The following is a 117,447-nucleotide window of genomic DNA, read 5'->3' as shown; positions in this document are numbered from 1 at the left end:
TGCATAGGCTGAGTGAACCACAGGAAAGCGCTGCAATTTGAGACTGACCATGGGGAGGATAACGCTACCAAAGGTGACTTCTTCAAAGAGGTCAGATCTTTGAGCCCATGCAGCCACACTTCTGTGAGGAAGTGGGGTGGCTTTTAGGGCTCCTCTGATGAGAATTTAGGCTTGTTTACCGAGAAAAGTTACTTGAATTAAAGGAAGATGGAAATGTCCCCATTCAGCTCCTAACATGAATGCTCTTTCTGCAAAGTGCTTCCCTAGATGGGGAGTTACTCAGGGACACAACTGTAGAATAAGCACCATAAAATTTCTGGTCCCCAATGGCAATAAAATTCTGAAATTCACTCAGTAGCTTGAATACAAATGAAAATTTCTAGGTTTGAATTCTACTACAACATGAAAAGAAAACAGTACAAGAAACCTGGGTGTCAGACATCTCGCAGTGCAGAGGACTCCTGCCTGTGATTCATCCCTTCCTAGAGGAAAGCCCACGTCAGGTCTGTGTGACAGCCCAAAGCAGCAGGAAATTTCCAAATGGGCTCCTCTAATCTCAGAGCAGCAATTACAGGCTTTTTTGTTGTTGTTTTTGAAAAAGTTGGTGAAGGTTTATTCAGTGTCACAATGCTTGCAAACTACATGCACAGCTTTCTCTTAATTCACGGTTCCCGCAACAATGCGATGCAAGGCTATGAGGGCTTTAAAAATTAACACCTCTAAACAGAAACATTTCTCCTGTCAACCAAAAACATTGAAGACAACATGTGGATCTTGAGAAAATTTAGCAAAGGCTAAGGAGCAAGAAGAAAAAAACAGGTTCATGCAAACAAATGTCACAGAGCTGACAAGGGATACTGTACCCCTGGATGCTCAGAAGCTCACATCACACCTTGCTACTGTTGTGTCACAGTACTGAGGATTTAACACAACCAGTGACACTGCAGAAGAAGGAAGAGACAGCCCATGGGAAATTCAAGAAAACATGAAAAGTGGTGTTTAAGTCTTTTCCTCCCATGCCTCATTCTATCAGTGATGCTCATCAGCTAAGGAAGGAAGGAGATGTCATTTCATACCTGAGCACTGAAACACTTCCTCATGCCTGGGATGCAAACTAATACCCTCATATGCCACTAGAAGAACATCATATAAATAGTTTGGTACAAAATGCCTGGAAGACCCATTAGCTTTGCAGTAAATTCACTTTCCTGAGGGAAGAGGCAGGAGCTAAGAGGAGGGCAAAGCTGGATGAAACCCAACTCATCTTATCATGCATTTCTCCATTTCAGAAGGCATTTGGTGCAAGCTTCTCAGAATACTAATCTGAAAGCTACAAGAAAGGCTTGTGTTTGCAGAACAGACCTGGTGGCTGGATCTGAGAGCTGGCCCATATGTTTCACCCCAATAAAGATGCTCTTAGGAGGAATGATGAATTGCCCCTTCCCTTCTCATTCACCACTACACACCTGGTACATGCTACAAATAAAAACAAACAAAAAACAACCAACCTTCACAATTCAGCTAGTGCTTATGCCTAGGAGTATAAGATGCAATTGTCTTTATTTTAGTATATATATCGCAGTTATACTTAACATCCAAGCAGCATCTCTCCTTGGGTAGGGAGCTACAATGTGTTTTCCAGCCACTCGAGCTGCAAATTTCCAAAGGGCAGCACGGAGTGCACAGCCATCTCTTCTTGAGCAGTAAGGGGAGAACAATGAAGGAGCCTTATAGGCATGTCAAGCTGTAACGTGTTTCAGACTGAACAGTCAACAACAAAAACAAAGGCAGAAATGAGAGGAGGAGGAGCCTGGGAGCAGAGGCAGACCAGCTTGCCCTACAGACTGTAGATCAGGACTAGCAGAGCAGTGGTCATAGGGCAGCATTTCCCAAAGTATGTTGATCCACATCCTGCCCCTAAAGTGATTTTATCAGTCATGTTAGTCCCCCTCCCAGCTGCAACTCAGCTATTCCTCAGCTACAAGCAAAGTTTCCTATTCCTTTGGCACAGATCTTTTCCCACTGAGCTGTGTGTGCCACCCCCCCACACCCTGGGAAATGCTGCTAAAGGAAATACTTCAGGAAAATGGGAGTAAAGCAAAATATAGCCCTAGGCAGACAGAAGGCATTCACGGAACAGAACATTACAGCAAAGAGCAGAGACACTGCGGTGGGGAAAGCACACAACAGAAAAAAAGGCACAGAAATAACGCCATGTATGGTCAGTGCATTACTAATACCCTGAAGTTAAGAATTAAAACAGTTCTTGTTGAAAACCCTCCTACAGTAGTCTTGTTTTAACTCTCTGGTGAATAGGAAGAGATCATCAGTGGCTGACATGAGGACAGCATACTCGACCCATGACAGGAAGAGAAAATGGGTTGTAGGAATACTCAGAGAACTGCATTTAACAGTTTTGCAGTAATTTGAGTGAGATAGCAATGCAATAATGAAATAGCAAGAGGAATACACATTCCCAACATTCCCCCAAAGATGCTGACATCTATTTCACCATTCCAGCTTTGATTGCAAACTCTGTTACTTCGGTATCCTGTTTCTGCCAGTAGCAAATACTTCAGTCCCTCAGAGGAAAGGACATTTTCTCAGCCATTAATCCGTAAGACAAGTGCACGATGCACAGCCTGAGTGGAAAGATTTGCAGATTGAAACTCCAAAAAATAAAGTTTCAGTGTGCATGTCCATTTTGCTCATTTAGATAGAAGTGTTCCCCATAGCGTTGATCATAAAACTTCCCCCCTCCTTAACATATTTCCCAGTCTTTGTCTTTCTAGCACTAAACTCCCCAAATCAAGAAATTGAGTAGAACAGCCTTTACATGAACACTTCCTAATTCCTTGAGTAATATCTCAGAATCTCAGATCTTCTATGTCGCATAATAAAAAGAACGCATCTGTTTAAACTTTTTACAGATATTAAACTGGATATGATCTACCAGCTCATTTATTTTATTGCTATGTTAGGTCTCCCTGAATTTGTTAGCCTGATGCATGTTTCACATGCAGCTAGGCTACTGCTACTTTCCCCACAATTTGTGAGATCATTCTGTACTTCTTTTGAAGATTAAATAAGTTTTTCAAATGCTAATATCATTTTTTACAATACCAATAATTTAATCTTCCAAAAGCATACGTGCAACAGAATATTACTATTTTTTTTCCAATCTTTTCAAGTTACAAATGTATTTTTTCTCAACTTTGGATTACAACAAATTGACACAGTCTAGCAGTTTGAAAATCAAGACAGTAACACCAAAAATAACACACAAAAAAAAATACCCTTTAAAAAATAACCTGAAAAAGGAAGGAAAAAAATGGAAAATCTGTAGAGAATGATGTCCCAGAGCAATCAACTGTTGAATTGAACTGTTGTGATTCAGATACCATTATGCAATTATTCTATTTTCTTGTGATCTGCTGCATACCTGCTCCGAAGTAAATTACCGGATAATCAGTGAATACAAACATGTGATAACTTGTACAGTTGTAATTGAAAAAGGTTACAGAATGTGATACTCAGAAGAGCGTAAATACCCGAGAGCATTACACTGAGCAGCACGTCCCTAGATGCATCTGCAGATGTGGAACCTCCACGCTGTTCCCTAACCCTGTCACATAGCTAGCTATATGCATAAAAACCACAAAGACACTGATTTACATAAAATTATCTCACTCCATTTTATTTAAGATTTTCTTCTCCAGTTAGTAAAAGAAAGATGTGTCTCTCTTTATACATATGTACAAGTTCAGTTATAAAAATAGACAGCACATTCAAAGAGAAAAAAAGGCTTGGCATTTGTCTGATTCCCTCTAAATATCATATATACATGTGAATACGAGGGGAAGGGGGAAGTCTTCATGAGTTAATTAAACACCATCTCCCCCCTCAATTATCCCCTGCAAATCTGTTTAAAAATCAATCTAACTAAGCTCAGTTTTGCTATTTTCAGGTGTGCAAATTAGAGGCAGAGCCAACAGGAAGCACTTGCTCCACACTGTAGGACGCCAGGCAAAGGATTTGGGGTTGGAAAAAAATTATAATAATAAAAAAGTCATCTTTTGCTGTCACAGCCCAGACCTGCAACTCATAACTTGCTTCTCTCAAGGGATTGAAAGTGCCCCAGAACAGCCTTTTAATTCAGTGTGTCAGACAGAATGTCCCACACCTAAATCTCAGTGCAATGCAGACAACGCTTACAGCAAAGCAGGGGGCTACAGAGGGGGGTTGTGCATTGAGAAAGGGGAAGGAGCAATTGGAGATGAGAACACAGACGGGCACTGGCAGCACTGCCTTCTATCAGCCTTACAGGAGACGGCTACTGGTACCCACAGGGAGCTCCACCAAGCTAGTACATGGGATGATCACAGAGATGAAGGGAAAACACACTGGAAGAATGGTCAATGGATGGTTGGGATATGAGACTTTTTTTTTTTTTTTTCCCCAGGATTTGGCTGGAGATGGGAATGGCACAGTTCTCTCAGTGCTGTTTCTCACTGCTCCTCTCGCAGCACTGCTAGCTGCAGAGCCACGCTCTGCTATGGCACGCTGAGAGGAACAGCAGCAAACTCTTCCTTGGCCCTGCAGATTTCCCTGCTCTTGAGATTTGCACAAGTAGAGCCTGATTGTGTTTCTAAGCCTTTAAGAGTTCAGCACGTATCAAAAATTAGAAAAATCATTCTTAACACAGCAAGAGCTTATGCTGGCAAGAACTCTGAAACACAGATCAAGCCAGTGGCTTGGAGCCTCTTTCACTGCAGGAAGCAGAGGCAGCGCTGTTACCCTCACCAGGCCTGCCAGAGCTCCTGTCACTCCTTGGCTCTGAACCTACTCTAAACAAATGGTGCTGAGAAGAGTCCACTCCCTGGAAACCACCTGAGATACCTTCCTTTGCATTTCAAACTCCCAAAAAAACAAAACAAAAACAACCAAACAAAAACCCCAGAGGCCCACAGTAGAAGAATCCATTAATCTTTTGATTACACATCATCCTCAGCTTAGCCCCCAGCTACCCCTGCATATACGCTGACCAGCTCCCAGTACAGAAATGTCTTCTGACTCTACAGGATAGCCCTGGCATTCAGATACTGATTTCATAGGATAAAACTAAAGCTGGGTTCCACTTCAAGCTACAAGAGAGTACACTCGTGTGACTTGAAGCACAAACTGCTCTGGGATATTGCATGGAGTACCTGGATGCTTTCTTGGGAAATCTTTGTCAGATGTGTCAATAAAATACCATCCGACCACCTCAGTTACCCCAGACACCCCTTCCATCCTTCTTGCAGTGTCTGCAAAGATAATTTTTGGGATACACATAATCAAAGTGCTCACATAAACCACCCGTTCCCATTGTGCTTTGATTTTCTTTTCACACAGGTGCTTGATAGCAACAAGGCATTCATTTGCATGCCTTCACCTTGCAGGGTGGTCTACTCTGAAAGCCAACACAGTTCAGACAAGCTTTGGGGGTTCAAAATTACTACCGACCACCTGAGGTGTGGGCACCTTTGCTTTGCTTCCGAATTGGAGTTTCTGATATGAGACTGCTGGTCAGGTTTAAGCTTTTGGGGGTGCCACAAACACTGTTTCCTTTGCTCAAAGGGGAGCTCAAGGGAGAAGAGGCGCTTGAAGGTCCAAAATCTGCAAGTCCAGAAGGCCGAATAATTGCTGTTTGTAGAGGGCTGCTTGCAGACATGCCTAGCAATGGAAAAGAGAATCAAATTCCACGTGAGCATATCACTCCACTTGCAGCACTTAGGCAACAAAAAAAATAAATTAAATGGCTACAATATACTAACACTTAGTCCCAAGACAACACTGCGTTCATGATTTATGAGATTTTAATGAAGAGGGATGGCCTAAACATACAAATCATCTTGCACTTATATCCTGGGATGACTATACGTGGTGTAAAGCTGAAGCTCCATCACCATTGGTTTAGAACATTTTAAACCTGATGCTGTAACTTCAGCATATCAGCAATATGGGAAAGACACAGCCAAACCCATGGGATAGACAACACTATCTAATCTGTCTGGGCACCAAAATGAAAAACAGGAGAGAAGTATTTGGTATGAGATAATTTAAAGGGCAGGTGAAAATTCTGCAAGATTAGCCTCTCAAGGTCATCTGCGGTGAAACTGGCTATCCTCTCACACCGGTACCGTGTCACATTGCGCTTTGCCTGGATCTCAGAATATACTGTACAAGCAATACCAGCAATACTTGCATCTATTTTTGACAGGCTGTAAACAAGCAATCGTCCAAACTCATGTGGTTGGCTCTGCTCTGGGTAGCCTGCTGCCTCCCTTTCCCCACATACCTTTAGAGACATTGTACCCGTACGCTGCATATGCCGCTGCAGAGGCTGCTGCTGCCCCTGCTTTGGCACCTGCCATTGCGGCCGCGCTTCCCGCTATCGATTTCCGGCTTCTGCCTTTCCCGGTGCCTTTTGATCCACCACCTGATCCTTTAGGGCGACCGCGGCTTCGACCTGACTGGCCTCTCCCAGTGAGAGGTGTATCTTGCATTGAAACCCCTTAAAAAAAAAAAGTGTTAAAACAGTAACTGCTATAGCATGTCACATGGCTCATAAATAAATACAGCATTGTAACAACTTGCCATACTGTTCCTGTTAATTGATACTGTTCATTTACATTAATACAGACACTGTTAGCAAGTATTGTTCTCATGAAAAGAAATCACATATACAAAACCTGACCCTTCATTAATCACATCTTATTAACCTCCTTGTCATTATTGTTATGAATCCAATCCACAAATAGATGGAGGATTCGGGGTTGTACTTCAGGATGAAGCGTTTTCTTACTGAAGATATATGTTCCTTCCATTTGCTATCTGTAAAGAAACTCATCAAGAACTAGGTCTCTCCTTATTTCAGAGTAAAAAGTTACAGTAACTAAAAACTGTTACCATTATTTAAAATTATAGCTGCTTTAATCACTCAGTGGAAATAGAGAACTCATTATTAGCCCTATGGCAAATTCAAGGAAAAACTTAAAAAGTTCTGTGGATGTCTGTAGCTCAGTAATATGAGCACTCTATAATATAGGAACAAGGGAAAAAAAACTCATAAGAGTAACTAACACAGGAAAAAGGAAAGTGTGATGAATGACTATAAACAGATTTCTTATCAAATCAGAAGTTATTTCTCAATGAAATAAATTATTTTTTGCTAATCTTGCCAACCATACACAAAATCTGATTAAAATGCAGAACACATACCAACCAGACATACAAAGTCAAGGTTTAACATGTGTTAGTAAGTCAAGGCAAGAGTACTGACCATTCATGGTATCTGAAACAGAGCCAGTAATGGAAGCAGGAGAGTTTGTTGCCCTTGACTGAGGTGCTGAAGAAGCTGGATCGTCCACAATCACAAGCATATCACTGCTGCTCTCATCGGGAGGAATAGAGCCCATATGTAATTCACTGCTGATGGATATCTAAACATGACGAAGAACAAAGCCGTTAGCTTCTCACGTTAGGAAAGGGAAGGGTTCAAACATAGTAAGACACACAATCACAAGTAATTGGTATTGTTCTGATCTCTCTCATTTTCCCCAAGACTTACAGCATGATACATATCCTGCCTAGTCACACTATACCCTCTATTTACATGCTGAACAGCATTAAAGACCTCCAGGAACTACTTTATTTCAACTGATGAACATAAATGTTATCAGCAGGAGAGACTCAGCAGAGATTTAAGAAAACTGCAGTTTAACTGCGCATTTTTCTCAGACTGCAAGAGAGAAAACAATAGGACTCTTAACCTATTAACTAGTGCCAATAAAAATCTTTATCAGCAAGGGAACAATACAATATAGTAATCTTAGTCAATATGGCATACAACAAAATATATTTGCTGCCAAAAATTGTTCGCAATTCTTTATTAAAAATATGAAAGAAAATATAGCGTGTACCATTGGAAATTTACAATTTAAATTCCAGATTAAAAGCCACACTGATTCAGAATCAAAAGCAAGTGGTTCAGAACATGAACTTACTTTAAGAAAAGACAAAGACAGAAAGTGAAGAGGAGCATAATGGCATATCAACAGAGGGGTTCCAGTAGGCAGCTTACTGCAGCTGCTATGTTTTCAATAAATTATTTTCACTTCCATGGTTCACCTTTCAGACATCTCATTTCCATACATACTTGAATTCTGTATCAACCAAAATGTCAGAAAGCAAGAACCCTACTAGATATAAGATCACAACTGAAACAGCACATAGTTTAAAGAAGCAGGCAGTCTCACCTCACTGAAGGGGCTGGGCATGGCAGAATCTACACTAACGAAGGAGTCATCCCCATCAGCAGACAGGTTGGAGTTATCAGCTGACGGAACAAACGGGATCACGAGATTCATGCCCTCTTTCTTTCTCTTCCCATCCAACTCATCTTCCTTCTTCTTCTGAAATAAATAAAACGATACAGGGAATGAAAAATGCAAAAACCGAAGTGGAACATGCAAATTAGAATCTCAGTATCTAATGCAGTATTATAACTCAAATGAATGCCACGTACAGAATTATCCGAAACAAGTTTTTGAAGGACAAAGTAACAGATCCTTTAAAGGCTCTGTCTTTAGATATAAGCAGTTTTTTTCTCTTCTTTGTAAAATAGTTTGAGTGCTGTAGAATTACTCTTATAGAATTACTATGATTTCCATTGCCTTCTGAAGTAAGCTCAAAATTCTTTACCATTATAAAAAAGTAATTAATGCAAAGCCTCCAATACTCAAAAATTCTGATTTTCCATAAACAAGATTTAATGATTTTTAAAAACAAACAAACTAACTAACTAACTAATCTTCTGTCTTTCTGCAAAACCACATAGCTATTTGGGATTTATCTATGTTTGGTTCTTTATTTGTATTATTTTTTCATCCTTGCAAAACAAAATCTTAATTAAGTCTCCATTTTATATGCCATAGAATGATCACTCAATTGCTTGTTTTTTGTTGTTGTTGTTGTTTTTTCAAACTTGAGTCCCCAAATTATTGTCCATAAACTACTGATGATCTACTGTGTTGTACGGATATGCTTATTTTTGAAGTTGTAAATGATACTAAAATACAGGGAACTGTGCATTACTTATTTTATAACATCCCTCTTCTGTGTAGGAAGTGCCAGACTGACATTCAATGGTGAAGAGAACGCTTTACTCATTAGACTGCCTTTGCATAAAGTATTTCCACACTACATAATGGTGTGCCTAAAGCTTTTCAGGCTCTCTGTGTCACTGACGCAGGCAACCTCTCTGCATCAAGGTACCTTTTCAGCGTATTTTTCCCTTTTACGTTTACGTTCCTTCACACGATTTGTTTCTTCTTGCTGTCGCTTCTCTTCTTGACGCTGACGCACTGTCAGAAAAGAAGCACAAAGTTGTTGTCGCTGGAAAGATACTTCATACCCTTTTGTGAACCTTACAAGAAATTCTGGTTATAACAGAACTGTGAAGAAAAGCCTCCTATATTGAAACTAAAGCAAAATGAAAAACTCAAAGTAGAACTCCTATATTTAAACTCTTTCCATCCAAATTACTAAAAAGTCTTACAGTTGAAGTTTTTTTTCAAACATACCATCAAGCGTACCTCTAATACAGCTTCAAAACTGCGGCGCAACACAACATTTTTATTAATACTTTTCTTGTCGTGACCTACTTAATTCTTGTCAAACCTCTGTCATTCAGGAACAATGTAATGATCCTGAACAAGTGCCAACAAAAACTATCACATCATCATGTCTCTCTTGCACAACCTCACCCCTCAGCTCAGCAGTGATATGAAACCAGCTTGTACTAACAGGAATGGCAATACAAAATGAGCCAGGAAACGGAAGTGGTTATCAGAAATACATGTGTTTGTAGAGATAAAAACACAGATTTAAAAAACTAATGGTTTAAAAAACTAAGTGGAAGATGGAGAAAATGCTACAACATGAATTTCACATACATTTCTTTTCTAGTTCTTCATCATCCAGTAGAAGGCTGACCACCTCTTTTGGTTTCAAAGTGTCAGGTTTGAAATTGCCACCTGAAATCACCATTCGCTGGATCTAGGAAAAAAGAAACAGGAAAAAAAGAAGAAATTACTCAAAGGATCCATTTTCATTATCCTTCACTGAAAGCTAGCCAAAAAAGACGTAAATGCAAGTGTGTGTAGTCAGAATTGATTCAACTTCTCTGTCATACTATAATTAGTAGCAAAATTTAAGGAAAGATTTTATTGAGAATGCAATTATTAAAAAATGAGAAGCAACTGAGCTAGAAAGGAGAAAATTGCCATCTATTGTACCAAGCTGTATACTTCTAAAGCACCACGTAATAATAATATTTATTGCTTAATACATTGCTGAACACAGAGTAAAACTACAGCAGTACCCCTATAAAGGATAAATTAGCAGTCCTATTTTTCAAGTAATCTGTATACAGGATCATGCAGATCACATTCTTAAAAGGTACAACACACGTAATCTCCTTCACTGAAAACTAAATCTCCATATTGAGTCAGTGTCTCAGTTTAAGCAATTCACTCAGCACAAGCAACTTGATTAATTCAACTACACTAAAAAATTAAATAAATTCATAAATAATAACAATAATAAACCAACCAACCAAACAAACGAACAAAACGGTAAGAGGTGCAACTCAGCAAAAAAGAACAAGCTTTAGCATAAGCCAATTTTGATGATTTGGAGCACCAGCAAAAAAACTACACTTATTTTCAGGTTGGTATCAGGTTACTAAGTGCAGTATCCCACATCAAAATGGATGAAATTCAACAAGGGAAATATGAATGCATTCAGTTGGAGATGCTTCAGTTGCTTCAGTGCTATGACCAGCATCTAGTTAAGACAAAAGCTAAAAGAAATCCCAAGTGCACACAACATCTGAGCCTCATGTATAGTATATCTATTGCTACTAAAGAAACTGTGGTTAATTTTTTCTTGCCAGTAAAGTATCATGAGGTTTAAAGTTTCTAATACATTTATCACTTGATGCTGCAGGAAAATGAGCCCTTCTGGCAACCCTCACAGCTCAAAAACTGTCCTTTAATTACCTTTCAAGTTTCTTCAAACAAATCAGCTGTGGTGTAACAGTATAACATTAGAGGAATCAGTATTGCCCTGACACAGCAAAGACGCAAGCTCTAGCTTTAAAGAGTCCTAAGTAGTTTCATTGCATCATAAGAAATAGTTTCCATGAAGTCATTGTGTAAATACTTAGCTTCTTCCCAGTTTATATAATGCAGCTGTAATGATGCTGCGCTAGTAACAGATTTGTTTGTTTAAACAAAGACATTCCCTTTTGGTTTCTGTTATATGCATTCCATGCATATATATATTTATGTGTATATAAATTAAGTGTTTTAAAAGTGTGTGTGTGTATATATACACACACTATATATATATAAATATATATATATATGTAGTGTATATATATATATTGTAATTTATAATTTATATATAATAATTTATTTACTCATTTTGATACACATTTTTTTAATAAAGTTTCTGTAACTTCTTGTTTCAGATGATTTCTTTATTCCTACCTCACTCTTCTCCTTAGCTCTTTGTAAGATACGCTCCTCAATGGTGCCTTTGCATATCAACCGGTACACAGTGACTTGCTTTGTTTGACCCAGCCTATGCGCCCGGTCCATGGCTTGCTGGTCTACTGTTGGGTTCCAATCACTGTCATAGAAGATGACCTGTAAAAGAAAATCAGAACATAAATGATTAAATAAAACCATCTATTTAGAGTACCTGGAGATTAAACAAACAAAAAAACAAAAACTAACAAGATGATAAAAAAGTTCCACTACACACCCCACAGAATCACATGCCCACTGTAGGCTGCATTCACCTAGCTTTGCCCACTCCATTCAAATCTTTCCCAATGCATTTCAAAAATATTCAAACTAATTGACAGTGAATGTTTCAACTTCAACAGAACATCTTAAGTATTTCCTTCAACAAATCTGCTTTGGAGGCACCAAATTCTGGAGTTTATCACCATAGTATATCATTGTCGTTTCATAAGCCTATAACTAATTACATTGTGAAGCCATTTTTGGTGTTATTTACCTTAAGAAAAAGCCCATCAAATCAGCATTTCACACAAAAAGTAATACTCTGTTTTTTTCCAAGATCTGAATAAAGCCTTGTCTAGTCTAATAACGCTGGTGCTTTCACAAAAAAAAAAAAAAAAAAAAAAAACTGAAATACCACATCACATTCACATTGCCCTATCATTCTAACTCTATCTTATGCACAGTAAACATAAAAAAGGAGACATTAAAACCATTTTAGATGAGGTATTCAGAAAGCTACAAAACCACAGAACTAAGAATGCTAATGCAAGGAGCCTGCAGAAACATGCCTGTGTTTCCATCTTTTTTTATTCCCCTATGTTGAAGCAACTTCAATCAAGAGAAGTTTACAACTCTGAAGCTATTATAAGTAGCTTTCTTCTGATTTCTTTTAAGTAATATCAAGAGATTTTTATATTTAAAGATATTTAAAGAATTACATCATAGTTTTGAATCAGAGATTTTTGGTTTTGTGTGGCTAAGCACTACAGTCTGTCTTGGGTTCAAATCTGCCTGCACATAAGCTATTATGTTAGAAGCACAGGAACAGCAGTTACTGAAAACATAAATGGTTCATGTAGGTCAGTATTCCCTCCCACAGTGATTGGTGCAAGTGCTCAACAGTGCAAATCCTTGCAATCACTTAAATCAGTATGCCTTTACACCTCAGGCACATGAGAAGGAATAAATCTATCTTTCCTGACTAGCTGTTACTCATTTAGAAATACAAGCACAACTCAACTGCCATTACTTCATTCGACTGTGCACAGAAAAAATGTGGCTGATACCTGTGCTCACTGATTGCTTTGCTGCTGCACCTTAAGAGCAAGCAGCCATGCAAGAGACAGCACTTGTATGAAAGTGTCATTGCATTTGTAGACCCCTTTAGTCATCCAGCTCCTTTCTAGACTCTGCTGCTGATGTATGTGGGGAGAAGGAAGGTATCTAACAGCAACCAAAAACTGTACACCGGGTGCTCAATATCCTGCAACTTTATCACCAAGATAATATTGTATTACAAATATAAGCAGAGTAAACAAGGCTAGGCAATTTCATTATGAGAATGGAAGCACTAATATTGATCAGCATAGATATAAGAGTTCCAGCTTCCACACAGCAACACCCATTTTCCCACATATGTTGCGAGTCTGGGAGGCAGGAGACGAGCAGCTTGGTAAAAATGGTGTTTGGAAGCACAGGAGAACTGAAATCTGAGTATCAGAAAGCTGATTTTTTGTGTTTTGTATTACTTTATGAAACTTCACTTACCGTATCTGCAGCTGTAAGGTTAATGCCCAAGCCTCCAGCTCTTGTGCTTAACAGGAACACAAAAATATCATTCCTGGAGAGGAAAGAGATTTAAAAAAAAAATATTTTGTGCATGAGGAACAAGAAGTAACCACAGAAGTAAATTTTTTGACCCATGTGAAGTGATCAGGGCTATTTTTATTACTTGAACACTTCAGAATGTTTTGTGCTGTTCATGATCCAGAGAAAAACACACGAAAGAAGTTAATACACAAATGAGGACTGCTTGAACACACAAGCATTCAGTTCGCAATAGCAGCTTCTTATCTCTATCAAAACAAACCAGGTTTTGTTTATCTTGCCCACATTGGAAATTAAGATTTCATATAGACAAAGAACAATTTATTGTTTCACAGAACTGATCGATGTTAAGAAATAAAATAAAATAAAATAAAATCTTGAGTGTTGCGCCCTAACAACATTCAATTGATAAAGAAAGAACAATAAAGTTGGAACTGTGTAGAAGCAATTTTTGTTCTAAATTTGGTGCTTTGAAAAGAACAAACAACTCTTAGAGGAAAAAATGAACAACCTTCATATAAAAGCAAGCTGACAAACACAGAAGTACATTTTAAAAGGACAAGGGTCTGTCAGCAGAAACAGAAATCCCTCAGTCTAAGAACTCAACTACGGCCACAACTGTGCTGATTTGCATTAAAAAATTTATTCTTTTGTCCAGTTTTCTTATCAGCAAAATGAAAATAAATTGATTCATCTCAAGATAGCAATGAAATGATAGTAATGAAATTGTGATTTTCTGTAGAATGTTTCAAAGATGACTATGCAAGACATTACTAATAGTTGGATACTGCACAAGAGGAAAAGTCATTCATTTCACTCTAACTTAAGCTCTTTGAGACATACTGTCTGTAAGTAAATTCCATTATTACTGCACACAGGCTGTCCTTCCCACCTTGGGCATTTTAACTGTATTACATTTACATTCTTTGGAATTCCTCAGACAGCATGAAAGTCAATGACAGATCAGTAGCTTCAGTGAACACAGCTCCCAGTAGAACAGGCCGTTACACAACATGGATCACCACTCCATGGCATAGTTCAAGGAAGACATCTCTGAACACCTCACTGGAAGTTCCATAAAGCCTAATGCAGTCATATTAGCCTCAACGGTGAGACTTGCTGGCATCAGATTTAGGAATGCTGACTACTAACAGAGATATTGGCATCCCAATACCTGACTTGGAATAATCCTCTACAGATAATAATCCTTTACGTAACTGAGGCAGTTGAGGCACACTAGGCAAGCAACTGTAAAAACGCTTTAAGTCCTAGCTGCAGTCTGAAGAGTTCAAGAAAAGGGAACAGAGTTACTCAAACTCAATGGCAGCTCTAACACGGCACACACAGAAAACAAATGAGACAGGTCTATATGACGGATCACCAAGTACTGATCAAAATTCAATTGGTAACAGCAAAATCAGGACTTCCACTGAGGTTGTGAACTTCACTAGTGCCAGCAGTGTGGGGTCAGCAGAATGTAATTGTGTCTAACACCATATGGGTCCCTGTACAGGTTGGCACAAAGCAGTAGTAAAGGGACTCCAAAGAGGTTGATGTTCTTTGACAGTACACATCAAGAGAAATGCTTAAGAGAAGACAACGCAATACCACATCCTTTTGGTACCACACTGTCCATACAATAATGCATGCACAATTAGTAAGAGACCAAAAATTCCTGCTGAATAAGCAGCACGGGGCATCTTCTTGATTGATTATGTGTCAGCAGTCTGTCCCCAAAAGTCCACTCATCTAATCTAAGAGTCTTCATTAATTTATTCTTAAATAATAAACTTCTATTCATTAAAGGTAACCTGACCCTCGCTGTAGTAAGTACAGGTATATCGCATGCTATTATGCATATGCTAGTACAACTCAGACGTAAAAAAAAAAAAAAAAAAAAAAAAAAAAGAAAGGTTTTGGAATCCATATTCTTACAGGTCAGGTAGAAACAACTACGTTCTCAGGACTCATGCTTCAAGGTATTAATTACCAGTCTTTACCTGGCAAGGTTGTATTGTAAAAAAACAGACTCTCAAAAAACCTACTCTGGTCTAACAAGAGATTCTTTTTCTCCCTCAAGAAGTTGCCAATAGAGGACCAAAGTAATTATTTAAGTTATAAATATAAAAGCCAAGAACTCTGAAATTAGAAATGGAAGGTTTCTGGCAGTCTGAAGTCTAAGAGTACAAAACTCTATCTTGAGCTATGGGCATCCGAGAGGAATTGAAACCAAGCTGTCATTCTCTAGACTTTATCTTCCAGGTGCAAAGCTGAAGACGACAGCAGGTACCCATGCACAGTATAGGCAATCCTTGGCCAGGAAGTCTTTTGACTTTTACAACAATAGTGGAATGTGCACATAGTCACCTAAACACTTCTGGAAATGCCATATGGAAAGGAAAGAAAGAGGACAGTGGCACAGACTACAGGAGTGAATTATCACTCCATGGTTACATATTTTCAGCATCCTACTAGGACATCCTGCAGGATAGTTTAGTCTCAGTCAGGCTTTTTTTTCCTGAAAACATTTCTCATAAGTAAATCATGTATAAGAGGAACTCGAGTAACATTTTAATAGGAATTCTTGTTTATACTGGCTGACCTATATCTCAAAGGGATTTCCTTTTGAAATGATTATTTTTCTTTAGTTGTTCTATTCATTAATAAAAACAAATTTATTTTTATTAATAAAAACAAGTTTTTTGACTTCTTTGGTTGAAGGACCTTACAGGAAGAAGTGTCAGCATTCCAGGAGGACATCCTAACCAGCAAGGAACCTGTTTTTGACAACTGGGAACAGAGAAAAAGGCACTGCACAGTCCTCTCACTCCAGGTACTTGGCTCATACTCTTCTAAAGTTTTATTGCTCTAAGGAGTTCACTAAAAGCCTTTTCATTGCAGCACAGTTATTCAGGTCTTCAATCCTTATGAACGAATGGCCTGAAAGGTTTTGTACACATTCTTCCTCCTGTCTTCTGCTGTGATACCTTGGGATTGGTGACGCAAGGACTATCGTCTAGAACACTGTGCTTTCACCTCGCAGTGAACAACAATCTGTGAACCTAACTTGTCTGAAAAACAAAAGTGACCTCCTTAAAAGCTCACATCCCGCATTCAGGAAGGGTAACCTTACTGTGAACTACTACACCAAAGTGACATCCTACCAAGCTGTATTTCATGATTAAAGGGAAACTTAATAACCATAAATCTAATTATTTATTTGTAATGTGCCCCAATAGAGACAAGGTTATACTGAAATATTTGAACTTGTAACAAGATGACTACATAGTTTTCTTTCCTGGCAGGCTAGTAGGAATTGAAAGAATCCATTTTGTTCTACTAAATTGAACAGGTTAGCACGTCTTACTATTTAATAACCCCCCCCCCCCTTTTTAACTATTATACATATATTAGTTTAAGCTATCTTAATAAATCCAACTGTATTAAAGATAAACTTATTTATTTATATTCTGTGAAACATGTTTAAGTGATACGGCGTGTTTTTCAGCAAAGTAGGTCACTTCCAAAGCTCTAGCATACGCAATATTTTCAATTTCATCTTCAGAGTGTCAGTTTTCAGAACATATAATAACTAAAGAACTTTTGCTCTGTTTCTGTCAACCTTCTTTATAAGCAATAGCATACTTGGAATGGCAACAATCATGGGTACACTAAAATTTGCTATTGTACTGTCTCAGAAATGATGAATTTCTAAATACAAATGGATTTAGTATCAACGTGAATATCAACACTCAGCAAACCACCATGAAACTTTCAGATCATGGTTATTATACAAGATACTTTAGGGCAAATTTCATTTATTTACATTAAATCTTATACCAACTATATACACATGATTTAGTACAAAAACACCTTTTAAAAATATGTTACCTGTTCTGAAAATCTGCTACCATATCCCTTCGTTCAGAAATCTTTGAAGAACCATCCAATCTCATGTATGTATGTTTCCTATATACCATATATTCCTGCAAAGAACACGTATGAGAAAAATATAGTTGGTCTAAGAACTGCTCGATTTTAATTATTCACACACAAAATAAATAAATAAATAGATAGATAGATAGATAGACAGATAAATAGATAAATAAATAAATAAAAGCAGAATTCCTGCTTAGGAGAAAAAAAGTACCTGAATGTCACCAGTAAATGCTATAATCAATCTTCTGTAAGCAATACTTCATAATGATTTGAGAAATTAAAGCTACTGTTAATAATTTGTCAGTGTTTGCATTTCACAAAAGGTAAGAGATAAATTATGTTGTCATTTCAGAGTTAGAGATGTATTAGCTGGGCTGCACAGTGTTACTATGGTACATGCCATTTTCTACAAATAAATGAATAAGTAAGTAAATAAAATCACTAACGTAGGAAATTTGATTTCACAAAGTCTGAACTTTTAGCAAATCCTGAGCTGTCACTATATGAGCGAACCTTTCCTAACAAAGCAAACATACCTGCTGCCTGTCGATTTTGAACCATCTGACTGGTGGTTTTAAAAACCCGGTACTGTGCACTAATGTCTGCCCAGGCTTTATTTCACTAATAAAGAGCCTGTGAACCTCACTGCGTACAAGAACACTTTGAAACACTGGTGTTAGCCCACAGCTCGTGCCAAGCAGTGTAACTGAAACCAATGCCTGGGACACAAATCAAATGGCATCAACCAGGAATGCTGTAGGCAAAGGATTTTTCCAATTTTTCATGCTCTAAAATACTTAGTATTTTCTGGTAACCATGCAATTACCAGTAAAATCTGAATTACACAGAAAGCTCCTCAGGCTATACACATATCCTTAGAGTATCTTTGCAAAGATATCCTCTGATATTTTAACACTGTGAGCCTTGGCTGATGAGATGCAACTCCTACTGGTCACATTTGTTAGATTTAACCCTACTGGTTTATGCATCTCTTCGAGCTGTTGTGACTGCAAATGAAGACAGAAAGGAAACAGATGGTGCTTTAGCAACAAGAAGTATGGGATTCATCTTGCTCCAAGCCTCAACATTCAGCAGATGAAGAACTGATGTTCAGTGAGAAGACATGGCAGTGTCTGCACTCTAACAAACCTTCTGACAGTACCATGTTCAGTTCCTTTTTTTTTTTTTTAACCTATCCTTGGGGCTCCTGTTTCTTTTCTGTTCTGCTTCTCTACTGCAGAAGGGGTGAAAGAGCTGCCATACTATAAGAAACTTCAGTGTTTTACTGGAGAGAAGCTTCAATGCATAGATGATGAAAGCTAAAAATAAGTAAATAAAATTAACAATGCAGAAATGGCAAAAAGTCACTTTTTTTCTCCCCTCTACAAAGCAGAGCTCATGGCTAGTAGCATTTTAGTAACACGTCAACAGAATTTTAAAGCAGAGAACAGCTACTTAACTAGAGGGCACTCAAGCCCTAATTTACTATCGATTTATTTCATTTCTACAACAGCTTTCTGCTACCAGCTAAAAGCAGAGAGAGCAATACAGTTGTCAGCTAGGTACTATGTGACCTTTCCTCCAAATCTGATTAATCATTTTTCAATTATCATAAGGGCTTTTTCTTTCAATTTCTTTTTTACTGTCTTTATCTGTCTTTATGCTGATTCAGTATTTCAACATCTTTAGTTTTCCCTCCTCTCACTATTAACCACCTTTTCATGGACATCTTCAAACCAAGCTTTAGCATAAACAGAAAACAACAATTTCTATTCAGTCAAGTTCATTTATCCTTATCCCAAATCTTAGACTTTTCCACTAACACACAGTTTACAAAAGAATAAGCTATCCTCCTACATCTGTAATACTAGCACTCATGGTTGTATGTGCCATGAAACTAGCTTAGTATCTTAGCTAATTTATCTTCAACATTGCTCAACAGGTTCTGGTCTGCTTCTATCCACCTTCCTATGATCAAAAAGGATATTTCACAGTACTCTTACAGTGCTTCTAAGAAATATCCTTTTTTTGTGAGCTAGTTTTATTCAATAACTTCTTTTTTTTTTTTTTTTTTCCAAATATTAACAGTATACTCTCTCATTTTAGGGAAAAAAAATACAACTTATACTACACTTGCCAGTAGTTTAGTGTTTTGATCACTTGAAGAAAGCTAATGTTTTTAGCTTTAAGAAAAAGTGAGAGAACTCTAAAGGCAAATGACCTACTTAAGAACTAATATACATGGTCCCTAACTGCAATTCAGGAAGATGCTTGATGACTACCCATTTTTCTAGTTCCCACGAAGAACAGAGTATCAAGAAAACATAGAAAAAGATGCCATCATCTGATCCTTGGAAGGACTGACATCACACCACTACTGCACTGTATCTTGCAGTCTACCACAACTGAGACAAAATGAAGAACTAACAATAAGCACATGAAGAGATGCAAGCTGGCAAATACTCCTTCTTAAAAACCAAATATGGGCTACCACTGTATTTCATAGAAATAATAATAAAAAGTCAATGATTGGTCACATGGGGACACTTATACTAGACTTACTTGAACTTCTATCTGACAATCTTTTATAGTGTAAGGGGTCAGCAAGTCACCAGATTTATTAATCTAAGAAAAATAATATCAGTAACCCTGGCAACAAAGAACCTATACTAACAAGCAATGAATTGATTATGGTAAAAATATGGTACCATTAAAGTAAGTGCTCTTCAAGGCTTTGACACTGATATTTTCTCAAAAATTATAAAATGTTTTACCTTCATCTTATTTCATAGTCCAAAGTGAGTATTGTTGTTTTAACATAACTAATAAACTTACTTCATGCAGAGTATAATTTGAGCTCATACCATATCAATTCAATGTGATTCCCACTGAAATAATGGACAATTACTCTTCCATACAGAACAAAGCAATCACATTGACAAAAACAAACATGATGTTAATCTAGAAAAGTATGAAATACACATCTGCATGAAATAACAGTAAAGAAATTGTATTTTATCCCTTTTTGTTGAAAGAAATTTTTTTCCTCTTTGTATTTGTACCTGCCATTTCATAATGCCTGAATTAAGCAGTAATTCTTCTTCAGCTGAAGCTAAATCAAACAAGCATGTTAACTTTGTAAACAACGTGCCTTGTGCTCTCTGCCCTGCACAGATTAGGCTAGTATGATATGATAGCAGTTACACTGACACAGTCAAAATGCTGTCAAAAGAAATAGGGGAGCTTATGTTCTTACATATGCAAGCAGGCTGAGGGGATGTATTTTGTTAACATCATTGGTCATACATAAAAACAAAAACAAAACCAAAAACACCTACTGCTATACAACTTCTACAAGTCCTTGCTTGATTTTTAGCTTGCTTAGCTCCAGTTTCTGCTACATGGTGGTAGAGAGGGTAAAACAGACTTGATAAGTGGCTTATTTGGGTAATGAAATCAAACGAGTGAAGTTGAGCATTTAGGAGGTACAATAGTAGCAAAATTATATGTTCCCAAGCCTTTAAAATGGAATGTTAACAGAAGAGACAGAGGCACTAAATACTCAGTTTTACGAGCTTCATGTTGTAGTGCAGCTGTCAACAGACCTGCACCATGACCAACATTGGCCAAAAAAGAGGCATAAGAAGCAATGCTAGGGAATGAGCTGAGATGGAGGCTTGTAACCATGCAAGTTCTGCTTTTGCTCATAGCAGCAAAAACAAAACTCAGCTTGTGATGTGTTACTGCACTATTAATTGCTGACCTTAAAATACACTCCTACCCACATGGGACTCATGATTTAGGCAGCTCTTAGTTCAGGCTTTTCACTTGTTCTCTTCTCTTCTTGTGGAGAAGACAACATCCCATACAGAACACTGCTGAGGGAGCCTACATACACTTAGGACTAATGGCTGAAGGATAACAGGATCCTGAAGTTTTAGCACAGCTGAAATTACACCGCCAGAGGGAAATATTTTCCTACCTGCCATGTATTCACAGTCAGAAAATTTTATCACGATTGCTTCTTTGAAGCTAACATACATCAAGTCTCCTATTTGCTTACTCAAAAATAGATAGTCATAAAAGCTACTATGACTAATTCTTCACTGGTAAGGCACAAGGCATGACACAAGAGAATGCCAGAGAAAGAAATGCATTTCTTTCAAAGCACTCTAAGTACTAGCAAAAGGAAACCAAATCAATAATCTTCCCACTAATATCTTTTTAGACTAGCTCTTCTATGGCGTGGTTGCTAATCAAATAGTGATTTTTTTCTTCGGAGGCAGACTGACTGTATTTAAATAATGAGTAATGACTTAAATCCTAATTTCTTTCCTATCATGTATGTCAGTGAACTTATTATTAAAGTCTACTGAATTTCTGCACTGGAATAAGATGACAGAGGGAAACAGTCGGTAAAATGACAAGCAACATGAACAATGTAAAATTAATCACTGTTCTCTCCCTCTTCCTTCCAATACAAGGACACATGGGCATCAAAAGAAGCTAGAAGGAAGCAGTTCAAAACCAGCAAAAGAGTGTAATTAAGCCATTAAGCACTAAGCAATGCCTTGCTACAGGACAGTGCAAAGAACAAACATTTATTAAGACTCAACAAGCAACTGAAAATTTAATGGAAGAAAAATCCATTTAGGATTACTAACTATACAGAAGCTACATCTGGCTCAGAAAGTCCTTGAACAGGACACTTAGAGAGTAATTGTGAAGTGTCACTATTCATATACATCTTCCCCACACCATCTGCTGCTGTACACTGTTGGAAGTATGACACTAGGCTGGGCCTTCAATCTAACTCTGTATGGTAGCTCTTGTATTTTCATATTAATACATTTACTGGGTATCCCTCAGCAGAATCACTTTATGTCAGGTTTGCTGTGTCCAAGTTATAGTATTTCCTACAAAACAATGTTGCTAAATTTGCATCTTCAGAATTTGTCTCCTGTAGGCTATAGCTCTCCTACCTCAAGCAAGTCAATCATCCGTGTCATCTGAGAGTAGATGAGAACTCTGTGTCCTTGAGATTTCAGCCGTGTCAACAGGAGATCAAGAGCATGAAGTTTTCCACTGTCAGTGATCAGACTCTCTTTATCTAAGGAGAAATGGAAGAAAAGCGTGTAAGTAATAAAGCCAAAATAGCTACAAGCAACAAGTTAAGTTCTAAGTTTTGCTAGCACTTACTAAGCCAATGAGTTGCAATGAAAGAGACATCAACATCTCTCCTGGCTGATGCCCACAGTCATGCTGTCAACAGTAACTTTTGTTTGCAAGGATGGGACCATATGAATATACCTACTTTGCACAATCTCATCACAGATTCGTCTCCTCATGAATACGAACTTAGCCCTTTTTTGACAGTCATTTCTTTCTCCTAAGGATTCATTCTAACCAGACCAACAACCACAACATGTGTTGACAGTTGAAGACATTTCACACATTAAAATGCTGTCCTTTGGACGTTTGCTGCTACCTGTTGATAAACTTCAGGCTCATTCTTCAAATACCTAGTTTTCAAGACCAAACCCATCACTAACACAGTGAAAAACAGTTCTCTAGGTCACTGCAAATTAACTGCCCCTTCACAGCACTGCCTTCATTTTTTGTTTTCTTCCTTGCCATTCTTTTTTTTTTTTTTTTTTTTTCTGTTTAAGAAATGCTTCCAGATGGCAAACTTGTAAGTCTCTGCAGATATTACATTTTGTGTCTTCTCTATTTCAGCACTGCTCACGAAGTATTTTTCAGGAAGGAGATCTTCCTGTTTGTACATTCTGTACATAAACTTTGGTAAACAATACACTATGGTTGAAAGAGAATGAAGGGAAATTTTCTTCCAAAAAAATTATCTGTTGGAAAGGCCACTAATGATTCTTTATTCTTTGGGATGTCTGAATTTAGGTTTACAGCCAAAACGGAAAGTTGACAACTGCAGATCGGGCAGGCTAGTACAGAATCCAAATATTTTCAAATATCCAGCAGGTAACGCTTCTGCACAATTGTAGTTGCACAGAATAAATTAACTGGTGGGCTGCAGAAAATACAACTTGCTGTAAGGCACTTAACAGACTCGCACAATATTTTAAAATATATATATATGCAAAAATTAATTCATCCATCTGAGCACCATGCATTTTAGCATAATTAAAACCAAGTTCATGCTCATGGAAAAGATGAGTACAGATGACAAATGAAAACAGTGCTCCTAAAAATGCTCAGGAGCATTGCAGGCAACCAAGTCCCATTGTGTCCACTAGCAGTGATATGGCACAGAGGGCTGGCTAAGTTTGATCCTCAGACATACAACCACAGGTTTACTGAGGAAAAAGCAGAAAGGTACTTCTTCTATACTTAATTCAAATGACTGTTTTGAAATAACACACCTAGGTTTAAGACTCCTTTCAGAAAGGCTAACAAAAAATTAGAAGTGTTCAGAAAAAAAAAATCTTCAAGAGTTCCGTGTGTTAAAAACTTTTCCTGTAGTGGGGGAGATCCGAAACTTCATCTATTTCAATTTTTCAAGAAGCAACTGGCAATACCCAAGATTCTTCTTTTGCACAAAGGTTTTCAACAACAGAACTTCATACTAGCAGAGAAAGGCCCAGGATCCAGTAATTTACATTACAACTGTAAAAACAGGACTTGCTTCCCTCTTAACTTCCCAATAGAGGAAGAAACTAATGAGGAAAAGTTTTATGCAGAAACATGGCGGATTCTTCAACAGTTTAGCATTTCAATCAAGATTTCTTTCAAAATTAAATTCTTTAGCTTAAATATAAATAATAGGCCTGATGCTAGAATTACTGAAATCTATATTAGGACACCAGAAGATGCTTCAGAAGATCAGGACATGAGAACTACTGCTTTTTGAATTGAGAAAACATTTGTGCTTCACTGCCTGTCTAGATATGCACTGTTTTCTTCTGATTTGTTCTCCCTTCATAAAGAAAGATCTCATTTGATGGAGATCTTATTGCTTTGCCAGAAGCAAGTACCCCATTATTTGAATCATTAGCAACTACCTCAAGGGATACGTCAACTGGAGAGCCAAGCCAAGTAAATACTGTAAGGGAAACTCAAGACCACAAGTCAAGCTGGCATTTCTATTAAGTGAAACTGCATATGACACACTCACCTCTATAAGACAACTCATATTCAATTGCATACAAATAGTTAATAATTTCATGCATGTCTCTAAGTAAAACTAAGCTTTGAACTTAGGCAATTACACAAAAATGGAAATGACTTAGGGTTATTTAGGAATCCTTATTCATTTCATGAAATGTTATTCTTTCCGTTAAATCATAAAACCATGACATTTTGCTCTTATTCTAATTGGTCAACTTGTTATTTTGAAGTGAAGCAACATGGAAAGTCTAGATAAACAAATGAATATGATTATTAACCAAAAGCTGGAAGGAAACAGAGAACAAACAGGGACTGTTCAAAAATCAAACTAGACTGACTCAGATTAACATACTAAGTTTCCGAAAGCAAAATGCTACAGTTTTTCTCACACAGGCATGAATAGGTAGAATTAAGTTTTGGTAACTGGAAATGATGCGTGTCCTTTGCTGCTGGCTCCCTAGGTCTCCATTGTGTAAGTTACTATTTTTAAATTGCAATAAAATGCAAATTACAAGGGAAGAACTTGTTTGTAGATGGTTTTACAGTCTGAAAAGCTTGCAACTAGTTAATAGTTTATAATTTGTACAATATTTCAGCATCAGAGCTAGCTGCACTGATGAGAAAGTTTTTTTCTGAGGAAAGCAAAATTAACAAAGCTAAAAAAAAAGATTTGTCATCTCTGGAAGAGAAAAATGTTTGACTTTAGCCTGGCAACTTAAGTGTGCTATCTTGATACCATTGTGTTTTCCAAACTGACTTTTTTGCAAGCTTAAAGCCTGCCACCTAGTGCTTCAAAGGACAAATTCTGTAAAGCTGCAACAAAAACTACTACTTTACTCCTCTGTCTTCAGAGGATATCACAATTATTTAAAAAGTGTCTTCCATCCCTAGTTCTTACCATTGCTATTTCTCATCCCCTTTTACCTTGTGGAAAGAAAAAAATTTATTAAATAGGATTTCCAAAATTTGCAATTCTACATTTTAATCATCAGTGAAAGCTTCCAATAACAATATATTTTATTTCTTTATTTAAATAGCATCATCAAAGGAACTTTTAAAATTTTAAACCAGTCAGGAGATGAGGTCCTGGACTGCATCTCAAAGAAACTGTCCCCAGGATGCAATTTTGTTATCTTTTTCAGCACTGACAAATGACAAACAAATGACAACCAGACCAAAAAGACAGTAATTCTGAAATCATACTCTATGGTTTTTAATTTGAAAAATGTTCCTGCCTCTGGCCATGGACAATAATTATCTACAAGAACATACTATGGGATCCTACGGCATGGGAAGAACAGTTAGAAATGATTATGACTTGGAATAACCCCAGTCAGGAGCACTGGCCGATGACTGCAGCTGGGCTCGCAGCTCTCTGGAGAATGAGAAAGTGCCTCTGGCCATGCAAAATGCAGAGGAAAGAGAGATAAAGTCTGGGTTCCAGTTGACACCCCTGGTTCCCCTCCCGACAGTCTGCACAGCACAATGGGGTCAGTGAGGAGCTAGCTGGCTCTCACAGTAAACAGCCAGCGAGGCCGGTGCTTTTTATCGATGCTAAAAGGACTCAGACACTTCCTGCCATTTAATCCAGGACCATTTTTCTTTCAAAGAACAGGAAAAGCCTCCAGAGATTCCCACAGTGATCGCAGCTGAGCCTGCTGCCAGGGTACTGGGAACGCCGAGTCTGGGACAGGATAGATCAGGGTTAGGAGAGAGAGGTTTCCCCTTTGTTCCTGTCACCTATTTACCAGGGACCTTCACACCTACGGTTCCATTTTCCACTTGCTAGACTTCAGCCTTGCAAATGGCTTCTTCAGCATGTCAGTCACTTTCTGTAATGCACCATGCCTGCTCCTGCACGTATAAACACAGCTGTCTTGTTGTGGTACGTGCCCTCTCCTCTTAGTGTAAGTTTAGGTGTTAATGCAACTTTCCACCTAATTAAAATACAGTTGTATGAAACTACTTTTTTTTATCCACTTTTAGCTCCAACACTCCCCAAATGAAGCCAGCTTACATAAAACACTCATCCAAATGATGTTCTCAAACAATTTTTTTTGATTCTTCCTTGTGCTTTGAAAACAATTTGTCAAAACTTGCACATAGTCACTCATTCCTGTAAGTTTCTTGCACCCTATTCTTATTCCTCTATAAATTTTTGTTGATGACTAAGTTATCAGTCTCTTCATGAAAAAGCAGCCCTCTAATCCTATGTTGGCTACTTTTCTTCAATTCTCTATTAATATCTTCTGTCTTAATTTATCTCTTCATTATTTCCCTCCCTTCTGCTGCAGTGATTCATCTTCTAAATAACTGATAAACAATTCCATGAATTCCTGAAGAAAGGAAACTACAAATCAATGATTAAACATTAATCTAGAGCAAACTCAAGAAAAATGGTTTCTCTACTAGGTAGATACAAATGTGCAAGTTCTTCAAATAACTCCATGCACTTACGAGGTACCTTCATAAACCGGACTGTAGCAAGCAAAAGGCCATTTTTCTTTTACTGTACTAACTTCCCCTGCCAAACATCCTTGACCCAAAAGGGTCTGGGAATAACTTAGGATCTGGCAGTGTAAGCTGTTTTTCCTCTTGGCTATCTCTCAAATCTCTAGTGCTTTCTGCAGAATTCTGTTCACTGTTCAGGACCATCTTCCAACAACTAAATCGTGTCCAGTCCATGAAAGTCACTGCAGTACTGGCAATCAAATTCCAGCAAATCTTTAGCTACTTTAGCCTATTTCCAGGAAAAAGTGTCATGCATTTACACAATGGTATCATTTTCTCACTTTACTAGGAAGTATGAATAAATCATCTTTATTTCAACTGGAACTCAATAGTCTCCCATCTTGTTTTCTAAGAAAATTTCCTCTGAACTTGGTGCCCATGCCTGTCCTGCTCCTGGTAGACTGCTACAAGCAGTCTTTATCCTTTCACTAGGAAAACCAACAAAAGCTCTTTGATCAATACAAAGGTCTTCCATTACACCAGGAGGCAAGCTATGATCATTACTTTTCCTGCAATTTTCTTATTTCCAATCTCAAGGTAGTATTTGGTTGTGAGAGTAGACTGCACTTTGTTTATCAAATTTACCTCTTTCAAGAGGCTTTGAAGACTGACGTGCAAAGAGAGGTTTACAAAGGATGTGAAATCATGGTGTATTTTAAGATACAGGGGTTAATTTTCACTTAAGATGAGCAAGCAAAACACAAAACAGTAAGCAAGCAGCATGACCTCCAAAGAGCAGATGGCCTTACTTATCTCATCTCTCTGCCATGACAACCTCCAAACTTACCTGGTATCCTGATAAAAGACCAGCCGTTCTGAGGCCTGATTCCCAACAGTCCTCCTGGATATTCTGGGAAGAACTGGGAGCATTGCTTCAGCCAGTCAGCTGCTAGTTCAGGGGCTCCATTGACTACACACTGCTTTGCTTCAAGACTTCCTCCTTCCCTTAGTGCCCTGCGCTCATATTCTGCACTTCGATCGTTGCAATAGAACTCTAGTGGCACAGCTGTTACCTATGAGTAAAATCATAATTGACATTCTTATTCAGGTTGTCCTCATCCCCTTCCCCAAATTCCCAGTTCAGTTACCTTCCCAGTGGTTCAAATTTTAAAAGCCAAATCATTAGTGATGTATACAAATAGAAAACAATCTTAAACTGGTTTACAATAAGGGAAGATGCAACATCTTTCCACCCCACAAAAAAAGCCTCATGAATGATAAGACAAATCATTTGCATTTTGATAGTGTTTTGTGCTAATTCCTACACAACTAATAGCAAAGCTGAGAGTAAAAGAATAATATCCTTGCTGCATTTTGCCTATATTTATTTATTTATTTATTTTTTTTTTTCTGTCCTTCACGATCAAGTATTTACCTAGCAGAGATTGAAACTCTAAGTGCAGTGAAAGAAGCACCTTACTATTGCAGCTTTTATGTTTTGGAAGGGGGAGGAATTTCTTGTTCAAGCTTACTCTGGTATGATGCAACTGACTGCTACATACTGAGAATAATATACATAACATTATAGCATGTCAATAAAAACCTTCTAATGGCTTAACTAAATGCTAAGCAGTGAAACAGCAACAATTTTTCATACTGTACTTTAGAACTGTATGATGGAGCATCCCATACTCAGGACAGGTTGCCTGCTGTCTTAGATGCTAGCTACTCATCTCTGGACATACACCAGCTAATACAAGGTAAGAGACGTTACGCAAGATCTTGATGAAAGCCTGTGGTCTATTCCTGGTTTACGGTAGCTCTTCTTGTAAGAATAAATTCATCTCGCTAACAGTTACCTTTGTAAGGGCCACTCTCTTGTTTAAAAAGATTCATGAGCACAATTATAGGACATATTGAAACAAAACCCAAAAAGCACACAGAATCTTAGCAACAATTGTAAAGCCATTGTTCTGCAAGATGCCAAGAGCTATTTTTATACCAGGATGGCTTATAGCTCTGCATGCAGTCGCATGCAACACTGCAAAGTGAAAGGCACTGCGTTAAGTAAGGCTTTATACACATTTCCACCACTCCCTAGATAATGCTGGAGCTGATGTTATCTTGTACTGCCACCTGCAGTCAAAGTATAGGACTGTCTTTTGTGTGAGAGGGCGAAACCTCTCACAATTCACAGTTCAAATCTTGTTGCCTCAACACTGATGACCACTGCAAACTATGGTAGAGAACTGCATTGTTTCCTTTAAGGACACTATTCACCATCACATTTCTGTTTGGATTTCCTTACTAGAAAGACTGGAATAAACACTCTTCCAAGCACAGGCAATCTGTAATACCTCACCTAAAGGAACAACTATTAGGAGTCAATCTTGAGATGAACTCTGCCTCAGTGCAACTTCTGCATTAACACGAACAAAACTTCCCACACAGGAGGGAATAACACCTGTGTGACACTGACTAACATCTGAGGACATCAGACCATTTTCACCATCAGCTCCACTTTTTTTTTAATGCACAAAAACACTAATTCAGAGCTCTCCATCTTTTACATTGCCTTACATGAAAAAAACAAAAAAAAAACAAAAAACGAACCACAAAACATTCTGAAACAGGTCAAAAAAATCTTCCATTTAAGCTTGTTCATGCTCCTACTCTTACCATGGCCCTTTTGCCATGGTTCTTTTTTTTGTTTCAGTTTCATTTTTGTGGTTTTACTTGTAATAAAAGGTTGGATACGCTCCTTAGTACTAACCTATCCTTTATCAACATATTCTTGGCAAATTCACAGAATGCAAGTCATGGCTCAGAAATATATCCCAAATTAGGGTGATAGCGATATATGAATGTATTACCACTTTTAATTCAGTAGCTTAGTAATTTTAAAACTTATTTTGGGGGAATTGAGGCCTATCTGTACTCAGGAAAACAGCCCCTATAGAAAGAAAACTATGGTGCTAAATACTCCCTCTCCACTAGTCCCCCCCGCCCCGATAGCTGCTACACAAACATACGCTCCTATTTCTATTATTCGCTCCATTAACTTCCCAAAATTCATCACAGGTCAAACAACAACAGAAGGCTATAGTTTCTGAGAACATATGTGCTCTTTCTGCTGTTTCAAGTCTTGTGCACTCCTGCCAAAAGTTTCTAACAAGCGTAAAATTAAGCCTTTGTATTCCTAGAAACAAAAAGCCATGCCTGCACTTAATCATTTTTCTACACCAGCCAAGACAAAAACAAGTAACTTTTATTCAGTTGGATAAATGTCAGATAGATCTCTCCTCGCCTTTCCCTTCCCCTTCAAACCCAGCCTTCTGAGCCCCTCTCTTCCTTGCCTAATGTATAGGCAGTATTCAGTGCATTCTTCGAAAGTAATTTAATTCTGAGCACAAAGAGTGACAAATCAAAGGATTGAAATTTGAAGGAGAAGGGATTTCTACAATTTGCTTTCAGAGTAACTGCTTGTCCTTGAACCTTGAAGGTAGCATGTTGTGACCGGGAGGTGGTATGAGACTTTGGAAAAAGTTAGTTGGGTTCCTGGCCCCTAACATTGAAGGCTATCAATTCAGCTCAAGGAGCAGTATATAGGTGATAAGCAGTCCTAGATGCCATCCTCCCTTCTCCAGATGCCAAGATATTATACATACATGTAGCCACATCTGATCAAGCTGCAGCAACAACATCAGTACTGGTTAAAGAATGTAACATCTGGTTGGTCTCGCAATAAAAGTCTTCTGCTATTGACCTGGTTTTGTATATACAAATAGCATTAAAATTCCTCTTTAAATGATAGGGATTTTATTGCCCTGATACTGCTTCAAAGTAACTGGAAGCAGATGTCCTCGTTCTTAGTCCCACCGACAGCCACTTTTCAGTTAAGGTAGGGCTCTCCCTCAAGAGCAGAGGGTTGACCAGGAGAGTCCTGGGTATGTGACAGTATATGGGAAAACAATTGTAACATTAATTATTTCCTGCAGGAGAGAGAAAGTTTTTTGTGTTTTATTTGAACATGAAGCAATGCAAGATAAGCCTATTATATAAATTATCATTTGTTGATTTGGAGTTTATCATTTACATTACTTAATTTACCAGACTAAGCTGAGAACAGCACATAACGACATGGTAAAGAAAAAGAAAAATCTAGGGGGGGAATCTACCAAACTAACTACACACTGCCTACTTGGTGGTGCACAGCTTCAGCTTTCCTGTTCTTAACAGGACCAAGGATGTGCCCAGCAGCCAGAGACACTCCTGTAGAACTTTATATCTCACCCAGCATGCTATAAAATCTAACACTGTGTGGCATCCAGGGCATGTTTATCTTACTTTTAGCTGTTTCCTCAAAACTAATGTTCATCTACGCGATTAGGAGAAACAGTGTTCAGTGATTTATCTTTTAGCAAGAGCATGGGTCAGAACCTCCTTTTTTACAAAAGGTTATTCTGAAGGTGGAAACTCTCTATAGATATGCTTATCTATTATGATGACAAATGGTAGATTCAAGCCCAGATTTGAATCATAAGTACATTTTGTTCAGTTTTGCCAAGATCTAGCAACACAGAATTAAAACAATAGCCATAGACTTATGAGGGTCTCTTGTGTCAGCCAAGGAAACTTCAGCTAAAGTAATTTCAAAATTTGGTTAATAGTTGATAGATAATCCCAAGCAGTACCACCTAATACCCAGGAGATTTAGGAAATGTCAACTCAGTCCTGATATACCACAATTTAGTGTTTCATTTTTGGAGCATAAGCTCATGCAACTAGAGAAACTGAACGTCCTTTTCAAAAAAAGTCCTCAGCCCCCTTTGTTATCAGAGTTGACCAAACAATCATCCCAATCAATTTATATCATACCTACACCCCCTTCAGATTATATGGAGATAAAAAAAATCTACTTCACGATCTCTTCTACAAATTTACTGCTTTTGGTATTAGGAAAGAAAGTGAAATCTATGTATCTCAGAATAACTCCTGTTGGGTGCATCTCACAACTTTCCTTTTCCCTTCAGTACCCATTGCAGTCATTTCCCCTATGAAGTGACTTCCCCTATGAAAAAAGCACTATAGAATACGGTAGCAAAAGGATATCCTCACAACAATTTTACCCAACCAAAAGAAAGTAATAGATCATCCTGTTCCTAAGACACAATTCTAACAAGATTTAAAACACAATAGAAAATACATAATTTACAACTTGGACTTACCCGTGGGCTGGCTATGCACAGGAAGGACGGCAGCTCAGTCACCTGGCAGCACCGTACACATGAGGTAGCTGATCTCCTTCGATGTATGACATGATCTGAATAGCCAGTAACTGCTTTACAGTGGCTACTGAACACAAGGTTCTAAAAACAAAATTAAAATTAAGAAGTTATTAGGTCTTTAATGAAAAACTCCTCTCAAATCTTGTAACCACCTATGAAAAAGACAGGAAAAGAACATTCACCAAGTATTTCTCTTGGAAAGAGAAACTCTATGTATCTTCCGCAGTGACAACGTACAGATCTCTGAGCAATTATCAGAACTCTTGCAATGGCTGAAATCAGAATAGCTCACATTCATATTTGCCTTTATGCTCTATTGGAACTAGAAACAAGTTTTTCCATTTTTGAACCCTTTGACCTTAGCTTTTCTAATGAAGGAAGTACAGGAATATTCTAATAGATCTGACCCTAAAACCATTTTCTGGCTGTTCTTTTATCTATTCCAAAAAATGGTCAAAATGAAATTTGGCAGGAAAAAAAGTTAAGACACTAAGTAACACTGGGCTGGTGTCTCTGTACTTTCATTTTTTCCAGACTTTCCTTATCTTCCTGAGCAAAATGGCTTTGAATTTTATCTTAAAGACTTCCAAGGTGCTGGCATGATTACTGACACACATCAACATACCCACATGTAAAACTTGGAATTTCCAAGAGGATCAATGTCCTTGTCATACAGTAAAACACACTGATCGTCTCAAGTGACAAACGGGGGCATTTCATTGATGTTGCAGTTTAAATCAATAAGAGTTATTTGAGGATGCTCTACTCTACACAGAAAAGTAACAGAAAACAAGACTAGATTTTCTTTGCTTGCATCAGTTACTATATTTCCTTCTTTATTGTAAATATCCACATCAAGCAATGAAATAAACTGCTTATAGACTAAGCCATTCTTGCTACTTAGTTTTTATTCTAAATTTTCTATATTGATATTGACCAATTGTTATATCATACATAATTATGACAGCAAGAACACGAGACCATTATTCTCAATTCTAGAGGAAACAAGAAATAAATAGAAACATTAAGAGATAAATTACCTGCTGTCTTCATGACAATTTTAGCAGTTCACTTAAGTAAAATGTAAGCAACATCTAAAGCTTCCATATTGTTCTGCCCCAGCTCCTAATGCACCAAAATTAATTTCATAAGACTTTTAATTTCCAGAGTCTCCCAATTTTCCAAAATTGCAGTCTGAAGTTCTAAACATCAAGCCATATGTCTATCATCTCATACTCAAGAATGTGTATATCCACTGTATGTCAAAAACGCTACAAAATATCCAAACATCCACAGCAGCAGCCTATTAGAGACCACACATTCTTGGCCCTTTCTATTTCCAGATGCAAATGCACTGGACGAGAAGCAGATGGCTAGTATACAGGTGAGGCCACTGGTTCAAATTAATACACCACAGGCAGACCTGTACATTGATATGGTTAGTTAACAGTTAAAAAAAAAAAAGCGAATAGGGTAATGAGGATTACAGTGTATGCAGGAGACGAGCATAATCTTTTGTAATTTCCTGACAAGGGAGACAAATACTCTTACTGTATATATGTGCTAGCACCACCTATGCAATACAATCAGTCCATCCCAGCACGTAAGCACATCTTTCAGCTGCTGCCAGTGCCACTTGTGGTCTAGCAAAAAGAAAGTTCCGACTCTGACTGAACATCTGCTCCTCTACATAAGAGGTGGGAACAGAAAAAGCTGACAATAGACTTTCACTGACACTCAGCAGGGCTAAAAAGCACAGGTCAAAGCTTGGGCCACACTGGTTAATGTGAACTGATCCCAAGCACAGGCACTAACTTGGCTGGCAATTCTTTACCAGTAACACTGCCTTAAGCAGCAACTGGTTCCCATGTTAACTCCCTTCCCTGCCGAGCTCCCTCTTCTTGTTGGCATAGCTGTCTATGTATTAAAAACCTGGTCAAGATGAAAACAAACCCTTGCTTGTCTACTCTATATTACTTTTGTGAACCTTTTCACCCCTAGCAAACCCTTCATTGGCAACAGCAAGCTACTAGACAGGCTCAGAAGAGCTGCTTCAAGTTAAACCCACTTTCTTCCCTGGCCCACATACAGGGCATATAGCTGATTTTATACTACGAATCAGCATTGCATGCAGTCACAAAACAAAAGGTTTCCACTACATCTTACGAGAGCAAGAACTGGTATACTGACAGTGGTTGTTAGAGGGGTTTGTTACCTTCATTTCTTGGAAGGTGAAGGAACAAGAAATGGATAGAGAGGAAGCTAACAAACTGCAATTCCAAACCTTGCAAAGGAATGCAAATTTGTTATTTAATTCTCTTTTGAAAGCCAACATCAAAAAGTCAAAGATGGCTCCTGCCCAACTAGAATTACACAGGAAGAAACAAAGGGAAAACTTCCAAGGATGCACCCCAAATAGCAAATATTATTTTTATATACACATGTTATTAGAAGCAGTTCTTGCACAGGGGCATAAATCTACTTTTCAGCTTCCTGTGCACAAATCATGAGAAACATCCCTCTGTGAATGCCCTGACATACTCAGCCATTAAGCATTCATGAACAGAGCAGACACCAGATATAACGGGGACAGTGGAAAGCAGCTTGCCGTCAGTCACACGCATGGAAAAGCCTGGATAAGGTTACAGAGGAGAACACAGGCACAGCTCTAAAACGGATCATATGCCTTAGTACAACAAAGCCAAGCACCTACGAAGAGGACTGTTAAAACAAACATGAATGTACACGTCCACTGCAGCTATGCAATCAAAGTAATTGTTGAAAGAGGCTTTCCTACAGTGCAGAAGGGGCTGCACAAAAATATGGACTATGGCTACCAGAACTGTCCGAAGCATGTTGACACTTCTGAGTTTTTACTAAAAGAAAATGGAAAGCAAAGGAGAGAAGGGTTCACCTCAGTAGATTTCATGTTAATTTAACTCGGCATATACAAATTAATACACACATGTGGAGGCGCTAAGGGGAATGAAGAGACCTCACATTGTGAGGCATTTCTGTGTTTACGTGAAGAAATTCTGCTATCTTTAGACAGATGTTACTTCAATTTTGGAGAGTTTTTTTTTTTTTTTTTTTTGGTCTGCTGACTTATTATTGTAGTTTGCCTCTTATATCGGAAATGCTGATCTGAGCAGTTAAGAAAAGCCTTTCCAGATTTATGCCATTTCCTTTTTCCTCTGTTTTTTCCCCCTCCTCACTCTTTACATGTTACTATCTTGCAGAGCCTTAAATGAAGCCTCAAAGAACTTTACGCTGCAAATTTCTTTCAATTTTACTATGTTACAAAGCCCTAGATGAAGCCTCAGAAAACTTTACACTGAAACTTTCTTGGGCCAAGATAAAAAACATTAGAGTTCATTTTCACTCATGAAGATGTGTGCTGTTAAAAGAAAGACGAGAAGGGCTATTTGTTTTTCATCTCTCCTTCTACGTTTGCATATGTTAAGATCTTATATATGTAAGCTGTGCAAACAACTGTGCAAACATATTAACTTATTGTAAAGTGACTTCAGGTGGTAATTTGTCTATAATGAAGGTTAGAAAAGTTCTAAGGAATGTAACTGTAGTGCTAAACTTCCTTCAGATTTACTAGGGTTATCAGAAGTATGCTGTATTGCCCAAACTGATGAACTTTACTCCTCAGCTGGCTGTTTTTTGTGTAAAAGCCACATGAGTGAAAACAGCAATATCACTAGGACTCCCAGAGACACAGGTAATCGGCTTTTTGATTTGGAGAAACAAAATTATATGATAAAGACCTGCCAGGCTGTGGTACAGGTGGGTCTGCAGCTGAGTCACTTGCTTTTCATTTCATTGTTAGTATTAAAAGATAGATTTGCATATTCCAGAACTGTCATCTGTAATGTAAACCCACCTTCTGTTCTGTAAGAAAACATGATTATTTTCATTTTGATACTTACATACACTAACCCAAAGGATACATAAAGACCTAGATTGCCTTTCTACATATGAAAAAATGAACACTAAACACTACCTTCTGCAAGTGCATACAATGACACCATCTACTTACTACTCCTTTACTGTTGGGCTGTAATATTTATGACAAGACCCAAGTTTCCTTGGCCATACCCATGAGAGTACACAGCTACAGTATATTTTCAGAGATACAAGCATTACAGACAGCACATGAATGCCTGAATGTAATCTTAATACATATATACATATATACACATAAATTTCTTTCAATGAAATCCATACAGTGTAGACATTTCATCAAGCTAGATAAGGAATCATGGAATATTTAAACACCAGCACAGTCAGAGTTAACTGGCATACACACTCAGCTGGCTTGCTCTTTGTTTGATAACTAGGACTCATTCTGTTGGCTTTGCTGTTAACACTGCAAAACATGACACCAAGCCCAAGGTTGCTTTCCTACTGCTTATGCATCTTCTATTTCAACTTCCTCTACACGCTATTCAATTGAATTCTGGCTATCTCCTTTCCCTTTCCAGGCTCATGAAGAGAAGCAATATTCCCCAGAGAAAATTGGCAAGATCTCACTGTTTCAGAAAAGATTTTTTTTTTGTTAACTGTATGTATGCTAACTGCCACTAACGGAGAATTTCAACCGTACCCCAAATGCTTACCAACCCTGTGCTGCTCTTTTTGTGAACTTCCTTTTTATATTGTGAAATAAGTTGATGCAGTTATAACTCAGGAGATCAACAACAATTTAGTCATAAGGAGACAAAACAGTCACACACACTCTAGGCAAAGGCTTAGAGAAAATGACCTTGCATTACACAGTAAGACGAACACATCTGGAATTTACTAGCCAGCAGTAGAAGCAAGTATCAGAATATACAACCATTGATAATGCTTGTCCATCAACTTGGAAGCACTACTGAAGTCTCTGCTTATCTGCATATCCTTTAATACATTGCTGCAACTATGTATTGAATTTGAGAAAAGAACTGGTTTCAGACTGAAAATAAGCATCTTACACGTAAAAAAATAAAACAACAAAATCTTAAGCTTACATGTAGAATCCATCCCTGACAAATCATGCATCTAGTTCTCCTACTGAAGTAATATTTTAAGACCTCTAATTCAGCTACTTTATTTTTACATAACAAGTTTTGAAATGTAGCACTATAGAGGAGAAAGACAGCAGTCAAATCACTTTCCTGTTCAGCACCTCAAACTTCATTAGCTGCATCTGATTAAAGGTTAGATTAGATGATCTTAGAGGTCTTTTCCAACCTGAATGAATCTATGATACAACAGATCAGAGAGCACACTAATAAAATCATCTTGTTCAAAAGTTTATGCTTTCATCCATTTTGTAAGGATGGAAAGTTTCTGAGCATTCCTCCCACCTGAGGATTTGCTAATGTCCCCAGATCACAGAGATTTTGCTTACCTGCAGCAAAGTGCAGCTGTGCAAGTTAGGGAAAGACAGTGGGAAATTTACATCAAGCAAGAAATCCTTGTTCTTTAGACAATGTGAGCCCTGCTGTTTCTCTCTTTCTGGTTCCATCCAAGAACGCAGGTGATGGAGCCTGTATGAGGCTTTCAGAGACAGGAAAAGAGCTAACCATCTGAAATAAAACACAGTAGATATATTTATTCACTGTTTTGTGAAAAAAAGGCTTGAATTTACTTAACAATAATTCTATTTGACACAAACATTTTTTTTTCCAGAAATTCAGGCTTACAATGTTCTGACTTGAGAGAAATACTTTTTACTAGACATTTTTGAATTATATTACTGTAATTTTCATCTTTTCTAAAGTGGCTTAATTGAATCTAAATGATGAAATACATTTTGAAGCACTTCATTTAAAAAGGTCAAGCATGATTTAGCCATTACTACCTATAATTGCACTGACTTCTCTGTAAATTGTACGTATTATTCATAGCAACCTGTATAACGAAGACAGAATTTTATCACAAAGATCAGATAAAGAGCACTTTGTACTGCTATTAAAACACAGATGAAAAAGAAGCTGTCCACAATAATCACAATGATGAAAGAATATTACAAAGCCCTAAAGAAAACACATTTATTGATAAAGACTTGCTTTCAATCTGATTTTTTTACTGTAGTTACTGAATGCTTTTTACGCCTATCAAACTTGCTACACCACCAACCTACAGTGTGATCTTAACCAAACTCTTATCTTGCCCATTGACCATCTTGTATATTTGGAATGTAAAATCATTTTAACAGAGAATTTCTCTGACAGAAGCATAAAAAATATCACGTATAATGGTGTCCTATGCCTGCAGGAAACTCTAAAAGTTATTATATTAATGTCAGATAGGTGATAAATACTAGGAGGCACAGAAAATGCAGATTTAGAGAGATGCCTCTAACATCACCTGCACTATTCCTTTAATTAATAAGGGAGATAAAAGATAAAAAGTTGTCCTCACCTGGCTAAATGTCCCTGATTCATGAGGTTTGCCATTTCTGCTGGAGAGACATCAATAAACCGGAGGAAAGAAAAACAGCTTTCTTCATTGATGCCTATGTCACAAAAATACTAGAGTTAGGCCAAGACATTACACAGAAACTCATAATTGAAAGTAATGAATATATTTCAATAGTGGTAAATTCTATGCAACATACACATTTTCTACAATAAGAAAAATCTAGCAAATAAACAGGAGAGCCTAACTTAACCTAGATCTTTTAGAAATACTGAAAATTTCATCCTAATTGCTGTTCCCCTGACTCTAAGTTCCAGTTTATTTTCCAGTAAGGGCAACAGAAGGATATTTACAAAGACAGACAGACATATTCTATGCCAGAAATGCATGCAACAACTAAGCACATTTACTTGACCTACAAGAAATCAACAGACAGTTGTATGTTTGCTAATGCCATCACGTATCTCCTAGACAGCTGATACGAACATCAGGACAGCCTGCTATAACATGTTCCTTTTCACTGAGCCAGTGAGTCAAACGTGTGGGAAGGAGACGTAGGAACTGGTAGGGCATCATGAGTGAGTGTGGGTATAAGGATGGATCAGATATGGTGAAGATGATGGAAACACTGCAGTGAAGCAGGGAAATGTTCCACTGTTAATCAAAAAAGCTTTTCAGGCCCATCTATGTGTCCTGTATTCCCAATACCATTCATACCTTTTTATGTTTAACTTCTACACAAAAATTGTATCTCCAAAATTATTCTCCATTTCCTTTTATGTTATGCCAAAGAAGGTACTCAGGAAAAAGTTTATGAATACCAAAACAAACGTAGACCAGAATAATCACCAAAACACACTAAAGTTAGAGTTATAGACAAGTGCAGACTCCTGTTGTTTTTGCATCTGTCTCTTCTTACTTGAAAACATATTTGCACAGTTGAATAGATCCATGCTAAGAGACTTCAGCATAGTAATGCAGCCATTATCTCTTTTGCTTTTTTCTCCTCAAATTTTCCCCATTAAAGCAGCTGAGCAATCTAGTTCACTCTTAGCAAAAAAAAAAACCAAATAATCTATAACGATGGATTATATTTATCAATAAAAGCTATTTATGTGTTTTTCTGCTCATCAGGTCCCAGATCATTTACATTCTCCTACTTTTTAATTGAAAGAAATTGGCAGTGTAACATACAATAGATTGTACTAAAATTAATCCAAGATTTCTCTGAATCTCTGAAAAACTTACACTTGACTAAAGAGGCACCATTAATCCCTTAAAGTAAGGTAAAACAAGACAAGAGGAAATACAACAAGAAATTGAAGTAGGGTTAAGCAGTGACTGAAGTTGTCTGTAGAATGTTCTTTCACCTGCTTCCATCCTTTCCTTACTGAGGAAATGAAATATACGTGCAGACTTCCCTTCAAGTACAAAGGCTAACAGAATTCTAACAAGTTCTAACCTGATTATCTCAGAGGACAGACTGATCTGGCCTTTCAGCTCTCCCCTAGAATAACACGTATTACACCACACATACGAGTGTTTAACCCAGCTTACTTCTCAGGACTATAAACCTACCCTTCCTATGGAAGAGAGACTGCTGGATGTGGTCTGGTGCAAATGGCGAAAGTAAAACCCGTAACCACCTGAAAACAAAGGCAACAAAACAAACAAAAACGCTCAGAAGGTGTTAATACATACAACATTCAATCACATAGACAGCAAAAAAATGCAGAGTAACCAGTAATTCAGTTCTTTATGATAAGTATTCCAGCACTCTGGATGTTTGGAGTTGCCTGGCATCATCAGTTCACGTGCACTAATGTTAATCTGACGCTCAGAAACACCATTGCTTTGGGATTGCATTTTATGCTGTAGATAGTTAGTCTCATCTTCAAACGTGACTTTCGCATCTCTGCCCTGAGCATTTCTCATAATTTAATGAAAATAGCATTTATCAGGAACTGCCAGAGTCAGAGAAAACAGCAACCTTCACTTGGGCAGCTTCTACTCATTCAAGGTAAGCATTAAAAGCTGTCAACACACAAGTAGATGCTCGCAACATATCATGTCACAGCGGGCAGATACTGATAGCTTCCTTAAACATGAAAAATCACTGAAGGGAAACCAGTGCTTTTCTAGAATTCTATTAAAGGTAGTTCTATTACACATCATCAGCAACAACTGTAAATTCCTTTTCCTTACTTTCTTATTCAATCAAAGGGACATTTGATGCTCAGGATTCCACTAAGATGGATCATCAGATATCTGAGGTTTAACAGTTGAATAAACGAAAGAGAAACAGGAATGCATTGCTTGGCTAACACCATTCAAGTACCTCAGGTAAGGAAGTTAATCAGTGCTTACAAAGCTAAAATAAACCTAATTAATACTACAAAATATATTAAGCTGGAGAGGAAGTGGAGTTGGCTTGCCTGTCCCGTGAGTGGTTGAAGACCCTGATCTGTCCATGACGGTAGATGAACTTTGAAATCTGGTATGGCTTTAGGGAGATATGAAATGGAGACCAAGTTTCCTGTCGCTCAAACAGCTCTGGGTGATTGCACACCTATAAGAAAACAAACACATTAGGAAGGGATGAATTTAGTCTGATATAGCATTTACATCACAAATCAACTATGACTATTGATCACGTTAATATTGGCTAGAATTTCACAGCTGTTTTAGTATATTTGTTCAAATTGAATACTGAATTATATCTTTTCCTATTTGATTCACAGCTTCCACCTCTTTTTCCCAAGTGGATGACTTCAACAACCAATCTGGAACCAAAAGTTAGCAGATGCATGCAGAATTTGGCAGAAGCTCTTCTACTCCAACATCATACCGCACTGCACCAGAAAGAGAACTGAACTGTATGCAAATCTGCATGCATATGCCATGCTTTTTTTTTGGTTTGTTTTCTGGAAGCCCTATTTTAGTGCTGAGCTAATGAGTGAATATCCTTTTTAATTATTACTTAAAATAGCCTTACCTTCCTGAACTGCATGACTAGATTCATGAGACTACTAGTGGTGTTCTGCGCTTGCTGAGTAGTGCCCATTGAGGACTGCAAGAGGTCATCAATAGAGATCTTATTTTTCAGAGCTTGATACAACAGCTTCTGTCGACTTGTCTGCTGGCAGTACATAAGAATTTCAATCTGCAAAATAGTAATGAAGTTTTAGCTTTTTCTCTCTCTGAAATGGAACATGACCACATCAGTGCAAACAAAGCAGGGAAAATGCATATTAAGGTAAACTTAACTTTCTCAAAAAAAAAAAAAAGATATATATATATACAGGCAGTTGTGTTTGTATCTGTAATTCAGGATCCATCCTGGGAAGCACTTATGCAACAACTGTGTTTTGGAAGCCTTAGGTAATCAGATAGGAGACAGACCTTTACAAATACATGAACACCGTTAAGTCAACAGAGTCTTAAGAAACTCTGAAAACATCAAATCTGCAGACGAACAGTTTAAATTTTGTCCAATTCTGCTATTCCACTGTTAAAACACTACCTATTTGGAGTCATCTTGAACAGGTGTCAGGAAACCATGATAAAGCCAACTAATACATCACATAATAACAATGTCTGTGGGAAGAGTTCCAGTTCTGAAACTAACAAGTACATCAGAACAAAGCTGATGTCTCTCTGCCAGTAGTCCCAAAACCAGGGCACAAGTTATCCACAAGCCCATTCAGCATCACTAACATCCACAAAAAATTAAGACACTAAGAGAGAAGAATATGATATTGCCAATATGCATATCTTGCTCAGTACAAGCAAGCAGAAACAATCTTAAATCCATGCCCAATCTTTCAAAAGGGCCTGCCAATCACGGCTGTATCAATCTCCTTTACTTCCATTACTGATGATACTGTCAGTATAACCCAGCTTAAAGACTTTTTATTTGCAACTGTGAACAAAATATTTTCCCTAGATTAAAAAAAAAAAACACTAATTAATTAAGGGGTTCTTAAGTTACATTCACATCTAATGAGATTGCTGGAATGTGATGCCAGAAATGTAAGGTCTGTGAGAAGTCTACAACCAAATTTCAGGTATGGAGAGTGACAAATGGGCCTATAAAAACTAGGTAACAGAGCTATGAAAATAAAGTTGAAATACTCTAAAGATAAATGCTTTTTCTCACCTTATCTGAAAGTTCATTTTCCACATCCTTCTTGATTCTTCTCAGCATGAAAGGTTTCAGGATCATGTGCAAGCGGGATAGCTGGTCTGTAACATAGTGAAACAGGAACAATTACTTCTCTGAAGAAGAAACTGTATTTTGTTCTACTACAAATGAAGCCTATTACTGCTCACCTATTTCCCCTCATATGAGTTCTTACAGCACAGAGTTTTGGGTATTTAAGAACTCTTAAAACCTTTACTTCTGCGGCAAGTTTCAACTGTGCTGGGTTCTATCTACTCCGATTACAAATCATCTATTTTATCTAGCTAGATTTTTCAATGTAATTATCCCCTGGAATTTACTGTGAATCCTTTTCTTTCTTTCTTTTTTTTTTTTTTTTTTTTTTTTCCAGCAAATGAGTTTTGAACTTGTCTCCTGAAGTTCAAAAGGTGTTTAGTGCTTTCTACTGTAATTTTTCGAGCTTGTAACATACTTGCAAGGCTTGTTGTTTAGTGCTTTCTACCATAATTTTTAGAGCTTGTAACATACTTGCAAGGCTTGTTAGATAATGTGCTCTATAGAAACTTACAAACATTTAAAATATTTGTTCTCTTGTGTTGGGAGGGAGGAGTATTAGAGACAAGTATCAAGTCAAAACCTTCACCACATTCTTCTATTCAATACACATGATGCATTACAGTCAGAAACAAAAATTTCAACATGAACTATGGACATCAATCCACAATGTTCCAATCCAATTCATGTACCATCTGCTTTATAAGGCATTCCTCATACACAAAATGAGAGAAAGTTTACGCACTGTTAGTTGGGAAAGGCCACAGATTTTTCATATACAAACTACTGTAATCCCACACTGCACTCACTCTCATCAATGGCGGATTTGTTCTCTGCATGGCTCTCTATGTCCTTAGAAAACCATTCATTGAACTCTTCATGGGAATCAAACAAAGTTGGCATGATAAAATGCAACAGGGCCCACAGCTAGAAAGGAAAGGAAAAAATAATATATCAGCAAAAGTCATCCAACTGTGGACAAGGTAACTAGGGATCCCAATCTCTTGCAGCTCTTTCTGAGTGCAAGAGAGTCACTTTAGCAGATCACAAGACATGGCAAACTCTCACCTCTGCCATATTCTCCCCTGCCAGATATATTAACACCATCAGAAAGCAGTGAGAAATATAAGGCAATGATTTCAGCCAACAGAAGAAAAAGCTACTACAATTAAATTTTATCCTGTAATCTAGGCATTACTAACCATCAGCTATCTTGAGTTTTACTGTTATTTGAATGCCAGGCATGCTTCCAAATTTTCCCCTCCCAAAGTTGATTCAATTTTATTTTATTTATTTATTTATTTTTGCCAGTGGTGAGATACAAACAGGATCCCACAACCATACAAATCCTTCTCAACTCTTCACAGATATTTACGATATACTCCCATGATAAAGAAAAGTCAGCTCTTGTGAGCTCCTGAATACCTCAGCCATTGTGTTCTGGATTGGGGTCCCAGTCAATAACAATCTATTTCGACACTGGAACTGTAGTAGGATCTTCCAGCGAACACTGATGAATAAAATTGAGAAAAAAAGGAAATAATTAGATTTTTTTTTCTGTTTGTTTTTTAAGAATATGAATGCAAGAAATTTTAAGACAACTGCTTCTAGTAACCTTCCCACATGTTTTTTTGGAGGTCACTGGGTAAAACTACCAAAGCTACCACCCAGTCTTTCAAAAGGCAACTACGGGAGGAAATAGCCTTATACAAAATAGACAGAAATGTGCATCATTTATTTTATTTAGGTATGTCTTTAACTCACTTTTAATACAAATGCTTGGATACTAATAAAATCACAGTCTTGTCATCAGAATAATTAACTTTCCAAAAGAAACGGTTATTACTAATTCGAATTGTGTATTTTTCACACTTTACAACACTAAGTCCATAGGTGAATTTAGAAGGAGTGCTGAGCTGTACTTTACAATCTTAGGGGGCAGTTTCCAAAGAATGCTGAAGAGGTAGACTTCAGTCTGAACAAGTCTGCAAACAAAGCAGTCCTCAACCAACATAAATAGAGATTTGATGTGAATAGTGGCAACTTGGGGAAATGTTAAGAAAAAGCAATGAGAGAAGTAAAGATGCACAAATCTATTACTCGGAAATAAAGAGCAAACTTTCTGGCACAGAGTATCGTGACTAAGATTGGGATTTATTGCAGCTGAAAGTATTCACCAGGTTCTGACCTTCACTAGTGTCTGGAAATGCCACTGAAGAAGGAATCAAAATACCACATTTAATGGAATAAGCTGAAGTAAAACACATTAAAGACTACAGATTGTTCACAAGGCAGAATTATATGAGTAGCCAGGAAAGAAAGTGAACAGTATTTAACACCTTTTTGTTTCATTGTCCTGTACTCTATGCATATTTCTGCTCCATAATTACCTTTTAAAATGTTTTATGTATTTGGAAGAGGAAAATCGAGGATAATTTCACTGTCACCCACCATTGGAGTTACACAAATACTTAACTAGGTTAAATACTTGAAGTCTCACGTACTTCAATTTTAAATTCTGACAGTTTTTGTAATCTTTATGTTATCTTGATATTCCTTTGAAAGGTTCATAGAGAGGAAAGATTATTTCCAGCTCACCTGGAGCTACTCTTGAGGGCTTGTGCTTCGTCCAGTACCATATATTGCCACTTCACTCGCTGGAAATACTTCACATCCTGTACAACCAGTTGGTAACTGGTAATCACCACGTGGAAAGGAGCATCCTGAGTGTACAACGTCTTCTATAACCACAAAACAAGAAACAGAAGTCCACATAATGTAAATACATTGTGAAGAGTTCACCTGCATATACTGCAATTTCAGATTTCTGTTGCATAATATTTTCTCATTATCATTGCATTTTTCCCCATATGACTTTAAGTAATTACAACAACATTTTTCAACTGGTACATCTGGACTTCAGCCCATTAGTTCCTGAATAATTTCAGATGCTTCTTAACATGTCAGACAAGACCCAGGCACTGAACCCTATAAAATCCTGTTTACCCATGCTAAATCAGGAACAATCTGACCAGCCTGCAGGGATGCTAGGGTTGGACACTGAGTTAGATTATTCAAATAGTATAAAGAGTTCTTGACACTGGAACTGCCTGCTTCATTTGTAGGGACCTATTTTCTTCAACTAACTTCATATGACCTTAAATTGCCCTACACTATACTGTTCTCCAATACAAGAGAAGCCGATACAGAACTCTATTATCCACACATTGTTTAGCTTAGTAGGTTGTAGTAATAGTTTCTGTTTCACTTTACACAAGTAAAAAAACTGGTCCAAGCATGTGGGCATGCCAGTATTACCTGACTCCAGAACTTCCTGATCACCTTTCTGTCATGGGGATTTCCCCAGTAAGGTAGCACCTATAAGAGTACAAAAATAAACATGTTATTTTCAAATAAAGACATACTTGCTCTAGAATTTTATACTACGCATCCTACAAAATATAAGGACAGTTTTTTTTTTTTTTCCCCAAAACAACCAAAAGGAAATGTTCTTAACATGAAGGAAAAAAAAATACTTAAAACAAAACAAAATTTAAAGTATCATACTAAGCAAATATATCAAGCAGCTTATGCCTAATATAGAGATATAAAGAGAAGACTCTCAGTTTGATATAAAAATGCCCAGAAGAATGTTACAACTTCTAACCTGATTTTTCTAAAAATGAAAACTTATATATAGTTTATGGAAGAAAGAGGTCTGCTTCAGCTAACCCTACACAACTAGTAGGCTTGCTCTCCTGTTTAACATTTCCTGTTCTTCTCTAATCACACTGATCCTGTCGGTTTTGTTCTTCAAAACTGTCCCCAGACTCTAAGATCAAAGTTAATAATATTTGGTCTAACGCAAGAAGAATTTGCTCATCAATTTATTACTCAGAATTTTACAGATCCTATTGCTAAGAACAGATTTTTGCAGTGAACTGAAACCAGGCCGAGTCACTAGTTAATCATACTATACTGCCATCTTCTGTCTGATGAAAGGACTACATTCAAGTAAGAGCAAAAGTAGGGAATGGTGGTTTCTGATGCTGTGAAACATCTCCATCCTTCAACAGACAAGCTCTGAATTACTACACACAATGTGCCTTTAAGTGAATATTCTTCCAACGTTTCCAAAATACAGATGATAGTAAAAAAAAAAAAATCATCAAATTAACCAACAAGTGATTTGCCTTTTACTTTATATACTCTGCTATGGACCTGAAGAAATGAATTTACTGTGATTTACTTTAAGTATAACTGACTACACACCTGATTACACTGTATGATTAGAAACTGGAACAAAACTGGTTCAAAAAATTGATAAAACTTATGAGCAAATAACAATCACAAGTTCAGAGAACTTTTAAAAACATGAACCGTTCCAGGCATAAGGTAAGCAAAATCATGCAATAAATCCGCAGAACAGCTATACAATAACAGAAACAAAGAAAAACATTTTTCTTATATTAAAAAAGTTCTCTATTTACAAGCATCCTGGCTGCATTTTTTAAATGTTTTCTGTATTTCACTCCCAAAGAGAAAGCATAAACATTGCTCACCTATACTACTTGGAGGAAATGACAGAGACTAAGTAGGTAGAATGGCCAACTGCTCTAATGTCTTCTACTCCAGGCTTTAAACTGGGGTCCCTACTGTTTTGGGCTATGCAAATACATGGTTAATTAATTTTTATTTTGATTTTTAAAGTCACTCCTCGCTAATTAAATATTTTTTATTTCTTCATCTCTTTCTTTGAAGTCTGAGTGATCCCAATTTATGCCAAAATATAAGCCACTCAAATCATCCATTATTGTACAACATTCTGCACAAATTCTCCTCGGGCAGGTACCTCAAAGTATACACCACCATAACCAACAGTATAGTCTTATAAGTGACCTGTGCAGCAAGCTATTTCATAAGAGGTAAATCCTATAACACTCTAGACGAAGAAATCAAATATTACTTACAGCAATACTTCCAAGTCTTTTCCTCAACCTCATTAAGTAGCCAAGACACTCAAACAATTAGCCTGGGTGTTACTTGTATACTATCTACTTACAATCATAACTACATGGTTTTTATTGTTTTTATATATTATTTGTAAGAATTAAAATTGGATGTGTTACAAAACGTCTTAAGATTGCCATGCCAACAACTCAAGCATTTGAACTGTAATCCTTTCTTTGCAGATATAACTGCAAGCCTTTGTCCATCTTGAAATCTAAAATCTTGTCACTGTTTCAGTAATATATATTCCTTTTAAATCTTCCTTTACAGCACTCAAGTGTTTTCCACTGGGAAATAGGTAAGCAGCTTGTTTTTCAGTAACTGACTGTTCCTTACTTTCTACATTACTGATTTATCACATTCACAGTATAACTGGAGACCTTGACTTATTCCTTTGTTATCTTCTTGATCTTACCCATTTGTGTCCCTCTACTTTATTTTTTCTTGATTGTTAGCTCCATTTCTATGGTTCTTCTACTTTTCTTTAATAATAACTGCATTTTCTCTCCTGATCTGCTTACAGAGTTCTGGTTTTGTTTACATACAATCTTTATCTTACTCAGACTGATATAAAGGACTGAAAATACTGCTCTAGACCTAAAGAGAGTACATTAGACTGAAACATTTTTGGGTCTGCTGCCAGGCCCACATACTATAGAACTGAACATCTACTCCCTACCTCACTTCAATTCCTCACTGAGACCGTGTCTTCAAGCTGTTGCAAAATGAAAATCTTACAATCCAAGAAATAACAATTTCAAGCCCTAGATAATTTAATGCTCCAGAAAGACAAGATGATGGAAAAATTCAGAATCAGCCCCAATACAGAGTTTCAAATTTCAAGATGAGGCACCCAGATGTGGAAAAAAAAACAAAAAAACAGGGGGGGTTTGCTTTTGAGATAACAAAGAACTTTCTTGCACATGCTTATTACCTTGAATTTAGGAACAAATCTGGCAAACTCCTGGTGCCAGTTGTTAAGAGTAGAGGCAGGTGAAATTATTAAAAAAGGTCCCCAGATGTTCTCTCTCTGCAATAGACACATTAAAAAAAAATCACATATTAATTAAAAGCCCTATGCAGGCTTCCAAAAATCACAGAATCACAGAATTTCTAGGTTGGAAGAGACCTCAAGATCATCAAGTCCAACCTCTGACCTAACCTAAATCTCAAGTTGCAGTGCACCAGGAAAACAAGCCTAACTACCTTTTGTCCTTTCCATACATATGAGCTCAAGAGCTTTTGACTCTGCACTCCCTTCCAGTACCATGGCTGATAGTACCATCAAACTGGTATCAAAAGGAATATAAACAGATACAGATAACAGTCATTTATTTGGCCACAACTTCAGCTACTTCTACTCTCAGTACCATTAGCCTGTATCCCCAGTTTAAGGCAAGTGGCTGGATGCCAATCAAGACTTTTTTTTTTTTTTTTTATTTTTTTTAATTGACCTACATGTCGATTTCTCTGTATTTCTGCATAAAGAAGCAAGCTCCCATTGCTTTTTCTATTTTGTTTGTCTGTCCTGGAACAGAAGAAACAGTATGTTTCCTAAAAAAATAAAATCCAGCAAAGTATGGAAATGCATGCTAATTGCCATGAAGTTCAGAATTTGTGCTTCATTTTTACAAGTCTATGATTTGTAAAGCTCAGTGAACCATTAAGTGTGCAACTTGTTCTGTCAACATGCTTTCACAATCAGTGCATATGAAAAGGTATTACTCTGTGAACAAAGGAAAATTCTCTCTATATATGCACACAGATATATATAGCTACATATACGCACAGCCTTGAAAAGGCACAGCTTTAAAACAGAAGGAAAGGCCATAGCTAAAACGTTTTTTAAGACACTCAAGCTTTATAATCTAGAATTCATTCCAAATGTGAAAAGTATGCATCTTCTGTCAAGTATACTGAACCAGGAAAAAGCTGTAATCCACTTACCTCAGCCAGATGTGCAAGGAGAGCAATACTTTGCACTGTTTTACCCAGACCCATTTCATCCGCCAGGATTCCGTTGATGCCCTGTGAAAGATCCATAAATTAACACCTTACTACTTTTTTTGATCCATGAAAGATTTGAAAAATGCTTCCCACTGAATTTATGATAAGCAGCCCCACTATGACAACTCTAAAACACCCTATCCCCTTTTAGGTCTTCTACTGAGAGATAATTTATCTCAACCACACTTTCACTCATTTCTAGGTCTGATTTTTTTTCCCTCAGCCCATCTGCATTTCGTGATCATATTGTCAACTGGATATATACACAAGGGTAACACGTTGCCTGCAGTTTACAAGCTGCCCAAAGCATGAAATTGTATATAACATGGAGCAGCAGAAGTCTCCTCAGTGTATAACCTAAGTAATAAACATTTGTATAAACGTCCACATAAAGAATCTCAAAATTAATGTCCCATTCAAGGTTGTTACTTCCTAAATAATTCAGGAATACTGTTAAGTGGTTTACATAATGTTTTCTTTTCTTCTAAAGACATTACAAATAGAGTATGTGGTCTATTTTTAAAAATTGTATTTTTTTTTTTAACCAAGTTACATAAATTCTTCTAGAATTTTTTAAAATTTGCAAGAGGTACTAACATACCTGCTCATATAGGTTGGCCAGCCAATTCATGCCTTTCAGTTGGTAACCTTTCAGTTTCCCATTGAAAATTGTAGGCTGTGGAATATCTTCCCCTGCACGGATAGATGGATTTGCTAAACTGTAGCTCTCTCCAAAGCCAGTACCAGACTTGTTAGCAGCCCTTAGAGCAGCTGCCCGACTTTCCTTTGCATCTTCATCAAATGATCTGGTCTAAACAGGAAGAGGAAAATATGCATAAGATGATGAACATATTAACTTAACAATAAATTGTACAGTAAAAGGCTTTATACTTCACATTAAGACATAGGGTACCTCAAAACAAGATGAACCTGCTCCCATACCCCAAACCTTTCTCTCTTGTTTTTCTACCTGTTCAAGAACAAAAAGGGGCAACAGAACCAAGTTTAGATCTGGTACCCGAAATCTAAACTTTTATCTACTTGACTTCGTTGCTATTAAAGATCCTGGTTTTGGGGTCTCTACCAATTACTCTGCTTTCTGTTTTACTTGGATCCAAAAAACACATACCCGGGCCTGATGAATCTGGTAAGCATCCTCAGCATTCTTCAGAGCCTGGGCCTTGTAATAGTTACTATCTGAAAACAACATCTTCATGTTAGAGCTCTGCAGAATTAACCACCCAAATTAAAAAAAAAAAAAAATCACATAAATTACAGTGATTACAGGAGAATTTTGCGCTTGAAACGGTAAATTTGCGTAAGAATTCACATAGTACAGTAAATTTCAAGAGTGCAAAAGAAGGATTGTGGATGAATTGCTTACCATAATCTTCCTGGGTGATGTTGACCACTACTCCTCCACCAATATCAATTTGCCTTTGGGTAGAGCTGTCTTCCAGTTTGCGTAGGATTTCTTCCTGTATTCCATCATGTCCAATATCTCGTTTACGACTCATAAAATGGGCATATAATTCAGTTTGTGTGATCAGGAAGTTAAGTTTTCGCTGCTGCCTCTTAGCCTAAAAAAAGAGCATTTCAAAAAAAAAAAAAAAAGATTAAGGGGGTAAAAACAGAACAAAATACAGTTCAAGAAAAAAAAAGTTTTAATCTAATAAAATATCAACAATTAACCTATGTTGTATTATACATCACTTTGATATCAAAATTATATAATATTAGTTGAAAACAGAAACACCACTAACCACAAACACCTATATTAAAATATAAAATTGCTGTAAATTAAATGTTCTTTTAAATTTTAAAGCAATCATGGCAAAGAATACCATAATCTCCTGAAAGAAAGTTTGAAATTTTTTGTTTTGTTTTTTTTAAGTTTTATGCACACTGGAAAACATTTACAAAACTAAACAGCAGCAGAGGTCTACAGTAGATGAACCAAGAAACTAAAAAAACCCTCAAGACAATCACAGCAGGTAACTCCAGCATTCTGTTTTTTAATAGTACAGAGAACTGTGAAAGAACACGTGAAATGCATACTGCTGAGATATTATCATTGTCCAGGGTTCAGCAAGATGTTGAAGAAACTGTTCATTCTTAGGTTCTAGCTTAAAAATGATACAGTAAAATTTGTCCATTAATTTACACCAGTTAAAACCATCACAAAGTATCTACAAATTTTCAAGAACTGAGAGAAGCACTATACATAAAAACATGATCTAATGGCTTAAGCATTAAACTAACCATAAGGTATTTTGAAGATTCAACCTCAGCTCATCACTGCACATGTAAGGTAACAACTGTAACTCCACCAGAGAGCTTTGGCAAGGAAGTTTTTTTTTCTTAAATTATAACCTTACCACTCTTTAAAAGAGTCCATGAATCAGTCACTTGGCCAACCCAATAGTGATCACATAAAAATTCTCAACTCTGTATGCCCCAACAGTTCTGCTAACAATTTCTGCAAGTACCATACAGAAGGCACGTACAAATTATGATGTGTTTACAGTAGGGGGGGAAAAAAAAAAGTGAATAAAAAGATGGTTTGCCTTCTGGATTCATAATGATGAGCAAAACATCACAAAAGGCTGGCACTTAGTAACACTGAGTTATGTATGTGTCAGTGAGACACATGCTGTTTGTCTAATTCCTTCCTCTATTTCACTCATTTATAAAGAATTTAAGTAGTTCAAAGGCTTCTTACCACTTCTGGCTAATGTCAGAAGAATTATGTAAAGAATGTTAAGATAGCAGAATAGATGGAACACCACTGAAACTGAGTAAATATCTGAATTTGGTGGCCCAGATTTAGAAGCTCAAATCATTTAATCACTTCTGTGTCTCCTCAGGAGATTAATTATCAGCAATTTGTGGTTTTGCTGTACCTCTCTCATCTCCTCATCCAGCTTGCGTTGCTCCAGAGCCTCTTTCTCAGCTCTTTTTCGATGTTCTTTTTCTACTTTTTCATACTTTTTCCAGTAGAGAAGCATCTCCTTGGTAAGACGACGTGCCCGTGGCAGAGTTTCCTTACAGTTTTTCTGGGCCTGAAGAGCAGCTCGACGTACCTCCCTCATGCACTGATGGGCAAGCTAGGGAGAAATAAGGTTTGGATACATAAGAAAAATGGGCAGACTTAGAGAAAGACAGCAATACAAAACATCAAATTTAATTACAACTAAGTCTTATCTTTTAAAAGAGAAAAACTACAATACTTTGCTCAGCAGTAATGCTTTTGAAATGGTGTGAGAGAACACGAACTTCCAAAAACCTCCTGAGATGCATACAAACGTGGAGACAGCTGCAGTATGACATGATACTTAAAGGATTTATCTGGTGGATAGGTCCTTGAAAGGAACTCAGGAGACCTGCAACTCTGACTCCTCTATTCCATTTTTCTGTGGTACCCGCTCTTTCTCACTGTTTTAATAAGGCTGCTACAATGGCAATATTGGCAGTACACAATTGCGTTTACACATTAATACATTGAAAAGTGGGGGAGTATCCTACAATTTTCTCACCATCTCATAAAGAAGCATAATACAATGTCATTTTTCATTCTAGTACACATAAATTAATGTCACTGTCATAATGGCCAAAATTGCTGGGTTTGACGTTTGTGACAGTTGTTTCTTTTCACCACTAAAATTTGCACATCAACAATTCCATCACACAGATTTCAAATGATCAAACAAAATGAAACCAAAGCAGAAAAGAGTACAATTTCAAAACCTTTAAGTCTGCTGCATCACTCACTTGTATAATATGCAATTTGTGATACCTACAAACACAATAATCGCAGACTATTTGCTCAGACATCAAAAAGAAATTCAGTCTCTGGTAAGGATGCCCACAGAAGAACCTACCTACAGTGAAGGAGGCCCTGTTTTCTGCATCCCTTGCACAGAAAATGCTCCCTTTCTTAATAATGCATATATGGAATGTAAATTTCCTACATCATCTTACATCTGATGATTCTCAGCCATATACTTGATTACTTTTTCATTAGCCATATAAATCAATCAGGCACTTGAACATAACACTTGAAAAATGCTCAGGAAAGTATTACTAAATGTTCCTACAATAAAGCCTTCTAGGCAGAAACAATGACACTTTTCAGAGAACACTCTGATGAGGAGACAAATTTCTTTGGCAATCATTTAAGCAGATTTTTTTTTTCTATTTTTAAACTTATATAGGAGTTGAGATTATGAACACATTTAATACTTCCAAGAGCCCTTTTGATTTAAACAATGTTTAAAACAACAAATTCTAACTCGTGGATGGGCAGTTCAAAAGCCAATAAAGCATACCAAAGTCTTTAGTTTATTGTATCAAAGATAAGTTAATTACAAATTAATAACCTAAATGTTATGAAAACCAAAAATACTTAAGAAATTTATGTGGCTTGTTTCATCTATTGCTTATTAAACACACCAAAATAACACATCTACAATTGAAAAGCTGTATACAAATTACTTATATACAGTTCTTTCTCCTATACTGTCCTGCCAGTATAGTCAGTGCTGTAAGAAACGAAGAGGTTACAGCTTGCTTATTACATTCAATACAAGAATCACTATAGAGCTGAACACTTACCTTTTTGCTGTTGGTTAGGAAGAGGTTGCGTGCTGAGGCTTTTTGTTTGTATGCCTATAAAAGAACACCAGCCTAAAATTACTTAAAGGGTAATAGCTTAAGAGTATTTTAAAATATCACTATCCATTCTTTAGCTGTTACACCTGTCAACCCTTTATTGTATAACTGCATACATGTTCTGTAACTATTTTTCATTTTGATGGAAACACCTTTCATCCTTCACAGTCAAAGGCACATAAATGTACTCCAACTCCTAAAGGAAGCATGCAAAACACCTCAATTTTCAGGAAGATTTCTTTAATTATTAGTTTTGCAAAATAGGGCGGTCCTACTCCACTGTCATCACTTAAAAGATGTTTCCACTGTTTCCCAAAGATTTTAAGAGTTAATGTAGATCCCATGTTGTTCGCATCACCAAAATCAGTCTTTTGAAAATACAAGGTCTGGCACGCTGCAGCTATCCTCTGCCTGGTGTACAAGTCCATAAAGGATGATACAGCCATCAGTCATACTCAACTTGCTAGAAATTCAAAGTCTGTTAACTGTGTACTCCAAAAAGCAGGCTTTAAGATCCACTGACGACATCTCAACTAGTGATAGAGAACTGAGCTATCACAAATGTGCCTAAAGCTTCTCCTGTAAATGACAAAGTTTTCCCTAGGCTGTTTCTGAAGTAAGTTTCAAAAAATGTGCAAGCTGTAATGATTGAAAGTGCCTCTCCTGAACTTAGCACAAGACAAAGATACTGGTTTGCATTACATAGCTATCCTGCTGATTAGTGGGAGTACTTGCTCAAGTTTGCTGTTCACAGAAAAGGGTTGGATAGCCAAATGAAATTTGGCTAAAGCACTGCATGATCCACTCAGATATCATTGGTGATAAGAAATTAGAACTGCAGTTTGCTTACAGATAACAGCATATCAGCGTGGCCATTGATGACCACCAGAAAATCAGCTCTCACTTTACTCTGATTTTCCAAGTGTTACCTCTCCACTGAATTAATTTCCTATCTCCTTATCCTTTCTCGTTATCATCACTAATGCAGTGCCACTAGCCAAGCTCACCTTTGGCAACTCCTTTTTAACAATGCTAAGCCAAACTTTCCGCCGACGAGCATTAAGTTGTTCAATAGTCAAATGCTTTTTCTTGGACCCAGGTGGTGGTGTATCATGAGAAAACTTGGCAAAAACTTTGGTCTGGTGATGGTGGCGTCGTGGTGACTCCTCTGAAGAGAGATCTTCATCCCGTCTCCTCTTTTTCTTTACTTTTTTCAACTTGCCTGCATTAAAATAATGATCATGAAAATCTTTTTCTTTTTCCTCTTTTTTTGGGACCTTCCACATTTAGTCAGACATTTGTCCTAAATAAGCTATCCTAGCTGATTTTTGCATGGAACCAACAAAAAGCCAAACTTATACCTGCTTGCCAATTCTAGTACCATCCACTTAATTCCTTGTTTTGAAACTAACTCCTATAGCATGTTTCCCTGCATAGAAACATACCCTAGGAGCTGGTATAGTGCTTCTCGTTCTGTGGTAAAAATTTATTTAAGACACTTAAAGGTAACACATCTAAAGGTAACAAAATCAGCATTTGGTAGGTTAAGTTTCAAACCAAACTTGTCATTAGTTGAAAGAGACTGGCACGTTATCTCTTACTGCAGATACAGCTTTCAGAGGGAACTACCAGACAGTATTATCAGATATTAAAAATGCTCTTTCAGAGCATGCAAAACCATGGATAATACAAGATTAGAGAAGAAGAAGAAAAATCAACATTAAAGGAACTTGCAGATAGACAGGAAGGAAGAAGGCGAGTCCAAAATAATCTCCTTAAAACAAACAAACAACAAAAAAAAAAACAGCTCAAACTAAAGTACTTGCACTAGAGAGAATCTACGTTACACTGACAGTTCACAGCCTTTTCTTCCTTCCTCCTTACAGATCAACAGATGCAGCCAGCACAAACAAGAAAGGAAACTGTCCTTCCCACCATACATGCATCTGAGAAACTCCAGCTGAGAGGTTACAGAAGTAGTTCTATTTTAACTCATTTTGGACATCAATTCTGAGTTCCCTCTAATTTCCCCAAACAATCTCACTTCCTATTATTTCCATGTCACTAGAATTACTCATTCATGAATAACTGCATCGGGTACTGCATAGCTTATATTTTTTTCAAGAAATTATCACGTTTTCAAAAAAAATGAACAAATGGACATCGATACATAACAATATTTATGAATTTTGAAACTCTGCCAAGCACCATTGGGAACCATGAAGTATTTATTACATGACAATTTCATTCTAGATCCAGAGGTCCACAAAGAAGATCTAAAACCATGAACTTTCAATTTATACTACTCTTTTTTACCCTAACTCTAGAGGCCAGAAGATAAAGCTCAGTATTTTCTGATGATTTCTCCTTGATACAACTGTCTATTAGCTTTCCATCCAAAACTGAAAGGTTTTGAGCATTTATGTTTATTCAAAACAAATAATACAGGAAAGGAGTTTAAATCACAGCAACCATTTAAAAAACACAAGGTTAGTGACTTTACCTTTTAATTTTTTCTCCTCTTTAAACTTCTTTTTCTTGGGCCCTAGCAGGTGGCGCTGCTGCTCATAGTAAGGGTCATGTGTAGACAGCAATCCTGCACTGTAGTACTGATATTGCTGCAACTGAAGTGGATGTAAATGAGCACACTCATGGAAACCAGATATAGCAGATAACAGAGATAGGAGATAAACAAGTTCACATTTTGATTGTAAATAAGAGATCAGTAAACATGCATCTCCATATTTAGCGTTGTTATCAAGGATTGAGGTGTCCAAAGTGAACCCACTTTGGGTACAGAGGTAGCTCCAATGTTCTACGTAGGCAACCAAACCCACCCAGTTAAATAAGAAGGGAAGAATGGGCAGTGAAGCTTACACTTGCAAAACATACTGCTCTATACAGGTGCTGCCCAGCAAGGCAGCACGTTATGGGCAGCGGCCCAATCAAGGACTTCCTCTTTGTTTTGCTTGCATTCCCAAATCACATACACATCCTACTTGATCATGCCAAAGGATAACAAAGAATGGGTTTAGATAAAAGGCATTTAAAAGATTTCCACAGTATATTCAAAGCAATATTTAACTAAAATATTAAGAATTATATAGAAGTTACATATAAACATGAAAATTATGACCTATCTGAAAACTGGATGTATAAATGTTTGTGTAGTTACATAGTATTTCAAGAGAAGCCAACACAATCTGGGTTTAAAAGTTAATGAGAAAGCAAAGGAAAGAAGTGGACACAAGCAAAGACTTGGGTGGGAAAACTATTTCTCCACTCCTCTGGAGAAATTTCAAAGCAATGACAAATTTTTGTTTCATACACATCTTGTGATAGCAGAGTAGGATGACTTCTTTCATCTGAGACCCACTTTCTGGCATAATTCAAAACAGCAATTATTTTTTTTTGTCAAAGCTCTTACAATTCAAAAAAAATACATTATTAGAATCAAAATAGTCAAAACTTGGCACAACATTGAAAAACACAGAAATGGAGCAGGATGGTATGTTCTTATAGGGAAGAGGAAAAAAAAACATAAGAAGAAAATCTGAAATAGAAAGTAAAGACAAAAAATTAAGTAAAGTAAAACCCAAAAGAATTACACAAAACAGTAAGGAACTCTCTTTCAGGAAGGTAAACATCACGTTATTACTTGCTGCCTCGATGATGATGCAAATATACTGCTTTATGCTTAATTTTAGACTTGAAACCCACGGCATCTCAGTTTTGGTATGTATTATCCAAATCTAGCACTCTACATTTGCTCTAATGAACACAACAGAGTGTTGCAGAAGCTTTATGTACACATGTCCCTATACAATCTATGTAAGTTATCAAGAGGTTCTCAGCATAAGGGATCAACAGCTTTTCAATCTGAACATAATTAATTAAATAACCCTTGTCTGAAACTGATATTAGATTGTTCTAGTTTATCAAACACTAGGGTATTTTCTAGTCCACAAAATGTTACCATTTTTCAGAAAAAGGTAAAAGCAATTAAAATAATGCAACCGAAAGAGAGAATAAAAATCAAGGAAAATACAAAAGTTCTGGATTTTTACCTCTTTGTCTTTGCTATATTTACTTTGATGTAGTTTCTTATATTTGTGTAATCGCAGCATATTGTGAAGCTCCTCCCTTGAAAGAGAAAACTCTTCTTCATCCTCTCCATCCTCATCACTTGGTGAATCTGTGTCACTGGAGTCATCGCTCAGAAGGATACTCTAAAAAGAATAAACGGAGGCTAATTTAACAATCACAAGTCCCTGTACTGAATTGTTTATTTATGCAGAATGCTCTTAAGCCTTTATCTAATAAAGAGCTGGCAGACCTGGCCCAGCCACAATACTCAGCCTTTACAAAGTGTCTTAGATCTGAAATGCCTCCAATGGACAATCATTTTCTGACATACAATACCGTTTAGTAGCTAATCAAATGCAGGTTTTCTGATTTTCAGGGAGGTAGTTTTCTGAAAGTTTAATGAAAATTAAGATATTTCAAAACTCAGTGCAGATGCTCCTGATCGTGGAAGATTCTTTCCAGTAGTGAGAAAAATCAGCATATAAGCAGGGGTATTTTATGCTGCATGGTTATAGGTGCTTTGCTACCGCATTTGTAAAGCCTGTCCTGCTACATGTATTCCTGCTATTCTACCACGTGCACCAGGTTTGGCTCTCAACTGACCTCTAGGCAAGCTGTTTTTGCTAACTAGAGAAGGCTGCAGTACAATGAAAAGGCAAAGATGGCATAATGCCACCTTTCTACTCTCTCTTTCCTTTCTCATCTGGACCTTGTACTGAGTACGTCTTAGGAAACAAACTTTCAGCTCAGTCCCAAATGTCCATTTAATGTACTTCGTAATAGCTCACTGTAACTTGTATAGTGCACTACAATTACTTCATGCTACTGAATGTATATTCTCTGAAATTTAACTTAAATGCTGCTGCTACCAAAACTGAAACGTCTACTGTCCATTTCATTACCTGATGGAAATGAAAGCCTTAAATCTACAGAGACTATAATTCTATTTTGTTCTACTCAAGATCTTAACAGTACTTATTATCAACCATCACATTTTCTTTCCCCATGTTTCTCAGATGAGAAGTCTCTGTAGAATGTCTTCTTTTTTCTTTTTTTTAAACTTTGGTCAGTGTTTTTTTTATGTAGAAAGGAAAAAAAAAAACACATTTGTTTCTTCTTAGCAAGGGACATTAGTCTAACTCCAGTTACTTAAAAAGATAGTGCAGCAAACAGACCAATATAGTACAAGAGTAAAGAATTCCTCTGAAGGCCTCTCTTCAGCAAGATATCAAATATTAATACACTTCTGTATCACCTTAGGCTTATTCTTCAACATGATGTTTTGCATCAATTAAAACTGCGTCTGATCATGATGGCAGCTCTTAAACACATTTGTCTAGCTTTCTAAGCTCTTGATAGCACATGTAAAGTAAAATTAAATGGACTACTGAGATGAGAACAAATAAGCTTACTGTAAACTTACTGTATTTGCCAATTTCATGTGAGGTAATGCTCTGACCTGCACTCAACTTTTTTTCCACTATCTACTTTCTTACATGTTTTGATCTCCATGATCTACACTAAATGACAAGACAGAATCCCTCATTTACCACTGTCAACAAGGGATTAACTGGGACCCTTCTCATATTTCCTATCAGCTGCATTTCTCTGCAATATTCTTACCTTCAGCCACTTTCTGCTTTTCTTCAGCTTAGAAAAGTTATACAAGCTCCCTTTTTCAGACTTTGGTTCTGTTTAGAGAAAAAAAAGATAACAAATTTCCTAAGAAATAATGCTTTTTCCAGCTTAACACAAAGTAAGCAGAGATTCAATTTAGTGGATGACTACCTGGCTGCAATACTCCATTCAGGGAATGTGTGTTCAGCATCCCAGAATTTCCTACTCCAGAAGATTCCCCAAGCAAAGAGTTTGGAGGCTCTTCTTTAACTTGCATCAGGGAATCCCCAGCTTGAGGCAGCAAAGGATTGTCATCCAATCCATCCTCACTTTCATCACTGCAAGAAGAAACATAATACGGTGACAACGAAGGGAAAATGTACAAAATAGGAGGCACATACACAACTTTCCTTGCATGCAGCCATTTGCTTGGAAGCCTGTGAACTGAGTCAGCCTCAGCTTTAAGTCCACACGTTAGAAATAGGACTGTTAATAATCTCCTTCTCAGCAGCAGTTAATGATCAGACCAGTCTGGCTACGCTATCAACCCACACCCCCAGTCTCTAACTAGATTATTTAATTTGAAAAGCATGAACTAACCGAGAAGCTAAGTGTTGAGTCAAACCAAAGCACAACACTGTCATTCTCAGCACTACCTTACATGTGAAAGATATAAGGCATTTTTTTCCCCTCTGTTCCTTGTGTGGATCTTATTACATGCCTGTAATACACCTGTTATCTATTACTCACACACTTTACAGTTCGGTAAGCCTGCAGTTCCAAAACACTGATGAAATTAAATGTAAGTTGTTTTGGGACAGAAGTGTACCTCTGATGACTCACTTCTCAGTGGTACAACCTACTGTCGTATAAATGCTGCATCCGAGAACACAGTCTGCATTTTGCTTAAGGCTACATGCCAGTTCCCTGAAAAATCAACTTAATGCTTGCTCATCCTATTTTTTGCTGGCAAAGAAAGTTTTGGCCACTCAACTACGAAAGAGCTTTAAAACATCTTGCCAAGTTGAACCTGGGCTGACAATATGCTGATTATCAATGTGAAGTAAAAAGTATAGTGCAAAATCTTTACAGGGAATGAGTTTATAATGAGCAAATCACTAATAAAACTCCTACTGCAGTGTTGCCTGGGAACAATATTATGAAAATGCTTGTCTGTCCTTGGTAATCCTAATGAGAAGGTTTTGGTACCTGGATATACTCCTGTTAAAGATGGCAGACGTCTGTCGTAAAAACTGATCCAATTGCAGAGCTTTCTCCAGATATTGCAGATAGAGGGGTTTTGCCAGCTCTGAGCAGCTGCCATCCTCCCTGGCACCCAGCTCCGAGGCCATAGAACAAACTTCTCCTCATGCACAGATGCCTCGGAACACACAGCTGTCAAGAGGGAACAACAATCATCATCATCACCACCACCTCCAACAAGGAAGAACTAGGTGAGTAGGCAAACACATGCTACACCAAATGCCAATACTTAACACGTACCCAAAGAAGTGTGGGGCAAAAGGCTGAGGTTGCGGTTAATAGGTATGTTCACCAAACAAGCAGAAATTCAGACTAAACTCTCCACCACAAAATTATGAGTTTATGGATGCTATTCGATAAGAATGAGCACCGCACTGACCTAGCATGATAATTCAGATGCCTTAGCAAATGAGGACATAGAAATGGAAGGTAAAATGAATCCAGTTCTTGAACACCTAAAGCAAACTTTCTTCACTGTTAAATATATTTAACTCCTACAAAAAGGCAGCCGTGTATCATGAAAGTCAAATGAGTGCAATTAAATTATTTAGTTGAATTATATATGTATATAAAGCTGTTTTCCTCCAGAAAGAAAATACTAAAAATACTTTTCTTATGTGTTGTTTTTTTTTAAAAATCGTTCAGTTCACAGCTGCAGTCTACAGAATACTTGTAAGACCTTTCCCTTACTTAGAGGCAACACTAGCCTTACAGCCCTCAGAATACAACTGCTACCTGTTGCGCAAGCTACAATGCTTGACCAGAAAACCTGCCCCTCTGAACTGTTATCTTCATTAAAGAAAAAGGAATACATAGTTAGCAATGTATTACAAACCTTTTCCATTTACAAATTTAGACTCTACTCCAGCTTTTTTGTTTTTTCAACTAATAAAAATAGCCTTCCTGACTTTTTTTCATTTGTTCCCAGGACTTTGGATTCTCAGATTCCCCCACCCCCCCCCAAAAAAAAATACCCCACAGTATTTGCATTGTATGTACTTTAAAACCAAAGCTATCGTTTTATTGTTCTGTCAACTGCGGTTTTACTTTTGTTTATTGCACAAGATGTCATATCAATCGTTACAGTAATATTCCATCAACTGGAATTGTAGTTTTCTTTGATTAGGAAATATGTCCTGAGTGATACAGTAACAGCAAGATAATTTTAACTGATCTCCAAACTCAGAGTTGTAACTGCAAATGAAAATGCTGTCAATGCCATAAATATGGTATTTACTAACAAATAAGTGCCTTTAACCAAAGCTTCTGCACATGCTGGATGACAAAAATATAAATAGCTTTTGAAAGACTTGGATTAAATGTTCTTCTAAGATTCTTCTGGTTTATATTAGTTCTTAAAGATGCTACAAATCTGAAGTAAACTTCACATTATTTTACTGCACGGGATTTCGTATCTGTTCAATTATTGAACTGTTACTGGCTGAATTTTTTTAAGCTTATCCAAGTGAAAACATGAATTGAGCATCTGCTCTCCAAATTGTTCTCTCCATGTACACAGTCCAAAAATCAGCATCTAAAATTTTCCAAGTCCGTTAACCCCCCCAAAAACAATATACAAAGCAGACTCAAAACTTCCAATATTACAAAAGAACTGCAATTACCACCTTGAGACTATCAGCAGTGGTTGAACAAGAGCAAATCTTATTATTTCTTAATAAACACCCAGCCATGATTTAATGTCTTTACTCACACAGAATAAACAGCAGCATGCCAGGAGCTGTTAGACAGGATAACAGCCCTCAGTTAAAAATGACTTCTAGACTCAGGCTATCTAGGTTCAATTTTCTATATGCTAGATCTTCTTACACCTGACAGAAATAGAATAGATGACCTCTGTCACGAAATATGTTTCAAGCAGAGGTTAACAGAAGGAAGAAAGGACCCAAAAGCCTTCCATAAAAAAAAAAAGATTAAGATTTGTGTTTTCCAAGAAACTATCACCTATGTGTGTCACATTTTTTAACAACTGTCTGAAAATAAAACCAACCCAACCACCCACAAACAAGCACTACCTTACATCAAAGACTGTCTTCTAAGAGACAGGGTATAGTCATGAAGAAAATAAAGAGGTTAGAAAATGAGAGGAAACGTGAAATTTGTGCTTCTGGTGGAAGAAATCATTGTGGGAGGGGACAGAAAAGGATGTCAAAAAGGAAGACTTTTCTTTCCCATTAGTAACACTGCTTTGTATCATATGAGCAGCTCAACAAAAAATTATATATAGTAAGGAGCAAGACTCAACACCTAGTATCATACCAGAAAAAAACACGGTGATCCCTTTACAGATATGTTTTGAAAAGGAGCAATAAAACAAGAACTAGCATGAGTTATGTTAATGCTGTATTATCCCAGTTTCCCAACCAAAACACCACGCACAACCACTGTTTAATGGTTTTGCTCAGAAGCACAGAGCATCCGGCACCTCTCGGCTCTTTGCAGAAGAGCCCTTTCCCCAAATTCAGCATCTGGTAGCACTGCAGGAAAGCAACCTGCCTCCTCTGCCTAGAAGAGGGCAATAAGCACCCATGACTTCAAATGGATTCATCACTTCTGAGGACAACGACAGACTGAACACGCTTTTTTTCACCCCAATGAGACTTAACCTAAAAAAACTGTAAGAGCTTAACAGCAAAATGAAGGGAAAATAATGGGAGAGATTTGAGGTGAAACCCTTAACTGCCAGACAGCAGGCGGGTTGGAAGCATGGCAAACGCAAACATTTACCTGATCTAAAAGGAGCAGCTGGATGCTCCTCCAGCTTCCCGGGAACCCCTGGCCCAGAGCTGCCACCAGGCCGCATCCCCAACCCGCCACAGGGCTCGTGGGGCTCCGGAGATGGCCCAGCCGAACACAGCTTCCTTATCTGCATGGCACTAAGGGCCCCAAAAAAGGGGGATGCCATCAAATGTGTTCACTAACCAGAAAATTCTGAGATTTCCTCAGGAGTGGCTCGCTCCTACTGTATGGGCTTCGTAGGCAAACGTGAAAGCGAGTGGTAACATCCCGTCTGTAGCGACCGCAGTCATTCCTTCCCTATCCTAACAAGCTAAACTCCCCCGTTGTGTGCTAGAGACATGCCAAGTACCTGTCTTGTCTGCACTTTTTCCAGATACCTGTGTTCTGAAACGTTATTTCCCAGTCCTGGAAGCCTTACGTTTCCATTCTCCAAGTCCTCCTCGTGCTGACAGTGTAAAATGGCTCTTCGTTTCACCCCAGATGACAAGCTTTTGCTTGTCTTCCTATTTTCCTTGTCCCGAGAGGCTCCTGTACACACAAAGTTAATTACTCTTGTCTTCAGAACAGTTACTGGTTGGTATCCCGCCTACTGAATAATCAAATAATCACAGGCAAGCCTAACAATATTCTTAAATATATTAAAAATGCCCAAAACAAGTTCAGTGTTATAGAGGCATCTTAAATACAGGATGGTTCGGGCTTTCATTTATTTATACACTAACAGCCACTCAGGGCTTCTCTGCTGATCAAAGTAATAACCTGGGAAGCTAACAGATCCATCTTTATTCTCTGTTCTTTTTGTTCCCATTCTAGGTTTTAAGAAACAAAGATTTCCAAAGGCAAAACCTGCTTGTATACTGATGCAAGAGAAGGGGGGAACAGCCAAAAGGGATGCACCCAACAGCCCTACTCACTGCAGCAGGGAACAGCGGTCAGGAAACTGCACCGACACTGTTTCAGTGGATTTGTATGGTGAGGACATGCTTTCCTTGTCATCTTGGAAACAAAGCTACCCTTCTGCTTCCTCAGTTTAAGGAAATTTTTCATTACTGGTGGCAACATTTAGGTAAATACTGTGTTACAGGTGGTAAAATGACTGGATGCTGCAGGGCAATCCTTCTGCCATCACACCTTTCTTACCCATGTACTCCCATTTGATAAGAAGTTTCTGTATCAAATTCAGTAGTTATTTGCTTTCTCTCTTCTCCCTTCATCTCCCCCTGAGCAGTAACAGCCTAGAAAATGCGCACTTGGAACCGAATAGCTGCTGCGCTGGCTGGCTCGCACTTTGAATCCTTCAGTGTTCTTACCTAATCAGAAGTTCACACTGAAACTATTTAATTGCATCACGTGGCCCTTTGAATTATTAAAGGCACAAGTCAAACGCCACCACAAGGTTCTGAGTTCAGCTACCAAATCCATAAAAATAACCTTCAAAATGATATGTTTTTTTAAAGAGCTAAGTTCACTTTTAAGACACCCTCCTCGTCCTTCTTTAAATCACATTGCTCAATTCCATGTTAATGCAGGTGTGGGGTTTATTCATTTACTTTGCTTTTCAGGTCTGTCCATCACAATGTCTAGTCAGTAAGCAAACACCCAGCACTGGAGAAGAACCCTTCAAGGACACCATCAGAGAGCAGAATTACACAAGGTTTCTAATTTTTATACCCATCAACGTGCACAAACGAAGGAGCAAAACCACTGTTTTCATGAAGCAGCCTAGCTTTGAAGGTAGACTCTCCCAGTTTAAATAAATAACTACTGGCCATTTCTGAGTGAAGCCCAGCAGATTTTTGCTACCAGTATCAGTTTAAAGCCCCGGCAGGGGCACGCTGCAGGTCAGAAGTCCTGCCTGCCCAGCAGCTGGGAAGGATTTTTGCTTTGGATGGGTTCTCCAGAGTCGCCTTCTCCTCAGTCACTGGCATCTCTACATCTCAGGTAAGGCCCAGATTACTTTTTTTTTTTTTTTTTTTTTTTTTATGCCTAATGCCAGCATCAAACATTATAGCAAATACTGACAGTAATTGCACTCCTGAGGGCACATGCACAAACACAAGCTACCGTGCAGGTACAAGGCAGAGCACAGCAGCTAATCCACAGTGCCTGTTCTTAGCCTCTGACTAAGTCTAAGATGCAAGGCAAATCAGCAAGGTAAAACTAATCCAAAGAGTCTCAGTTGTCACACACTACACATATGTGTATGAACTGTTACCAGCTGGCAGGAGAGCACACTTACATACTCAAATATTTCAGCCCACAAAAGCAGTTTCTCACCTCTCCTCCCTCTAACTAGTGCAAGCACACGGGCAACACGATTAAACGGACAAAAAGCTGAAATCCCAGCTTACCCAAGGAAATTATGTCTCTCTCAAATCCCTTTTTACATCATTCAAAGTTTTATCCATAGACCAGGATGAAGAAGTAAAGCCAAGGGAGCAAGAAAATAACCTTCTATGCTTTTTTTTTGTTCTCTCACAACTTTAGCAATCCTCTATTTTTTCTTGTGTGGTCTTCTCATGTTTTGCATTTTGGCACCAACTCACCAAGACTTTCCAAACTGAAACGAACATCTAAAATCCTGTTTTTTTTTTTTCCTTGAAGAAATTTACGAATCAATCAGGCAAACTCTCATCAAAATAGCAGAATACTGTAAGGACATCTTAGTAACATCTCCAAAACAACTCCTGACAAACATGTAAATCTACACAAATAAATCAAGATTTACATGGAAAATGTACATGAGTACAGTACTATCAGTTTGGTATATTTTTGTCAATTTCCTTACATGCATGTAATCTCTAATACAGGCAATTGCGGTGGCATAAAACAGCCTGAAAAGGTATTTTGCTTGGAAGAGAATTAAAACATTGAGAGGGAAAAGATGAGCATTTTATTTGCTTTGATAAGCGTATAGTTACACTGACAACTGTTCTCTGTGGTACACTATATGCCAGATCTTAAAGTAAAACATAATCCCTGTCTAGTCTTTTTATGGCAGTAAGTTTCTTAAGTATAACTTTGATACACAAGAGATCATTGCTTTTCAAAAACCAGAGAAGGATATTTATATGAATTTAAAGTCCTCGGTCTCCACTAAATTCAAGCTGAATGAATAAACAACAAGCACATGCAACTGAAGACACGTTTGCACCTTTTTGGTTTGAAATGGATAAGAAGTCATTTTTAATTGCTTTTCTGAGTAATTAAATTAGTTAAACCTAGATACTGTTCTATTTATGGTACTTTGCTGATTTGCTTTTGTGGCAAGGTTTTATATTGCTTTCCAAGGAATGAGACAGCACTTCATTGATCTCCGCTCCACTTTTTAATTGCTTTTAAACACAGAGAAGAGCCACTGGGATACAAGCCCTGCATTTTCTAATTGCAGAAATAATGGTCACAGACTATTAAAAAAGAAAAAAATGCTGTACAGCTCTGCAAAAACCTTACTGGAAGCGCACACGTAAGCAAACCACAGAACACCTTGAGCGATACCAAGCGCAGAAGCTGGCATGTCACGGCTCTGCTTCCACGTTTAAACTAGCAGGAAACCAACCAGAAGAAAGCAAGACATCAAACTATGTCATAGTAGTCACTCAGGGAGATTACGTCTTGCCCCAGGAGGGCAGCCTCCAGCGCTTAGAGACCTCTGATGGCGCTTCCAGACCCTGCACTATGCAAGCACACGCCTGTTACCCTCGTACTCTGACATTGCTTCACCCCTGGCTGTGTACACAGAGCAGGAGCTGCAGACGGACGGTTTGGTTTTTGCTCCCTCCGTCCCAGCCCACGGAAGGGGAACTATGCCCAAGCAAGCTCTGAGAGGACCATTTTCTTCCTGCCATCTAAAATAACCCCTAGCATGTAATTTAGCTCGTCAGGCAGCGTGCTTGCCGCAGAATTTACAGCTTGTTACGCTATCCCCAAGCGGAGCACAACTTGCTCGTTCAGACAGCCAAGAAACGCGAGGCAGGGTTTGAAGCAACTTTAATCAAGTACGAGCCAGAGATGCCCAGAAGGAAAGGCTCCTAACCCCTGGGGAAGGGCTGGGGGTGCAGGCAGGCCTCCTGGGGCTCCCTTGGCAATGGGGGGCAGCAGTGGCAGTCGGGGGGGGGATCAGGCGCTACGCTGCCGTGTAGGCGTGAGAGCGGTGACAGTGCAAAGGCGATTATTTTATTTTATCACGTTTTGGGGAGCTGCGAGCGTTATGAGGTGCGCCGCACAGCTCCACGCGACAGATTCATCTGAGAATAAAGTAAAGCTGTAGAAACGGACGTTAATATCACTATCAAAACGGGCTTGAGTTTAATTATTTCGCGAGCACGTGGCCGGGGTGCCTGAAGGGGCCAACGGGCCGGGGCCGGGAGGGGCCGGGCGGGCAGGGGCCGTGCAGCGCCCCCGGGCCCACCACCCGCAGCGCCTCCCTGCCCCCGGTGCCCGCACCCGCCGCCTCCTTCCTCCTCCTCCTCCTCCTCCCCCCCCGCTCCCGATCCGTGCCCGCGGGCACCGCCCGCTCCCCCCCCCCACTCCCCCTCCTCCCCCCCCCCCGCTTCGCGCACGCGCCGCCGCCCCCCGCGCGCACGTGCGGCCGCAGGTGCCGGCGGCGCCCCACCCCCACCCCCACCCGCCCCAACCCCCCCCCGCGGCCCCGGTGCGGGGTTGGGGGGGGTACCGGGGAGCCCCCCCCCGGCCCTGCGGGGCCCGGCGCCTTTAAGAAGAGGCCCGGCCGCCGCCGCCGATGATGGGGGGGTGGGGGGGGGCCTGGGCCTGTCCCCGCCGCTCGGCCCCGGCCCGGCCGCGCTGCCCCCGGTGCGGGCGGCGCGGAGGCGGCGGCGCCGCGCGGCTCACCTGGGCGGCGGCGGCGGCGGTGGCGGCGGGGGGGAGCCGGCTCCGGCTGCGGGGCGGCGGCGGCGGCGGCGGGAGGGCCGGGGGCGTCTCGGGGTCCGTGCGCGCCGCTGGGCTCCGCTCCGCCCGGCCTCTGGCCCCGCGCTGCCGGGGCTGGCGCCGCCCGTGTCGTGGCGCGGGGCGCTGCCGGCTGCCGCCTCGCCAAGATGGCGCCCGCGCGGCTGCTGCTGCTGCTGAGGAGGAGGCGGCGGCTGCGGGCGCGGGGACGGCGGCGGCGGCCACTTTGGCTCACTGCGAGGAGAGGAGCAGGGACACGGGGAGCCATGGCGGGGGGGAGGAGAGGCGCCATGCCCAGGCCTGAACAATCGAGCCCCGCGCCGCCCCCCGCCGCCCCCGGCCCGCCGCCCGGCCCCGCCGCCCCGCCCGCGCCGCCGCCGCCTCCCCGCCGCCCCCGCCGCCCCCTCGGCGGGCCCCGGCCCCGCGGCCGGCCGGCGGGGGGCCCGCGCGCATCGATGCGCTCCGCCGCGCGATTGGTCGCGCCTGGCGCTGACGGAAATTGCCGAAGGGACTCGGCCGAAGCGGCCGGCTGAGCCGGCGGGTCTCGCGGGAGGCGGGGGAGCTCTCGCGATGCCTGCGGGACGCGGTTGGGAGGGGGGGGGCGCCGGAAGCGCAGGGCCGCGCTCGCCCTTGAGCCGCCGGAAGGGCGGGGGGGAGCGGGAGGGGAGGGGGGCGCTGCCGGCGGGCGGCACCGGGGAGGCCCCGCGGGGACCCCCCCAGCCCCGCGCGGCTCCTTGAGGAGGCCAAGAGCAAGAGCGCGGCTCGGGCTCCCTCCCCCCTGGGAGGCCGCCCGTGGAGCTCAGGCTGGGTCCTGCACCCAGGCCGGCCCCGCCTGGGCCTCCTCGAAGCCCTGCACCCAGCGGCCCTCCCCGCCCCTATCGGACTCGCTGCCGTGGGCCCTGTTCTGAGGGGAGCGGGTGGGCCCAGGGGAGTGCAGCTGTGAAATGCGAGGCTCTGAGCAGCCCGCGTGTTCCACAGCATCCGCCTGCCTAGGGAAGTCTGGTTCCAGATAAACGGTATGAAATCCAGTGCTGAGAAGGGGCCCATCTCCTAGCAGCCCAAGTGAAACAGACTCCATCTCCACATAAAAACCTGTATGAAACTTGTTTCAAACCTGGTTTATTTTTTCTACAGCAAACTGCGACAAAGTACCTATACAATTTAGTTACAGAATACCATTAAGGTTACACCAAAAAATGGTCCAAGACTCAGGCACTGCCTGCACGTCCTTTGTCACTGTGGCAGAGCACTATCAGCTGGAGAAGTTTTACTTTTACTGAATAACAGCCAAAGCAAGCACACCGAGAATAAACTAGTTTTGCTGTTATATCTTGGAGGAAAATGCTAGACACCTTTGCAACTAATTTAACTGTTCTCCTCCCACTTTCAGAATAGACACTTGTGCATATACACACATTACTGCTACTGCCTTATCTACACAAGTCTGATAGAGTAGGGCTGACACACAATGGCAGAGTGCAACATAATAAGCAGAATGCTTCTTTTGTCAGCTAGCCTAAAATCTCCCTGAGTTGGCAGAAGAGTCCTTTTAGTGAGTACACCTCTGCCGTTTTTGCCATGACAGCTGTTGGTTAGGGCGGGATCCTTTGCACTCTCCTAATCGTGGCTGTTGTTTAGATATACCAAGAGACTTATCTGTGTATAAACCAAGCCCACGTTAGTTGGCCAGAACTCGTATTTTTTTTTCCAAGCAATCCCTTTCTAATCTCAATGAACAGACACGTTAGGAGCTCCCCTATTTAGATGTTTGGTCTGTGTGGGAGTTTTACATACGCTGCAACAGTTGACAACAAAAGAACCAATACAACTGAAGACACTTGTCTAATAAAAAAGTCAAGAGCAAAACCAGCTCATAAAAAAAAAAAAAAAAAAAAAAAAAAGATCTCAAAACAGATCTTGACAAATCACACAGCAGGAATTGCCTTAGCATTAGAGAAACCATCATTATTTCCCATCAACAACCTGTTTATCTGTCCTTTTAAAGAGAGGAGTTTTCATTTGGTACTTCTACACGGGGAACAGCCCCTTTTCATTCATTTGGATGTCCTCGGATTTGCAATTTGAGCTCACCAAGTCACCTGTATCAAAGATTTTTTTTTTACAACTAGTTTGAGGTTGGTTTGAAGTTCTCCCACAGTCTTGCCACTTGATTTTGATTCTCATGCTCTTCCTGACAAAGTAGATCCTGATTGTTGAAGGATGTTCGACTCATTGCTCCATTTGGGGGAAGACAGTCCCTGTCATCTCTATGCGCCCCATCCTTCTGTGGATCGTTTTTCTCATTTATTTTCATGGCTGGCCTGATCAAAAGCCCATCCTCATTCATCCTGTAGTCTTTCACTGCTTTCTCCCTTCGCAGCTTCTGGTCGCCTGCCAGCTGACGCAGCTCCTTTGGCAGCTCCCTGCAAGTGGGCTGATAAGGGAAAAAGAAAAGAAAGAGAAAAGAAATCAAAACAATACATATGCATACACATGCTCTACTTTTGTTAATATCAGATAAGAGCTCCCTCTGTAATTAGCCAATGAAATAGAATAATCATCTCCCATTACATCTACTGAATGCATTAACTACCTGCAAACACTATCTTGGGGGGAGGGAGGGGGAGACACTCCTCTCCCTTTCAAAGGCAACCCAAAGATTAGGCCTGCTTTATTGTTTGTTCCTTTATTACGCAGATCTTCAAGATTTAAGTAATATTTTGCATATGGGATTTAGATTTCTCCTGAGATCTTTTGCACTATAAAGGTGTAAAGCCCCCATAGAGGCATGACCAGTTCAGTTTTCCTGGTAGAAGCCACTGCAAAGGCAACTTTTCTGGCTTTTCTTTAAAAACATGGTATTTGTATCCTAAAAACAAATGTATATATATATAAAAACAACAACATAGTTTATAAATCAATAGAACAGCTGCTTAGGAAGAACATGAGAAGAAATGCTCTCCTTAAAGATTCGACTAGATGATCTTGGAGGTCTTTTCCAACTTGAATGATTCTGTGATTCCTTGACTTGGTTCTGAACAGTGCATGGAACTCTGTACAAAACATCACATTTTCATTCATTTTCATTCAAAACCATTTGAGGATCCGCTATTAACAAGGACTGCAGTGCTCGCCGTGCTTGTAGGAACAACAAAAATATCCACAACTGCTTTCATCTATAGAAAGGGGAGTTGCACATAAATAAGGAAGCTTGCTAACAAGCAGCCAAGCAAATTCAGTTCTAGCAGGTTGCATGGGGACAACTTCAAGACAACACACAGGCAGCACAGAGCAAACATTACTTAACGGCAAAACATCACAGAAAGTGAAAGGAAACCGGCAGGACTGCAGAGCAGGGGAACAGAAACTATTAAATAATTACCCTTCAGAACAGTGAAGCCCCATCCAAATGAAGAAATCAGGAAGGATGAAGTTGCAGAACAAACAAAAGGCAGGCCAGAAGAATTTAATTATTATTTAGCAAAAACAAAACAAAACTTTCTGTAAACACAAGAAGCACATAAAACATCAGCCATGCTGCTGGGCCAAGCGATGGTCAGAACACAAAAGCAGCACAGGAACAAACACAACATATTTTCACTTCTGCATTCAACATGAAAAAATGTGGAGGCTCCCACCCCAAAAACACTTGTTGTGTATCCAGAATGTTTCAGATTGTTGCATAAATATTTGTCCTGATACTTTAAACAGAAACAGCGAGGTGCATTTCACCCAAGATTCCTGGAACAGTGATGAAACAGCTGAACAAGCAACTCTAGTAACTTGCTTAAAACCTGCCTTGATATCCAGGGACTGGACGATGGTGCATGTTTAAAGACAGGCCAGGGGAAGACAGGGGAAAGCTTCATGCTGGTTCAGGCAGCTGTCGGTATGGGCACACTGGCAGAAACACCAAGAGCAGGAGAAGTAAAAATACAGATAGGATACTCTATGGGAGTCATCATAGCCTTTGTAAAGGGAAACCATGCCTCACAAAACCTGCATCTAGAAGTCCGCGCAGATCCAGAGGAAGGCAAAATAGTTCAGACAGCATTAAGAAAAAAAGCAGATGAAGCGCTTAGTTGCAAACCCCCCACCTTCAGGTCTGTTTAGCCAGAAGAACTTGCATCCAGCTTCCCGACTGCCACAACTGTGCTACAGTACCAAAGCTCTGCTTGTGAACAACCACCAGTTAAAGTGCTGCGCTTCTAAGAGATCACTTGCTTCTTAACACCAATGTGCTCCCAGGCAGCATTTGCTTCTTTGAATCTAAGTCCTACACATCAAAAGGCAGTGATACTTTCAAACCCCTAACCACATACAACAGAAATCTACAAGGACAATTGGAAATTTCACACACAGCTCCTGTACTAGCTTATTTCTAGAGACAGCACTGCAGAGGCACAGAAATCCATTTTACTTCATTTCTGCGTCCACAAAGAGAGTAGTTACTCCTGGCAGAAAGCAATGCTGAAAATACAGGAAATAGCAGAGACCCAGAGTTGGGAAATCTAGGATAAGCTCGCTCTCAGCGGTGAGGGAAGATCACCACTTGAGAAAGACAGAATCACACAGAATCACAGAATTTCTAGGTTGGAAGAGACCTCAAGATCATCAAGTCCAACCTCTGACCTAACACTAACAGTCCCCACTAAACCATATCCCTAAACTCTACATCTAAACATCTTTTAAAGACCTCCAGGGATGGTGACTCCACCACTTCCCTGGGCAGCCTGTTCCAAAGTCTAACAACCCTTTTGGTAAAGAAGTTACACTTTACAGCACAATTACATTCATCAGCCTAATTCACACCTATCTTTCCTCATCTTGTACTGGATGCAGCAACCCCTAAGGGAATGCAGTGACCTCGCTGCAGGGCAACTGAGGAGGCTTGGCTCTTTCTCCTTGATTATGCATGTTCACTTTTCCTTTCTTTTTCTGTTCCTGAGAATAGGAACAACAGAGGGCCCCACCCAGAGGCAGAATCTGCTCCCAGAGGCAGAATCCCCTGATTAGACAGAGAAAGGAGGGAGTTGCTAGTTGCCCTGATAGCCATTGTTCAGCATTATTCCTCAGTACTCAGCATTACTCAATTCACAGGCAACCTTGGTCTGGAAAGCCAAAACATCTTTTTCACCGCATGTATCCTGATACTGTTGTAAGACACAATAGCTGTTGGCATGATGAATTTCTGGATGCAGCAGTGACCCAGGAAAGATTAGGAGGATGCCACAACACTAATCTGAGCTGAAGTTCAATGGTGTCAGCTCTGATCTAGAAGCTGCGATTCACCATGGCAGCTTGTGCAAAATGACTTTATGGCCCCGGAGCATTCATGGGCTTTGCTGCAGTCCTGCTTCAGCAACTGAGGACTCACTTCTGGTTCTCCACGGTTGCCATAATGCATGAAGAGAGCACAGTAGACTCCTATTTCATGTTCTCAGAGTGTTTCCCCTGCACAGGTATTTACTTCAGAATCTAAGGAGATCCACTGTTTCTCCTGAAGTAGCATTAGAACTGCGTCAGATGATGCTTGGAGAACAAAGTCATCAAGCACAGGGACTCTGCTGCTGCTGGAGTCTGGCTCCAAGATAAGACGAGCTCATCATACCAAACTGCTGTACACCAGGAGTCCAGCAATGTTTTTGCTACAATGGTGATTGAACAGTTAGAAGATCTACATCCAGCAAATTCCAAGTAAAAATGGGCCCACTTTACTAATAAAGAAAGACAGCTACATTGAAGAATTAGGATGTTGAACAATTAAGTACAGTAGACTAGAAGTTAACTATGGAAGGTCAAATAAGAAAGGAAGGACAATGTCCAGCCATGTATAAATCCTGCTAGATTCAGGTCACCTTTAAAAAAAAAAAAGTTAACTTCAAGAGGTTGCCTCTTCATTCAGTGCTTTCTATCAGATTGCTCCATATTCTTTTAGTTGGTATGAGACCTCTTCAAGTGATATTTTGTAGAATTATATCCCAACTACAAGCCAGTAAATCCCACAGAGCTTAACTTAAATTTTAACTAGTCGGTATAAGAAGTAAAATAGCTCTTTTACAGTAAAAGGATTTTCCAAGTAGCTTTATACTTTAGCTCCACAAGAGAACCGGATCTGAATAAACGCTCTTTGATTCAGGGAATTAATAAACAGTCAGAGAAACTACAAGTTGCATAAAACTATTTATTATTTTTAACCAGATTTAGTTGAACTTGTCAACTCACAAAGGATGTCCTTAAAATTAACTTTGATTTCTTACTTCGTTGAAAAAAATCAAAAAAATCAAAAAAAAACACACAAACAAATAACAGAAAAAAAAAGCACCAAACCATGGAGGTTTGCTTGGGCTTTAAATACGTATCAAGCAGATTTTTGTTCTAGTATGGGACTTTCATCTGTGTGATCCTCTTACAAGATATAAAAAGGAAAATGATTAACAGTGAAATGATGGTAAAAATGGCTATTCTTACTGTCCATACTACAAGATTCCTAAAGCAACTGCAAGTATGACCATCAGATGTGATATTAAATAAGCCTTAAAAATGCCATTTGAAATGCTCATGATCAAATTAATCCCTTGGCTAATCTTATGCAGTAAATGGATTTAAGAAAGGATTGGCTTCAGCAACTGTTAACCTGACTACTGTTTGAAAATTCTACAAACAAATAGCCCAATGTTAATTACTCTGTAATCTTTTCACTTCTAAAAAACATTTCTTTTCCCCTCTAAAATGCATGCAAACATAGGACAGATACACTGGAAATTCAGATGTCATGCTCATTTTTTTCAATGAGGTATACACAACCTTCTGTTTTTGAAAACTCTTCTTTCAAAAGAAAAGGTTTTCAGATATGATCTGTGAAGCAACTGTGACCTCTTGTGGTTATCTACATTCATCTCCTCTTAAATCCTCACTAATGGGATTTACTGCTCTGAGCCCTTACATAGTTCTCAAAGGATTCAAGTCTGTACTCAAGTGCTTTGTTAAACCAGGGCAAAGAAACAGATAAACCTGTCCCTTAAGATAGACCTGTATTCACTTTTCCAAACAAATATTTCAAGGTATTTACAACCGCAAAAATGAGCTAATGACATGATCTAATCACGTTAGTTCAGTCTCCTCATGATGAATGAAGATGTCTGGCAACTTACCTTTTGCTCTATCTTAACAGCAGCCGTATCTTACATAGTTATTACAAGCCCTGCTAAGATTTCTTCACTAAAGACACTGAAAAAGACCACACCATCACCACTGCCTATTTGGTTTGCATGGAACTTTCTTCCCATCAATGAAGAAGATCAAGTTCCTTAACCAAAAATCCTGCACACAACTACCTCTATAAATGAAGAAGGAATTACTGAAGTGTCTGCCATACAAAAGCCACTAAAAGTTATCTGGACAGCAATACTACTGGCTCTACGTAACCAAAGATGAAAAGTGTTACGTGACTGGATTTTTTAGATAACTCAGATGACAATAGATTTGAAAGAAAAAAGTAACTCATGTCCTTACAGAAATAAAAACCTTTGGGCAACAAAACATAACATTTCTCAGAAACACACAGGATATTCAAATAACTCAGCAATAAGGGTGAACAACTGGAGAAAAAAAAAATTAACAACTTTTGGGGAGTAAAACTTCTTATCAAACCAAAGCAACTCTGGCAGCTCCAAATAACACCACTTTGCAACTGCCTGTTGCTCTTCATGTCCACAAACACACGTACCCTCCACTGAGCCCAGAGGTTCTCAAACTCAGATCAAAATGAACAGAAGGCATGTGTCCATTCCTTAACAGTTGCAGCTCACCACCCACAGTACTAAGTTAATGTGCATTTGTGCAAATAGACTGACCTGAAAGGCAGGCAGATCACAGAATCACAGAATCTCTAGCTTGGAAGAGACCTCAAGATCATCGAGTCCAACCTCTGACCTAACGCTAACAGTCCCCACTAAACCATATCCCTAAGCTCTACATCTAAACGTCTTTTAAAGACTTCCAGGGATGGTGACAGACACCATCACTTCTGCTGCTGTGCTCCAGAAGCAAGATGTGGCATGAAGTAGGGTGCACAGCTGCAGAAGAGGAAGCTAATTTAACTATGTCCTCCAGAGTTCATCCATCAGAGCCTTAGATCACATTACCAGGCCGAGACACAAGCTAGGACATACCCACCTTTGTGCTCCTAAGGTGATCTCCAGATCCATTCCGATAAGCATTTAAGTAATCATTCACCACAGCTGTTAGGTCAGACATCAAATTATCCATTAGAGATGAGTGGACCATCAGAAGGTACATAGCCTTCAGAGCAAGCGCTTGAAGCAGAGAAGGTGGAAAGGGTCTCAAGAACCATATATTGGGATTCTCCTGTGTATCCCAATACAAATGAAAACAGTTATTCCAGTAGCAAGAATTATAACAAAACTTTTCATCACGTTCTACTGCAGTTTAAACAATATTGCCAGATCCTGATCTCTATTTCAGTACTATTGAACGCTTGCAGTTTCTAAGGCCATCTGCATACAACCCTGGGGATATCAGAGAAGAGGAACTCTGGGAGGAATTACTTCTTAAAAAACAACAGAAAAAACAACGTACACCTACTACAGTGTGTAAAGCTAGGTTGTCTCTCATCTGTCTAAAACAAGGTAGGAAACTAGCTGCATCTTTCAAAGAGTGAAACCTAAAGATCAAGTTGGAAAAAAATCTCCCATCAGGGAAGCAGCCAGGGATAGGAACAATTTCAGTCAGCACAACTGAAACTAACTCTCATGTTCTGTAAGTCCCAGTGAAGCAGCATGACCATGATACTGTGAGCAGAAGTATCGCTACAGTCCCTTATGGTGGTATACTTACTATACACGTATTACACAGTCATTTTTTACTTTTCATCTTCAGACCAATAGAATGACTTGTGAAAGCTAAACATGGAAGGCAAGCCTGTTGTCATTTGGCTTAGATTTGCCATACAGAATTCTCTAAAATGAAATTCTGACAGACGCTATTGGAATTCAGACACCAAAGTAAAAAATAAAGAGGTGTTCAAATTTGAGATTTCACTGAGCAGCTATCAGTTTAAAAATAATTTGCCTGAACAAATTATAGCCATATCAAAAGGTATATAATTGAGGCTTTTGATGAAAACTTCCTATCAATGAATAGATTGTGCAAAACCACTCAGATTTACTCAGGAAGTTACAAAACTAGTATAAAGGCAGAAAAAGATGGTCTGGCAGAACAGAGCTTGTTCCCATTCACAAAAGAAATCCTGTCTGCATAGCGGGGTCTCATTAAGTATCTAGCTCCTCCCACATTTAACAGTATCTTTGGAAGTCCTCCTCCCAGCCCCCTCAACTAAAAGAAAGGTCAGGTGATTAAAAATTCAACAAAGAGATATCACACCTGGCACCAGCCTATTTACATGCTATTTATCCAGGTTACACTCCCCAGATCTTGGGAACTTCTTGCCTATTAAGACTTCCCTTGCCTGTCCCTCTCTGAAAGATTAACAAAAACACGGACAATTATATAGCAAATGACACTGAACTGTGCTGTTACTCTCATTTTTCCATTCTCGCAGTGCTGGCTAGAGTGTTTCCTCTTTCCCTACATGACTCAGGGTTCATTTTACCCGATTTGTTCTTTTGGAGCTAGGTTTCAGAATTAGTCAAGTATATTAAGATATCCAGACCATTTTTTACCAGTTACGCAAAACTTCTATTGCACAAGCTTTGTGTTTCTTCAATACTCAATTTCAAATGTACTATTAGGAAATACTAGCATAAGCATTGACGGGAGCTGAAGCATGCATCTGTCTCCCAAATGACTATTACGAAATGTCCTTAACTACAGCAATTTGACTACTAAAGAGTGCCATGCTCTTAAAAAAAAAAAAAAAAAAAAGAAAAAAAAAGAAAAAAAAAGAATCTGAAAAGGGGCACAGCACAGCTCACAATTCAGTCTTCAGAGGTGCCTCACTGAATCAACTCACTGAAGCCACTTCCTGCCTGCACTTCATGAGGGCATCCCATTTGGAAGGTATCTTCAAGTGCTGCATCAAACACTCCTGCAACGTGCAGACACGGTGTGGAAAGTAGCCTCCTGTTGCCATTGAGAACTGCAGAACATCAGCCACCTGTGATGGAAGAAATCAGTATGTCCTCCCCAGTGTCTGATGAGCAAAAGCAGAGAATGTGGAGATTTGACAGAGGGGAAGCATATTACAATACAAAAAATATACTGCAGACACATTAATCCTCATTTTGACTGTATACAATTGCAGAAGTAGTAGTCTGACTCCTTAAAGCCATCAAGTTAAATGAAGAGTAAATCAGGTTATAAGAATGATTTCTCCAGACAGCACATTAGGAATAGTATCAGAAGAGAGTAAGCACACAGTGATACTTCCCCTACTTCTTGTTGCTTTTTTTTTTTTAAACACAAAGTAGTGATGCAATGCAAGGAAAACACGATGAAAGAATATGTAAATGGTCTAAAACCTTTTGACAAAAAACTGATTTTGCCAGTAAAACTTATCTTTGACAGCATACAGACCCAAAACTGAAAGAGACAACAACCTACAGCAGTAACTGCATGGCATATTTTTTGCTTGTTTCCTATGCTGGTTTTATCCTTTTTACCCTTCACAGTATCAGGCTCCAATTTTTGCTACTAATTAGGGAACACTAGGATGACTGGGACTATTTTAACAGGTGCAGAGCGGTGACAATGGAAAACAGAAGCTTGGAAGAGAGTCTACCCACCAGGGAAGCAGAGAAGAGAAACTGAAAAGGCTAGAGCCACCTTCAAAATCTAATACTTGAGTGATGCATCATTAGAACCAAGTTCTCAGACTTTCTCTCCTACTCAAAACCCCAGACTCCTACTCTGGTCCTCTGGAATCCCCGCTGACCTCTCATAATCGTTGTCTCCTTTCTAACTTTGTTACGAAACCTGAAGCCAACACTCTTAACGCAAGTATCTACAGACCTGCCAACAAAACCTGGAGTTTACATGCTAGCCCAGTTTTACTGCAAGCGTTACAGCTGAAGCTGCTGTTTGAGCTGTTCTACCAGGAGCTGTCCATGTGCTATCCAGACCAGGCCATACAGCGCTTTACAGCCCCAGTCCAACCCCTGCAATGGTGACAACAGGATTTTCTAGCTTTGACTTCTTCTGGCCACTTACACTGAGTGCAAATTCCAAGACTAGCCTCCCAGTTCCTGACTTATCTAAGTCTTTTAACTTAACTAAGTCTTTTGAAAATACATCTATTTTCCCATCCAATAGCAAAGGCAAACAAACTGGTATGATTTACTACTGAGTAAAGCTGACTCTAAGGCATCAGCTGCCTTCTCTGGGAGAGAAGCCATGTATTTACTGTGCTTATCAGAAGAAAGCAGTAAGCAAATCCATTTACTGAATTCCCAAGGAATAAAAGCTTTTACTAAAGTATTATGAGGAAGATGAAAAATGCTAGTGCACCACAAGTAGAACAAGCCATCTTGGACTAAGGAAAGAAATGATGTCAGACCTCCGATGCTCTGTAGTAGAACAAAGGATCTAGGACAGCCTATACTTCTGGTATGCTGACTACGCTGCTGTAGTCCAAAGAAGTCTACAAGCATCAGCTAAAAAGTAACAGTATACATGGAGAAAGGAACTGCAGTAATCCAATCTGATTAATTCACTGAAGACAGGAAAATTAAGACCCAGTGAAAGCTGACTTTCACTGGTTTGTAAGCACAAATAACCAGGTAAAGAGGGAGTTTCCATCATTTCTTACTGAACAGACCTTTTTACTGTACCTCTGACCACTAAAAACTCATTTGGCTTTTAGCTCTCAATGGCCAAATGCAGATGAAGAGGAACCTCAGGAAAGACCTTCTGAAGCAGTCAGTTATTTTTACTCAAAGTCAAGATAAAGACTTTCAAATCTATGGAGATGAATATTCCATTCCTCCAGAAGGTTAGAGAGGGAATTACTAGTTTTTGTTTTTTTTAAAAAAAAGTGAATGCTTTCCAAACAAGAAGATAATAGACTTAAATATTTAAACAAAAATGCAGTCTATTCATAAAAATCCTAATCTGAATGCACAAGATTAGAAAACAAACTTAACAATGAAAACAGTGTTTTAGCTATCACTGAACTCTCTCAGAAAATCTTAGTCATTGCATGCTAATGGCTTGGATTCAAGGGCAGAAACTGACTACTACATGCTAAAGAGGTGTGTACGTGTGTTGATCTGTGGAACCAGACCACAAATACATCACTTTCACATTTTATGATTAAACTTAGCATGAACCTCTGTTTTATGGACAGTCTCAAGTTGTTGTCCTTTCTTTATTCTTCTGGTACACACATCTAAGAAGAATTGCATTATTTCATTTAATTGTAAACAACTATGCAGCCAACAACATTTTAAAAGAAGCAGAGATTTCAGAGCATGAGAATGCTCTAATCTGATGGTGCAGCACAGAAGAGTCTGAGAAGGCAGCATTATGGATGCACATTAGAAACCTTTCACTGATGTGCACTACATGTATATTATTACAAGCAACAAACAGTTACAGCAACTGGCCAAACCATGGGTAAAACTTTTCAAATGATGCAGGCAGAATCCCATTTAAACCAGAATTCTTCAATTCACTGCTGTGTTTTTAAACAGTCTCACTTGCACGTGCACTTGTGTATGCAGCCTGCTCCAATTTTAAGAATTGCTTCTCAGTGTTAAGTGCTTCACAAAGAGCCCCTGTGAGAGTTTGCTCATAGGAATTTCCCGGTTACTGTCTCCAGACAGTAGATGACAAAAGTAGATGACAGCTCCATACTGTAATAACAGGCACGCTTTAGGGCAGTCAAAACCAAACTGCTCCCCTAGCTTACTTATATTGGATGTATGATTCAGACTCAGATCAATGGATCAGAGTAATTGAATCTAAGCCTAAAGATCTATTAATGCAAGAAAAGCATGCGTGTCAGCTCACACTGAAACAGAACTATGAGAGCCATTTATGGGCCTCAGAGGTCCTAGCATGGGTCAGTCTGGTTAGGTATTTCCACTGTACCAGTTACATGTTCTAGGCAGCACAATTGCCTAGTTAATACATTAGCAGCACTGGTAGGAATTTTCTTCTTGACCTTTTTCATGCAGTCCAGACTTAACACTGACATTGATTGATACTTGACTTGTAGTAGAACACTACAAATTTTTAGGGGCAGAAGGCCAAACTAACATCAGAGAGGGACTGAAAGAAAGTTTTGTTGTATAACATTTACTATATAACCCAGACTAGGACTTTGAAGAACTACTACAGACAGTCATGTTTATGACATGAAAAATCAGTGCACACACAAGGACAAGAATAACACACCCACACCCACTACAAACAGTGATAGACATTGTTATTTTCTTCTCTGAAAAGGCTCTAATTTTCCACTTAGTCATGCAACATTTTAACTACAACAATTACCAGAGCTAGCACTAGCAAAAGCAAAGATTTTTGTGATTATCTGGCCTATACTCTCACTTCCACAACTGTGTTTATTAACAGACACTCCCATTCCTGGATACCTGTAAGTCTGTTTTCTGCACTTGTGAAAGGGTCAGAAAGGGTAACCAGAAATATAAAACACAAGTCTATCTGGCTCCAGTTAAAGCCACAGTAGCATCAGGTTGTGCCAAGTTTTATCAAGACCCATTAGCATATATTAAAAAAAATAAATAAATAAAAAAATGCTGCTAGTATTAGATATTAACAATCTCTTAAAATGGGGATTTAGAGATACCCAAAGCACCTCTCATAGATTGATGCTTCTCTTGACTAAGATAAAAGCTTGTTCTGTGAAAAACTAGTATTTTTAATCTATTCTGGTCTACACAAGACAAGCTCTAAATAGCAGCCTTGCCTGGCAATTCTTACCTGGAACAAAAATACATTTAGAAGGCTCAACTATCACCACATTCCACTGACATTAAACCTTCCTTGAAAGAAGGCTCTGAATAAGGCTCAGTTTTCACAGAATCACAGAATCACAGAATTTTCTAGGTTGGAAGAGACCTCAAGGTCATCGAGTCCAACCTCCAACCTAACGCTAACAGCCCTCCACTAAACCATATCCCTAAGCTCTACATCTAAACGTCTTTTGAAGACTTCCAAGGATGGTGACTCCACCACTTCCCTGGGCAGCCTGTTCCAGTGCCTCACAACCCTTTCAGTGAAGAAGTTCTTCCTAACATCTAGCCTAAAACTCCCCTGGCTCAACTTAAACCCATTCCCCCTCGTCCTGTCACCAGGCACGTGGGAGAACAGACCAACCCCCACCTCGCTACAGCCTCCCTTGAGGTACCTAAAAAGAGCGATAAGGTCGCCCCTGAGCCTCCTCTTCTCCAGGCTGAACAAGCCCAGCTCCCTCAGCCGCTCCTCGTAGGACTTGTTCTCCAGGCCCCTCACCAGCTTCGTCGCCCTTCTCTGCACCCGCTCAAGCACCTCGATGTCCTTCTTGTAGCGAGGGGCCCAAAACTGAACACAGTACTCGAGGTGCGGCCTCACCAGAGCTGAGTACAGGGGGACGATCACCTCCCTAGCCCTGCTGGTCACGCTGTTCCTAATACAAGCCAGGATGCCGTTGGCCTTCTTGGCCACCTGAGCACACTGCTGGCTCATATTCAGCCGACTGTCCACCATCACTCCCAGGTCCTTCTCTGCCTGGCAGCTCTCCAACCATTCCTCTCCCAGCCTGTAGCTCTGCTTGGGGTTATTGCGCCCCAGGTGCAGGACCCGGCACTTGGCCTTGTTAAACTTCATGCAGTTAAACTCTCATCAAATGATTTGATTTGATTTTCTCTCATCAAAACTTTTGTTGCCAACCAGAGTATGTGAAGGGTACCTGTGTATCAAAGACATTGCAGAGAAGGACGCTGTACTGGTGAAAAAGGCAGTCTGAGATCCAACGGCAGTCATGTATGACCTGGAGAAAGAAAGAGCTGTCAGACAAACCTGTATCCAACTGCAATTTTTCTGGTAATCACTACATCTATATGCAACCCCTCCTACCTCAGATGTCCTCACACACCCTTAACCCTTACCTTCAAGATGTTTTTATCTTCCAGCACCATCTGTAATCCATTTTTGAAAGCTTGAGGTCCCAGAAGGAAAATATCAAACAGAAAAATACGGCTCTTTGTTGCTATCTACGACAAATTGAGTTAGAAAGAAGATGAGTGAGAGAGACAAGAACAATGGATTTTAAGGTAGGAGAAAGCACACTGTCACATACAAGACAACCTTATATACAAGTACACATTAAGCAGCACACTTTCAGTTTCCTTAATGCTAATCTATGAGAAAGACTTGCTTTTTTCACAGATAACTCACAATAATTAGGAAAAATGACCTAGTAGTCTACTATACACATTTAAAGGTAGCATTTTGCTGCATTTTAAGAGCAAGCCCTATCCAAAGCACTTTGCATAAATTCCTACATGTACCTCAATGTCATTTCTAAGGAATCCGATCAAGAAAAATTATTGTTTCCATGACATTCCTTTAGGTGTCAAAAACTGCTACAAAAAAAAAAAAAAAAAAAGGACATTGTTTTCCACTACACCATTCAACATAGGCCATAACATTTAGATGTTGTCTATTCTCAAACTCATAAAGGCTTAACAAAAGCTGATATATGAATACAGTTTAGCCATGCCAAAGCAAACATTCTGTAGACACTTACTTCTGCAAGTTTGAACTCCCACACAAGTTTTTGCTTTGGATTAACCATGCCCACTTTAAACCTCCTTAAAAATAAACCAGGATACTTTTGAGTATATAAAACAATATTAATTTCCATCCCTTCCTGGTCAGATATTTATATCATCAGAGCTAATCAAGATATTTTATCATCTTTAGCTGCATTTTACTTCTCCAGTTATATTGGCATTGTGATTAGGTGGGTTTTGCAGTTGTTCCATAGGCAACAGCTGTACTATTGTACTACCTCTACCTCTATTCAAGTAAATAAAGATGGCAAACCAACCAAATTATTTGTTATATACAAATATATGTGATATACAAGTAATTATTATATTGCCTTACAATGGCATAATTCTTCCTGTAACAGGTAGTGCATGAAAACACTTAATTGTCTCGACGAAAATCATATCCCTTACCAAAAGAGTCACATTAGTACATCTTAAGCACAGGCTAATCCCCAAACATTTATTAGTTTTGCATCCATTTAGGGGCACATCTGGGGAAACACCTGCTTCTTACCTGAAGCCAGGAGAGTTTTCCATGACGACATAAATTAACACCTTCTCCAACTACACTAACAACATGCTGCTGTTTCAGGTGTAGCACCTAATGAAAAACAGGGACAAAAATAATCAGTGCCAGAGAACGATAAGCAGAAGGACAAATAGTAAAGCTGGATTTTTCTGGTCACGATCCATATGTAAGATAAATACAAATCAGGAACACAATGAATCCTGCGGATATAGCGATCCAAACAGATGCAGGATCAGTCCAGTTACAGATAGATAGCTGGGTATTCCACAACTAGAAACAACACATTTAATAGAGATCATTAACTAAAGATTATAAACTCCCCATATCTCCTCAGAAGAAATTCTCTTAACTAGGTTTAAGGAACTTCCTCAAGATCACAAAGAAGGCATTCCTGTTAGATAAAAGCAGGAACTCATCTTCTAAGGTATTCAGATAAACCTGTTACCCTCACAGAGGCAAGAAGTTTCAAGAGAATTAAGATAAATTAACCCATACTGCACATGCTGCATAAGAGTGGCAGAAATAAAAAGTCAGCTTCTTTTTCAAGCAAAAAATAAATTAATCTGTAAGCAGGGAAATCTTGCCCTGTGGTAAAAGAGCTTTTTCCTCTGTGTGCGCTCTCCATTTATCATAATAAAAACCCAAATCCCAGATGATGTAACTGCAAGAGAAAATGGCTTGGAAGGCATAGCATTGCTGGTCTAAGTCAGACCTAAAAATACTATTAGGTTCAATAAATCTATCATGGGTTCTGAAATTCTTCCTACCACATCCAGACGCTTCTAAAGTTCTAAACACCCATGAAAACGATTCCCTCTCCAAACACCAACAATTCCTCATGTTGTTCTCTTTCTAAAGAAAATAATTGTTCACTAACTAGTAATACTGACTCCTCATCACAGTTTACAGGTGAAACATTCTGAAAACAGCAACCAGCACACAATGGTACAAATTCATATCTGCTACAAACTCATGTGCACTGCACTCTTTCCCTGCATGTACGTGTATGTACAAGTTAAATATACTCTAAGACCACCAGTGACACCATTTCTACTTGACTTAAGAAGTCAGTTACTACTTATTACTGAATTTTCATTACAGTCTGCAGAAACAATTTCCAATACAATACCTCATGGAGCAGTGCTCACCATCTTGCACCTAACAGCTACTGACAAACCAAACAGAATGGGCTTAAAGTCATATATGCTGAGCAAAAGCTTTAGTTAATACTTACTGCTGGGCCAAATTTCTGCTGGAAGCAGTCAATAACTGTGTACTCTACCTTCTCTTCTTCTTTCTCTAAAATGAAGTTAAAAAAGCATTAGAAGCTTCATCTGATTGAATGAACTCTGAATTGAATGAACACAGAGTATGTATTTCAGTTATATAATCACTCTACTTCTCTGGTTTAGCTTCTCAGCTCTTCTCTACTCCCTGAACACATCCAAACAGACCATCGAATCACAGAATGGTTTGGGTTGAAAGGACCTTAAAGATCATCTGGTCCCAACCCCCCTGCCACACGCAGGGACACCTCTCACTAGACCAGGTTGCTCAAAACCCCATCCAACCCAGCTTTGTACACCTTCAGGGATGGAACAGCCATAACTTCAGGTTCAGTTTACTGGACTGTCTGTTTCAGATATACATAGTCTTGAGCATGAGCCAAAATTCTAAATTTTTCACAGAAATACTGACTGTTCAAAAGTTGCAGTGTTTTGTTTTGTCTTTGTGAAGTATAAAGAAAATAAAGATTTCAGTTCAAGAAACTGCATCTGTTAACAGAGGGCTAACAGAATTTAAGCCAGATTTTAGTATTTCAGAACACCTGCTTAACCAAGTCTAATGAACAGATAAAGGGCTTTCAAAAGATTTTCTTTCCTTTTAAATAAGATGCAAACATTAATAACACGCACCCATGACAACACAAGGACAGTCTTCCAAACTCTGAAATAACATCCTATTGCAAAATCACATGACAACATTTTAAAAGGCTCTCCCAGAGTACATCAGTCTCACTCATTTTCTTCCCCCCCTCCCAGGCAAAGGCAACCAACCTTCCTTTAGCCTGTACAGGCCCTGCATGCCTGTCACAGCTCTATGTGAACAGGGCGAGCCAACTGCGTTTTAGATCTGCACCTGTGGGTGTGCATACAGCAGGAACCGCTCAATCAAATCAATGCAAGTGCCTTCCAAGCGTAACAGCCAGTGCAGTACAGAACAGCAAGAGTCTTAGTGAGCTTTCACTTATTTGTCGTGCCATGTACATTTCAGGTACAAGGATAAGATTAAACAGCCACCACAGAGGAATGCTCACTGGCTGAAGCGCTTGACTTCTCCAAAAATTAGTTATGCTGCTCAGCCACTTTTACAGCTGATGAGAACCACAGGATTAACATTCTGGAAAGCAAACAAGTTTTTCTGATGTTGTGTACATATTTGCAGGCAAAAGGCACGTGTGCTGATACCGAGCTCTGTGCCTATCTGCCTGTGACCACTGTTCTTTCAGAATACAGCCTGTCCAGATACAGGCGAGCCAAGAGCCCACAGCTTTGGGGGAAGATCCTGTGTGACACACACTAACTACATTGCTTGACTAATATTCATGTTACCTGAGAGGGAGTACTTTAAGCTATTCAAGGCTCTGGGCTGGTTCTCGGGGAAAATGCCTGGAGAACTCCATGGGCTACAATCTGCTTGTCCTGTGTCTGCTCCTTTGTCCCCATTCCCCTCAGCAGCTGAAGTGCACCTGCAGGAGCAAGACAGCCATACATAGCACAAAAGTCAAAACATTACACATTTCACCAGCATGGATATTTTAATAAAGAAAATAATTCCATCCAACACCATCTACCTGCATCTAGACAAACTGCTGCACTGATGCAACTTCCTAACCCCATGTACATGATTCTTATGGGAGACTTTGAAGCTAACCCACTACATGGTTATTTTGCTCACAGGATCTTTATTTCACATGAAATTTCAGATTTATTTCTAAAACTAAAAGGTGAAAACAGAACCTGAACAGATTCACCACAAAGGTCAGCAATGAAGGTTTCAAGAGAAGAAAGAGCTAAAAGTACCATGAATGAAGTACCTGATCTAAGCCCGAGAACCACACAGTTGAAAAAATCTGCAAACTTTTAAACTGAAACTTTAATATTCGATCCATTATTTAATCATTATAATCACCCTCTGATTATAATCAGAGGTTTCAGTTTTCAAGTAATCAGGTTTCAGTTACAAGTTGGATTACAAGTTAATAGATCAGTAAAACAGCTTTACCCACTGAAACTTTACTATAATCAAGCTGAAGTTATTACATATTTAGTAGAGATGGTAGCACATCGAGGCCAGAAATTGACGTTTCAGTAAGGTGAATGTTTACCAACTCACGTATAAGATTTCTAAATTCTTAAACTCTAATTTCTAAAACAGGACAATCCGACATCAAGAGCACTTTACTGTGAAATACACCTTATTAGTATAAATTTCTGTGTACTGATATAAAACCCTCCCATTTTGATTATAGAGCTCCTACAGTGTATATCCCTACCTCAATATAATAAAACATAAAAATAACTCTTTATTTATAAAAATAAATGATCAACACTTAGATGTAGCTGAAAAATCTTGCATCTAAAATGGCATATTAAAAGATTAGTGCAAAAATAAATCTGTCACACAAGTGAGCACAGTATGTATGTTATTTGACAGGGAAGAAGGAGACAAGGCAGCAGCAAACAAGACAAGTGCTGCTAATCACAATTCTATGTGCTAACTATATTTTAAGGACTATACAATAGATATCTCTTCATTCCTACTTTTCTTAGGAGAAAAAAAATAAATAAATGTGGTTTTGTGAGAAGACCCAAAGCAAAGCCATTTAAGAGCAGGACACTGTAGAAGTCTGAAACATAGCCTTACCAGCTTCCTAAAGTCATGTTTATAAACATTTTACAGCATGTATATAAACATAACTTTCATGTACAATTCGCCTTCAACTATTCAGGCAGAAGAAATGTTCATGGAAAACCCTCCCTGAAACCACAAGCTGATCTGCAAACAAACCATGAAAATTATTCTACTCTGGAACATTAATGGGAACTAAAAAAAAATAATAATAAAAAAAGGAGAAATACTAAGTTATAGTTTGAAAGAGTCTTTTAAACAGTGGAGGCCTTCTACTCATCACCTTATTAAACTCTTTAGAGCAAATACAAACTTTACACAGCTGGGTCTGAACATCTGTAAGATATTAAATGCAGGTGGTGCCTCCCCTACCAATTGCATTCCTATCCCCATCTCCTACCACAAAAGGATGCAGGCATTTCAACATACTCAGACAGCACTGTTGCTCCATTCCCTGAATCCAGTTCATCCAGCACTTCCACTACAATAGAAATAAACAATTTATATTTTGCTGCTGACAAGCAACTTTCAGGAAATAACAAGTGTTAAAAAAGGAGAACTATAATGAATAATAAATAGCATAGGACAGACATATATACAAGAAAAGAAAACAAACTCAAAATACAGCTTAAATATTTTTAAATTCACTCTGACGTACAACTTATATAAAATAGCTCATATAAGTAACTTACAAAAAAGGTATCAGAACTTTAATATTTAAACAATAAGCAGTGGGCTTAGCATCCCACCAAAAATGAAGTCAATATTGAACTACAACTAATTATGCTACTTACTATTAAAAACATAAAACAGTACAGATATAAAAACTACAATGGAAAAAGGCAGATGGACACACATAAGTACTTGATAAGCTGCCTTCTAACTACTTTCCCCTCAGCACTTTGCCCTTTGTCCCCAAAGCAAAACTTGATAGCAGACACCCATAGAAATAAATGCATAGGACCTTTAAACACTATAATTTTTTTTTTTTTTGAGTAATTCTGTATTTTATGACTAGTGAATCACAGAAAAAGGCTCACATAAGCAGACCACTTAGTGGAGATTCCTTTCACCTGTGCAAGTAAAAGCAGAACCAAATTAACTAGAACTTTCAGCAATTTAACTTCCTAGCACAGAACATCTTGCACTTGTAAGAGAATGCACAATAAACGTGTAATTACGCCTTCCACCTTCAGGAAGTAAACAGGGAGCATGCATAGCTCAACTTCCTGATTGTTATTTCCATTAGTGGTCTTACTGAACTTTATTAATTAGCTCATCTACTTGTAAGCCTTAATGCAGTACAGTCACAAGACCTTCATGAAGCGTGCGATTACTATTTCACTAACAGGTAACTGGGGAACAAAAAGTGTGTGATTTCTAAAACATTCTGATTCCTACTGACTTTAGAAAAAAGTTGTGCAACTTAAGACTCCAGCAGTGACCAAAACTGAAATGCTGAACCAAGCGTCCATGATCCCCGTGTCTTAACACACATTAGGGCCTCACCACTGACTATCTCGTGTTCAAAGAACAGCTTTACTCCTGGGGTGCTTCTGCCAGTTTCCAAGTTCTTCACTGCAATCAGGGAGTAGAAAAAATAGGTTATGTCAAGTTCTGCTGTACAGGTAAAAACTTAGCACTTACTCAACAAAGCAAGAACAGAAGACCAGCTAGTTCTATTAATTACAATAGTCAATAAAATGGGGATTTTAAAGGACAGTATGTTCACTCTACATAACAGCATTTCCATACAATTACTCCGCGTGCTTAACAGGACAGACTTTTGGTCTGCTATACCCACATAATCTCGAACCAGAGAGCACAGGCAGATCCAGCTACTTTTATCTCAGCTTTAAGGCTGTGTTTTATTTATCCCAGGGCTGTTTAGGCTCTGGGGAACCACACACATGCATTGCGGCAGGCACAGCGAGTGCTGGGCAGGCTGTGAGCTGGAGGCCGCACACGCTGTCCCTGGGCAGTCCCTGCAGAAGTCACCCACGGCTACTTTCAGACCAAGGGGTTCAAACAGCAGGGGACAGGAGCGTCAAACACCGCTTTTAACGACGGAATGAGTTACTGGTGCTTGTCCCCCAGAAGTCAGGCTCACACAGAGCTGCTTTCCTCACAAAAAAAGAGCGGGAGCCCCCCCGGGCAAGCCGCCCCAGGGCTGTGAGGCACCAAATGCCCACAACAGCGCCTCAGCCTCCAGCCCCACACCAAGCCGGGGCGCTGGGGAACCACAGGCGGCCCCGACCTGTCCGCAGGAGCAGCCTCCGGTCGGGGCTGAGGTACTGCAGCACGCCCTGGAAGGCACCACCACGCACGGTGAGCCTGACGGGCTTGCCCAGGGCAGCACCGAGCTGCGGGCTGCTGAGCGCCATGAGGGCGGTGCGGCCACGCCGGCCGCGCACCTGAGGCGCCACACAAAATGGCGGCGGGGCGCGCGTGCGCGGGGCGGCCGAGGGGCGGGCGGCGGGGCCGGGCCGGGCCGATAAGAGGCGGCTCCGCAGCGGGGCCTTCTGACTAAACACTGCGCGGCCGGGCCCGGCCCGGGGGTGGCGGCACCGGCACCGCTGTGGGTTTTTAGCTGTAGGACGTCTTGTAGGTGCGGAGCGCCGGTGAGGTCCCTGCGGAGATGGGTTCCCGGGCGTCTACGCTGCTGCGGGACGAGGAGATCGAGGAGATCAAGAAGGAGACGGGCTGTGAGTGCGGGCGGGCCGGGGGCTCCTCAGGGCGGGGAGGGAAGGAGCCGGCGTCGCGCTCCCAACCGGGCACCGGCGGCTGTGGGGGTGCGAGGCGCCTCCCGTAGGCCTGTGTGGAGCTTGGGGGTGCCTCCTGACCGAAATCCCGGCTCGGGGGGTGCCCCTCGGTCGCAGCCGTCCCCGGGAGCTGTCACCGGCCGGCCCCGGGCTGCCGCAGGAGCCATCGCCGCGATTTGAGGCGGGCTCTGGGGCTGGAGTTTGTCTCTGGCAGCTGCCGGAGCCCCCCGAAGCTCTCTCGTTGTAATTCTTTCAAAAAAAGTTGCCTTAAGGGTATTCAGAGTGAATACCCTCGTTGGCACTGGGAGCATAAAGGAGGTAGCGACACTTGTGTAAGTTGGGCATGCTTAACAAATTAAAGAGGAAATTCCTGTTTTAGTCAGAAACTGAGAGTATTATTCTAGTTGGACCAGAACATACTCACCTTTCTGCTGTATGGTACTTGAACAAGTTGTTCTTCATAAAGTACTTCAGAAGAGGTAGAACTCAGATTTGCTGCTGTGCATTCCAGTCAGATGGATTAAGTTGAGAATTCTGGCAAACAAATTCTATAAACACAGGGTACCTTTTAAACTAATCAGATAGGAAGGTCATGACATCATGGTATCATTTTGCTGCTTGTTTTTTCTTCTCTTTCTTCAGGTAACAATGTCTTTCAGGTCATGTGTTTGTCCTCATGCTTGCCCATCTCTTCATGCTACATAAATAATTTAATTTGTTTTCTTTTCAACAAAAGCATCATGTATTTGTTTTAGGTAATAGCATTTTGTGGGTCAGGTAAACAAGTGAATACAGAAAAGGAATGCAAGAAAATTAAGACTATATTGGCCAGCGTAATGGACAGCTGAGTGAGTTAACATACTTTCCATCATGACTGTTTTTCCATTTGTCAAGGGAACATTCTACAGGAGGGTCACAATAAACAAGTTGGAATATAGAAGTCTGCTTATTCAGCAAGAACTTACTGTTTTTTTCTTCTTAAACAAGAAAATTATAGGGTAAAGGTAGCCTGGCTATTAATCACACTTTAAAAAACAAACACCAAATCTGGAATGCTCTTTCAGAAGGCTGCACTTATTTCTTCCCTTGTTTTATTATTGATGCAGTTTGATCTCTAGAATTTTGCATATATGATGGCTAAATAAATACTATTAAGATATCTGCATAGACTTGACATTCTAAGCAATAAAGCTACTCAGCTCTAAATGCTTTGATCATATCTTGGGATCATATCCCAAATTAGGGAGGGTTAAGATTGTGATCAGCACGTTTAAGCCTTGTGGCCTGAATTTTACTTCATTTCCCTGTGTTTTTACTATTCAGTTCTATCAGTTGTTAAATACAATTTTGTTAATCAAGTATTGCTGTTCTCTGACTCATGCTTATAAGTCATCATAGGGTGTCTCTTTGGCTTGATCAAATCTTTTTTCCTATATCTATAAACAGTCCAGGAATGTGATTCTCCTTTGCCTTCTGTACTTTTATAGGTAGATGGAAAATTCCACCAAGCTTTAGCACTTAAACACTTAACGTAAGTGCAAATATTTAAGTAAGGTACAAGATGGGAGAAAAACAGGACTGTAGGTTATCTGGAATGAAGTTCACAGCAGGAATGCTATAGTAGTTTTACTGAATAGAGTATCCTGTAACTTGTTAGAAACCTAATGCTGATGATACTTCACCTATTAAAGAGTTTGAGAAATGGTCTTTGTAGAAGTGACCTGATTTGGCAGTAATACATGTCCATCTTGAATTGATGCTCTGGTGAACACTACTAAGGATTTTTTCTGTCTTGGTTTCTTTATTATGGAAAAATGTTTTTTCCAGTTTTTCTGGGGTAAGTACAACAGAGTGAATATTACATTTAACCTATTGGAATGAATTTTGCTATCCTCATGCTTCATTTTTATATAGCACAAAACTGAATAGCTGATGATAGTAATGGGTGATAAACTATTCTTTAGCTGAAGAGACTAAAAAAATCTGAAAGCTCTGAGAAGCATAGCGTGTTACAAGCCATACAGTGATGTCTAAAAATCTCTTGAATAAACTTATAAATTTGGAGTCAAATTCTATGCTACTTGTTTTTATTGTGATTAAGAACACTTCTTAGCAGAATAAATATAGAAATATCTACAAAGGCAATGCTTCCAAGAACTGAAGAATAACGTGTCCATGAAAGCCTCTACTTAGTGGCAGGTAATCTTCAGTAGGCTATCAGTTATAAGAGTTAAGTCTGAAGTTGACAGTCTGAAATCTTACATGTGTTGTGGAACTTTTGTTTTGCATATAAGTATTCTGAAATTTGAGTTTGAAAAAAAAACTCAAGTACTCCTAATTATTTTTTCATTTCAGTATGACTATAAAAAACAAATGAAAGGACCAAGATGTTACTTGTCAGCACTCTTGAAAGCTTTTTTGGAAAGCCTTTGGAATGTGACAGTATTCAAACTCTAATTCATAGCCTTTGTTCCTATGCTTTGAAACTGTTCACATAATGTTTAATAATAAACTAATGCTCAATGACAGCATAGGAGAAAAAATATTTCAGTGGCCAAAGGTGATGGATTTTCTGATGGTTATTTACATATTTAGAAAATATGTAAGTAATAAAAGTATCAGGAAGTACAAGCAGTCTCCCTGTTAAAGATGCTTTAAAAAACAAACCCTGAATCTGGAATGCTCTTCCAGAAGGTTTGACCCTTTTTCTCCTGTTATTTTATACTCTATGGTGTATTTAGGAAAAATATAAAGATATATCTTGTGCTACTGTTTTGGACAAAAGTTTCAGAGTATCTAATTAGAAAAAACTTGCTAATGATTTTGGCAGAAGTAAAATAGCATACAACTACTAACATAGGGGGCTTGACTTAAATGTTTAGAAGGGCCTTAATAACAGCAGAATAGATAAAATCCTGTTTCAAGTAGCTTTAAGCCTTAGCTTTTGATTTTAAGAAGCAGTCATAAATTGCAAATCTTGTTCTGGTTTTCTTTTGGTCAGCAGAGTGTGTCAGGAATCTTTATTTTGCATGAGAAAGCTTTGAAAAGTGTCCAGTGCTGCAACTTATGTGAAGGATGGGGGTTGAAAGGAAATTTTGAAAATACAGTGGTTGATCTGAATCATCTTCCTTTGTCATATTGCTATGATTTGCTGTTTGTCTAGTATGACGTTAACAAAAACACTGCTTCTCCTGTCAATAGCTGCAAATTCATCCCATTCTAACTATTACGGAGGTGTTCAAAAAATGGAGTTGCATACACTGGCTTGAAACTGGTAGATGAATGGAAATCTCATCACTCTTTCCAGGAGCTGTGGAAGTGCAAGGCTTCTTACCAGAGGTGTAACCCCAGGCTACTCTTGTTTCATAATCCATTGTTGTGTTTGCATGTAGTATCTAAAATAATAAATTAGAAACACAGAAATTAGAAGTCTTTAAAATAGTGGCGTCTGCTTTCTATGTGTGTGTTGCTTAACTTGAAATTGAGCAAGCTGTCTGATCTGATTGTAGAGAAGTTGCCTTATGTGGAACTGAGCAAATTGCCCAACCCAGTGCAAAGAATGTAGGTTGCTGAGTAGATACGGGAAAAAAAGTTACTGGCAGGTCATCCTAAAGGAAGGAACAGTTGGAAGGAATGTTTGAACCTAAACAAATAGGCTAGAGAAAGAACAAACCTGATTGAAACAACAAAATTGCCTCAGTAGTTACAGGTCAGGCAACTGCTGTGCAACCTGTTCCCAAATAAGTTTTATACATGGGCTGGTGAAGGCTTTTAAAACAATTGAATCCAAACATTACACGAAGTACTGGTTCAACATTGTATGAAATCACACCTTTACTGAGTAAACATTACAGCTCAATGCAATCTTACTCCATCTAGTTATTAACTTTTGAAGGGACTCTGAAGAGCCAGCATCTTCTGTTAGACAATCTCCTGATATTACAGGAACTGATGCTCTAGACAGATTCCCCTCTGTTCCCACCATGGACTAATCCAAAAATCTAGATGTCTGGTATATTTTAATCATGATAATATCGACACCACTATGCTAAATCTAACAAGTGGCTTTGGCATCTTTATTACAAACTGGAGATTTAGCCTGCAATAACTTTCTGCTTGTTTTGTCCAACTTCTTCCTGAACTTGTTTAAAAATAGACTTTTCAACTTTTAATTCATTGTCCCAGAAGCCTGCAAATTCATTTTGTGAAACCTAAAATGAAAAATTGTGTCTAGATTCAGGCAGTTCTCTAAAGGACAAATGGTGACCAGGAATAAAGTTTGACCATTTGCCAAATGCAGAGAAACAGTACATTCTCCATCTAAGGACAGAAAACAGACAACAGGAGTAGAGATGAACAAAAGAGAGAAGGAAAGATGCTACAGGAAAGGTTTTAGTGTTCTGAATGAAGTAGAAGAGATTGGTAGAGGTGTTACGACTATTTCTAGCCACAAAGGAATGTAAGAAAATACAGTAGAACTGTAATTCAAATATTCTGGTAACAGTAATTCAGTGTAATGGGTTCTGTGCCTACAAGGAAACACTGACGTGCTAATCTGTTTGTTCTTTTTCGTCCTTCAGTCTCCCACAGTCAAATCACTCGCTTGTATAGTCGCTTCACTAGCCTCGACAAAGGAGAAAATGGCACTCTGAGGTAGGTACCATCACTAACTTGGCTCTCCTTGTGTTGACACATCTGTAATGGTGGCTTGCTGTTGCAGGATGCCTGCGTGTTTTCCTCGTATGGTGAATCAGTGAGGCTGTTATAACAGGTTCCTTCATACCTACCGTCTATGTGGAATTTCAAGTTTGTTCTTTTATGAGAGGTCAGGAGAAATCTGATGGTTGAACTGAGTAAGGGTGCTCTAAATATCATTTACCTTTACTGTAGAGCTGAAGGCTTGTAGTAGTTAATACCAGGAAGGCCAGAGTTGATTTCAGGGTTTCTCAACAAATGTTCAGAAATGTTGAACCATGGAACTTGCTCTTATCTAACACGGGCAACTGCCTTTGTTTCACATTCGCCATATAATCACATCTGCCAGAACCAGAGCACAAGGAAGCTTGAGACAATATAGGACAGAGTGGAAAGCGGAAAGGGACCTTGTAACATAGCATATGGGGTCTGGCTGAGATGGAGTTAATTTTCTTCATAGCAATTCCATCCTGACCCAGTGAATACAGATTCAGGGATCACCCAGGGTTTTGTATGATATGATCTTGCGAAATGTGACTGTAGGATGCACTATAAACATACAAAGCTAGACCTACCTATAAACTTGTCTAGGCAGAATGCTAGAATCACTGTTGAAAAGGTGAAAGTGCAAAGTTGTAAGATATACTCTTTGGCAGTACCACTAGCTGCCTGCAGTTTCCTTCTGACTCATATGCAGTTCCTTCTGGTGCCACAAATTGTTGACTTCTCAGTTAACATTTAAGTAACTGGTTGTGCAGTTGTTATACTGTAAACAAAACTAAGTGATTATTTTTGGTTAAAAAAGCTTTCCATCCTTTTTTGGCTTGTTCAGATATTCTTCAGTCTGACTCCAGTGATTTGAACTGTGGTTGCACTACGAATATGTGGACTGCCATAGCTGAAGGGATGAAAATGGAGTGTGGGTGTGGAAACAATTGGCTTGCGATGGCATGGGCAGGAACTTCTTAAGCCTGCTCTGCCACTGAAGCCAATGCATCATAAATTGTAGCATTGGCTATTGTGACATACAGACCAGCTGACTGTAGATAACAAGACTACAACTACTCTCAGAACTAAAGAGAACGCTGACAGCCTCTTCAGACTCTGTATGTGGGTTTAGCTTTTACTGATTATCAAAGATGATGGCTGCCAGACTAGTCTAGCACAATTTGAAACTGAATGTAGGCACATGCTCTTTCTCAGCTCCTCCCTCCAACTTTAAATTCACCTACTGCGGACAAAAACTGTATAAATTTCAAGTGTTGTACTCAATTTATGTAAGATGGATAATTAATCAAATATTTTATGAGTATCTATTGCACAATGGTTGGCTTCAGTGTTAGGTATCAGGAGGAGTTTAACTTTCATTGTTGATAATCATGTGATTCTAGGGAAAGGAAGTTCTTTTGGAAAATCCCAGCAAGCATGCAAACTGTAATCTATTAACTTGCAGTCTGGGCCTCTAAGCATAGCCAGCACCCAGCCATGGCTGACTTAGAGTGGCATTTGAATTTTGTGACCTGTCCTAGTACCCACAATATGTGGAAACAGTCATCAAGTTTAAGTAATGGAAAAGTACTTCCTGAAAAAACAATGGTGGGGTGTGGGGGGGAAGAGGTTGAGAATTACAGATCGGAAGCTTAGAAATTATGGTTGGTTCGGAAATACTTATCAAAGAACTCGTTACTTTCACATAAGCAAGATGAAGTTATGTGCTTACTGCCATCAAACAATTTGGAAGCAGTATCTTCTGATTGTTCCCTGTAAGCAAGAATGATTTTCTGTAAGGCTCTTATACCTTTGCCTTGTAAATCAGACATAGCTAAAATCACTTTTTCTGATCATGGTCAGGTGTTACGCAGTTTTTTGTGGCATGAAACATCCATAAATATGGGCCATGCTTCTGAAGAAGGGGAAGAGCTGTGTTGTCCTTACCTGTGTATCAAAAATGGGCAAAGTAAAGAGCATTGTGAGCAGGTTTGGTAAATGATTATTGCTCATGGTAGTTAGAGAAGGTAGGTAGCTCATTTTGGGACTATAATCCACAGCGGAGATCTTTCCTAGCTAAATGTTTCCATCCATTGTATTGATGTGCAGTTCCAAGTTGGTATCTTTTCAAAGATATATGAGATATAAAGGAAGAGTATTGATGGAGACAGCTTCATGTGCCTTTTGGCTCTTTCCCCTCTTTATCCTCCAATTACAACTTCAGTTACTGATCAAGTGCTATCAGTTCTTTAAAAGTGTAGAGAAAATTATATTTTTCTTTCACTTTTCCTAAACAAAATGGCTAAACTCTGGCTTGTACTGTATGAATGAAAGCAGGTTGTAAAAGCAAGGACAAAACTTCTTTTGATTTCAACAGTGTGGCAGGCAGAGTTGCCAAAACAAAGGGCTGATGCCTTGGAATATCTGTAGCTACATACAGTTGTGAAATCTGATCCATATCAGTGCTGCCTACATCCTGACTGTAGGCTGGGAGGAAACCAGCGTGCGCACCTCTCCTTTTCATGTTGATCTCAAAGATGAGGGTACTGGAGTATGTGAACAGGATAAGCATATGCTTGATTCAGTGAGTCTTAGGGTTGTTTTGAGAGCTGGTACTGAAGTGTGCACCACACATCATGCACCTGCTCCAAAACTACACCCTACGTATGAGTCAGTATAAGTATCTCTAGGCAGTCCTATAGTGAACTATAAAACAAGACACTTGTCTTAACTGCTACTCTTGCATGTAACTATTGCATGGAGCCTCCCACTTAGAATACTTTTTTCTGCACTGAGGAAATGACATGTTAAGCACTTCAGAGTTTTTTTTTTTGTTTTTTGTTTTTTTTTTTTACTTAACAGCAATTAGTTTACCCTGGTGAGTATAGAAGAGGAAGGGAAGCAAATGCTCTGAAAGCTGATACTAGGAGAATAGACACAGTGCTGTTTATGTATGTCTTGCACTTATAAAAACTGTTCACAAGGCAGTGTATCCTAGAGAACTTCAGAAAGCCTTTGGTCCTGAGAGCAGGGTAATGAGCTATCAAAGCCATCTGTTGATCTTTGTCAGTAAATTGAATCAGTTCAGTCTGGGAAAGTGTTAGGTTTGTTCTTAATAGTTCAAACTGATACTGCATGTATTCACGCTAGAATGTGCAGGTTAGCTACCTGAACATGAAATTCTTTACCTTTGCTTAAGAAAATGCAAAGGATTTTCAGCTTTGTCTAAAACACACAAAACAAGCATCATATGGTTTGGGCTGCTGAATGATAGGATACTATACTAATTCACATTCCTGACCTTGCCTGTGCTTTCCTTTATTTATGCAAGTTTTTTTTCCTGTTGCTTTTCTTTCAATTATCACTTTTACTTTTGGTATACTTTGGAATAATTGCTTTATAAACATCAGTCACGGTTAAACTTTTAAACTCCTATAGACCATGTGTGAGGATGAAGTTAGATGAGGTGGCTGACACAACTATGAGAGGAGAATGACCACTCTTTATTACTTCTCCAGGCTCCTAACACATCTTTTCAGCTGTGGTGCTGTTAGTAAATTGAAGCAATTCAAAAATTAGTCTAATTCAACAGGAAAATGACCAGGAGAATAGAGAGGTCTCTTTTGGGTTAGTGAGGTGCCTGGACCTCCAGAAAGTCTGATGAATAATAAAGCTAATGTTAGCAAGGGAAGGGAGTAGTGAAATAATAGTATACTGTTAAGTCTGACCATCTTGCCACCCTACTCTTTGAATTATTTCCCTCTTTTGAATTATTTTTTACTGCTTATACCCTGTGGACACTTTTCCTTTCTTCCACAACTTTCGTTATGCATATGGCTTGTTTTCTTTTACTTGCCCTGGGCTCAAGATAGCCCCACGCTCATCCCCATTAGGTAATGGTGCTTGTGACTTAGTATTTAGAAGTAGAAGGGCAGCCAGAAATAAAGAGGGTCCAGTAGGTCCCTTGCAGCCTTTAGGATAAGACAGCCACCTCTAGCATAGGGATCTGCGATATGCCTTGAAGGGTATACTCGTGCTTAGAAATACTTATCTTAAAATCCACAGATTCCTTGCTGCAAAGTATAAGTGTGAATGCTGTGGCGCATATAAAAACCATTTGGTCTGCATAATGATAACATGCAGTTAAAGGCTACTTTGTGTTATGTTTAAGTAAGGATTTAGTAATCTGGGCCCTAGAAATACCACGTTAGAAGAGCCTTGTTGCTATGGCACATAAACAGAAGTACAGGGCATCAGATTTCCTATGAGCTCCAGCCTCAGCCAGGTGAAGTTTTGTCCCAAATGCCTGCAGGAAGCCTGAGTTTATAAATGCATCATGCATTCATTTACTTTTATGGCTATTTGAGCTATTTCAATTATAACACTCACTCAGTAATGTGCTCTTAACAAGCAAAAATGGTCTACTGCAATCCTGATAATGACAGGACAAATAGATTTGAAACCTGGAGAGTTATTTGTGGTTAATTGTTAATCTGCTATAAAGCAGAACTGGAGGCTGAAATGCTGAGTGTAAATTAAGGCTTAATACTCAGAAATAGTGATATGCAAGTAGAAGTATGCTTTGAAGTGTTAGGATTTTGTGCTGAATGTAATCTGAGAGCAGTTGCTGCTTTTAGCTTGTAAATATTAGCATTGAAGTCATGCACTAACAATAATATTTTAGCAACATAGGTTTTCCACATCAGTGCATCTCCTGCTGAAGTCACTAATGCATACTGTGCCCTTCAGCTGTAGCTGAAAATGCAGCAGTCCTGAAGGGTATTGTAACAAGTTAATCATGTTATGCAGATGGTAATTTTGCCTATTAAAAATAATTCAGACCTGATCAGAGTAGATGTTCTCTGGACTAGATTAAAAAATACGATCAGGTCACTTCAGTAGAAAGTCAAACAGTTTTAACTCTGTTGTATCAGATGTACTACAATTGAGATTAACAGTGCTGTGGTGTAACTAGGTGCAAGCAGTGCTTCAGAATCCATTTACGGTTAGAACATCTTGCTCTGTCTTAGGCTAAACTAGTAATAAGAGAGGCCAGCAGGTTCCTTTCTCCTGCTTTCTTTAAGATCACAGTATTATAACATGGTAGTGTACTTAAGTAAACAAGAACAAGAAGATTTTTTTTCTCTTCCAGATTCTTCAGCGCAAGCTTGTTGTTGATTCATTTAGTGAGCGTAATTCTTAAAGTAGCAAGCTCTCCATGACCACATTTGAGACTAAAACTTCAGAAACAGCAGGATTGCATTTCTATTGAAGAGAATAGCCAGTATTTCTTGAGATCATGCAGGAAGTGCCAAGTTTTGCATCCAGACAAAACAGGTTGTGGGAGGCTGGGTTGTTTTTTCTTGTGTGTTTTTTTTTTTTTTTTCCACAGCCTTACCATGTTGCTGTTACCTTTGTACTCTAAAGCCTAGATGATTATGAAGTATGCCTTGTGCTAGCTGATAAATTGCTATGATGTACAGTGCAAAAAACAAACCCTGTTTCCTGAAATACTCACTAAGACATGAGCCTACCTTGGAAACACCAAGATTATCTCACTTTCCTGTTAGTGAGATTCTGTTAGGTTGAAAGAAAAAGAATTAGAGCAACTCTAATAATAAAATGAACCCTGTGCTCATGTCTAAAATGTGTTTACATCAGTACAGCTTCTGTCTTCCAGATCAGAAGAAGGTGTAACAATGCAAGCATTGCTATGCTTATACTAGCTGTGTACATCTAATCATAAGTAGAGAAGAGAGTGACTGGTGAGAGAGAGCAGTGAGTCTTTGCAATGACGTGGTGACATTGCATCTAGTATACAGGCCCCTGTCAAAGACTAAATTTAAATTTTTAAAATAGGAGTGTTTCTTGGAGGAAGTTAAAATCTGACATTTGGCATTCATAATGTAGGAAGTTCTTACATGAAATTAAAACAAGTGGATTGCTGGCAAGTATACTTGGAGAAGCATAGCATGGTATTATCCTAGAATCTGGAATGGGCTAGTCTGGGAAAATCATTCTAACTCAGAGGATGTGGCTCCTAAATATGTATGAAAGAGCTTGCTTTCATTTTGAAGCCATTTCAGAAGCTTTCCTTTCCTTAAATTGAAAACTAGCATCACTTCAGGAAGATTTGTAGCACAAAGAATTTAGATGCTAACGTTACTTGTTTTTAAGCATTTTTTTCCTTTGTGTTGAAGACTTTATTACATAGATTTGTTGTGTTCTTGCTTTACTTAGTCGTGAAGACTTCCAGCGGATTCCAGAGCTTGCTATCAATCCATTGGGAGACCGAATTATCAATGCCTTCTTTCCAGAAGGGTGAGTTCTGACTGGATTTGTGAACAGTCTCAAAACTTGTACTTTGTCAGAAGGTCTATTAGAAGTGAAATGCTGACAACTAAAACACAGAATTTGAATTTAGTAATAATAGAATACCTCAAATTTGTCTTGAGTTGTGTGTTGGCACATTGTTTCCTGTGTTTTTATTCTTCAGTAATGGACTTCCCTACCTCATGAGTTTTGCAGCTTTATTCATTGACAAGATCTGGCCGTGTGTCACTGTTTTCCACTCTTCTTGCTATGCCTGTAAACACTTCTAAAGAAAGTCAAGGGTGTGCATGGACTTTGGTTCCTACAGCAAACTTGTAGCAATGCTCTTTTATATGAAGCTGCATTGCAATTAATTCCATTCTTTACCTTTTGCCTTCTAAGTGTACCTTTGTTAACAAATCAACTCCTTTTTAGTTTGGATCACATTTAAGATGTAGCTTACAATGCTTCTAACATAATTCCAAAGAGACAATCATATTTCCAGTACTGTCTCCCTTCACTGTATGTCTCTAGATAGTTCTATGGAATCTGCTTCTGTTCTTGAACACCTCATTACTGATTTGACGAGGAATGTTTTCTCATCTACTCCTAATGTCAGTTAATACCACACAGGTACCTAAATGGAAAGTAGGAGACCTGGGAAGTATGCACATAGCTGCTTTCCACGCTTTCTGTAGAGAAAAGTGAGCAACTTGTCAGGGAGCAGCAAGAGGTGGCTGCCCCATGGGCGGGAGCCCTAGATGACAGCTGGTAGCGGCAACACAGTCATCAACAGAGGGCACAGCACATGAAAATGAAAAGCAGAGCAGCAGCAGGTCTAGGGACAGTTGTCACATCAGTCAGTAGTGCGCTGGTTGCCAGAACACTTTGACAGTGGTGAAGCAAGTCTTGGGTCAGTCCAGGAAATCACTCCATAGGCCAGGTTCCAGATCAGCAAGACAGGTTGCTGGTCTCAGGCATAGTTGCAGGATAGCTCAGGCAGGGGCAGAAAGTGTGAAGGCTTGAGCTTAAATACAACTTGCAGTCAAGGAAACGTGTAGCTCCCAAAAAGATGTCTTGCTGCTTTTTTCCCCATGCATCATTCTTCACAGCAATACGATCCCAGGTTACAACTGCATTCTGTCAGAGCTGGTTTTGAGCACAGGCTGCCAAACCCTGGGGAGGTGGAAGTTAGTTTGCATTGTGTGGGCACTTTAAACATTCATACTGTTCTTTACTGAAATTAAAAAAGTATAAGCTGTGGTGAAGCTGACCTGCTAAAATGCTTGTGCAGAGAGGACCAAGTCAACTTCCGTGGATTCATGAGGACACTAGCCCACTTCCGACCCATAGAAGATAATGAAAAGAGTAAAGACCAGAATGGACCAGAACCACTGAACAGCCGAAGTAACAAGCTCCACTGTAAGTAATGTGAGCCTTCTTATAAAAGCAATTTGTTCTTTCCTTTTTCTAGGAAAAGAGTAAAGGGTTTTGCGTGGTCTCTTCTTGTGGAAAGATAATAAAAAAAAAAAAAATAATAATCTTGTTTTTAAATCCACTTGCAAGGTTCCATGTTCAGAATATCAGTCAACCTATACTTGAATTGGAATCTGATGAAATTGGTTAAATTTTGAGTTCTAGATGTCTTTCCCAAACGTCTCATAACAAAATGTTTTGAAAAAAACTGCAGAGTTATTTTGTATTGAGCCACATCCCATACATGAATGGTCTTTTCTGTTTTTCTCCAGTCTTCTGTATAATACAGCGCTCACTGAACAACCTTGGCAACAGTCCTCAGAGCACTTAAAATTTGTCATAAATCTCAGCCAGAACATAGTCAAAGGTAATGAACAAAAATGTAAAAATGGTTGGCTCTGAAGTTAAAGGACTGAATATATCTTTGTGGCAATTATACCTCTGTGGCTCATGGCTTTGAAGAAATAACTCTAAGTACAGTGCTTCTGAAACTTCTCATACTGAGTACTTAAATAATATTTTTCTCTTCTTGGCAATAATGTTATTTCCTGTATGTGGGAATAACTTCTTGTGGAACTGAACATCAATTGTACAGTGAGTTAAAAATTTGTTAATTCTCTTTTATAGTAGTTAGTTATTTGTAAATTTCCTTTTCCTGGACAAAAGGAAGGAAAACGGTGGCACTTGAATTCAACTGTTCCTCTTTTTTTCCTGTAGTTGCTTTTCGGTTATATGACCTGGATAAAGATGACAAGATTTCCAGGGATGAGCTTCTTCAGGTAATAACATGGGGCTGCTTTGGATGATCCCATCATGACCTTCCTTCTTTATCAGCTCTTCATTCTGAAGAGTATAAAAGGTGTTTCAATAGCCTTAAATTCTTGTAGGAATTTGGCTCTTTGTTATCTCTGGTTTAAGGTTTTAGATATGGTATGAGACCATAACCTCATTTGGTAGTCCAGATTGTTTTGTTAGACTGGGGTGCAAGTTTCACATCTTAAAGTGTTAAGCTAAACAAGGTCTAATTGTAAAGGATTCCTGAAAGGTCTTACTGGGAAAAAATGGTTAAATATCCAACAAATACACCAAGCCTCCTAAGAGCTACCTTCAGCAACTTCTGAAGGTGCTCCTAACAAGACTTCATAGGGACATTGAGGTGAATGAGGTCATTTTTCTAGTCCTCTGTGTATTCTCTAAGTAGAATAAAACTTCTTGAAACTGCAGCAGAGGTAATCAAAGTTCATCAGTGGCTGCATGTTTAAACTAGGCTTGAGCTAGGAGTAATTACATACTACTAATCTTGAAGTAGACACGGCAATTTGTGGTTCCTGATGTAGGGCAAGGATTTGCTTTTAACTGCAACTGCCCACTTCAATCTGCACAGAAAATGCTTTACTAAATGTAGAAAGTAATGGCTGTTAATCACCTGACTGTATACTTATAAAATTCCTGTAGGAAGTATTTCAAACAGCAGATAGTTAAATCTAGAGTGGGTATGTTTTATATGGAAAAATAGACAAAAGCATTGGAATAAAGCATTAATTCCTAGTTCCATAAACTTTCTAATACTCCTGCGTCTTTGTGCTGCCTAGTGAAAAAGGTGGCTACAGAAGGAAGATGTTCACTGGAAACATTGATGTATCAGGAGAAAAATCTGTCGAGAAATGATTTCTGTGCTAATCTTCCTCTGTTCTTGCAAGAAGTTATCTGGACAGTATGCATGAGAAAAACAGCATTAATTTTTGTTCCTATATCAACAGCATCTTTTTTTTTTAAATCATCTGGGGCCTTCTGTACATTACAGGTGTTACGGATGATGGTTGGTGTAAACATTTCAGACGAACAGCTTGGCAGCATTGCTGACAGAACAATCCAGGAAGCTGATCAAGATGGTGATAGTGCCATCTCCTTTGCGGAGTTTGTAAAGGTTGGTAAACTACATTTTTAACAAGGGTAAATGAAACTGCTCAGTAATGGGCAAGTCATTCAGGCTTAAATGCAGACAGAACTAAGAAGCTTTTTGAGTATTCTTTCTGCCTACATTTGGCTTATTAGAACAGGTCATATATTGTCAAGGTGTTAATAATTAGACCATATATTTCTCCATACTTTAGTGTAAGCTACAGCACTGAATAAATATACTGGAGAATTTTCACACCATGCTAAGAAGACTTTGGATGCTAGGTTCTAAAAGGTATTTTCTACTAGAGTAGGGTGTTCAATGAAGGGTGACAGGGAGCTTTAGAGTTACAGGCAGGTAATTGTCATGTACTTCCAAAGCCTGCTGCTGATGAGGTGATGAAATAAGACTTTCAATGCAGCAGTCAATCTAACTTCTCTTTTGCAAGCACTTCTTTCTACTCAAGTAGCCTGAGAAGCAGCAACTGAGTAATTCTGCTGCTGTAACTTCTGCTGATCCATTTTCACTTATAGATTTTTAACCATTAGTGTGTGTCACTAATGTGAATTAGAGCCACTAAGTTTCTGGCTCTAGTCCTGTGAATTGCATCTTCTGATAGTTGTCAGAAATATGTAGTAGTAAGGAACCATTATAGAGTCAGTGGAGAAAGCTGTCCTATAGAGGAGCAATTTCAGCTGTCTGTTGGGATGACATTGACAAGAACCATACTCACCTCGGAAGTGGACAGATGAGATGTGGTAACAAAGAAGTTATGTGTGAAATTCTTATTAGGCATAAGGAAACCTTTTTTTTGCTGGGGGATGGTCACAGGTGTTGAAAAGAGAGCCTCCTTCCTTGGAGAGATTTAAAACTCAACTGGACAAGGCCTTGAGCAGTGATCTAGCTGGCCCTGCTTTAAGCAGTGGTTGAAGGAGTTGAACTAAAAGACCTCTAGAGGTCTTTTCAAACTTGAATTACTCTGAGCTTAGAACACCGAAGTCTTCCCAAAATTGTCTGAAGCAGACGATGTCATCTTATCTCAATGTTGATGGCAATTCATTGCATGAAGTTGCCACCCCAATTTTAAAACGATCTATGTTAGTGATGCTGTGATCTTTATTTTAGCTCTTCATTGACTGCTTGTGCCCTTTTTCTCTAGTCCGTTCTTCCTTTTCCTCCTCACCATGCATTCTCACACTATCTAAATGGAATAGTCCAACCCTTTCTGGGCTATTGGCAAAGTGTATCAGTTGCATATTGGTTGACAGCTTTCTTTGTGCTTTAATGGCTAAAGTTTCTTTCATCAGGAGGACCTCAGTCCTCAGAGCAAAAAATAGCACTCTAGGAGAAAATGTCATGCCAAATTGAAGATACCCCATGTTTCTGCGAATTTCCTTTATACTGGAGTAAGAAACCTGTAGGAAAGAAATATTATGGAAATTAACTGAAATAGCTGTTTATGGATTTCATTGCAGGTTTTGGAGAAGGTGGATGTAGAGCAGAAAATGAGTATTCGTTTTCTTCACTGATGGATGGAGAACCTTTTCCTCTCTACCCTTCCTATATAATGACTAGAACTTCATTTTTTCCTTACCACCTTTCCCCAGAGCATTGCTACTGGTGCATATAAAGTGCATCATCTCGAACCCTTCACTGATTTGTTCTACCAATGTGAACAATCCGTGTGCATCAGAAACAAAGGGAAATAGCTGCTGTGGAACTTGGAAAGGAAGGAAAAAAAAAAATTTCCTTCCATTTTTAATTGCTTTCTCCTGTGTCTCCTGCATTACCATGAGTAAAAATGTTTCTCCTTCCTATGTACTGCTGTTTAATTTACAAACTGATTCTTCTGAGCCCTGAATCTGAGAATTTTAAAAGGGGAAAATACCACATAAATGCCTTTTGAAACACTTCTTGGAGACAAGTGTCTACTCAGATACTAGGTGTAGTGATAATTATTCACCTTTGCTTCCAGTAGCAATACCACATTAAAGCCACCTTTATTTTTTCTTCCCCAGTTGGCTCTTTACATGCAGATTTGTTTCTTCCCTGCTTCCAAATCTGCCTTTTGCATGAGGACTTGAGTTCCTCCTATGGCTTCATTGTAAAACTAGCACTAATTGCATGATGACAGTCCAGAGGTATGGTGAAGATTTTCTTTTTATTTGTGGGATGAATTCACAGGGACAACAGGAGAATCTGGTGAAGAGACAGGCAATGGTGTCCTTAAAGGAAATAGGAACTCTGCACTAAGTCACTTAAACTGTTCCTGTAGCAAATGCACAAGCTTGTTTCTTTCTTATGATTAGCTTCCAGGCTTGACAACTGGTGGACCACAAAGTACCTTTTCCAGGTTGCTTTACTCTAGGTTGCCACTTCCTATCAGGGTGGTTTTTGCCTCTGAAGGTATAAACTTGTTTACCAGCTTACATAATGCAAGAAAACTAGCCATGCCAAAATCTGGATTTGTAGTTCTGTCACTGCCCTCTGATAACAGTGTAATGAAACATGACTGACTTTTTTTTTTTAATTGTAGTGACCTGGGCATTAATTATTTGCACTTTCCAGTATGGAAGTCCTGGTCTGTTAGATTTGTGTTGGTGGTGGTAGCCATATTTATGAAAGCTCAGGCATAAGAATATCATTTGGGAAGTGCATATTATCCCAAATTTGAGTAATAGGGATATTTCAGAATATATTAATCTAATTTCTATTAAAAGAACATATTATCTCATTTCTGTTCAAGTCTCTCTGCAAGTATAAGATTAAATGAAAGGATGATTGACACAGTTAATATAACAATCCTGATCAAATAATAAAAGTATTGAAAATTCAACACCAACGTAATCTTCTGTGTTTGGATTGGCAACTCATCTCGTTCAGCTGAACATCTCTGGTCTGGGAGGACCTTCCAGTCAAACAAACAAACAAAAAAAAAAACCAACAACAAAACAAGAGCCTCTTTACTGAAGAATCAGTGTTATAACTGCTTCTTTGTCATGTGTTAACACTTCTATAAATACTTACCAGTCTCAAACTACTCTCAAATGTGTATTTCCTTTGTTCTTGGTTCCTTGAATCATTACTTGTGTTCAATAATAACATGCAAGTCTCTGAAGGATTTTTGATTTGTTTTAAATTAAGGACTTGCGAAGTGAAATGTTGCACTTTGTTTTGCAGAGTGCAGCATAACAAGTCCAGAAAGAAATGTAAATTAAAAACCTCTGCGTGTGAAATGGTTTTGACTGTCATGTAAAATAGGAATGTAACAATGTTAACAGAAAAGTTTTAATTTTTTTTTGTAGGCATTGTGATCTGCTTTAAAGTAAGTGTTGCACTCTTATTTTCTGGCTATATAGCTGTAACCTACAGTTGTGCCTTATTGTCCCAGTGAGACTGGATATTGTATTTATCAATCCATAAATAAAACCTTCCACTGTATAAATAAATGAAAATAGAATCCCTGTATGGTAACTGCTGATTGTCTGACTAAAGAGATTAAATAGTACTAGAATAGTGCTAGTTGGCCTTACGGTTCAGTTGTTAAAACTTAGTGTGTTCTCAGTATTAACAAAAATCCTTCACTCCACTAGTAGCGTGGAAGAAACTAGTGCAAAACAGGACCTGCAGAAGAGGACATGCACTTATGATACTACAGTATGGATCCCATAACAACACGAGCTTCACATTTCTCCATAGTTCCAGACAAGGTGTGTGGCTTTGGTTCTGTTTGTCTCCTTAGTGGTGTTCCTACAGAGGACTATACAATGCCAGAAATAGTTTGTGAAGAAGTCTGTCCTCTTAAGTCCCCAGCTTAGAGATCAAGATATGTTTGCTAACATGCTTTTATGTCAACTCAGACTCTAAGTGCATGGGAGCAGAATCTAACTTTGCTGTTAGCTCTACAAATTGTCTGGAAGCCACAGGGACTGAAAAGCTAAAGGAGGGCAAGCTTAAGCTTGTAGAATCCTGTATTTTTTTTTTTCCTCAGTTTTCTTCGAAGTCTATAGACTTCAAACATAGTTTCAAAGATAGTTAAGCCTTCAAGATGCTGAGATTTTTATCTTGCTTTGAGAAGGTGCTGACTGAGGAGTGTTGTTAGTAACCTTCCTGAGGAAAAGACTTGAGAAAGAACGTGCCCTTTACTAGCCAAGGATAAACTACAGAAACGTGATGTGCTGGTTTCAGAGCTCAGGCTGCCTGCAACTGAATATCTTATTTACTGTACTAGTCTGTGTATTTGACTTGTGAATTAAAACGTGGTAGATGATAAGGGGGTTTTACAGAATAGGTGTTAGTTGTGATGGATTTTAAGCTGAACATAAATGAAGCTGTACAGATGTAAGCAGTTCCCTAAAGTCTCATTTCTAGCATAAAATGAAATAATTTGATCACAGGCTTGGCTTATAAAGAAGGGAAGTAAAAATAATGTTAAGTTCCCTGACTTGTAAGGGGAAAAAATAAAGGTCTGCATTCTACGCTTTGAAGGTACAACTTCAGTTATAACTGCTGTGTAGATGGGATATGGATGTTATGCTGCCGTGGATGTGATGTTTAAGTTGGCAGCAGGGTTTTATTTGGGGTGGGGATGGGCACTAAACTGCCACCCGGTAAAGCGGGCGTTACGGGGCTGAGGACGTCAGAAGGTTCCAGCAGCGCGAGCCGTTAGCACCGCATCGCCGCTGCCTGCGGGTGGTCCTCGGCGTTCCTCAGGGGGTAAGCGCAGCTCAAGTATAAGATTATTGCTGCTTTAACCCAAAATAGATAAATAAAGGCAGCAAGTGCCACAGACACCGCCGCCGTGACGGGAGGCGGGCCCGCGGGGCGCTCGGAGTGTCCCTGAGGGGCCGCAGGGCCCCCTCAGCGCCTGGCGGCCCCTTTAAATCCCCTCAGAGGTCACCGGAGGATTCTCCTCCGGCCGGCCCCGCCCGCGCGGCTGCAGCCACTCGCTTGGCAGCCGTGTGCCCGCCGCGCGGCCAATCGGAGGGGAAAGCCTCGCGGAGGGGCGGTGACCCTCCGCGATGGACGGCGCTGCCGACCAATCAGCCGCGAAGCCTGGCGGGTAGACGCGCGGGAGCGGCGCCCGATAGGCTGGCGGCCGAGGGGGCGGGCCCGGCGTCGCCTGGGCGCCGCGAGCCCCCCGCCGGGTGGCCGGGGTGAGGAGGGGAAGATGGCGGCGTGAGCGCAGCGGGCGGAGCGGCCGGGGCCGGCCGGGCCCCGCGGCTCGGGCCGCGCTCAGGTGAGCGCCCGCCGCCGCCCGAGGGGCCGGGCGGGGCCGGGCGGGGGCAGCGGGCGCGGCCGGGCGGCTCCCGGCCTCCCGCTGCGCTGGGGGCCCGGGCTGCGAGCGGGGCCGGCCGCCGCCCTCACCCCTCAGGGGCCGGCCGGGAGGGCCGCGGGGCTGCGGCGCGCTGAGGGGAGCGGGGGCAGCGCGGGGCGGCTGCCGGGGCTTTCCCTGAGGCAGCGCCTGCACGCCCGGCTCTGGGGCGCCCGGAGGTGCTCGGGCGGCACGCTCGGAGTGCCCTGCGCCACGGAGCGGTGCTGGTCGGGTCCGTGTTGTGAGCGGGGGGAGCCCTCCTGAAACCGGAGGGATCCATCCAGCGTGGGAGTCCTCGCGGTTTATGTCTTAGAGCAGTGCTTGAGAATTCTGGTTCATCGCGTTAGCCTGAGTGGCTGCGTTTTCAGTGTGAATGTCGGGTAAAAGTTAAAAAATAATAATAATAATTAAAACACCTAAACGAGAAGCACAGCTTCAGATCCTGAAGAGACGTGGTCTGTTATCCTACATAACCGATAAAGAAGGTGTTTGTAACCGATAAAATAACGCAAAAGAAACGTAACAAGTGTGGTTGTGGCAACTACTTCTGAAAGCGGTAGCCACTTAAGAGAAAATTTTCCAAAGGAATATTTTACCGTGTGATATATTACATATCTGTGCCTTGTGCTATGTTATTCACCTGGTAATAGCAGCTCACGGGCAACACAGCATTAAGGCACAGTGTGCTGCTGCTGGTGAATGCCTACGTGTACAGGTCTGCGTGTGAGCTGTTAGAATATGCCAAGGGATTTGCCTTTGGCACGTTACATACAAAGATAACTCTGCTTTATGCTATAGTTAGAAGAATAATAAGCTGTCAACTTTCTTTCATGTGAAGTTATACAGTATTTTTAGCAGTAAGTAAGTACACTTGGATTAATATTTATTCTTAATTGCTTTGAATGCTTAAGAACTGTAAGAATTAGCATCAAAAAAATAACCAGAGTTTTCTGTTACCCTGGCTATGTCAAACCAACTCTGTGCACTGCTTTAAAATTTTGCTCACAGTGCTGTGAGCCTGTGCAATACAGAGATTTGCAGGAGTAAGCTGTGTCTCTTACGATGGTAACCTCTCATCTCAAGGGTGTCAAAAAGCAGGGGCCAACTAAGGCTAAGCATTCTGCCTGAATCCGTGAAGAGTCTGGAGTCTCTCTTGAACACCTCCCACGTTCATTCTTAAAAACTTGAAACGGAACGAGCTTTGAAAGGAGTCTTGATGTGTTGGCGGTTAGCTGAATGCAAGATACAGAGGCCCACACAGTCTTTGGAGGATTGATTTAAAAAAGAACCACAAAAACTCTCTAAAATGGGATGTGCAGGTAGGGATGTTTCTTTGCTTAAACAGCATTCAAAGGGCCCTTTGGTGTGTGTATCGTGGAATAGAAATCTCAGCTGTAAAATGGTCATCTCCTGCTGTAGGAAGTATTATTATTATTCCTACCCTATTGTGCTAAAAGCATAGGAAATATGCATTGGAAACCTCATAGGAGGAGAGGGTGAATTTATTTAAAATAAAAAGTGAAACAAAACAGGTTACAGTGTCTTAGGCTCATAATCTCATAAGCAATGCCCAAGACATCTATCTGCCAGCCAGGCATCATAGCAGAGGTGTTTAAGCCATGTGTCCAGCAGTCAGGGGCCCCTTGCAGAGGACAAGGGACATCAGCGTGTCCTCTGGACTCCTAGGTTGGTGACTTCTGTGTTCCCAATAAGCCCTAGTGTACACTGTTGGAGGTGACGGTGACCTGTGTCTCCACCCTGTCCCTCTCTGTATCCAGATCTGTGCATCTTCTAAAATTGCAGGGGGATGTGCTGGGGTTTGGAGGAATTGCTATGTGGGGTCCTGGCAACACAAGCCCTCCTGAGAGCCCTGTCCTTCTTCTGTGTCCTGTTTGGAGCCTCCGTGCCCAGGCACTCCCTTTCTTTCTCCAGTTCTACTACAGTTTGCTCTAGTGCTGCATAGAGTGGATTTATATACCTTTTTAAAAGTAGAGAGAGAGGTGGGGGCAAGTGACAGTGTAGAGAGGTAACACTGGGAAATTTTTGGAACCATTTTGGAAAGCCAGATCTGTTGGGTAACTTAAAACTGTGTTAGGGGTGTGGTGAAACTTAGTAGCATAGCTGCATACTCTTCATTGTAGTATCCCTTCCGTTTCTCATGTGCTGGTTGTGTCAGTAGATTGACTTTATTTTCCCCCCAAAGTTCGTGGAAATTAACTTGTAGTTACTGTAGAGCAAAAGAAATATGACTGCCCAATAGGTCAAAACAAGACTTCAGTTATTTTGAAGGTGTAGAATGAGTAAAAAGAAAACCTAACTTTTCAAAGATTGGCACTGGGAATTGTCTCATTTCCATCAGCCTGATATGTAAGCTTATGTATGATATGTAACTGATAATTGTCAAATTAATTTTTTTGTGAATCGTTTGGTTCCTTAATGTCTTGAGGTCTCATAGTGCTTGTCAGGTTCTTGGGGGAGGACTTGAATTGGGTGGGTGAGAACTGACGACAAGAGGATGGAACAAGATCTTGGATCTTCGCTACTTAGGTGTGACTCACTTGACCATCCTTTTCCTTATTCTGAAAGAGGAGTGTGGCTGTAAACATTTGAAAAGTAACATCAACATGTTTAGTGTAGACTATCTGACAATGTTAGCTGGTTCCCAGAAGGTATAGATAATCTTCTGTGCCTTGTGCATGTAATGATCTGTTATCTGAAGAGCTTCATAGATACGAATTTAATTTGTTCATCTCTTTCTTTCTAGGTTCCCCAAAGAGAATGTTGAATGGTGAAAAATGATGGTGAGTAAAGCCATAAGGTTATTTAGGTACTAAATACACAATACTAAACTTGTCACTTTTCTTTCCCTTCCCCTTCTTTTTTTTCTTTACCAAGAAATCAGTTATTGAAATTTTATTTTTTCTTAGGACACTCAGAGAACTGGAATGCTGCCACAGTGTCAACTTTCAGCTTGTGCTTGACTTGAAATAAACCTCTACTTAACTATATATATTTTAACAAAAATAAATGCTTCGAAAGTTACAAAACACCTGTTCCATGCTGTCATTTTACTTTGCTAAGAGACACTAATTGTGCAATTGCATTAGCTTAGAGTAGTGATCTTAAAGGTTTGTTATTTGTTAAACACTAGGAGTGGAAGAACAATAATGTAACCAAATGTCAGTTATCAAGTCAAAGAAAGTAAATTCAAAAATTCTAAGGATAACGATCAAAGTCTAAAATTTCAATTTATTTATTTATTTCCCCAGTAAATTAAGCAAAGATATTCTGGTAGTTAAGGTATGTAACAGAGTGTTAGATTCTATCCTTGGCTCTGCTACAAACCTTTTACATGTTTTGTTGCAGCTCCGCAGGTCTGCTTTTCCCCACCTTCATATCAAGAGTAAGACCCATCAGCATGGGCATGGATAGTCAAGCTTATGATCAGCTGAAGTATTTGAGTGCCTCGGAGAGCAAGTGATGGTGACGTGTGGTGTTTTGCCATTTCCATAGTCTACTCACTACTTCTAACACAGGAGTTGAAAATTATCGCCAGAAGATTATTTCTGAACTTGATCAACTAAAGGATTAAGGTAATTAGAATAATAAAAGGAAGTCAACGAAAGGCCAGAGAAAAGAGAGGAAGGAGGTAGAAAATATGATGTGTCCTCATGCACTTATATTTGAGAAAGAGAAACCAAAGAAAACATTTCCTCTTTCACATCACTCATTGTTGTACAGGAGAGTGGTAGTTTGTTTTTTTTTTTTTCCTGGCACTATGCAGAATTGCATTCATGTTACCTTCTAATCCAAGCTGGCATCAAACTTAAAGGAAAAAATCCATGTCTTAACAGTTTCTGTGACTAGGCAGTACCAGGTGTGCCACTGGTGAAAGGCCAGGAGGTCAGTGACAAGACAGCGGTTGTTGAAGTATGTCTACACTGTGGACAAGAGGGGAGAAATAGGTTTAAAAAAAAAAAAAAAAAAAAAAAAAGGACCTAATCTGTGGATTTTACAGCTGTCATAAGTGTGTTTTTCCTCTACGGCACTGACAGTGTTGTAGTAATTAGGTGATTGTTTGTAGTCTTTTTGAATTGTGACCCACTATAGCAGAACTTATTCTCTCTGTGTGCAATGCCATTACACATTGTCCTATCGCCTCTTTTAGGTACTGGAGGACCATTATAAGGTCTCCCCAGAGCCTTTTCTTCTCTGGGTTGGGATCAACTCTTTATCAGGGAGCGTAGTGTTAGGACAAGGGGTATATTCGGAAGAAATTCTTTACTCAGAGGGTGGTGAGGCACAGGAGCAGGTTGCCCAGAGAAGCTGTGGCTGCCTCATCCCTGAAGGTGTTCCAGGCCAGGCTGGATGGGGCTTTTGGCAACCTGGTCTGGTGGGAGGTGTCCCTGCCCATGGCAGCGGGGTTGGAACCAGATGATCTTTAAGGTTTCTTCCAATCCAAACCATTTGATGATTCTGTGTGTGTTTAGGTGAATACCTCAGTATTGCCATGTTACGTGTCAGAGCCACAGTTATGAAGCCTCAGAGCTTGTTAACACCAGTATATTTTTGGGTGCGCTGCTTCTGAGTAGGCGTATAGTTCAGCATTTCTGTAGTATTGCATTAGCCAGCTTATGGACATACACAGTTAGATATAAAACCTTATAGAACAGGGGATTATTGCAGTTTGTGAAGCCAACTTTTTTTTTCTGTTAGGCTCAGATTTTTAAAGTAATGAACCAGCAGGCATTTTAATGTGTAATGTATTTTATTCTGTCTCCTGACCTCTCCTCTCTTTCATTTTGGAATTCCAGATCCTTGCTGAAATTTAAGAAGATGATAGTCCTGTTGCTTGCTCGTAGGCTGTGAGATGTGGACATGTCTCTCCTAGCAAGCAAAAACTTGTCCTTCACTTCCATGGAGCTGCATGAACAAAGATCTCTTCACTTCCTGCGTCAACCATCTCACCCAATGCTTAATTCCCCAGATGACTTCTCCCACAAAAGCAACCCTGCTGCTATATCAAAACTCAAAAGCAGAGTAACAGAAATCAGCGTTTGTTTCCCTGAAGAAATGTCTTCTGTGCCAGCTCTTCATCCAGCTTTCTGCATTCTGTTTTAAAATGAGAAAAACTTTGAAATCAGATGGAAGTGGAAGCTGATGTTCTGATATCTATCTCCTTCTTCATTTTAGGAAGGATAAGTTCTTCACTGTGTCATACTGGAATTCCTGGCATATATAGTGTCTGCATGCATTGCCATGCCAAACTTGACATGTATGAAAAGTTTCAGCAGGAAACGAGGACATATTTTCTGCTCTGACATACAGAAGAAACTTAGCAAACAATTGGAGAAGTCCCATTACAGGTATTTTGTAGCCCAGGAACCTGGCTTGACTTTGTAGATAGATGTCTTGATGTCAACTCGCATAAAGCAGCTAATGCAGAGGAACAACAGCAGAATCACCTTGTCTATAGCGTGTAACAGCATCATCCCAATCTGTGATCAAAATGTAGATTTGCATGTGTAAACCCACGTAAGTGCTGGATATGAAGAGCTTGCACCAGAA

General features: G+C 39.4%; 3 protein-coding genes and 2 long non-coding RNA genes across 7 annotated transcripts in view; 3 read left to right on the top strand and 2 right to left on the bottom strand.

The window, feature by feature from the left end:
* Positions 1–3,670: 3,670 nt before the first annotated feature.
* INO80 (INO80 complex ATPase subunit) lies at positions 3,671–69,696 on the bottom strand. The gene is made up of 36 exons (XM_084520541.1): positions 69,180–69,696; positions 61,518–61,703; positions 60,480–60,646; positions 60,315–60,382; positions 58,673–58,834; positions 57,109–57,229; positions 55,613–55,827; positions 54,549–54,602; positions 52,838–53,041; positions 51,319–51,514; positions 51,064–51,131; positions 50,536–50,745; positions 49,875–49,955; positions 48,862–48,957; positions 46,236–46,295; positions 45,516–45,658; positions 44,343–44,427; positions 43,727–43,844; positions 42,861–42,946; positions 41,697–41,864; positions 41,137–41,270; positions 40,280–40,347; positions 38,705–38,798; positions 37,689–37,866; positions 32,225–32,365; positions 27,844–28,069; positions 22,388–22,515; positions 17,358–17,452; positions 13,407–13,479; positions 11,598–11,756; positions 9,999–10,101; positions 9,319–9,407; positions 8,301–8,456; positions 7,325–7,484; positions 6,341–6,556; positions 3,671–5,715 (listed from the first exon to the last, which is right to left on the bottom strand). Exons 2-36 carry the CDS (start codon positions 61,658–61,660, stop codon positions 5,498–5,500), a joined length of 4,683 nt encoding a protein of 1,560 aa, XP_084376667.1. The 5' UTR covers positions 61,661–61,703; positions 69,180–69,696; the 3' UTR covers positions 3,671–5,497.
* A 640-nt stretch (positions 69,697–70,336) lies between these two features.
* Positions 70,337–91,880, bottom strand: EXD1 (exonuclease 3'-5' domain containing 1). 3 transcript variants are annotated; one of them, XM_084521022.1, is made up of 11 exons: positions 91,690–91,880; positions 90,942–91,010; positions 89,862–89,913; positions 88,133–88,269; positions 86,755–86,819; positions 85,506–85,592; positions 84,326–84,430; positions 84,127–84,207; positions 79,228–79,371; positions 77,412–77,603; positions 70,337–71,667 (listed from the first exon to the last, which is right to left on the bottom strand). In XM_084521022.1, exons 1-11 carry the CDS (start codon positions 91,814–91,816, stop codon positions 71,359–71,361), a joined length of 1,368 nt encoding a protein of 455 aa, XP_084377148.1. In that variant the 5' UTR covers positions 91,817–91,880; the 3' UTR covers positions 70,337–71,358. The 3 variants fall into 3 exon arrangements, with proteins under 3 accessions (XP_084377148.1, XP_084377149.1, XP_084377150.1); XM_084521023.1 differs by having other exon boundaries at positions 90,838–91,010; positions 91,847–91,865; XM_084521024.1 differs by lacking the exons at positions 77,412–77,603; positions 79,228–79,371.
* Positions 91,881–91,928: 48 nt separating this feature from the next.
* Positions 91,929–110,039, top strand: CHP1 (calcineurin like EF-hand protein 1). The gene is made up of 7 exons (XM_084521027.1): positions 91,929–92,137; positions 96,775–96,847; positions 103,118–103,198; positions 104,484–104,611; positions 105,383–105,444; positions 106,470–106,592; positions 108,041–110,039. The coding sequence occupies exons 1-7, from the start codon at positions 92,071–92,073 to the stop codon at positions 108,092–108,094; spliced, it is 588 nt and encodes a 195-aa protein (XP_084377153.1). The 5' UTR covers positions 91,929–92,070; the 3' UTR covers positions 108,095–110,039.
* Positions 110,040–111,722: 1,683 nt separating this feature from the next.
* The window catches only part of LOC311437597, a 6,344-nt gene continuing 619 nt past the window's right edge, over positions 111,723–117,447 (top strand). The window contains exons 1-4 of the long non-coding RNA XR_014693563.1: positions 111,723–111,804; positions 114,644–114,680; positions 115,246–115,472; positions 116,694–117,447. The exon at positions 116,694–117,447 is cut by the window's right edge and continues 619 nt beyond it. This is a non-coding gene — a long non-coding RNA (uncharacterized lncRNA). The remainder of the gene's footprint in view (positions 111,805–114,643; positions 114,681–115,245; positions 115,473–116,693) is intronic.
* Positions 112,127–113,167, top strand: LOC311437598. The gene is made up of 2 exons (XR_014693564.1): positions 112,127–112,259; positions 112,963–113,167. It is a non-coding gene; the product is annotated as an uncharacterized lncRNA (long non-coding RNA).

This window comes from Aythya ferina (assembly GCF_964211825.1).
Source record: "Aythya ferina genome assembly, chromosome: 5".
Classification (NCBI taxonomy): domain Eukaryota; kingdom Metazoa; phylum Chordata; class Aves; order Anseriformes; family Anatidae; genus Aythya; species Aythya ferina.
Note: the sequence above shows the minus strand (reverse complement) of the source record. Positions and strands in the feature narration are given on the sequence as shown.

What these genes read in the sequence shown, in the direction of transcription:
- INO80 (XM_084520541.1), bottom strand. Translation starts at nt 61,660, where the DNA reads ATGGCCTCGGAGCTGGGTGCCAGGGAGGATGGCAGCTGCTCAGAGCTG. An exon ending in TGGATGAGGAGATGAGAGAG is followed by an intron (nt 51,515 to 52,837) that starts GTACAGCAAAAC and finishes CTCTTTTTTTAG; the next exon opens with GCTAAGAGGCAGCAGCGAAA. An exon ending in AATCAGGGACATTTAGCCAG is followed by an intron (nt 37,867 to 38,704) that starts GTGAGGACAACT and finishes GTTTTATTTCAG; the next exon opens with ATGGTTAGCTCTTTTCCTGT.
- EXD1 (XM_084521022.1), bottom strand. Translation starts at nt 91,816, where the DNA reads ATGGCGCTCAGCAGCCCGCAGCTCGGTGCTGCCCTGGGCAAGCCCGTC. An exon ending in GAGGCTGCTCCTGCGGACAG is followed by an intron (nt 91,011 to 91,689) that starts GTCGGGGCCGCC and finishes CCCTGATTGCAG; the next exon opens with TGAAGAACTTGGAAACTGGC. An exon ending in ATCACCTTAGGAGCACAAAG is followed by an intron (nt 71,668 to 77,411) that starts GTGGGTATGTCC and finishes TTCCCTTATCAG; the next exon opens with CCCACTTGCAGGGAGCTGCC.
- CHP1 (XM_084521027.1), top strand. Translation starts at nt 92,071, where the DNA reads ATGGGTTCCCGGGCGTCTACGCTGCTGCGGGACGAGGAGATCGAGGAG. An exon ending in GATCAAGAAGGAGACGGGCT is followed by an intron (nt 92,138 to 96,774) that starts GTGAGTGCGGGC and finishes TTCGTCCTTCAG; the next exon opens with TCTCCCACAGTCAAATCACT. An exon ending in GGAGAAAATGGCACTCTGAG is followed by an intron (nt 96,848 to 103,117) that starts GTAGGTACCATC and finishes TGCTTTACTTAG; the next exon opens with TCGTGAAGACTTCCAGCGGA.